We start from the raw sequence: 144179 nt of genomic DNA, 5'->3' as shown, positions 1-144179 counted from the left end.
ACCCCTTCTCACGTTCATTCTTGCCTCCTGGGTCTGCCTGCAGTGGCTGCTCGAGAACACCTGTGAGTTGGGTTGGACGCTGCTGTGGGTGGAACTGGCTGTTCTCAGGACAGTGAGTGAGGACTGCGGCCACGGCTCCTCTCGGCACGGGGACCTCCAAGCACTCCCTCTCTTCTGGGACAGTAAAGGAAAATGTCTTCTGCTCTGGTTAAAAAAAAAAAAAAAATACAAAGACTTTACAATGGCTTAGAAGGCCATACTGTTGTCACACAAACCTCCCACTACTTGCCCTTCTCACCATGCTCCAGCCACAGGGCCTTCTCTTACCCCTGGCGGCCTTTGCTCTTCATTCTCTCCACGTCCCACTGGGCTTACTGTTCACTCAGATGTGATCTGAGCCCCTACAACCTGCACGCTCCATCGCAGAACTTCCAAGGCTCTGAATTCTTGCTCTGCTCTTTTGTCCATGGCATAGGATATAATTTACTTATTTACTAAGTTTATCGCTTATTGCCCATCTCCCCACTGCCTCACCAAGAGGGCAGGGAGATCTGTCCCTCCATGGTCCTCTGCGCATATCCCAAGTGCCGAGGAAATGTCAGGTATGTGGTAGCGACTCATTTTTTTCATTATTATGTGAATAAATTAATGAGAGGGACATGGGTATAAAAAAGCAAAAATGCATTAATTCCTGTATAAGTGGGACGCTTCAGTGGCTCAGCAGTTGAGCGTCTGCCTTCAGCTCAGAGCGTGACCCTGGGGTCCCAGGATGGAGGCCCATGTTGGACTCCCTGCAGGGAGCCTGCTTCTCCCTCTGCCTGTGTCTCTGCCTCTCTCTCTGGGTCTTTCATGAATAAATATATAAAATCTTTAAAAATAAGAAAAAAAAAACCTTTAAAAAAAATTCCTGTACAAGTAAATTTCAACTGGTTGTCTTTTCTTTTTTTGACAAACGTCTCCAACTCTATCTAGTATCCTCATGTTTTTTCACAGCTCAGAGGAAAACTAGTGTTCGGAAACACAACTGAAGAGTTTCGATTGCCAGGAAGTATAATTTGGACAAGGGGTCGTGTGGTGGGGTGAGCGTGAAAAGGAGAAGTGGGTGGCGCCCCAGATGCAAATATGGGTTGGAGGGAGAGAGACTGAGCAGATAGCCCTGAAGGGTGAAGGCGCGGAATGGCGCACCGGCCCACTGCACGGCTGGGCAAAGGCAGGGAGCAATCCAGAGCGACCTCTGCTTCTGGTTTGGGGAGGGCCGCGGGCGGGGAGGTGAGCTGCTGCGGCTGCTGCCTGGGCTGTGCGCTGTGAGGGGCCTCAGTCAGGCCAGCAGAGCCAGAGCCAGAGCGTCCCGAGACCGCGCCAGTTGTCCGGGCCCGGGCACCAGCTGGCCTCACGGAGGATAGGCCTGTCTTGGGACCGTAGCAGCACGTCTGGGGGGGCATCCAGGCCGTGCGGCTGTCGGACGCCGGGGCTCCTCCCGGAGGCGAGCGTGTTAGTGTTGACAACGAACTCACCCAAGAGTCGCCTCCGCCTCTTAGCGCCCTCTGGCCTGGAGCTTGTCACTCTCAACCTCCCCAAACTGGGAACGAGAGCGTTACTGAGCGGCTTCTCTGTGCCAGACAGGTGCGGAGCCACGGAGACACGGGCGAGCCATCGGGATGGCAGCAGCCCTCGCTCCGCCCTGACGGAGAAGACCCTTGTGATCGGCACAGCAGCCATCGGAGATGGTAATACAAGGCCTCCTGTGTGATTGTGGAGAGGCTGTTGCTGTCCGGGAGAACCGGGGGGCTCTTGTAGAGCAGGTGGTGGCTCAACTGAAATGGGAGAATGGGTGGGACCCTGGTGGTGCTGGGTGGCTCACCCCTGGCGGAGTGGCCCACGTGGGGGAAGACGTGCTGTCGGGAGAGGAAAACAGGCCGAGTCTCATTCAGTGGGAAGCACAGGGCTCTTCACGGTGGAGCGTGATGAGGAGGAGATTCTCAGGTCCAGCGGCCGTGACGTGTGGGACCCGAGAAGGTCACCGGGAAGATCACAGAAGCCCCCTGGGCCACTGCCTCTGCTCCAAGCTTTCAAGCACCCCAGCCAGGCCTCCCTCCGGCCGGGCGCACAGGGCCCCGGCCCTGAGCCGAAGGGACCATCTCCAGGCCCGGGAGGAACTGCAGTCATAGATCCGAAACTCAGGTTCCCCGGATAGATTTTTTACCTCAAATTGTTTCTGCCAGCTTGCCGATTTCTTTTTCTGCTTTTACATCAAGTCAAATGTTATGTGTTTTTTTTAATACAATCTTTAAAAGGAAACCTAATAGACATACCAAGTGAAAAATAAGCAGAAGGGAGCTGTAAATCATCTTTCTAAAAGTAGTAAGATAGAATAATCACATCCATTTGAGAATCATGGTCACAAAGGCATCCTCTAATGTCTGATTGGATAGTTCCCTTCGAGAAATAAATACAGATGTTGACAATTTTGTTGCTTTCTGTGCATGTCTTCCTAGGCCTGACTTCTTCAGAGGTTACAGGGCATGAGTAGAAAAATCGCTCCAGAAATTATCCTCTGTCATTTTTCAATTTTTAAGTAAAATTGGTTACTTGGCTTGGAAAGTAGTGCGCTAGAGATAAATCACTTTTAAGAAACGCCGAACTGCTATTAAATTTTTTTCTTTATGTGGTAGACATTCTCAGTTTAAAAATAAATATATACTTTACAAATTAAAGCATAGCAGGAGCATTTGTTCTACCAAAGTTGACAAGAAAACATGTTTAAAGGAGCATACCATCTGTTTCTCTGCCTTGTGTTGACACGTCCCCGTTCCTTCGTATGTACCTACACGCCTCGATGTACATCGTGTATTAATAACAGACAGTGTGACAGATGCTCCCATTTTTTTTTTTTTTGCCGCTTTTGGAAAAAATGTAACAGATTGTATTTAGCTCTTCCACGATTATATTGTCTATTGTTGAACAACCACTGTAGATTTACGCTGCTCCGTAAGTAGCCAAAGCTAAGCACCAAGCCATGTCTTCTTACCTTTCCTGAGGGCTCTGGCTGTGGAGCTGTATCCTAAAACCACGAAGACTGTTCCAGTCCATTTGAGAAGCTATCGCAAGACACCTTAGAGTGGGTGGCTTGGAAACAACAGAAATTTAGGTTTCACTGTTCCGGAGGCAGGGAAGTTCAAGATGAGGTCGCTGGCAGATTCTGAGCCTGGCGGGAGCCCACTTCCAGGCTTGCACACTGGCATTTTCCTTCTGTATCCTCACACGGTAGAAGAGGAGAGAGCGCCATGGGGTCTCTTTCATAGGGATACTAATCCCATGCATCAGGGCCCTAACCTCATGACCTCAGCACTTCCCAAAGGCTCCACCTACAAATATCATCCCATCAGGGGTTGTGTTCCAACATAAATTTTGTGGAGACCCACTATTCAGCCTACAGCAAACACATCGCAGCCTGTCTGGCCTCCTCAGACACCTTCGTTCTCTCTTCTGCAGTGGCCTTAGTAGGAATCTGGGGTTGTAAGATTTTTACGTACTTTGATTGACTGCCATATGTCTGGAAATGCTGCATTCTTAATTTTAAGATGTTGTGTATGTGCACGTGTGTGCATGCTCCCACACATGCACACACACCAGGATGAGGTTGCATTTTTCCTTAAAGATATTTGGCACAAGTCCACAGGACCATTGCTGTACTGGAGATAAAATGCAGTTTAAGCTTCAATCGAGCTACACATTTTGTTTCACTTCTACTCACACACCTTTGTCTTTTCACAGGACATCTCCGGAGTGTTGCTGCTAAGTTAAAAAGCAATGCTTAATGAGCTTCACTGCTTTAACATGGTTACCAAATAGAAGCTCAGTGTGTGTCTGCTGGTGAGAATTTATAGAGCTGGTTTGACAACTCCGCCCCTCTACAACGTGTAGATATTTTAGAATGTGTTATTGGATTCTGGCTTATTTTGCAGCATAAATGCATTTATTAGTTTACATTAAGGATTTCCTGTTCACGTGCAATCATAGTTTTATTTTCTTTTTAGCATAAACACCATGTTTATGGTGAAACATCATGTATCCTTCAGTGAAGCGGGACATTTCCCCGCTTCCCTTCCTTCCTTCCGCCTTGCCTGACCTTTCACGGATCCACTGGCTACTGTTCCACTGCAGGGCATGACCAGCCCTGCCCAGGGCATGACGAATCCACTCAGAGGTGTGTCTGTAGAGAACATGGAAATACCGAGGCCGATGTTCAAGGAGGAGCAGGGGCGTTCGGGAAGCTGGAAGGAAGAAGGAATTAGGGAGCATAGGCCATTCGGAGGGGGGCGTGCATGTCTTACCTGAGTGGCCTACCTTACAGTTCCGATCCAACAAACCTAGCCTCCAGGGAACCATATTTTAAACACTCTTTACCCTCGTAGGTGATGTGCAGAGGAGTCTAGAAACTGCCACACGAAGAACAAGGAAAGTGTTGAGGACTCTTCCCTGTCTTCCCTCCCTCTAGACACACACACACACACACACACAAAGAAATGGCCAACAGAAAAGGAGGGAGAAAATTGGTCCTGGGTTGTTCCTGGGAACAAGTTAGTGTCAAAGCAGGGAAGTAGAGAGGGGCCACCTTTAGCATTATGATACTGGCATGGAGTTTGTACGTAAATTTGCCCACTCATGGAACGAATGGGCTCGGGAACTCCATGGCATTGATGCTTCCACAGAAACCACTGCTGTTCTTCTCTATCAGAGGATAGAATTGGCCAAGATCAGTGGGTCTTGTTGCTGGCTGTCCTTTAGAGTCACCTGGAGAATTTCTTTAAACTGAAGATTCCTGGGCCCTACTTCAGACTTACTAACCAGAATATCCAAGGGAAGGCCCTACGTATATGTCCTTTCATCAGCTCCCCAGGGACTCAAGCGTGCAAGCAGCATTGGGTGGCGCTTGGAACGCAGAACTCTCAAACACCGTTGTTCCACATTGAACTTCCACCCACATATCCACAACGATTGCAACGGCGGTAGCATCATAAAAATAATACCTCAGTCACCATATATCTGTTCCTCTTTCCAGGCCCAGGCTTTGCTTTCCTCCATCTTGGCTTCGCTTGCTGCCAGGATCTCTCCAAGGGATGATAAACTGACAACTAGCACATGGCTGCTCCCAAGTAACACTCATTTGCCAGAGTCTTATATTTCCTGTAATATGAATAGAGGGATGGAACTAAGCAGGAAGGGATTTTTAAAAAATTATGTGCTGTTAACCTTTGCACTGGCAAAGGCAAATGACGTTTGGTTCAGACACAAAGGCAAGCACCTTGTCACTAAAAGGCATCACACCTGGAATATGCAAACATTTCCTTCCAGGGATCTCTGGAAAGCACATGGGGTCCTAATGCCCAGAGAGGACTGAGTCTTGGCTCCGGGTCACAGACTCTGGCCACCCTAAATTTTGTACTAACTTTTAACCCCTCAGTGCATCTGCAACTCCAATAGCGTTTACAGGTCTAGCTCCAGGGCATCTCTCAGATAAGGTGTGTCTGTACCTGGTGCCAGGGGTGGTAACAGTAATGTGGCCCAAGGCCTGGCTCCAGTTTTCACAAAGAACCTTTATTTGCATGTTTTTCTTTGAAAGGGCATGCGCAGGTGATTGGACTTTTGTAGTTGCTTTGTTCATTCCTTTAGTACTTAGCTGCCCTTTTTAGAATGAGTTATTTTTTAAGGATTTATTTATTTATGCATGAGAAACAGAGAGAGAGAGAGAGCAGAGACACAGGCAGAGGGAGAAATAGGCTCCCTGTGGGGAGCCCGACGTGGGACTCGATCCTCGGACCCCGGGATCACGCCCTGGGCTGAAGGCAGACGCTCAACCACTGAGCCTCCCAGGCCTCCCTAGAATGAGATAGTTAAATTGGTTTGATTGGCTCAAGGATGTATATCCAGTACCTATAACTTCTGTTCAATGAATAAATCAGAAAAATAATTGGTTTGAAAACTAGAACAGAGGGAGATTAGTGGCCGAATCGCAGATGCTGCTTACCTTCTCTGCAGAGACTTCGCATGCACTTGCTCAAGCTGACCAAACACAAGGTCTCTCTCTTTTCCCTTCTGGGGAGAGAAACTCTGGGCAGGCGACCCTCAGAAAGATGAACACCAAAGTTGTAGCAAACGTTATTTCCAAACCTGTTTTAACAGTTAATTTTTTCTTCTCCTCCTCCCCCTCCCCCTCCTCTTGTTCTTCTTCTGAAAAAGGCGTGTTTATTGTCCAGAAATATATATTAAAAAGTTCCCCACAGAAGATGCTGTTCTCTCATTGCCCATCTTCTTCCTCTTCTTCAACATCCCTGATACAAAAAGCATTATTATACCTTATAAAACTTCACCCAAATGTCCAGACAGTGCTCCGTCTATGTATCCTTCTGTGTTCACAAGCCGCATGTTCACGTAGCGACCTCAGGTACCAGGCAGCCTGTACTCCACTCCTCACTTGAGTTTCACCGTTCCTGGCTTTCCCGTGAATCCCCTGAGGAAAGGTTTGGGACTGAGGGGTAAGCTCGTCTCAATGACAAGCACATGCTGTGGGCCACTTGCCACCAACCCACCTGTCATCCGTCCCTCGTGACTGCGGTAACTGCAGCCAGGCACAAATCCTGCTTTTGCTGTCTTACTTATGTGTATCAGTCACATTTTCTTCTTTGGACATGTTAATGTTGCAAGTGAAAATATCTTACTGCTTTTTCCTACGAAAATTCCAAAATATTGACCCTACCTTGCCATTTCTAAGATTTTATTTGATAGACAATGTTCTGTCTTCATGAGAAGCAGTTGCAAGAGTAATCTAGGTGGTGGCCTGAGCGCCAGGAGGGCGTAGTTGGGAGACACCATTTCCCGGGTGACCTGTCCTCCCTGGGAGCTGCCAAGTGGCCTTCACTGCTCCAGCACGAATTATTTTTGGATCCAACATTCTATAATTCACACTTAAACAAGAGACAATGGAATGAACATCCTGAATTTTTAAAGAAGACTTTCTTTTGCCACCTACCATCTAAACATGACAGACCAAATCTTCTGAAGAGTCTTCAACACCCACAGCCTGGCAACTCAGAAAAAAACTCATGCACAATATACACTTTCAAAAGTATTTTTAGTTCTTCCATGATGTGACATTTTATTTTACTCTTCTTAAAAACATTTAACTGTCAGCAATGGTTCATGCCTGGTAAATTCTGTAATCCTTATGAACGACTCCCTTCGTTCTTCAAGACAACGGGCAGCTTCATCCTAATTTGCCCAAGTTATAGCAGCTCAGAGCAATCCGGTGTGGTTGGGAAACAATGGAAGTTTACCAAAGGGAGAGGTGGAATCTGCTCTTCTACAACAAATGGATCCCAAATCCTAATCTAGAAGAGGACACGCTTGCATCTACCCGGGTTCCCATATATGAGATAGCTTAGTGTCCTTGGGGGAAAAAATGGCAGATCTAAAGTAACTAATTTGAGAGTAGTTTTAAAAATGGATGCCTTACAATGGTGTGGGTGGGGGTTGGGGTAGAAAGGAGATTCCCAGGGCCAGCAACAGCAGGGAGCTACCACCCCTGGGCCTTAGAGAGAGGGAACAGCTGCAGAAACTCAGGAAGAGTCGTTTTATAAAGGGAACTTGCTAGTCCAGACCTCACCCTCTTGCCCACTGCCTCTCCTTGAGCAAGGCTGTCAGAAGTCAGATGACAAAAGGGCATGTTGACCTGGCCTCCTGAGACAGGACGGAGAAGGGTGGACAACGGATTCCAAGGCAAACAGAAGATACGCGGTAGATGGGAATGGAGGGAGGCAAGGGTAATCACCGGAGAGTTCTTCTTTATCTCTTTGTTCATTCTTTCATTCATTCCCACGTTAGTTAAGCACCGCCTGTACCTGAAAGCACTTTGGAAAACACAAGTGAAGGAGAAGGATGGTAAGTCGTCTCTCCTCTCAAGGAGCTTATGTTTTTTATTGAATGTGGGAACGAGACACAGCCATGTGGAATGTCGTAAGACAAAGCTCGCAGAGAGTGATGGTGTGGCCGAGAGCAGCAGAGGGGCGTCTGTGTGGGCCTGAGAGAAGGCAGACCAGGGAAGGCTAGAGGACTCCAACGGGGCTTTGTGGGATTCCAGGGAGAGTCTTGAAGCCTCCAGTCTCCACCTCAGTACCTCTATGGAGACTTCGCATGCACTTGCTCAAGCTGACCAAACACAAGGTCTCTCTCTTTTCCCTTCTGGGGAGAGAAACTCTGGGCAGGCGACCCTCAGAAAGATGAACACCAAAGTTGTAGCAAACGTTATTTCCAAACCTGTTCTAACAGTTAATTTCTTCTGGCCTAGTGATTTCTCATTGGATTCTAGGCCTATACAAGAACTAAATATACGTACTGTGTTTTTATTGAGTCTTTATACTGTGCCAGGCATTCCACATACAAAATCCCATGGAAGCCTTCCAATGGGATTGCTGAAATTAGTGTCATTTTTCATATCTTATGTATGAGAATAAATGAAACTCCAGGAGGTGGAGTGACTTATGTAAGGTCAGATGCTTGGTGTTAGAGGAACGGAGATTCAAAGCCAGGCATTTCTGACATAAAATTCTCAGCTACTAATCTCCTTGAAGAACGACAATAAAGGACTCAGCAGTGGCGCCTGCCTTGGGGGTCAACATTGTCCTGGTAACACCCCCGTGCTTTCTCAGATAACCGGTACTTGGAATTTTCTCCCTATTTGAGGAAGCCGCTTGACTTGAATAATAGGATATGTTTTCACAAGTGCTGCCTGCACTTAGGTACAGAATTGGCCTCTGAGGAAGCCTGAAGGGAAGTGCCATTGTTTTATCCTTCCTATGGAAAGCCATCTAATGACTTCTGATTATGCTTGGAATTAATTCTATGAACTATATGGACAAATGATCTGGCTTCTCCTACCTCTGATTTAATCTCCTACTATCCACTACTTACTCACTCGGCTCCAGCCACACTGGCTTTCTCCTCGTTGAATAAGCTTTGCTCTTCTCACCATAGGTTATTTGCCCTAGGTGTTCTCTCTGTCCAGAATCTCCTCCCCACAAATCTTCACAAACTGGCTCCTTTTGTGATCCAGTCTCAACGGAAACGTCAGAGATCCCTTTTCTGACCATGTCCCATCGTGCCCTCCTACTCAATCTGTAGAACATCATCTTGTTTCATAATCACTGTAACACTCATCACCAGGTAATATTTCTTGTTGGTCTATTTAGTCTCTGTCCACAGGAGGCTTGGAAACTTCCGGTGCCTTATGCAACGCTAGATAACTTCACGTCTTGGATAGTGCCTGGATCCTTAAATGGCTGCAAATGAATGAGTAAACTCATGGAGATGAACCCTGGTTCAGAAAGAAAAGTGGTAACGGTGTGCTATATTTATTCATTATTTCATATCACCGGCCTCTCAGGTATTATTTCTACTATTACAAGATGAGAAAAGTGACATTTAGAGATGCTCAAGGTCATGCAAGCAATAGAGCAGGGCTACAACATGTACCTTTTGACTCCATCTCTATTGAGCTTTCAAAGCCACTGCTCTGTTTGTATGAGTTCCGGCCCCCAAGTACAGTCTGAAGTGAGGCCAACGCTGATTTTTCTCTCATGTGTTAATATAGAAGTGATTGTCTCCACCGCACGGTGGTGTCATCTCTGGGTCCAGGCTAGCTGTTCCAGTTATTGCCATTCCCTCGCCACAATAAAAGGGGAAAGAGGGAGGGGAGGGTCACAGCTTCTTTGTGAGGATGAATTCAGGAAGCTGTAGGCAACCCCTTCACCAGAACTACGAGAAAAGCTGGTGGATGTAACAGCTGGTTTAGAGAGTGTGTGCCCCATTAGAACTTGGCCAATTCTATCACTAAAGGAAGAAGGGGAGACTAGATATGGAGCATGGTAGGCAAACTGTTTGGTCTTATAACAACCGTGTTAGGTAGAGATTCATATCCTTTTCATTTTACATATGGATAAACTGGGGCTCAAAGAGATTAAAGAACATGCCATTAGTCCGGAAAAGGGCAGGACCCGTGACAAGATTCCATGCTGTCGCCATTTCATCATTATCATCTCTCTCTCACTCTGTCTCACATATACACACAGACACATACACACCACAGCTCAGCCTTCTATGCTTAGGTGGGATTTACTCCATTCTCATCCTTGGGATCTCATTTCAGCCTTGACCTACTAAAGAGAATTCAACCAATGAGGACAAGTAAGTAAGTAGAGGTGAAGATCCCAAGGGCTAGGTCCGGGCTGATCCTCTGCAGCAGAGCTTGCCTTCTCCTAGGTACAGAGGGTGCCTGGGGAAGCTGCTTCCAAGAGGCACGGTGTCCTGATAAGTCAGGACCTGGGTCTTGGGTAGAGGAGTTTTGTAAACAATGAGCCAGGAGTCCCTGACTCTTGAGCGCTAAGAATCAACAGGCCATTAGTAGGTACAGTGGGCACATGTCCTTGTGTACTGGGATAATCCTTGTTCACACCCCAGCATGCTCATTAAAAGTATCCCCTCAAAGTTGCCCTAGTTCAGGTGATAAATTATATGGTCACCCTACCAGTAGCCCTATGCTGCCATTGGTATTCAGCCTTAGAAAAACTGGGGCAAAAACTATAAAGATGTTGGACAGCTACCTAAGCAGAAGAGGTGCCTAAGTATGAGCCCCCGAATTTGACTGCCATTGTAAAGCCCCAATAAGAAACTGATCAATGGTTTAAATTAACAGTAATTCCATTCTTCTGGATAACCCCAAATAATCTAATTATCAAGGTTAACTTCATAATTCATTCTTAGATTACCAAAGAGAGTAAAAATGTCTTGGGGGTGTTTTATGCTGCAGTATCATTAATGATTAAAATGTCTGGGAACAGAAGCATGTACAGTCACAAATTATTCAAACCACATAAGACTTTATAAAATTCTATCTATGAGAGGCATTCAATAAATAACCCAGAATTCATCTATTTCATGTCTATGCCCTTTGGTTTCAATGACATTCTCATTTTTCAAAACAATATTGAGTTATGCTGCACATGGAGTTTCAGAAAAGTTCTTCCCAGTTAATCAAAATTTACTCAATTTGTAGCACAACAATTTTATTGCCCAGAGGTTATTATTGATGCTCTGTATCTGTGAACCTGGTTGAAAAAAATCCTAGAGGGAGACTTGCAAAATGACAGTCCTCCAGTCACTTTGTTTTTGGGGATCAGAAGCATGAAATTAAAGATCAACACATAAAAGAAGTTTCTGCTTCTTGAAGTTAGGATGAAGTAAAGCACAAACCCATTATCCAAGAATAATGGGTAAAGGGAAAAAGCAGCAATCTAAAGCGAGCTCACTTAAAATGGAACAAAATTGTACAGTTAGTGAAAAGAAAAGTTTCTGTAGGATGTAAAAAATTAAAGCCTGCAGAGTTTGGTGTTACTTCCCAACAAAACTATACTTCAACATATTCCAAGTTGCATTTGATGTTTAAATGACCCTAAAGAGGATCACTTAATAAAAATGGGTGAGGGGCTTCATTGGTCTCCCCAGGGGATTCTCTTAAACATGTTCACAGCCAAGTATTCTCTTTCGGAGGGCTTAGCTAGACAGTCTCCGTGTCCCTCTCTCCTCTTAGCTGTCAAGAAGTCTAACCCTCCGGGGCCTTGGTTATCAAAGTCTGAGCATGTGTGATTTTTAGGCAGTTTTCTAACACCACTTCCATCAACCTCATGAAACCCCATACCTTTGGTAAGATTTGCCTTTTCTCTTTGCGGTCAACGTGCACTCTATTAACAATGCATTGTTGGATATTCTAAACGACGGATGATCCTGGAGGCCAATCAACAGAGTCATTGATGTAATTGCTGGGAATCAACACTAAATGGAGCAGAATATTTGAACAGGGAGAAACTTTATGACTGTTTGGTCTGTTAGACAATGTCTTCCTGTGAAGGCCCCCATGGCAGCTGTGTAGCAGCAGGGCCTCAGGTAATAATCTCAGGTAGCCAGGACTCCCCTGTGCTTTAGGCTTGAGCCCCGACTTCATTAGCTTGTTCTGTGGTCTTGAGCAAGTCACTTCATCTCAATAATCTTACAAGCCCGAGACACCCAGATTCTTTTTCTGGGATCTGAGAAGTTCTGCAAATATGTTTTTAATATGCATGTTCTCAGGGAGTGTGCTAATATGTTTTTTTTTTTTCAATTTTCATAAGAATCTAAACCACCAATCATGGAGTATCTCTCATGACCTCTAAAGTTGCTTCCAGCTTTCACATTCTCTGACTTCTGATTTTCCCTGGGTAAAATCATCTATAGGGAAAAGTGGAAGATTGGGTTAGGCCACAGGGGAAAAAAATCTGTAAACTGTTACCTGCAATTAGTAAAGAAGTGCAGGTAGGTAATACATTAATTCTGACCATAATCCACCTCCCAGCAACCTCTGAAGCTTGTTTTGAGAAACCAGATTGAAGATTTTTGAGTTTGTTGTTTCAGAGAAGTCAGAATGCTATATACGAGATTTAATGATGTCTGTGCACATTGTTAAAGAAGTATTGGGCACTCAGCTCAATCTATTCCTAAGGATTTGAGACATCACTAAATAATTACCATCCTATATTAGTAATTAATTATGACTAAGATCATTGCAAATATCAAAACCAGAAAGATAGAAAATGATGCATACTATCTGATGTGGACAGAGCAAGTAGGGTTTCTGAAAGTAGTAGAAACTGGGCCTTTAATACAGCTATTCTAAATCTTGACATCATCATAGCCATAACTTATTACATACTAAGTGCTAAATTTACCTTCCGAATTTTAAACAGACCTTAATATGATATTCTTGTCTTGTTTTTTTTTTAAGATTGTATTTATTTATTCATGAGAGACACAGGGAGAGAGACAGAGACATAGCCAGAGGGAGAAGCAGGCTCCATACAGGGAGCTCCATACAGGCTCCATACAAGGATAAGGTCACTCCCTGAGCCGAAGGCAGATGCTCCACCACTAGCCAACTAGGCGTCCCAACATGATATTCTTGTAATAGAAAATAGAAAAGAAAAATTGGAAAATTGCTTTGGTGACATCAGTTCTGCCTCCAAGACTCTTTGGAATCTCCATTAGATTTTTTTTTTTAAATCTGAGTCTCATTTATTTATTCATCAGGAATTCGGGATGGGGAAGTCTGGTATGACACTGTTGCGTCAGTGTGTAGGCCTAAACTCACAAAATCTTGAATGACATTATTCGACAGTGGGGAAGATAAGGCCCAGGACTGCAGGAAAATGGTTTATATTTTTTATTTAGCATTCACAGGCAAATAGAGCCTATCCCTCCATCAATGTGGGTCTCAAGAAGGCTTTGCAAAGACTTGAAGCACTTACAGAAAGTAAGTTAGTTCAAATATAATTAGATAGTAGAATATGAAAATTTGCTAAAATGACTTACTGACAGAATTTCTTAGCCAGGGAAATTTTTTTGATTTTTAAAGAGCTCAGAGAGACCATTTGTTGGACTCCTGATCAAACCATGATTTCTTACAGGTATGAAAAAAACATATGAACAAAACAACTGAACCTGTCTAAAAAAGACAAAGAACATGGTTTACTAATTCTAGAACATGCTAGGATTTAGATTCAAATTGGACAGAAATGTTAAGTAACTGACAGTAGGCAGAAATTATTTTCTATGGCCAAACTGCCAGGAGCATATGAAAATCACAGATTTTCAAAATTGCTCCATGTAGAAGTAAATAAATAGTTTTGAAAGAGATTGGTAGGTTTTTATGACCATGTAGCTGTGCATATTTTGGACATTTGTGGACATTTGCCTTCCTAGCACTCATTTCCCCTTCTTTCTCCTACTTTTCCACTGGGCCCCACCCTTCCCCACTGCTAGTCCATTGGTCCGTAACTCCATCCAAAGCTCCCCGGGTGGCCTTGTGCTCAAATATGTGACTCAGGCCTGACAAACACAGCAGCTCTTCCTGCTGGTCACAGTGATTGGAGGAGTAATGAGTACGACCAAAGTTATGCTAATAATATTGAATGTCTGGGCTACTGGGGATGCTACTGAAAACAATCCTTTTTCTAGACTCAGATCTAGGAGGGTATGCAGCAGTTTTACCAGGCCACCATCCTGGGAAGCCTGAGGATGATATATTGCTACCATCTAAGCCTCAGACCTCACTCCAGTTTAATCAAAAAGGTCCACTTCTGAACCATGCGCTGCATTTGTCATGTCTGTGAAGACCCCTTTAATGTAGAACAGTTTCTCGGATTCTCTCGACTTTCCTGACCTCATATCTCTTGAAGAGGATAGGCCAGTCACCTTTGGAATTTTCCTCTACTTGGGTTTTTCTGATATTTCTTCATAGTGAGATTTAGATTTTACATCTTTTGCAGGAATATGACAGAAGATCTTCTAGAGGCTCTCTATGAGGTGGCACAGGGTTTTAATGTGTCTCATTATTGATTATTTGTTCTCTTTGACAACTTGAGAAGGTGACGTCTGCAGATGTTTTCACTATAAAGTTACCTTTTTTCCCCTTTGCAATTAATAAGTGTTCTGTGGAGAAGTACTTTGAGATTATGTAAAATATTATTTGTCAATCAAATTTCATTTATTTATGTCTGAATGGATTTATAGTTTCCTATTTCGTTTCATGGGTTATAGTTTTTCATCATGATTATTTCTTCTGATGCCCAGATTATCCCGATTTGGCCTTCATCATTTGCTGTTCACTTATTTTTCTGGCTCTGTTCTGTAGACAGAGTCCGAACTCATCCCCACTATGGACACACTGAATCTACAGCTACGTATGGAACAATTTCCTCTGGAAAAGACCTAAACACCAGCTGAACAGCTCCTACACGTGGGCAAACAGGAAGAAGCCCACAGTGAAGGGGGCGGGAGAGGCTGAGACAGGGTCTCACCAGCACAGCAACCCACAATCAGGAGGGAACTTACGAACCCAAAGCCTCACCCTGAGGAGTGAACTGTTCACACCCCACAGCAGACACTCCAGATTCGAAGACCTGCACCCAACAGATGAGCCCCCAAAACATGAAAACCAATGAGGCTCCCTTCCGCGAGACCCACGGGGCTGTGGTGAACTGAGTGTGATGCCTCTGGAAGGGTTCATGTGTGTGGACTCGCTCACCTAAGGCCCAGTGTAGAAGCAGCTATTTGAAAAATGCCCAGACTTTACGTAAAAGAGATTCATTTGCTAATCTTAAAGCATCATCCAAAGAGGCAGGGTCTGTTGGGGTATTTTCCATGGATGAAGGAGACGGCAGGCACCATTTTCATGCCCTTGCTCCACCTTGTTAATGTTGGCAGATGCCTTTTATTTTCTAACCTTTTCCCCTCAGCAGATGACCTCTATACCCTCTAGCCAGTGGGCTCCATCTTTGCTCTCTCTCTCTGCATCTTCTGCAGGGGAGCTTTTATAGATGCCTGACGCCCTGGTTCTTATGCCTGGTGCCCTGGTTTTTGTAGCTGCAGCCCAGGGATGTCCCTTGATAATACAGTTCTGTAGGCCACAGGAGCTGAATTCCTGGGTCTCTGGGGACTGTAACAATCAGAAAGATAGTTTTAGCACCCCGCTCCCCCGGCACTACAGAGATAGCAGACTGAAACACAAGCCCACACATTCAAATAAAGAGGCCTGTTTGCTTATTCTGGAGCCTGGGGGACAGGCTTCAGGTTTGGTGCACATCTAGAGGCCTAAGGAGAGGTTCCCCAGGAACACAGGCCAGGTGACACACCATCTCTGTGCTCTTCCCTGCCACACTAGAGCTCACCAGTGTCTCTAAGAAAGGCTTGTCTGTAGCCCTGAGCTTTGTGACTGTTACCCAGGTACCCAGGGGGTACCTCCAGCTTACCTGGTATGGTAGTCTCGAGGGCTGACACCTGCAGTCCTACAAGAGTGCATCTACTTGCATACTCTAAAAGCTGCTGCCTACAGATCTGACTTCCAATCAGCCTGAATCTAGGTGCTCACTCAGATCTCCCTCTTTGGGACACTGACAGATCTTAGCACACCTCAACTACTTACTGTCACACTGAAAACCAAATAGGCTGCTTGGACAATCACAAAAGCCTGAGAGACAACCAAGAGGTAGGATAAGGCAAATGATAAGGTTTATCTTCTACATGAGGCCAGTCTAGGAGAGACAGCTGTTCCATCTAATACATAAAAACAAACACAGAGAATCAAGTAAAAAGAGGAAACAAAGAACAAGATAAAACCTCAGGAAAAAAATCGTAATAAAATGGAGAGATTTATCTATGCGATGAAGAGTTTAAAGTAATGGTCTAAAGACACTGACTGAACTTGGGAGAAGCATGGATAAACACAGCGAGAATTTCTTTCTTTTTTTTTTCAAGACATTGAATACATTTTTAGTGAGCCTTTTAGTTTACAATATGAGGTAAAAGGAAAGTAATTTCTCCTTAACCAATATTTTACATAGCTGTAGTAAAATATTTCAAACTTCAGGGAATTATAATGGATTATATATATTAGAAGTTGGGGATTGAGTAAATATCTTCATTCTTGAATTTTCCAGCTGACTCTTCCCTTACAAGAGCAACCAGCTCTAATCAGTTACACAAGTTTCTTCAAGGCCATGTTCTATTGTTGCTGATGTCTTTATATCTGAAGCATTGCTATGTCAGTCAATGTCCACTAATTCCACTTCAAAAATGAGTTTTGCATTTGGTAGAATTTGGGCATCAGGCCATCCTTTCTTTCCATAAGCCCATTCTGGTTCAATCCCTAGCTGAGCCTTTTCTCCTTTACTCATAGTGCTTCATCCCATTCTCTGATAACTTTGCCTATTTCAACTTTAAAACGTAAAGGTTTGGCATTTTTCTTCTTCTTTGAACTCTTTGAACATTGATATCAAAAACAGTCCCATCCAACACAGCGAGAATTTCAACAAAGAGTTGGAAAATACATAAAAATACCAAATAGAAGTCATAGAGCTGAAGAATAACCGAGCTGAAAATAGACTAGAAGTGTTCAATAAAGACTAGATAAAGCAAAAGAAAGGATCCCTCACTTCAAAGACAGGGGAGCAGAATTCACCCAATCAGAGCAAGAGCAAAAAAAAAAAAAAAAAAAAAGAATTTAAGAAGTAAAGATGGCTCAAGAAACTTATGGGTCAATATCATGTTACAGGAGTCCCAGAAAAAGAAAGACAGAAAGGGACAAAAACCTTATTTCAAGAAATAATGGTTGAAAACTTCCCTAACCTGGGGGAGGAAACAGACAGACATCCATATCCATGAGACCCACAGAGTTCCAAGTAAGATGAACCCAAAGAGACCCACACCAAGACACATTTAATTAAAATGTCAAAAGTTAAAGATGATAAGAGAATCTTAAAAATAGCAAGAGAAAAGCAACTTGTTACACACAAGGGAGCCTCCATAAGACTATCAGCCATTTTTTTTTTTTTACCATGTAACCCTCATGATAACCACAAAGCAAAAATCTAGTAGATACACAAAAGATAATGAGGAAGAAATCTAAGCAGACACTAAAGAAAGTCATCAAACCACAAAGAAAGAGAACAAAGGAAGAAGAAAGGAACAAAGTGGAACTACAAAGAGCCAGAAAATTAAGCTGGCAATAACTACATATCTGTCAATAATTACTTTAAATGAAAATGGACTAAATTCCTTAATCAAAAGGCACAGAGTAGCTGAGCGGGTAAAAACACAAGACCCACCTATGTGCTGCCTATAAGAGACTCACTTCAGATGCAAAGACACACACACAGACTAAAAGTGAAAGATTTGAGAAAGATATTCCATGCAAATGGAAAACTAGAATGGCTATACTTATATTAGACAGCATAGACTTTAAAACAAATGCTGTAATCAGAAAAATATTAACAGACCTAAAGGAAGAAATAGGCAGCAGTTCAATAAAAGTGGGAGGCTTTAACACCCCATTTGTATCAATGGATAGATCATTCAGAAAATAATCAATAAGGAAACATTAGCCTGAAACCACACATTAGACTTAACAGATAGATACAAAATATTCCATCCAAAAGAAGCAGAGTATACATTCTTCTCAAGTGCACAAGGAACACTCTCCAGAATAAATTATATAGGCCACAAAATAAGTCACAATAAATTTAAGAAGACTGAAATCATATCCAGCATCTTCTCCAACCACAATGGTGTGAGACTAGAAATCAATGAGAGGAAGAGAACTAGAAATTTCACAAATATGTGGCAATTAAATAACTTGCTACTAAACAACTAATGGGTCAATGAAGGCATCAAAATATACCTTGAGACAAATGAAAATGAAAATACAACTTAGCAAAATGTATGTGATGCAGCAAAAGCAGTGTGAAAAAGGAAGCTTATAGTGATAAATGCCTACCTCAAGAAACAAGAAAAAGCTCAAATGATCTAATTTTACACCTCAAGGAAGTAGAAAAAGAAGAAAATCCAACATACATAGAAAAAAAGAAAAAAGAATAGAGAAGTAAAATTGAAATAAAGACTAAAAAGACAATAGAAAAGATCAATGAAACTAAGAGCTGGTTCTCTGAAAAGGTAAATAAAATGACAAAGCCTTTAGATACACTCACCAAGAAAAAGAGAGAGGGCTCAAATAAATAAAATCAGAAATGAAAAAGGAGCCAGTACAACTGATACTCAGAAATCCACAGGACCATACGAGACTACTAGAACAATTATATACCAATAAATTCAACAGCCTGGAAGAAATGAATAAATTCTTAGAAACATACAACTTTCTAAGACTGAATCATAAAAACGCAAAGAATTTGAATAGACTGATTACTAATAAGGAGATTAAATCAGTAATCAAAAACCTCCTTGATAAATGAAAGTTCAAGACCCTATGTCTTCACCAGTGAATTTTATCAAACATTCTAATAATAATTAATACTAGTCATTTTCAGACTCTTCCAAAAAGCAGAAGAGGAGGGGACACTCCCAAACCCATTTTATGAAGCCAGCATTACTCTGATACCAAAACAAGACAAAGACATCCTCCTTCCCCCCCACAAAAAAAAGAGAGAAAGAGAAAATTACAGGCCCATATCCCTGAATAACAAAGACACAAAAATCCTCAACAAAACATTAGCAAACTGAATTCACTAAATACATTAAAGAAATTATCCACCATGAATAGGTGGGTGGAATTTATTCCCAGCGTAGAAGAATGGTGCAACATCCACGAATCAATCACGTGATACAACACATTAAAAAAAATATGATTCCTATGACCAACTCAATAGTTGCAGAAAAAGTATTTAACTAAAGTCAACATCTGTTTATGATTGAAAGTCTCAACAGAGTCAATATAAGGGAATGTACTTCAGCATAATAAAGGACGTATATGACAAGCCCATGGCTAACATCATATTTAGGAATTCCTAAGATCATGAATAAGACAATAAGACAGTTGTCACTTTTATTAGCATAATATTGAAGTCCTATCCCGGTGAACTGGGCAAGACAAAGAAATAAGCATCACATTTGGAAAGGACGTAAAACTGTAACTATTTGCAGATGACATCATATTATATATAGAAAAACCCTAAAGACTCCACAAAAAAGCTGTTAGAACTAATCAAAGGATTCAGCAAAAGTTGCAGGATACAAAAATCAATATACAAAAATCTGTTGCATTTTTAATAACAAACTATCAGAAAGGGGAATGTAAAAAACAATCTCATTTCAGGTTGCATCAAAAACAATAAAATACTTAGGAATAAAGTTAATACATTTAATAAAATACCACGAAAGTGAAAGACGTGTATGCCAAAAACTGTGAGACTCTGAGGAAAGTAATTGGAGAAGACACAAATAAATGGACAGATATTCTATGCTCATGGATTGGAAGAATTAATACTGGATAAAATATGCATATCACAGAAAGCAGTCTACAGATTCAATGCAATCACTATCAAAATTCCAATGACATTTTTGACAGAAATAGAACAAACAATTCTAAGATTTGTATAGAACCACAAAAGACCCTGAATAGCCAAAGTAACCTTGAGAAAGAACAAAGTTGGGGGGCACCCTGGGGAGCTCAGGCTGTTAAATGTCCAACTCTTGATTTCAGCTCAGGTCATGATCTCATGGTCAAAGGATTGAACCCCGAGTCAGGCTCTGCGCTCTGCTGGAGATTGTCTCTCTCCTCTTCCTCTCCCTATGTCCCTCCCCCGCTTGCATTTTCTCTCTTTCTCTCAAATAAATAAATAAATCTTAAAAGAAGAAGAACAAAGTTGGAGGCATTGTGCTCCCTGATAGTCAAATTGTATGAAAAAGCTATACTAGGGCAGCCCTGGGGGCTCAGTGGTTTAGCGCCTCCTTCAGCCCAGGGCATGATCCTGGAGACCCGGGATTGAGTCCCATGTCGGGCTCCCTGCATGGAGTTTGCTTCTCTTTCCGCCTATGTCTCTGCCTCTTTCTATGTGTCTCTCATGAATAGATAAATAAAATCTTTAAAAAAACGTATACTAATTGAAAGGGTACTGTAATAGGGCATAAAAATAGGTACATAGATTGGTGAGACAGGAGAGCTCCAAAATAAACCCGTACGTATATGGTTGTTTAATTTACAATAGAGGAGCCAAGAATATACAATAGGGAAGGGACAGTCTCTTCAATAAATGCTGCTGGGAACACTGCACAGCCACATGCAAAAGAATGTGATCACTATCTTACACCAGACACAAAAATTAACTCAAAATGGATCAAACACCTGAACACGAGACCTGAAACCACAAAACTCCTAGAACACATAGGTGGTAGGCTCCTTGACTTGGTCTTGGAGATGAACTTTTGGATCTGACTCTAGAAACAAAGACAATAAAAGCATAAATAAACAAGTGGGATTATATCAAATTAATCTCCTACACAGCAAAGGCAAACTACTGAAAGAAAAATTTTCAAATCATATTTCTGGTAAGGTGTTAATATGCAGAATATATGAAGAACTGATACAATTCAGGAAAAAACAAACAAATAATCTGGTTTTCAAAATCGAGAGATTTCCCCGAAAGATATACAGATGGCCAAAGGCATATGAAAAGATGCTCAACATCCCTAATCAACAGGGAAATGCAAATCATAATCATGAGACGTCACCTCATACCTCCTGTTAGAAATGCAATAACACTAGCATTTTTCACAGAGCTGGAACAAATAATCCTGAAATTTGTATGGAAGCTGAATAGCCAAAGTCACGTTGAAAAAGAAGACCAAGCCTGGAGGCATGACAATTCCGGACTTCAAGCTGTAGTACAAAGCTGTGATCCTCAAGACAAGATGGTTCTGGCCCAAAAACAGACACACAGATCAGTGGAACAGAATAGGGAACCTGGAAACGGACCCTCAACTCCGTGGCCAACTAATGTTTGACAAAGCAGGAAAGAGTATCCAATGGAGAAAAGACAGTCCCTTCAACAAACGGTGTTGGGAAAACTGGATGGGAACATGCAGAAGAATGAAACTGGACCATTTCCTCACATTGTACACAAAAAATAAATTAAAAATGGATGAAAGACCTATTCGCGAGGCAGGAATCCACCAAAATCCTAGAGAAGGACACAGGCAGTAACCTCTTTGACCTCAGATGCAGCAACTGCTTGCTAGACACGTCTCCAAAGGTAAGGGAAACAAAGGTAAACATGAGCCATTGGGACTTCATCAAGCTGAAAAGCTTCTGTGCAGCAAAGGAAAGAACGACAAAACTAAAAGTCAAGTTATGGAATGGGAGAAGATATGTGCAAATGACATATCTGATGGATGGTTAGTATGCATGGATACTAAAATCTATAAAGAACTTATCAAACTCAACACCCAAAACCCAAAAAATCCAATCAAGAAATGGGCAGAAGACATGAACAGACGCTGCTCCGAAGAAGGCTTACAAAGGGCCAACAGACACATGAAAAAATGCTCAACAGCACTTGGCATCAGGGAAATAGGAATCAGAATCACAATGAGGTACCGGCTCACTCCGGTCAGGATGGCTAAAATTAATAAGTCAGGAAAGAGCAGATGTTGGTGGGGAGGCAGAGAAAGGGGAGCCACTGCACACTGTTGGTGGGAATGCAAGCGGGTGCAGTCACTCTGGAAAACAGGGTGGAGGGTCCTCAGAAAGTTAAAAATAGAGCTACCCTGTGACCCAGTAATTGCACTACTAGGTATTTATTCAAAGGACACCAAAAGAGTGATCCAGAGGGGCACCTGCACCCCAATGCTCATAGCAGCAATGTCCAGAATAGCCAAAATATGGAAAGAGCCCAGCTGTCCATTGATGGATGAATGGACAGAGAGGCCGTGGCGTATATATAATGGAATATTAACTACCGAAAAGAATGAAATCTCGCCATCTGCAGTGACAGGCATGGAACTGGAGTGTGTTATGCTACGTGAAATAAGTCTGTCGGAGAAACACAAATACCATGGGATTTCATTCATATGTGGAATTTAAGAAATAAAACGGATGAACATGGAGAAGGGAAGGAAAACTAAAATAATAAGATAAAAACAGAGAGAGAGGCAAACCCACAGAGACTGTTGACTACAGGGAACAACCTGAGGGTCGCTGGAGGGGAGGAAGGTGGTAGGATGGGGTAATAGCGATGGGCATGAAGGGGGCACGTGATACCCACGTGAGCCCTGGGTATTACAGGCAACTAATGAATCACTGAGTTCTACCCCTGAATTAATAATACATTATATGTTAACTAACTTGAATTTCCATTTTTTTTTTAAAAAAGAAAAAAATACCCCAAAAAATCACATACAAGGAAAAAAAGAAATGCTATTATCCAATGATAAGAAATAATGTGTCGGCAAGGATTCGGAGAGGAGGGAACCCTTACGGTTGGCGGGAGTGCAAACTGGCGCGGCCACTATGGAAACCGTATGGAGGTTCCTCAAAAATTTAAAAACAGGACCCTCATGAGCCAGCTATTCCGCTTCCGGGCATTTATCTGGAGAATGTCAAAACACTAATTCTCAAAGCTTTACGAGCCGCCGTGTTTGCTGCGGCATTATCCGCGGTGGCCAACGTCGGACGCGACCCAAGTGTCCACTGATGGGTAAATGGATAAAGGAGATGCATGAAGACACACACACACACACACATGCACGCGCACACACGGATGCTACTCGGCCGCAAAGAGGAAGTCTTGCCGTGTGCAACCACCTGGATGGAGCCCCGAGGGCATCATGTCAAGTGACGTAAGCCAGACAGAGAAAGACATAAACTGTGCGATCTCACCCATATGTGAAATCTGAAACAGCGCAGAACCCCAAACCCAAGAAACCCTCAAGCTCAGAGATAAAGAGAAGCGATTCGTGGTTGGTGAGGGTGGGGGATGCGGGGGGTGTAGGCCTCATGGGTCCATATGGGGCTAAAGGGTCCGGACCTGCAGGTGGAAAATAACGAAGTCCTGGAGGCAGAGCTCGGTGACTGTGCTTAGTCCTGCTGCGTGTCCGAAGGGTCCTAGTAGGTCTTCAGAGTCCTCGTTCCAGGGACAATAGATCTGCGACCCCGTAGGACAACGAACGTGAACTGGGCTTATTGTGGGGACCACTTCACGACACGGGCAAGTGAATGACGCGCGACTCCTGAGCTGCACACCTGCCCGGGGTGTCAGACGTGGGCGGTGCCTCAGTGAGCCCGCGCAGCCCACGGTCTGAAGCCTGAGGACCCGCTGCGGTGAGGCCCGGGCCGGCTCGCTGGGCTCCGGACACGGCCTGCGCCCCCCGTGGGGCTGGGCCAACCGGGAAGCCGGGGAACGGCTGATTAATATCCCGGTAAGGCTGGGGGCCCGGATATGGCCTGCTCCTTTCTTTTTCTTTTCTTTTTTTTTTTTTTTTAAAGAAAGATTTATTTACTTATTCATGAGAGACCCAGAGCGGAGGCAGACACAGGCCGAGGGAGAAGCAGGCTCCCTGCGGGGACCCCAATGTGGGACTCGATCCCAGGTCCCAGGATCACATTCTGGGCTGAAGGTAGGTGCCAAACCACTGAGCCACCCGGGGATCCCCCCACTTGAGGTCTTTTAACAAAAAAAGGAAAAAACAAACAACAGGAATAAAAGATAAATGGAGCAAGGGCATAGCTTACATCCCTGGAAAGAATTTAGAATCGCATGTAAGGATTGAAATCAAAAGGAGGGGACACCTGGGGGGCTCAGCAGTTTAGCGCCTGCCTTTGGCTCAGGGCGTGACCCCAGGATCCCGGGATCGAGTCCCACGTCGGGCTCCCCACAGGGAGCCTGCTTTTCCCTCTGCTTGTGTGTGTGTCTCTCTCTCTGTGTCTCTCATGAATAAATAAATAAAATCCAAAAAAAAAAAAAAAGGAAATCCTTTGTGCGTTGTCTGTTCCTACTGATGAAACAGTTTGGGGGTCAAGGTCCTCTACCCTTTGGCAGGAGTACAGTTGTGGAGGGCAAGCGCCGGCAGCTGCAGGAAAGGGTGGGGCTCAGTCATTGGGAAGCAGGTGTCCACGGGAGCCAGGACTCCCGGCTGAAGAGACCGAGCATGCCCCACGGCCCCCGGTGTCGGCAGAAGGATCCAAGCATCCCAGATTACGGGGCCCGTTAGGAGGTTCTCAGCAGACCTTGATGGTGCCCAAGACACTTTACCAGCCGGGACGTGAGAAGCTCGGTCAGCAGCAGGTGACTGAGGGAGCAGCAGGTGACTGAGGGAGCAAAGAGGTGATTTAGCAAAATCACGCGGCAGGGAGGCACAAAATATTTTTCAGAATTACAAGGAGCCCCCGTTTCTTTTCCTCATTTTTAAAATTCGGATGGCATCTCAAGTTATTCAAGTCTTAACACGGATCAGACAGGCTGCTCCAACCCACAAGGAAGGGTTGGAGCACAGTAAGAGTGAACCCTTGAGCTCTTGAGAACCAGGACTCATTTTTTTAATGTTTTTAATTTGTGAAGTTGGAACAAAACAATCCACCCTGCAGATTCATGATGAAGATGAACTAAAAGAGAGCCTAACACGATGTCTAATACTTAGCACTTCATAAATAAAACTATTCTTATAATGTAAATATGCATTTGTTGAGGGGGGTGGGTGCCTGGGTGGCTCAGTTGGTGAAGTGTCTGCCTTTGGCTCAGGTCACGACCCCGGGGTCGAATACCACCTAGGGCTCTCTGCTCAGCAGGGAGGCTGCTTCTGTCTCTCCCTCTATCCCTTCCCCGCACCCTGCTCGGGCTCTCTTGGTCTCAAATATAAATAAATAAATAAATAAATAAATAAATAAATAAATAAATAAATAAATAAATAAATGAATGAATGAATGAATGTATTTTTTTCAATGGATTTTATTAAGAAGAGATGCTGTTATAATCAAAGGAAATCATACTGGTTTTGTAGAACTTCTGACAGTGAGTGGCTAAGGGGTGGTATCTTTCCATAAAGATCTCTTCTTCCCTCTAATTTTCACTATAAAACTATATCTTGACTATAAACTAAAAATACAAGATGGAATAAATTGCCATATCCAGGCATGCGGCCTTTGAGTAAAATTATTGGTTACATTTTGTTTCAGTAAAGTTCCCCTGTCAAAATCTTTCAACTTCTGAGAGGTGATTAAGATGTTTTTATGATTTTCACCTGAAGTGTTCATCAGTCCTAAAAAAATAGTGCCAAAATCAAACGATGGAAAGCAACCATATTTCCCACGACTTTGCGTATCGACAAAGGACATTTAAAAAATGTTTTCCCGTGCACAAACAGTACTGAACCTGTAATTTAGATTCATTACTTAATAAAGAGGAAACCGAGAGAGGTGGCGGGACGCGGACAGCGGCAAGGCCCGAAGCTCAGCAGACAACGGTGGGACCGGCCCTGCCGGCCACAAGCGCTCCCGCGGGCGGCAGAGCCTGACCCCCTGGCCCAGCCGTGTTAAGGGGCACCGTCAGAGCCAATGCCAGGCCGGCCCCCAGGGGCGCGAGCGCAGGGTCGGAGGGGAGCGCGGCAGCCACGGCCCGGTCTAGGCCGCACTGCGCTGGCCCAACACCCGGTGACCCTCTTCTTTTTTTTTTTTTTTTATTTATTTACTTATGATAGTCACAGAGAGAGAGAGAGAGGCAGAGACACAGGCAGAGGGAGAAGCAGGCTCCACGCACCGGGAGCCCGACATGGGATTCGATCCCGGGTCTCCAGGATCGCGCCCTGGGCCAAAGGCAGGCGCCAAACCGCTGCGCCACCCAGGGATCCCCCGGTGACCCTCTTCTAACAACGAAACCTCCGGAAGCAGCGGCCGGGTGGAGGCCCTAGACACTTGCAGGCCCTGGCCCTGGCCCAGCAGCGCGCCCGCCGGCGTCTGGGCCGAGGCTGGTTTCCTAGCGCGTCTCCTCTACGGAGGGCAATCGCCCTTCTCAACACCTACAGCTTCTCAACACAATGCTGTCTTCCGACTGAATGTGTGCGTAACCTAGCAGCACTCCATCTACCCTTCTGCAGAGGTGAGGTCCTTGAACCCTTGGGGAGGCCGGAGGAATCTTCCTCTGCCCCCTGCCCGACCTGGAGGAAGCCCGAGGAGAGGTGGGCCTCGGTCCTGGACTCTGGAGGGTTCCTGCAGTCCTGGGTCAGTGTGGAGGGCGGGCTCTTGCCGAACCCACAGGAGGGCGAAGAACATCCGGCAGGAGAACCTTCCAGAAGTCCCTGCACCACTTCCGGACAACACTCTCTGACCGGCCTTCTTAGGTCAGAGTTCAATGTCTATAAAATCAGGTGCCCGAGAGCCTATTCCAGACTTTCTTAATACCCGTGTTCTCTGCCATTAACGCCAAATCCCCCAGGGGTTCAGATGATAGAAGTGAGGTGACTGCACACAATTAAATATTAGAAATGACCACTGAGTACATCCTGTTTATTGTTTATGATTTACACGGAAAATGATGGACTGGGGTGATTGAACAATAAACCAATCATTACATTTAGACCTGGGCTTTTGAAAACTTGCATTCCATTTTAACAGTTCATATATATTTAACAGCTTATATATAAATCCAAATCACAAATAATCTTAAGAGTTAGCTCAGAGATAAACAATTAAGAAACACAACAGAAAACCACATGGATCTACCTTTAAATATCAGCATTCATATTACAAGGAAGAAGAAAATGTTCAAAAAAATAAAATTAAGTCACTTAACAGAGAAATAAGAGAAACAGTATTTTTAATCCATATTTATACTTACTCCTAACTTACCTTCATATATTCTTAACTTTTCCAAAAGGACCCAAACAATATTTCAGAGGATCAAACGATATTTTGGAATCTGAACTTTTCAGCCTCTGCTTGTATCAACTTGTTATAATGAAAATCCTAAAGTCTCAATTTTCTTAAAAAAAATTTTTTTTAAGCCAACTCCTATTCAACTTTTCTCCTTCACAGCAGCTGTTTATAGATAGTAGGGAGCCAAGAATGAAGGATAGAAACAGATGGGAAGCAAAAAGTACAACCGCTATCTTAAGTTCAACTCTCAACACTACTGGTTGAGTTTGGAACCAAAACCTCTTAACAACTGGCAGATAACAGCTAAACCTTAACAGGCAAAGAAGAAATATTTTCTTTGGGACAGCTGCTACTAGGAGAAGAAAACTGACGTCCCTTAATACTGCCTAAATAGAATTTGTGGCTTACTATAGAGCAATCTGTAGCAATGTCAGTTTAACCAGTAAGCATCACAACTGATCAATATTACTTAACGGAAAACAACAGAAAAAGAAACGAGAAAAAGAAAAGAGAAAAATTAAAAACCACACTAGCCACAAAGTTCCACGATATACACATGAGAATTAATTTTAATCTGATTAGACTCCTTGACGCTAACTGCTCATCAGTGAAATATGGTATGGAAATATCACGGAGTAGAAAACAGGCAAAGATTAGTTTATACAACAGTGACTATATACATCAGGGGGGAACATGCTAGCTAATGCAACATTAAGGCCTGAATGTAAGCATTTCCAAAGTCACAGAAGCCCCAAAGAACCCCTAAATTACAAAGTCACCACATTACAGGCATGCAATGTTCAGTTTTGTTTTACCCATAAAAGGATACACAGTATTTTGCTGTAAATACCAGACACACATTTACAATTTTGCAAAAATTAGAATGCAAGTGTTATGTTCCTTATATTTAAGCCTCAAATGTGCCAACAGTGAAAATTCATTTAAGAACGGAGGAAAGAGATGGAATATAAATACTCAGAGAAATTACACAAATAAAATGGAATTTTGCATTTGGGAAGCCATAAATATTCCTTACGTGTCCAAACCAAATTATCAATGTACTACTCAGATGGATGTACACTCACTACGTGCTTTACAATTTTACTTGCTCAAATGCGGCATTCTGACACCTATCATTCTCTGGTGCTGATAGCAAATCCCATCTGTAGGTTAAATATTACGTGCACGTTTGCACGTATGTGCCTACTGGGTGTGACCACCTAAATGGAAAGCTGTGCAATCTCATTTGGAGGTTATATAATAATGGATGACCCTGGGGGCCAAATTTCCCATTAAGACAACTAAGGAAAGCTCATTTCCTCACTTTTATAGAAGAATCTGAACAGAACTCTTTTAGAGTGCAAATCTAGGGTCAGGATCTTCTCTCTTTTAGAGAAAGGAAAATCAGAAAGGAACCATGTTACATGTTCAGTTCTGCTCACAGTCACTAGGTGATCATGTCATCTCCTCCTTTCACCCAGGGCTTAATTTGGCTTAATTCAAAACAAACCCATTTTTATTATTTATTTTCAGGTGAATAATTTTATCAAAATAAATTAAAGAAACGCTGAAAATGCACTATGAGTAATCCTTGTTCAGGAATACTTTAAAAGAATAAATTATAACACAGTAAGATTTAGATATATTGTGAAAAGATGTGGCCAAAATCTGTCCTATACCCCATCAATTTTATGCTTTATACAAGTTGGTACAATTAACCTTCTAGTTTTTTAAGGATCGGATTTCTCCTTGGGATACAACAGAATGAATGTTTAAACACCTGATGGATGTTTTCAGACTTTCCAAAATTACTTTAAACAAACTGTATCTAATGTTTATAAATTTATAAATAAGCATATTTATAAATTTATAAATTAAAAAAGTATTTAACAAACGTGTAATGAATGTTTTCAAGTATGACTGTAACCAAGTAGAAAGGGAGAAGGATTTCATAAGGCCATCTAATTCATTTCATACCAAACACTGAGCACACGAGATTGCTCATAAGCTTTACTAACTTTACCTCAAGCACCAACCATAGTAAAACACTCATGCTTTACTAACATTACTCTAAGCACATCCACCATTTAGAAAAAGAAAAAAAAAATGTTTTACTATCTAACTATTCCAAGGGGATTACAACATTTAAGATTTTAAAATTTTGAGATGTTTTAGCCAAAATTTTGGCTTTTTTTTTTTTTTGGCATTTTAACTTTAAACAAACATGGAAGAGCAGACACCTTCCAAAAACAACAACAAAAAAACCCTCAGTATTATGAACCAAGAGGTTCTGATATAGCAAAAGCAAAGCAACCAATCAAAAAGCATGTTTTAGAATTCTTTTTATTTCCAATGAAACCAAATTTTACTACTGTTGTGATCACAGTCTTCACATTTGATGCAAATAGGAGAGCTTAATTATAATCACTTAGTGGCAGTACTTCAGACAAAATCAATAATAGATGCCACATATAGGATTATTTCTTCTGGAAAGAGTTATTAATTGGTAAGCTTGACATTACAACTGATATCAACATAGTCAACTAAAGAAAATGGATGCACTGCTTCAACATTCAGCTTGAAAATGTTTAGTACTTTCTGCAAACCTAAATTTAGTTTAGAAAGGTTAATATTCTTCTTTCTAAACTATGGCATAGACTATATATAGCATTTTAAATTTATTTATATATAATTATTTGCACATCAGATTGAGAAGGAATTTGCAGATTGACTTTGACAGGGCGATCTCATCCGAGGGTTAAGGTTTAGGGGGCATCCGCCGAGCTGTCACTGGAAGGGGGGGCCTCTTGCTCAGTCTCGGAGGACGCAGCTGCTGATGCCTCTATGACGGCAGGTGGGAAATGGCGGCGGCACACGGGGCACGTTCCCGACTGGAGAGGGAAGAAAATAAGGTCAGAGCCAAAGGAAGAGTCTTTAGGTGCCACCCAGTATCTTAGTAAACTAAAAAAAAAAAAAAAATAGTATTGTTATCCTAAAAAACTGAATCAACTCCAAACTCACACAATCCAGAGAGGTAAACTGTGATGCTATTTCCTCTTCATCCCAATCAGATTCTAATTTTTCTGAGGGTGAATAATGTTTCCTAATTGTGCTTGTGTCCTTCAGGTCAGTCATCTTTCACTTAGTATTAATGGACGGTCTACTACACCCCTTGCTCAGCACTGGTGCTACGGTGGAATGTGAGCAAGGAGTCACAGGGCATGTCCTCACCTGAACTGAATTGGTTTTATTATTTACTCCATGATGCCACACACCTAATTAATTCACATATCTGTAACACCAAATGATCCCCTAAGATGGACTTCCCTATATACTGAAGCCTCACTTAAACACATGGAGCTTAAACTTTATTAGCCACATAATTCCTTTTCAAAAAGATATGGAGAGTTAAATGCCTTCTAAATGATGAAAGACATCAACTGTAGACCTAGGAGGGAAGATGGGACAGGGAAAGCAGTCATACTGTGAGTACATCTTCAGACCAATCAAAGACTATGGAGATGTGTCATGCTGGTGATAGATCATTCATTCCCTTGCGAATATGTCCCTGCGACCTCTCCCCCACCCCCACGAGAGATAGCCCTGACAGAAATCATGCTGTTCAAAGATAAAGATTCGTATCTTGGGGATCTTCTCCCCAGAGGAAAGGCTTTTTCTTGACAGGAAATAAACCAAAGAGATTATTACCTTGATAGTCAAGTCAATGATAAATCAAAGCGGTACAACATATATAATATTTACAATTCAAGAATTTAGCAAGCATTTATTGTGCACTTGCCATATGGACTGGGCCCGAGCAACCGTATTTTAGTGTCAGATGAGTGTGGTCCCAATCAACCCCATACTAGCTGTGTAGTCTTGAATGAGTAACAATCATTGGAAAATGGTTTTATCCCACTGTGTCCCAGAGTTACTGTGAGAATTAAATGAGAAAATAATACAAGAGTCATCTAGCCGTACCTGACACACAGCAGGAACATTTAGATCCTTCTTAAGGCTTAGATACTACCATAAGAGTTTAAATAAAGGGGATATGAAGGCCAGAAAAGGTGGAATTTAAGCTGGCCCTACCTAGACCATCTAATCTTACTGATGGTACAGGGGGAAAACTACGCCAGTTAAGCAAACATAAAAAAGTGTACAAAGGAAGTAAATATGAGCAGATAGGCTGGGGGCTAGATCACAGAAGGTCTTGAAAGCCAAGACAGAAACTCCAGATTTTATAATGGAATGGTGAACATTTCTGCATTGGATTTTACACATCTTAAGTAGAACTCTGACAATAATGAAGTGGCTGTAGAAGGGGATCAACGGCAAAGAAAAAGAAAGGAAGGAAAGAGAGGGGAGGAAGAAAGGAAGGAGAAAAGGAAAAGAGTGGTTGTAAGAAAGAGAAGGAGCTATATCCATAAGTAAACAGGTGATGAAAGGGATTAGGAAACTTCTACCTTAACTGCCTATAAATATACTTTATGTAAAAATAGAGTTCACAGAGAAGATTTAAGTAAAACCTTTTTTTCTTAAGTAATTCAAATATAGTTAAAAATTATTGGGTAAATATTTAAGGAGAACAGATACAGTTGGAACAGGAGGTATCTGGTAGGTTATTACATATTTCTCATATACATTTTCAAAGACATTGATTTGTATTAGAATATTAGTAGTACTTTGAATAGTACCAAAGGCTTTTATTTTGCTTGCGGTATTTCTGAAAATACATATTTCAGGGATGTGATTAAAGATCTACTTAGCTTTATTCTAAAATGACTTTTTGATAAGTAATCAAGCAATTAAGTGTTGTCTATATTGTTTTTTTAGCATTGTTATCAGTTTCATATCATTAATCTGTAATCATTAAAAGGTAATCAATTTTCAACACTTAATTAAAAAGTACTACAACTATGTAGCTGAATAAAATATGCTTAAAAGACATAATCATCATTAGCTTTCTGGAGGAACTATTAAAACACTAATTTAAAAACAGGTAAAAATAAAACTCACCTTCTGTAGCCAAATTGAGACACAAGGTTTATGAAAGAAATGATGACAGGGAAGCTCTGTTGCTATATCATCCTTAATATACTCACTGCAACAGATTGGACAGCACTGCTCCTGACCAATTGCTGAAAACAAGAAATCACCTGATCAATCCCATAGCATTCAATTTTAATATAACTGAAAATATATTAACTCATAGATGATACCTATGATAGAAGAACCAGACTTTGGGGCACACTTGTTCTAGCCCATGACTTAATAAATTAAAAATAGTCTTCTACTAGGTGAAAGTTTGTCAGAATCTAGTTTCATAGAAAAACTAATGAAAGCTTCTAGTACCAGTATTTTATGTTTTAGGTGTACTGATATACTTAAACATGCAACGTGTCATTTGACATTAGAGATCAACTTTGCACTTACCAGTGTGGTCTTCAAGAACAAGGGTCTCTGGAAGACCATCAATGCTTTCCTTACTGGCTGGTGGATTGGCCACCTCAACATCCACTGCAAGAGACTCTAAATGTGCCAGCGCAGTCTGCAAAAAAAAAGTCACAGTTCCTTTTTAGAAAACACTTTAAAATAGTAATAGAAAACTATTTTTAAAGGTGTGTTACAAAATTATATGAACCACTATTCTCTGCTTCAGTAGCCTGTCCTTTTTGCCTCCTCCCAAAAGGAACAACCATCACACCAAAACGTCAAAAAACATACCAGAAAAGGGTACCTTACTTTTCACAAGAACAAAAATCTATCTTGTCTCAATAATCAGCTACTTGCCCATCATACTTATAATTTCAGAAGAGTGGCTACCTCTTCCAACTTATGAGTTCCTGTATGGAATCAATAACATGAAAGAAAGTAAATATTTTGGACAGGCTCAACACACGAAAGATAAAACGTGACTGAGGTTACTGGATGAATCTTCAAGTTAGAGAAGCAAATAATTTATTCCTGAATGGCTATATCTACCACTGGCACAGAATCAGCACACCCACATGACTAGCTCACTATTATTACTAGGTTACCTGGGATATGAACTTTATTTAGGGGCTCAGTGTCTATATAGAGTCACTATTCTAAGTATGACAGGAACAACAGATCGTATGACCACCCAGTATAATCGTTTGTGGCTTGATTAGCCCTTCTGGCTACAGTAAATTAGAACTATAGATGGGACTTATATTCACAAGACCCAAAAGGTGGAAATGCGATGCGTGCCCAAGTACCCATCCACAGATGAATGGATAAAACTGTGGTTGGTAAAGGTAAGTGTACAGTCAAAATCAGAATATTATGATACTGTATGTGGTAATGTGTTAACTGCTTTGAGTATAAAGGTTAAATGACAAAAGTAATTACTATAGCTACAATAAACTGTTGATATACAATATAAAAAGAGGTAAATTATAACATCAAAAACATAAGAGGGGGAATAAAGTAGAGTTTTTGTATGTAATCTAAGTTTAGTTATCAGCAAAATACAGAGTATTAAGATGTTTTACGTAAGCCTCATGGTAACCACAAAGGACAAATCTATGTTAGATTTACAAAAGATAAAGAGAAGGAGATCAAACAATACTACTCTAGATAATCAAGTCACAAAAGAAGGCAGAAAGAGGGAGAAAGGAAAAAGAACTACGAAAGAGCTAGACAATTTTAAGATGGTACTAGTAAGTCCTTACTTCTCAATAATTACTCTAAATGTAAATGGACTAAATTTTTTAGGCAAAAGGCACAGAGTGCCTGGCTGAATTGAAAAGGCAAGATCCAACTATATATGCTGCCTACAACACACTCACTTCAGCTTTAAGGACACACAGGCTCAAAGTAAAGGATGGAAAAAGACATTCCATGCAAATGGAAACCAAAGAGAGCAGGGGTAGCTATATGTGTATTAGAAAAAATAGACTGAAGACCACAAATGCTAATAAGTGACAAAGAAGGTTATTTTTTAAATGATAAACGGTCAATTCATCAAGAGGCTACAGTAATTGCAAACAAATATGCAACCAATATTAGGGCACCTAGGTATATGAAGCAAATGAAAGCAGATCTGAAGTGAGATTACACAACAATATAATAACAGGAGGGGACTCTAATACCTCACTTTATTTTTTTTTTAAGATTTTATTTATTCATGAGAGACACACACACACACACACACACACACACACACACACGAGAAAGAGGCAGAGACACAGGCAGAGGGAGAAGCAGGCTCCACACAGGGACCCTGACGCGGGACTTGATCCCGGGACCCCAGGATCACGCCCTGACCTGAAGGTGGTGCTAAACTGCTGAGTCACCCGGGCTGCCCCTAATACCTCACTTTAAAGGATGGATCCTCCAGATAGAAAAAGAAAGAAAATATTAGACTTGACCTACGCTTTAGATAAAATAGATCTAAGAGATATACAGAACATTTCACATGACAGCAGCAGACTACACATTCTTCTCAAGTGCACACAAAACATTCTCTAGGACAGATCATACGACAGGTTCCAAAACAAGTCTTAGCCAATTTAAGAAGACTGAAATCATACCAACTCTCTTTCTGACCAAAATGGCAAGAAACAAAAAATCAATAATAGGAGATTGGAACATTTGCCAATATGTGAAAACTAAACAATACACTCCTGAACTAGTCACAGAAGGATAAATATAGTACGACTCCACTTAAATGAGGTACCTAACTCAGTAAAACTCAGAGACGCAAAGCAGATTAGTGGCTGCTGTGGGCTGGGAAGAGGAGGGCACAGAGGAGAAGAGGGAATTGTTTACGATGTACTTGATGCTGACTAATGGCTACAAGGGTAAATTTCACACTGTGTGTACATCCCTACAATAAAACGCTAACGGGCCCCCCTGCAGACCAGGAAGATTCTTCCTGAATGTTAACACTGTGCTCTCCTGGATGGCAGGCATCACCTTTGCGCACTCTTCAAGATTTAGCCTGGATAATCTCACAACGAATTATGTCTTTCCAAAAAGGATTTGAGATGACTTACAAGAGAGGATAGGGCCAAGGCCTAAGCAAAGTCAGAACTAAAACAGGAGGAAGCAAAAAGGTTCATCACACGAGTTAGTAAATATAGTTAATAATATGGAACACCAATTAGACTCTGAATTTGCAGAGACTGCAAAAAGAAAAATAATGTGCCAGAAAATGAATAGCTGACTCTTAGCTCCACATTCACCTTTCATAGATCTGGGCCTTTTGACTATTTTTTCCCTTGCTGGCTAGCATGACCTTAGGTTTTGTCGGTAGAGGGCTCTGGAGAGCCGTCACAGAAGGACTCTGCCTCCTGGTCCTGGTGGGCACGCTGGGCAGGCCCCTGCCTGACGGTGGGCTTCTGCATCACAGATGGCTCCTCCAGTGCCTGGCTACAGAAGCACACGCAATTTCTCCAGTGCCTGACAGACGCAGTAGCAGGTAGCCAGCAGTTTCCCCTGGCACCTATCTTGGGTGGCTTTACAGCAGTGTGCTTCCAGTTAGCCACCTCCCTGTAAACAGTCTCTTTAGCACTCCAGAGGGCAGATTTCCAGCAAATTCGGCCAGCAGAGTAGCACAAACACTTCTCTGAGAGCCATGGCTGTGTCCTCCCCAACAGTCTGGATCTCAGCCCTGGGTGGAGGTGGGGGTGGAGTGTGTGTGCTCTACCTCAGTCCTAAGGTTATTCCTTAAATTTGCTATTCCTGCTCCTGGCCAACAGAATGGAATATTATCAATCCAAAGCCTGATTACAAATAATCATACTAACCACAATCCAGCTACCACTGCGGTGCACTGAAATGAAGTGCCGACTAGGACATGTGTCTTGGGAGCCCAGGTACTTGTTACACTTGACTCTATGGTCATAATGTCAACTATAAAAACTAATGTGGGGTGGGGTTCTTGAAGAGTCCCCTTGCTAACCTCCAAAGAGAAAACGACAAACTCGGGTCCATTAACTCTCAGAACCACAGAGAGTGGTAAGGACCACAGAGTTTCCATGATAGCCCTAGAACAAACATCTTATTTCTTAAAATCAAACACAGTTTTTTTTTTTAAATTTTTATTTATTTATGATAGTCACACACAGAGAGAGAGAGAGAGAGAGAGAGAGAGGCAGAGACACAGGCAGAGGGAGAAGCAGGCTCCATGCACCGGGAGCCTGACGTGGGACTCGATCCCGGGTGTCCAGGATCGCGTCCTGGGCCAAAGGCAGGCGCCAAACCGCTGCGCCACCCAGGGATCCCTCAAACACAATTTAATTGTATGAACTGCTGAATTAAAATGAGGGTTTAGTTCTGTCTTGTCAACTTTCTCAAAAGTTGTATGACGGGTTAAATCAGGATTCTGATACTTAAAATGGGAACATCTGGTTGGACTCAAGAGGAAAGAGACTATTTTGAATTCCCAAGTCACTCAGAGCCCCCTTTCTCCAGTAGACGTAGCGTGCCCTCTGCAGACCAGACTTCCTCAACTTGAATATCCTGTGATAATCTCACTTGGAGTGTACATCTCTTATTACTTCTGTGCCCACCAGTGAGATATCAGAGAATGACAACATCCAAAAAAAAGGGGGCAGGATGATTGAGAACACGTATGTTCAGGAATGTAAATCTGGGTCACTCCACTAAGTAAAGAATCCTACCCAGCTAAGATTCTTGCATAAGGCAGAGAAAATATGGAATGGGTTACTGATTTTAACAAAAAGGACTATTAGGCTTTGCATATTTTCTATCTGTTTGTATCTGCTAACCATTTTCTTTCTCTATCTCCTTCCCATTTTTATTTCATACAGCAGTTAATTTTACAAGTTAATCTTCATATAAGAGGATATTCAGTGTGGCTGAATTTGTGGAGTAGTTAATATTTAGCATTGGATATAATGACCCTTGGGAATCTGTTCATCTGTTGATTCTTGAGAAAGAGTGAAAACTTCTTCATTTTAAGAACAGCTATATTTCATCAGGTGGAAATACAGTTGCACAGCTCTTGGGAGTTCAGATGTGTGAGAAAGGTGTATATGGGATCTAACTGGACCATTCCCCAGTTATTAATTACTGCTCTTCAAATCCAAATTCACTATTTTTGTCAGCTCTGTGATTTGGGCTATTTAAGTATTTTCCTCTGATAGCTGTCACAATGTTAATTAAGCTCTGTTCACAGAAGATGCTGAAGAGACATGCAGAAGGAAAGGGGTTTTGCTTCTAATCCCAGCGTGCCTGCTGGACTCAGAAAGGCTTCCATGGCATGCATGGTTCCCTCCAGCATCTAGCTCTTGAAATGCACGCGGCCAGGAGCTTCGCCAGCACCCACCTTGGGCAGTTCTGTCGAAGAGTGCTTCCAGTAAGACATCTCCCTATAAATAGCTTTCCAAAGCAGCACCCCAGGGTCAATTTCCAGTCAGTTTTGCCAGTGCAGCTCTACACTGACTTCTCTGCCATTCAGTGAGCCACAGTTGTGCCATCTCCATTAAAGTGTGGATCCCAGCCCTGGGGTGGAGTGGGATCCTTTATGTGATCTTAGCCCAACATGTGATGACCATTCCTTCTATGTGCTTTTTCTACATTCTTCAGAAATATCTTTATTCCTTACTCTAAGTTCTTGTTACTCTAATCCCCTATTACAGTTAATAATTCTTTATATTAAACTTTCCCATCAGGAAAATAGAAAATGGAAGGTGTAACAGCCTATCACTTGTCCCTTCTTTCTCACATAACTATAATCATGAATCTCTTCCCATTCCCTGTGTAGACAGACTGCAAGAATTCATCTGTACTACTGCCATAAATTAAAAAAAAAAAAAAAAAGAGGGCTACTATCTAGAGTAAGTACCATTTTTAGTAGGATACTTAGGCTCTGATACATGATTGTCTCACTAAGTTCATTATTTCTTTCCGATAATTATCTGCACACTTGCAGTGCTAATACATACCTGGAATTTCACGTTTGTAAAAATAATTTATTAGCTGGGTACTGACAAATACCTTAAGGTGATTTGAGTCACTTATAAGCAACAAGAGTAAGAAAGCCCACTTTGAAATGACTGCTATGAAAATCTATAAAAATACAAAAATCTATCTATACCTCAGGCTGGATATTTTCATCAGTCAGTCCACATGTCAGAAAGACAACATATAGACTAAACAGCACCAACTGGAATATGTTTAGGTTTAAAGGAGCATAATCCTTTGTGAGCAAGCACAAAGTTTAGTTTTTAAAGAAAAAAATCCAATTTCGTTTTTAAAGAATGAAAATTTATAACAAATGATTTAATACTGATTTTGAATGATCACTGAATCCAGGTTTTCTAGATGATTACCACCTGTTTGCTGATTTGAATAAATCTTTCAATATAGCCACTTACTGACAGCTTACCACTGTACCAGCTATTCTAAGTGCTTTAACATAATTTCACAATAAGCCATAAGGTATATGGTACTATTTCTATTTTGTAGATAAGGACCTGAAACTTAAGGTGGTTAAGTGAACAATGCAAGGTCACAAAGCCTAAATCAATCAATCTAACTCAAAAGTGCATGCTCTTACTTCATGTACTACTTTCCTAAGGCCGATTACTCAGTGTATATGAGGTGCTAAGTGTGTACAGACTTTCCAGAGGTCCATGGGCATAAAGAGTCTTGAGAGACTCAATTTCAATTCAATTAGCTTTCTTTCTTTTGTAACCTTTCCTCAAACTTATCTGCCTAAGAATGTACCTGTCATCAAAGTATCATGCTGGTTCTCTGTTCCCATATTCCTTTTTATACTAACATTTCCTTTATAAATAAAAGCATACTTCTGGGACGCCTGGGTGGCTCAGCGTTGAGCATATCTGCCTTTGGCTCAAGGCGTGATCCCCGAGTTCCGGGATCGAGTCACACACGGGACAACTTCCACACACGGGACAACTTCCTGCATGGAGCCTGCTTCTGCCTCTGCCTGTGTCTCTGCCTCTCTGAATCTTTCATGAATAAATAAATAAAATCTTAAAAAAAAAAAAAAGGCATCCTTCCTACCCATTAAAAGGAGCGATCTGAAATAACTGGGGTCAAACTGAAGTAATGACTGAATAATATATTTTTGTAGGTAGCTTCCAGCACCTGCTTTCAAAAAAAGACTGGAGGATCTAAAGAGTCTGTCAAGTTGATGTAATTTTGGCAAATACCTCAGAAAAACTAAGTGACATTACTATGATAAACTCCTTCCATCCCCATCACTTTATTATGTGAACAAAGTTTCCCAAGCTTACATTCATAAAGATGAGAAACAAAACTGATGTTGAACTATATCTCATTTTAAGAATAAATAAAATTCACTCATTAAAGTAGTAAGGAAGGAAAAAATCTCCATCTATCTCATTAAGAGATACACTGCTGGGAAAATTTTATGTTTAAATACTTATCAACATTTATAAGTTTGTTCTTGATCACAGTCAGATGCTACAAACAATTTTAACCCAGTCTAAACCAGTTGTTCTATATTTAAATTCTTGAACATGTTTTTGTTGCAAAGGGATATGATATGGTCAACAATATTGCTTAGGATTTTGCTAAAAGATTTTAGGAGTCAACATAAATGTGCAAAGGGAAATTTTTTTTCCCAAAACTTATTCAGAGTTAAAGGCTTTAACATCATTGTATCAAACAGTTAAAGATCTTAAATATTTCATCCCATTCACTCAAATTTGAGACAAGATATGAGCCAAATGTTTGTTGTCAATATTTTCATCAAAAACCTCTATCTAGAAAAACAGATCAGTCTGGTATTAGGAAAATAATAGAAATGAAAACAACCAGTGCTGGAGAGAGATCAGGCTATTTGAGAAAAAAATAAAAGCACTCAGTTTATTAGTTCCTTTTGTTTCATTTAAAGAACACTGTTAAATTTAAAAGGAAAAATCATAAATTATAAATTATTTAAATTATTAAATTATTTCAGCTTCATTTTCAAAATGATTAACTGAATATTAGACATAGAAAAATAAGAATTTCTAGAGTGATAAGAAAATCGAACTGTATAGACTGTCAACTGAATTCAAGTAAAATACAGTAGAACACTAAGTCTGAGCAAGCTGTTAAACTACAGCAAAGGGAGACACCTAACACCATTTGCCAGAAGCAGAAGGACAGATGATGGGTCAGAATGAAAAGCGCCAGGTCACTGGGTTCCCTAAGAGCAGCAGCCGACAACGTGGGGACTGTACATTCCCTGGGTGTACGAACTTCTTCCTTGACTCTGTCTTTGACTGCTCAGCTCGTGCCTTTACACAGTATGACCCCTACCCACCTGACCAATCTTTCTGCTGCTTCTTTCAAGATGCCAATCAAATGTCACGTTTCCTACTGGTAACAAATAATAAAACTTTTTCTCAAAATTTCTTTTTTTTCTTTTTAAAAAAGATTTTATTTATTTATTCATGAGACAGAGAGAGAGGCAGAGACACAGAGGGAGAAGCAGGCTCCTTCAGGGGAGACCGATTTGGGACTTGATCCTAGGACCCCAGGATCGCACCCGGAGTCAAAAGGAGACAGACGCTCAACCACAGAGCATCCACAGGTGTCCCTCAAAATTTCTTTTTAAACATATCTCTATACTGTAGGAGATAATAAACTACCAGCATAATAATAATGGAAAAAACAGTTTAAGCAATGTGAAACCAGACTCAAGAATGGATATATTCCACTGTGGTCACTTAAAATTTACTAACAAGGAAGTTATCTTTATATATTTCAGATACAAGTTTTCACTCTGTACCATTATTTTATGTGTCAGAATTTAGTAGGGCAAGAAATAATCTGGGAAAAGTCCTAAGTATACTGTCTTACAATGGTTTTTCCGACTCTTCTAGTACACAGTATTCTTGGTATGGTTACTTTAAAAAAAAGAAAAGACACACCAAACAAAGCATAACTGATCAATGATCTACATGGAAGGTTACACACATGTAAAAAAGTCATGTATGTATATGTAGATAGACACGTTGGTCTACTGTCTAATTTATGACTCTAGACTTTCTAACCTCAGAAAATTTCAAGATAAAATGCTGTTATAATGTCCCTGAAAGTTCTCTCATTCATTTTTGTTCTCTCACTTTTGACTCATTCATATTATTTTTCTACTTTGGAAATATTAACTTAAAAGAAAAGACTTCTAATAATGAAATGCACTAGTGCACTGGAAGTTCCTAAATGTGAAAAGCTTGGGCTTCTGACCTTAGGCAAATACAATTATGAGTATTTGTGTTTTAGTCAAATAAGGAAAAGAAAGCAAGACAAAATTATGTGCCACACTTATTTAAGTATGTATGTGTATGGAGGTAATGGGAGTAAAAATTTTAACTTCATTAAGCAGCAAGGCAGTATTTAGAAGTCATGAGGACAAAAAAAGAGAAATGATTTGTAACATATCCTTAGAGATCGTCAATTTCCTTTCTCAAATACACCTGTGTGTGTATTTATATAGACAATCAGAACCACAAACTCAGATAATTCAATAAAGGAAAAGTGTATTTTCTAAATGTAAGCGAAACATTTTCCAATCTGCAGTTGGAAATACTGCAAATTTTAGCAAATTAGCAGAATGTCCAGAGTAATTTATATACATATATTAGTGGCAATCACTATTCAATAAATGTTATTGATGAAAAATTATTCACTTTTTAATAGAAACCCTTTAATGTTTATAATTCTGCATCCCACCAACTTATATATGGGCATCAGAGCCAGTCACTAAAATACCTCCATAGCTTGGGCTAAGCGTTCTTCTAGTGCCATGTAGGTGAGGAACTGAGGATCCACATAAGAAATCGCTTCAGCAACTCCTAATCCATCTGCAAAACCATCAAATAGGCTGGAAAAGAAAAAAAAAAGCCATGATTTGGGAAATCTTTATGAAGCTATATTAGCATCCCAATAAACATACTATAAGCAGAAAATATTAAATATTTTAATGGTAAATATTTTAATATATTTTAAAATAAATAAAATATTTTCATATAAGTCTTATGCAGTGAGGGGCTCGAGGAACCAGCAGGGAAGTGAAATACTAAGCACAAGGAGTTAGGATACCACACTCATGACACAAGTTTGTAGGAAAATCCTACATTTCTGGTTCTAACTTTGAGGACTGCTTAGGCCTGGGATAAAGGTAGTACTTCTTCCCTTCTAATTCTTTCCTATATATTTCCCCTTCTGTTCGTTTGAGTTGCCAACCTAAACTTACATGAGAACATGGTAAAGATAACTGATGCATTTATTTTAAGTCTATCATTAGTGTCAAAGCCTCTTTTTCTTCTCACCTTGTCCTGCTTAATTACTTGGCCTTAAAAAATATTTAATTTTCTCAAGTGTTTCTCTTTAATCTCTTTTATTCTTCTAAGTTAGAAGTAGGCCTCCTCCATCATTATTCAGATTGAAAAAAGATTTAGCTCTTAAATGCTCATTTTTATTACCTTTTTTTTTTTTTTTTCTAAAGGACTGTAGTCTCCTTGAAGAAAATCTGTTTTATTCTGGTCCTAATCTCCTTCCTCCATCCCTAGACATAGATTCCTACTTTCCTCTAGTCTTGGAAATACCACATATTTCAAAATCCAGGAATTCTAAGTATGTCCTCAGTCCTCTTCTTTCTAATCTTGGCTCCCCGGAAACTACATTCAAGTCCAGTGTCTCACTTATCCTTTCTATAGGTTGATGTCTTTCTTTCTTTTTTTTTTTTTTTTTTTTAAGATTTTATTTATTTATTCATGAGAGACACACACACAGAGAGGCAGAGACACAGGCAGAGGGAGAAGCAGGCTCTATGCAGGGAGCCCAACGTGGGACTCGATCCCAAGTCTCTAGGATCAGGCCCTGGGTTGAAGGCGGCGCTAAATCACTGAGCCACCGGGCTGCCCACTGTAGGTTAATTTCTAACCTTTCACCTAATTCCAAACCCTCTTCAGCTGTTGACCTACATTTTTAGTTTTCTGGGGGGCACATGAGCCCAATTAATTCCCACCACCTCAAATCCACTATCTCCAAAACTGAACTTATTTTGTCCACCTAAAGGCAAACGTCTATTGATGTCCATGTCCCCAAGAGAAGCTGAATACAGTCAGGAACATCCAGTTATACTAGCTAGCTCAAAATAATTTTGATGTCAACTTCTGTGCCATCAAAATTACAGATCTATTGCCAAGAAATACAAAAGTATTCTTATGAAGATTAAAGCTTAGTAGCATCTAAAAATTAGCAGACATCACATGTTCAAAGAAACATTCTCACGCAATCACAGATTTTAAAATTAGAATTTAGTATATGTGCTGCCAAAGCGAGCACTTAAAATTAGAATTTAAACTACAAATCAGTGACTCCGATCTCCCTTGCAACACCAGAACTCCTTCACCCGGCAGTGAGATATAGTGCAAAGAGGAAGAGCCCCAGAGTCAGTGAAATAGCAATTGAACTCTACATTTAACTGAGTCATAAACAATGTGAAAAATTTATTTAACTGTTACTGTTTCTTCATGTATAAAATAAACCTACACATGCCTGGCACAAAGATGGCACCAGAGTAGGCATTCAAGAAACAGCAGAATCATTTTCTCCATGTAAAAACATTGCTTTCTGGGGTGGTATGTGCCAGTGTGGGAGAGCCCTATCAGAGTAGGAAACTTCTGTAAAGTAAGTGCTCTAGTTTTGCCTTTTGAAGTAATACAAACTAAGCCCACTTTTCCTTTGCAGAAAACTCCTTCAAACGGTTAGAGTCAACTATCTCCTAATTCTTTTCTTTTCTAGACTACGCAGAGCTAGGCATTCAAAGCAGAATATATATGCTCATAAATTTGGTCACTGCTAAATAACAGCTAACTTAAAAATTCTATTATCATTCATCTAGCAATCACCATGGTAATATAAGTGTTTCAGACAAAAATCACTAATGATACTAAAACTAGTAGATGGTAAATGGCCCAAACTTTTTAAAAATGTCAAAGTTATGAAAGACAAAGAAACACTAAGGAAATGTTCCAGGTTAAAAGTGACTAAAGAAACATGTTAAGCAAGAACAATGAATGGTCTCGGATTGGACAGAAAAAAAAATTCTCTACTGGCATTAATTTAAGGACAACTATAAACATCTGAATAATTCTGTAGATTAGAGAATAGTATTGTTACCAGTGTTAATTTCTAGATTTTGAAGCCTTTACTTTGTTATATAAGAAAATGTCCTTGTTCTTAGGGACTTCATTCTAGACCATGGGTAAAAAGGCAACTTGTTTGCAACTTACTCATAAATGGTGGGGGGGAGAAATGCCATAAACATAGAGAAACAAAGGAAAGAGAATGATAACACAAATGCAGTAAATGTTAACATTTAGGGACTATTAGTGAAGAATATATGGAAATTCTTTGTATTATTTTTGCCATTTTTCTGAAGTTTGAAGTAATTTCAAAAGTGTTTTTAAAATTTTGTTATTAAACCATGGTCCTATCTATAGGGAATTAATTTCTCACAATCTTATTAGGTTAATAATTATTAACCCCAATTTCTTGCAGGAAGATAGAGAGGTTAAGTAGTTATCAAAAAACAAAAAAATGGTACAGTCAGGATTTGTCTAAATCTGAAACCAACTCCCATCACACTAGTTTATAAAATAGTCTCTGGGTAGTCTGCGGTAACACTTCTATGACATCAAAACAAATAAATAAACTTTGATAGAGGACTTTTTCCCATTTTCTTTGAAACTAAAGAATCAAAAAGCTTTAACTCTTTTTTAAGTTGTGGTGAAACAAAAATGTTAAGATTTTGGCTTCAGAGATAAGAAGTGCTGCTGTTTGCCATGGCTTTTCCTTTTAGTTGTCAAAATGACATTATTTTAATATGAAAACCAAATCATATTTTCACTTCATCAACCTGTAACGACTGCCACATAAATTAATATAGTGCCACATATGCAAATAATGAAGTGTTGTCATATCTACATAAAATTCAAAATAGTAACCTTCAAAATTTTTTCTTAAAATCAATGCTAAAATGTTTTCCATATTAAAAAAAAAAAAAAAAAGCTACTCTGAAGCTCCCCACATTTGGGGACAATCAGTAACATCTCTAAAATCTTGACAACAAACAACAGCCATGTCCAGAGGGACTGTCACTGAGTTAGAACCAACACTAAAAAGTCTTCAAGTTTAAGTTAAAATTATATTCAAGAAAGACCTCAATTATTTCTTTAAATTTTTATGTGGGACAACCTTTTTTGAAAGTTATTTAGAAATATGTATCAAGATCTTAATAAATACTACTTATCTCAGTGATGTCACCTCTATCAAACCGCCATAAAGAAACCACCTGAAGCACAGAACAAGTTATATGAGGGGAAAGAGTCACTGCACTATTTCAATGAAGAAATGATCAATTAAATTTTAGTGCAACTATAGACTAGAGCATCTACCTAATGGAGTTGTAAAAAATTATTTTCATAAAATTTTGAAAATGTGCAAAAGAAAACATTTCTTCATATTAGACCGTTACTGCCTCCCAACGTGCACAGATGAAGCGAACTAAAGCGACAAATCTGTCATCTGCTGAGCATTACAGGGAATGACTTTGCATAATGGAGACAGAAGACAGCAGTACACCAAGGAGTTCAGGAAGAGGGGGATAGACAGACATGGGGGTGGGGGCGGGGGATAAAATACCAAGACCAGCAAAGTCCAGGACCAGGTGAGCCACTGCTTTGCCACAAAGTTTGGGAAGCCAGAAAATGGGTTTTGGAGCCAGGAATGTTTATGATGGAATTATGAACTATTTGTGTGGCTGTGATGAAACACCACTTTGTACTTCCACAAAATGGTCAGTGAAAGTCTGCTTTGTGCATAAAATTATTTTCACCCTGGGAAGTGAGAGATAGGAAACAGTAAGGAGGATTTCAAGGAGATCCTGAGATTCATATCTGGAACAATTTGGAGAAGCACAAAGTAGCTACCCACACAGAAAGAGACACTAAAGATACAAAGGAGGACTCAAAAACGGAAGTTCTAGAAATCTGCAGTTATGGGGGGGGGGGGGGGGAGATATGAATGAGTTCTCCTTATCTATACTCTTCTCAATTTTCTGTGATGGAATTTTAACTGGAAAAACAAAATAAATTCTTATAATTGTATCTCTGTAGAGATGGACACAAAGGTAGTACAAAATCATATTTTCTCCAGAAAAAGTAACAAGAGATCAGTTGGACATCAGTTGGACATTATTCTACATCTCAGTAACTAGCTGCTTTCAGAGGCATACTGCACATTTGAAAGATAAATCTAACTACAAACCAAAACAAATTTTGACCATTATATCATGAGACATAACAATTCTATAATCCACTTAATTTATATGCTTCTTTTATTTGAAGTTCATTATTCCTTTCAGCATAAAGTAAACTGAATACTTTCAGCATTTCTGGGAAGGTACAATTATATTTTTCATACACAGAAGGGTTAACTATTTTCTTACGATTCTTCTCATTTAATCACAGATTCTGAAATTCTTTAAGTAGTATTTATTAAGGATTCTTTTTTTTTTTTAAAGATCAAATGGAAGGCTATATTCAGCATATACAGCTAAATTTAAAAGTTGGAAACCTCAAACCATAAGCTTATAAATAACAAGGATATAAGGTGGGCTTCAAGAGAGCCAAAAGGCCAAAGAGAAAAAGAAGTCACTGCCTGGAAAAGAAGGAGGGAGTGTCCATGTAGGAAGGGACATCCAGAATGAGATCAGAAGAGGAAGACTGACAGATGGGAAGGTGAGAACACTTCTGAGATCAGAAATATGGTTTCAATTTATCATCACAAACAAATTCTACTCAATGAACAATTAACCACAGGAATCGCACTGTTACATACCTCCAGTCCACATCTAAGTCTTCACTCACGCTGGAGTCGTCCTCAAGGTTATTGTTCCCATCCAGCATGAAAGCTTCTGGCTGTGCAAACTCATTGGCAGGCTCATTTCCCTCATCGCTGCTGCTTTCATTGACTTCATTGTACTGTAACCAAGGAATCTCTCCCTCCTCCAAAGATGTCTGTTCCCTAATATAAACATTTTAAGGGAAGAAAAAAAATTATTATTTTTTAAAGATTTATTTATTTATTCATGAGAGAGACAGAGAGAGAGAGAGAGAGAGGCAGAGACACAGGCGGGAGAAGCAGGCTCCCTGTGAGGAACCTGATATGGGACTCGATCCCAGGACCCAGAGATCATGACCTGAGCCAAAGGCAGACACTCAACCACTGAGCCACCCAGGTGCCCAAGAAAAGATATTATTTTAAAACATCATAAAATTGTTATCTAAAAAGATCATAAAATTGTTATCTAAAAAGAGCTCTATTTAGTGCAAATAGATTCTTTATTCTTTGAGTTCTAAACTCTTGGTACTTTTGGGATTCTAAAAGTCTGATTTAACTGAAAAGTTATTTAAAAGGGAAGCAATTTGTTACAGGGTCATATGTATACAGAAATAGTTTCCAATTACATGAAAACCTATTTATTTGACATACAAACTACCTATGCTCCTGTATTTCTCTTTATGCAGAAGAAAAATAAGAAAAATTCATTCTAGACCATTTTAATTTTTAAATACTGCTCTTGAGGCCACCTAGGTGGCTCAGTCAGTTAAGCATCTGCCTTGATTTTGCCTCAGGGCATGATCTCAGGGTTGTGATACTGAGCCCCGCATTCGGCTCCACAAGGAGCCTGTTTAAGATTCTATTCTCTCTCTCTCTACCCCCTCCAACCCTTCTCCCATGCTCGTGCACAGTCACATGCGCTCTCTAAAAAATTAAAAAAAAAACAAAACAAAACACCATACTGCTCTTGAGTAGTTTTCCCTCACAGTTCAAATAAAGTCCAAATTCTTCAGCCTGGCCTACAAATCCCTACATCATACATGCTTTCTCCTTGGCCCTCTTCTCCAACTGTTACCTCTCACCACTCTTCCTATTTACTATATTTCAATGATTCTTTCTACGTTTGGAACACATTCTTTCTACCTTGGGGCCATTTCCTTTACCTGAAATGTTTTTTTTTTCTTTTCTTTTCTTTTAGAGATTTTTATTTAGTTGACAGAGAAAAAGAGAGAGAGACAGAGAATAGGAATGTACAAGCAGGGGTTGCAGCAGAGGGAGAGGGAGCAGCAGACTCCACCCTGAGCAGGGAGCCCAATTCGGGGCTCGATCCCAGGACCCAGCGATCATGACCTGAGCAGAAGGCACACGCTTAGCCACTCAGGTGGCCCTACAGTGTTCTTTCACCAGATTTCTGCACAGCTATTCCCTTCTTGATATTTAGGTCAGAGTAAATATCAGCTCCTCAGAAAGACCTGTCTTAACCATTCATTTTAAGCAGCTGTCCAGTGACTTACCACATAACTCTGCTTAGTTGCGTTAGAGAATTTACTTCTACTTTATCATTTTCTTACTTGTTCATTGTTAGTCTTTCTCCCACTAGAAAATAAGCTCACTGGAACAGGGACAGACAAACCAATGGTACAGATAAAACAAGGAAGACAAAAAAGAAGCATTTCAAAACAACAGAAAAAAGAATTATTCAATAAATGATATTAGGACAACTGAGTACTCATGTGGAGGGAAGGAGTTTAAATCTGTCATTACTTACCCACTAACAAATTCCAAATCTACATTTTAAAAACACGTGTGCCCCCCGCCCCCACCATTCATTCCTAAAACAAAGACGTAATGGAAAAATCATGAGAGAAATTTTTACAAAACTCTCAGTGTCATTGTAAGTATGATGTAAAACCTAGATGCCACAGACAGGATAGTTAAATTACACAACTTAAAAGTCAAAACACCAGAAGTACGAACACAAAGATCAAACTGAAAAGAATTAATTACAATACATGAGAAACAAAAGTCAAGGCTACAATGACTGAACAAAAGGTACTTTGTGAATTTATAACTAAGAAAATTATACTGGTAGGCTCTTCTTATTTATTCTATTTAACAGAAAATACTTTTTAGTATATCAAAAGGAGGTTAATTATTAGAGCATAGTTTTGATGAAGATGAATTTTAGTTCGGATTTTAAGAAGAGAAATAATGTTATACAGTAACATATAAGTTCTAATTAGAATTAGAATTATAGAATAATAATTAGAATTAGAGTTATAGAATAATAATTAGAATTAGAATTATACAATAATAATTCTATGTAGAGAATTATTCATTCTAATGTGCAAATTTAACTTTGGGGATAAAAACATTTATGAAAGAGATGTAGATGATGTCCACATACAAGAATCAACACATGTTAAAGGCACGGAAATAGCATCTCTTTCTACACCTAACCTATAAATGTTTCTTTAATCTCAGGTCCTAAACAACACTTTAAAATAACAGGATAATAAAATTTATTATCTAGTATTGCCTCTAGTAAAATCAGAGAAATTAGGATAACAAAATATGATTAACTTGTTGAAGGTTTAATATCTAACATATAAAGATGGTAGATATTTTCATGCATCATAACTTGGCCCAATGAAAAATGAAACCCATATGGATTTAAAATACAAAATCAAAAATTCTATGTTTACATTTTTTTTTTAAAGATTTTTATTTATTTCTCCATGATAGTCACACAGAGAGAGACAGAGAGAAGCAGGCTCCATGCAGGGAGCCCGACGTGGGATTCGATCCCGGGTCTCCAGGATCGCGCCCCGGGCCAAAGGCAGGCGCCAAACCGCTGCGCCACCCAGGGATCCCTCTATGTTTACATTTTTATGAAAGCACTTGTCATACTGTCTTAGAACTTTTCTGGTGACTCACCGGTTTCCTCCTAAACTGGTAGCTTTCCTTTTTTTTTTTTTTTTTTTTTTTAATTTTTATTTATTTATGATAGAGAGAGAGAGAGGCAGAGACACAGGCAGAGGGAGAAGCAGGCTCCATGCACCGGGAGCCCGACGTGGGATTCGATCCCGGGTCTCCAGGATCGCGCCCTGGGCCAAAGGCAGGCGCCAAACCGCTGCGCCACCCAGGGATCCCCAACTGGTAGCTTTCCAAAGGCAAACAGTGTGCTCTATCTCATGGTAACTTCACCCCTTTGCAATAAGTGCTTAGCACACAATAGATACTCTATTTGTGTTGCAAATGTTAACAATAAATCCTTGAAAAGCAATCTTTTAAAAAATAATTTGGGGAAATTTTTGTTATTTCTAATGTACTCCTATAAAAAAAATATTTTTTCTATTATATAAAAATCAAAATGAGTCAGTTTATATTGGTGAAAATGATTCGGTATAAGAAATACTTCTTTTTTTTAATTCAAAGAAGAATAATATTAAGTTATTCTGAATATAAATAATTTACAACATGTCATTAATATTCTTTTACTATATAAGCAATTCTTGGCTACGTATTTTGCTTAAACATTTGATTCTGTCTTTAATGACTCGTAATATAATGTAGTCATAGAGATAGCAAATAACGAGTATATGGTATATGCTTTCAACATATTACATAAGGTTCACATCAATTCTTACCATTTAACACAAAATTTACCAGGCTAGTAGAGTGGCACTGTGCTGGGCCAGAGTTGGCTTGATGAAAGAAAGAAAAGAAAGAAAAGAAAGAAAAGAAAGAATAGAAAGAAAAGAAAGAAAACAAAGGAAAGAAAGGAAAGGAAAGGAAAGCAAAAGCAAAAGCAAAAGCAAAAGAAAAAGAAAAAGAAAAAGAGAAAGAGAAAGAAAAGAGAAAGAAGGGAAGGAAGGAAGGAAGGAAGGGAGGGAGGGAGGGAGGGAGGGAGGGAGAAAAGAAAGATTCTTAACAATAGAATCAAAAGTATCTTTCATTTTCTGAGCTAACAAAAGAAACATGTACCCCCATGGGAATGTAAGCATATTATGTAAGTTTCAATGCTTCAAAAACCTTGAAAATATTTAAAGCAACATCTCAGTCTTCTCTCTCTCTCTCCTTATACATACACATTTACACACACGCCAGACATACCATATGTAACACATTCACAAAAACTTATACATTCAGTGTCATTTCATTTTGTTAATTCAAAAATTAACAAAATGCCATTATCAAGTTATACAGTAATTTACAAGATTTAAAAAGACATATTGTCTAATCGTGTCTCCAAATGGTCAATTCTGAAAAGGGTTCCAGTAGATGGAAGATGTGGAAGCATGTGCCTACCACAACCACCACTAAATTCACAAGTATTTCAACTGGGAAGGGAAACTGCGGATTTGTCCTTTCCTTCTGAGCGTTTCCAGCAGAGCCTGGAGGAAATGAATGCTGCTGCCAGGAGAGGAAGCTGAAAATGCTTCATGACGAATCCCCACAAGCTACTACTCCCAGTGAAAATCCTATAAGTCCATCAGCATCATCTAATCTCTTGACCACAGGCTACACTTAAACTCAAAGTTTCAGATACACAGACTGATGTTTCCTTTATGATATATAGGATATATATATTTCCTTAATGATTCAAGATCCCTATTCCTCAGTAATAGAAACTAAATTTAGTAATATGTGAGTAGCAATATTAAAATCATCAAAATATATTAATAAGCCAAGCCAATATGGAATATTTTAAAGACATTTTCATTAAAAAGTTTTAGAATATGCTTATTATATAACCATGCATCATAAAATTTTCTGAGAAATGAAAGGCAGACAAATCAAAAAAAATCTCTGAAAATACTAACTCTGATTTTACATTCTGAGTGGTTGCCGCCTTTAGCTAACTGATCAGCAATTTGAGTATCCATTATTTGCAGCACAAAATTTAAACCTTTGGGTTAAAGCCAACATTTTAAAGGGCTAAGGTTTTCATAAAACAATCTATATTATAAGAAATTTCATAAAATCCTGGACAGCATTATAAGCATTCCTAATTAACTGGTATTTAATTAACTGGCTTTCATTTTATAAATCAAGACACATATTAATTAGTTGCTAAACTTTAGGCATAGGCTCATTTTTAATAATTCTAATTGTATAGCAAGTTTTTCAGATTTCAAATCCTCATCTTGGAGTTAAAGTACAAAGGAAAATAACTGAAATTTGAATTAAAAGTCAAAAAAGCTTCAAAAGGAATTATAGTTTAGAAAATCAATGGTACCCTGTTCCATGTCATTTAGTCACAAAGATGGAAGAACTGTCTTCCTAATTTGAAGAACTGTCTCTTTATTCTAATAAATTCAGTGTTCACAGGAAAGGCAAAATATTAAGTTTTTATTACAATATTTTGAGTATTTATGTAAAAAATTTGTAGTCACCGAAACAGCAGGAAAAACTTAAAGAAAAATACACACGTGTGATACACTACTTTAACTTCAAAAATACTTATTTTAAATGGACATTCAATACTGTCCAGCAATTATTCAAGATTTACCTAATAAGTTTGTTGTCTAGCTCTGTGAAAGCCTATTTCCCACCTTTTTTTCTTTCCTTCAATTTTGCAATCTTCCTATCTTCCCCACTCTCAGTATCTCGTAATAACAAGAATACTAAAGGCATCAGAGACCCCCCTTCCCACTGTGAACCTACAGACTTACTTACCTACACCTGTACCTACCTACTGCCTTCCCGCTAGGTACAATGGAAGTCTCTGCTCCTAAAAGCCCTCTCCTTGAGATGTGGATCCTAACCTTTCTCATCTTAAGAGTTTCACTTTATCTTTCCTGTAATTGTTACTCTCCTCTGGAACATTCTATAAGCCAACAGTCAGCTTCCGGTTTTGGGGGGTGAGGACAACATTTTCCTAGGCTCAGCATCCATCTGTGGCGCCTTCCCTTTCTAAAGAATTAGGTATGGTGACTGTCTCTACTCTCTTTCAATTCCCTTTAATTTTTAATTCCTTTTTTTCCCCTCAAATGTAATATAAACAATCTGTTTAAGTTATAAACGTTCTGTTGAACACCTATAAAACCCACCACCCAAAGCAGGAACTAGAATATTATCACTGACTAGTATACACCTTGTGCCCTGCACCTATCCTATCCCCTTAGCCTCATCCCCCAGAGAAAAGATCTGGATGCTATTGTATTTCCATTTTTTGAAACAAGTTTTCACTAGTTTTATATACTTAAGATATTTAACTTGTTTTTAAGCTTTGGGAAACAGCATACACATTAATTTTTCCTCAACTGTTTTCATTCAGCACTGTATCTCCAAGATTCCCTTGTGTTTTTGCATCTAAGCGTGGCTTATACATTCCCAGAGCTGTATGATACTCCATGTAACTTTTCTCCTATTAGTTAATATTTGGGTAATAGCCAGTTTTATAGCTTTCATGAAAAATACTGTAATGAACAATCTTGTACACAACTCCTGGGCCACGTGGGGAGGTTTCTCTTATACACTTAAAATACATACCTGATATGGCCGATAGTCTACCACGCAAATGTTAAAATTATTACATGATTTCAGTGAATCTGACCTATTTCACCCCTCAACAAGCATTCATATCCTCCAAAACACCTGACGTTGTCAAATTTCCTAATGTTTGCTAACCTAATGGGTGGGTAAAAAAATGCTACCTCCTTGTGATCTTAATGTATGCTACCTTGATTACTAATGATTTAAGTATCTTTTGATATTTTTATTCACCATTAATATTTCCTCTTTGGTCAATTATCTACAAAATGTCTGAACAATTTCCAATTAGATGGTTTTTCTTCTTGATTTCTAGGAGTTCTTTATATCCTGCACATTAACATTTTATATTCTATAAATATTTTCTACTAGTTTCATTTTCAGTTCCCTTCTTTTTGTCTTTTTGTCCTTTATTATTTTCCCATCAAGCCATGCCCACCAAAACCTCCACCAAAGATGGATGGCTGTTGAAATGGTGCTATGTGCACTCTTGATTTGATTTATTTTTTTTTAAAGATTTTATTCATCTATTCATGAGTGACACAGAGAGAGAGAGAGGCAGAGACACAGGCAGAGGGAGAAGCAGGCTCCATGCAGGGGGCCCGATGTGGGACTCGATCCTGGGGCCCCAGGATCACGCCCTGGGCTGAAGGCGGCGCTAAACCGCTGAGCCACCCAGGCTGCCCTTACTCTTGATTTTTAAGAGGAGGATTTTTTTAATCCTTTGTTATTAAAAATGATGATTTTTGTAGATACTTTTTACTGGGTCAAAGAAATTCTGTTCTGATCCTAGTTTCTGAGTGTTTACCATGTTGAGATATTGAACATTAATAAGTGATTTTTTTCCTGTATCTACAGAATCTATCATATGAATTTTCTCCTGCATTCTGTTAAGCTGGTGAATGACACTTAAAGGTATTCTATATTAAAACACCTTTACATTTCTGGAATAAACTCAGATTGGAAATTGAGTTTTATCTTCAAAAAATATGTACTTACATATTCAGATTTCCAGTACTGTTTGAGATTTTGATATGTATTTAATAAATGTTTTCCTTCACATACTCTTTCAGTATTAGAGTTAAATTGGCCTTGTAGAATGATTTGGAGAAATAGTTCTTTTTCTATTCTCTTGAAGAGTGGAGTGACATGATCCTTGAAAGTTTAGTTTAGGAGAATTTAGTTCTAAAACCATCTGGAGGGATCCCTGGTGGCTCAGCAGTTTGGTGCCTGCCTTTGGCCCAGGGCCTGATCCTGGAGACCCGGGATCGAGTCCCACATCAGACTCCCTGTATGGAGCCTGCTTCTCTCTCTCTGCCTCTCTGCCTGTCTCTCTCTCTCTCTCTCTCTGTATTTCTCATGAATAATAAAATCTTTAAAAAAATAAAAAATAAAACCATCTGGATTAACTGTTTACAGTAAGATTTTAAACTACTGATTATATATCTGCAATACTTATAATATTATTCAGGCTTCCCATGAGTTTTGGTGAATTACATTTTTCTAGGAATTTGTCGATTTCTTCTAAGTTTTCAAATTTACTGGCAAAAAGTTCACAGTACTCTTTTTACCTTATCCAGTTTTTATTGTACTGTGGTTTTTCTATTTCAGTATTGTGCCTTGTCTTTATTTCTTTTGTTCACTAAGTGGATTGTCTATTTTTCTTAATCTTTTCAAAATATCACCTTCTAATTTCTTTGACCATTTCTATCATAACTGTTTTGAATCATACTGAGTTTTGCTTTTGTCTTTCCTAACTCTAATTCTGAATTTCCTTATTTTCTTTAATAGTTCTTTTCTATTTTAAGTTAAATGCACAGTTTCTCCATGTTCAGGTTTTCTTCTTTAATAACTTTATTTATTTATTTAATTAATTTATTAAGATAAATTTCCCTTTTTGAATTTCACTGCATCCCTCAAATTTTAATTGTAGTAGTATTCGCATTATCAGTAAGTAGAGAGCATTTTAGACTTTGGTTATAATTTCTTTTTTTTTTTTTGTCCTACTGGTTATTTATAAGGATGAACAATATAAAAATGTATGGATTTTTTAAATTTTTAGATTTGTTTTTTATTTCTAAGTTAATTACATTGTGGTCAGAGAATATAGTCTGCAGGATACTGAATCTTTGAAATATGTGTATCTGTGATTTGTAGCCTAGTTCATGCTCAGTTTGTGTGTGTGTGTGTGTTTATTCATTCCATAGGGTGGGGTGTTCATTAAACCATGCTTACATGAGTTGCTCAAATCTGCTAAAGACAGATGAATTTCTTATATCCATGAATTATAGGTAATTGAGAAAGATGTTTTAAAACCTCCCAATATGACAGTAAATTTGTCACTATTCTCTGGTTTGGTTAAATTTTGATTTGCTTATTTTATTTTATTAGGTATATTCAAGCTTAAAGTTGCTACATTTTACTGATAAACTAGACTTGAAATATAATGACCTCTCATGCTCTCCAATAATGTTTTTTTATCTTTAAATCTACTTTGCTAATATTAATTTAACTGTTCCATTTTTGGTTAGTATTTGCCTAAAGTATCATTAACTATCCTTTTACTTTCAGTCTGTCTGTATACATAAGCTTTAAGTGTATCTTTTATAAAAAGCATTTAAGTTAAAAAAATCAAACTGATTGAAGCTTTGTCTTTTACAAGCAGAGATTAGGAGGCAATTTATATTTATTGCAGCACTTGTTCCATTTTACTTTTACCAATCTCTTTCTTTCCTCCTTTTTAATAATTTTCTCCCTTTCTTTACTTCTATTTGGATTGACTTTAAATATTCTTTTTCCATGTCTTAATATTTCTTATCTATAGGTTTCCAGTACATGTAACTCTATATTCTTTTGGTGGTTACCCTTGAAATTTTACCATACAAATTTAACTTATGTCCAAAGTTAACTTTGAACCCTCTCCTGAACAATATCTTTCAACTTTGGTGTCCCCTCTTTCAGCTTAAATACTATTGCTGTCTAGTACTTTAGTTCTGTCCCCATCCCCCCTCACTTTTATCTTTTTAAAACAAATTATGGAGCTTTATTATTGTATGGTATCAACCCAAGTAACTGATAACTTCCACATATGTTTCTCTGTTGCTACCCATATATCTTTATTATCAACCTACAATCAGGGACATTTCCCTTAACACTTAAAAATTAAATATCTATGCATCTATTTACCATCTGCATTACACAGTCTAATAGGCACTTAAAAATTCTAGAAAGAGTTTGTACTTTCCATTCTTCTCCTCAGACCGTCCCATCTAGGTCAATGACAATAACAACTACCCAATGCTCAAACCAAAAAACCCAACCATCATTGATTCCTCACTCTCCCTCATCTCACACTCAATCCCTTCTATTATTTATAACTCAAAGATATTCTTAAACCTGTTTTTTTTTTTTAAAGATTTCATATATTTTTTCATGAGAGAGACAGAGAGAAAGAGTAAGAGAGGCAGAGACATAGGCAGAGGGAGGAGAAGCAGGCCCCATGCAGGGAGCCTGACATGGGACTGGATCCTGGGTCTCCAGGATCCCGCCCTGGGTTGAAGGCAGCGCTAAACCGCTGAGCCACCCGGGCTGCCCTGTTTACTTTTTTTAATCCTCACCACCCCTAGTCCAACAGCCTAGTCCAACTTTCTTCTCTCTTTTGTACTTAAATACCTTTCTAATCTAATTCAATCTTTGTAACAAAGCAACTAGAGTGGTCTTTTAAGTTTGTCAGATTGGGGCACCTGGGCAGCTCAGCAGGCTAAGCGTCTGTTGTCTTCAGTTCAGGTCATGATCTCAGGGTCCTGGGATCAAGCCCTCCATTAGGCTCCCTGTTCAGTGGGGAGTCTGCTTCTTCCTCCTTCCTATGCCCTTAGCCCCTGCTCCTGCTCCCCCACTCTCAAATCAGTTAGTAAAACTTTAAAATAAATAAATAAAATAAATAAATAAATAAATATCAGATCTTTCACTCACAATCTCATTGTTCTATAAATAAATCCCGGATGCTATATATCCTGCATAGTTTGGTACCTACCTGACAACTTCATCTCCTACCACTCTTCTGTTCACTCATTCCCTTCAGCCCCACTACCTTTATGCATATCAAGCCCTTTGCTTTTTATAGTACCTCTGCTCTTACTATCTTTCCTTTTGCCCAAAAAGCTCTTCCTCAATCATGAATTATCTTTTAGATCTCAGCTCAATACTTAGTAAACTAAGTAATAGTGATTCAAGAAGATCAAACATAAAATCAGAAGGAGAAAAAAAACACCATTTTCAATCACTGTCAAAACCAATTATGCTTGCAAATTTCTTTCTTTACAGATTCTCTAATATATTTTATTCCTTACAGAATTAATCTCAAGCTGGAAATTTGTACCTTTTGCGAAGTTCAAATTTTAATGTTAGTCCAAGCTGAAAGAATTTAGAAAACCAAATCTACCAAAATAGATTCCATTAGAGACTAAAAATTAGAACCCACCAATTATCAGAAAAAAATTTAAATTAACAGATACTAACTCACAATAAAATACAAACCTAGGTTTCACAAGAAAATACTAGCAACCTTTAAAAGAATAAGCTATTTAAGTAAAATATTTAAACGTTTGAAAAAATAAATAAGCTAAACATCAAGGGATTAAAAAAAGTATAACAGATTGTTTTAACAAAGCAATTATCACACTGTTATCTAGACAAAGAAACAATCACACTTATGCATCTCGACATAAAAATCCTATGTCAAATATCAGCAAACAGAATCCAGCAGCTCATTAAAACAACAACAAACCATGACTACGTGATCATATTTATTTCAAGAAATAAAGGCAACTGACTATTCAGGAATTTAGTAACAAAATAATTCCTCATGATCATTAGGTCAAAGGTGAAAAAATCACTAAGATCATTTCAACTGATGCTAAAAAAAACTATAATAAAATTTAACAGACATCTTGCTAGAAACCTATAAAAACAACAGCAGCATATTTCTTTAGTGTGATTTAGAAGAAAAAAGTGTGTGTGTGTATATGAGTGTATAAAAAACAACCCAGAAGTCAGAATCGTTCTTACTTAGGAAATATTAGAGCCAGGTTATAAACCATGGCCCATGGGTTATTTCCAGCCTGCCACCTGTTTTTATAAATAAAATTTTGTTGGAAGACAGCCACACCCATTCATTTACATATTGTGCATAGCCACTTTTACACTACAACACGAGGGTTGAGTAGCTGCAATGGAGACAGGGACACAAAGTTGAAAATACTTATTATCCAGCCCTTCACAGCATAAGTTTAACAACCCTGTACTAGAGCATTCCCATTAAAGTAGGGAAAAGATAAAGGTGTTTACCAGCAATCACTGATTTCAGAGATACCATCTTATGCAATTAGGCAGAAATATTAAAACTTCAACTTTTGCAACTTTCTCAATTTCTATGAATACATCACTGATTTCCCTCCAGGCTGCCCCTTCCCTCTTGCCATCATTTCTGTTGTACAGGAATAGCAGCCCTAATCCATTCACACCTAACTCAACCAAAATAATCTTTTATTTATTTTATTTTATTTATTTTTTCAAAATAATCTTTTAAATGCCCAAGTTTTCTTTAATGTGAAGTGGAAATACATACTATATCTCAATAGAAGATAATGAAATTACTAGAATTTTTAATTTTATTGTGCTTTGTAAAATACTAAAATCATAATTTAAAAAATCAGTAGGACTTACTGGTCCTACATAAGGCTTATACATGCAATTAACAGCATACCCAACATCTGAATGTGATGTATGCCGTTCTTGGGCAATACACATACAAATAATAAATCTCACTGTTAAACATACCCTTCCTGTAGAGACAATTCTTGGTTTTCTTCTTCAGGACCACTGCTATCACTCTGTAGTTCAGGTTCATTTTCATCTTTTCCTGGCAAAGTCTCCCAGCTTTCATCGCTTGATGACTGATCTTTTTCCGTACCAGAAAACCGATGAGGCAAAGAAGCAGACCATTCTCCATCACTGCATTCTGAACTGCAAATTCAGGACAGAAATACAATAACTGTCACTATTTGTGCATTTGTCATTTGGACAAATGCATCATAGTAGACAGTGGATGACTGATCCCACACATGCTTATAAATCAGGTGCCAAATCCATTTTAAAAAAGTTTAAAAGTAAATAGAGAAATACATTCAGCAGAATGTAACTTTTTCAAATGAATATAGCATATGGCCAAGTTGTAGATTTATCAATTTATTATTTTCTTCACTGCAGTAATTCCGTAGTGGATAGATATAGGTTTATTTTTTTAGACCTATTTCTAAATAAAATTTTAAATATAACTTGGTAATCATAAATTAAATGCTATCTGAAATAAATAATAGATTTATTACTCATCTGACCCAACTAAAACAACTTTCTAATTACATACTGACAACTGGGGACATACCCTCTATGAATAAAAAATTTCCACTATTATCATATTTTAAAAGCTTAACGATTTTTTTCCTTCCTCTTTTACAAAAGACTTTAAAATGAAAGGAGATTCAAATTCATAAAAAACTGCACTGACAAATCTTTACTAAAGTCCTTTGATTGGACTGTGAATACAAAATAAATTTCAGGGGATCCCTGGGTGGCGCAGCGGTTTGGCGCCTGCCTTTGGCCCAGGGCACGATCCTGGAGACCCGGGATCGAATCCCACGTCGGGCTCCCGGTGCACGGAGCCTGCTTCTCCCTCTGCCTGTGTCTCTGCCTCTCTCTCTCTCTCTCTCTCTCTCTGTGTGACTATCATAAATAAATAAAAATAAAAAAAATTTAAAAAAAAAATAAATTTCAGCTAAGAGAATATTTAGAGAAGGAACCAAAAGCTATGATAAAAAGGTTAATGAAAAACCTCAGAAAATGACTTTTGGTTATATTTTTTAGTTAATTCGGTTACATTTAATTGCTTTTAAAGTACAGTCATCTTGTACCACAACAAAGTTAAAATATTACATATTGATGGTGAAAATAAATCTTAAATACCCCCTCCAACTGTATCAACCATTCTGGTTAAGAATCCCCTTAAAGATTTCCCTTAGTGCCATGATTTTTGAGAAACAAAAAAATTAATAAATTTTAGTTTGTTTCTGAAGGACGTGATAATTAGTAAGAAATAACTTTTCTTTATGATGCTATATTACTAATGGTCATATTATTAATGATACATTAACTAGACTAGTAAGTTCCTGATGAATCCAAGAGATCAAGATGCTATTAAGAAAGAATAGCACTAATGTAAGCTCTGAGAAATTAGAAGTAAAAATAATAAAATCAACTTCCAATTTTCAGTAAATGAGAGGCAGCAGGGGCACAAACATTCCGGAGAAGGAATGCTATATAATTCTGGTATAGCAAGTATTCCTTCAGTTGGATAGGACCCAAATTGCTTTTATTTTGTAAAATTTTCTGTAACCCCCAAAATAATCTAAGGTGAAGTAAATCACTTCTTGACTTGTGCCCGTGTAAAAATCTAACACAGAAAATAGTTTTAAAAGACTTCTTGAACTGCATTTCCTTGACTATGAAGCCTCTCAAATTCAAAGCTAAATTACCAGCTCCAATTTTGGTATGTCTTTAACAATTAGGCTAAGATTCCCTTATTAACTTATGGCAACTTTACTTACTTAAAAGAAAACCTTGTATTTTAAACATTGTTATGATCCTGTTCAGGAAAATAATATGTAAAAACTTCTGAATTTTTTTTACTTAATGAAATAATTGATGGACTATCTCCAAATTTTAATATAAAAAGAATGCCTATGATCAGTAGTCAATATATTTAAGAAGCCTATATCACAGATCGGTAAACTCAGCCTTTCTGCCAAATGTGGACCTTCTACTTTTTTTTTTTTATGGCCTCTGATTTAAAAACTTTTTTTTACAAGTTTATCTTTAATTCAGCTTCTTAGTAAAATACTAAAATACTATTTGGCCCTTTAGGGAAAGAAATCTGCAGATTGCTGGCCTGTATCATTACTCATTATATATCACCCTCACCTCTAAGTTGGTAACTTTTAAATATATATCTCTGGCCTTGACCATTTAGCTTTCATAATCACTAACTGCCCTCCAATAAGTTATAGATTTTCACAATCTTTTTCAAAAATTATAAAATAAAACTTATCTGACAGACAAGTCTCTTCTTGATTTTTCTATCTGCTAATAGTATTTTCCTGTTCTCAAGCCAAAATTCATGTATCTTTGACTCCTCACAAACTCCTATGTTTAAATCCTTTTTACTTTGCATTCTTTCTGTAAAATGTCTCCTTTCTCTCCATTTCTCCTAAAAACCCTGGCTCCAATATTCTTCTCCAAATCTATACCTAGACAATCAATTATTAACTGGTGTCCCTAAATTTAATCTCAGTCCCACAAGTCACCTTTCAAAAGATGCATTCTAAATACCACTATTGCTGCAACTTCCATCAAATAGTACATACATAATATTACTCCAAAATCCTTCACTTTTTTTAACTAACGCAGTATTTCACAGAATTAAGCCAATATATAGAGAAGAGGAAAGAAGCTTAATTTAGTCTCATGCCTACTGCCCTCACAGTTTTTGCCACAGTTATACATTAATATTGTTCTTAGAGAACAGTAGTTAAGAACACAGGTTCTGGAGTCAGTCTGCCTGGATTTGAATCCACCAATTATTAGTCGTGAAAAAGGTACTTCATGTTCACGTTTCTGTGCCTTTATCACTTCACACATCAGGTGAATTTAGTAACAATATCTAATAACTGAGTTCATATGAGAAGTCAATGCATTTATATATAAAAAACATTTTAATAGTGCCAGATAAATAGTAAGCCATCAATAACTGTTAGCAAATCTTTTTTTTAACCACTTTTTTTTTTACTCAAATACCATATTTCCTTTTCAAGTTTATGGAGATGTTTAAGTGAATACTGTAGATAAACCTCTAAAACAATTTTTGGAAAATGCTAAGCATTTAATACACGTGATAATTACTTTATTATATAAGTTGTCTGCTTAGACAGTTTCAACTGGATTTCCAACCAGCACACTATCATTTTCCTCTTTTCTCTACTGAAGAAAATCTACTCTGAATCCTTGGTTTGTCTTACTGAATGGCAAGATCAGCCTCCTGGTCACCAAAGGCACTTCAGTCTTAGTCTCTCTTTCCACCAGTGGTCAGCAAACTATGTCCTCACCCATGAGCCGAATCTGGCCACCTGTCCTTTAGTGGTCTGGAAGCTAAGAATGTCTTTTGCTTTTTGTTTGTTTTGGGGATTGGCTTTTTTTCTCTTTTTTTGCATTTTTAAATGGTTATTTAAGTACCTATAGAATATCCTTGATTTTGCCTTTTGGTCCACAAAGGCTGAAGTATTTACTATCTGGACATCCTTTTTAAAAAGTCTGTAAATCCTTAAGAGGATCCTTCATAGAAGACTCCGCAAAGAAAAAACAAATATAGGTCAATGGAAGAGAAATTACAGAGAGTGAACAAACTGCTCAACAGTAGCACTCAAGTAAAAAAACACGGGTACCAAGGCAAGTCAACTGGCTGTGAGAAGGAGGAGGTTACTGCTAACATCAGAGAATAGAGAAATAGTACTGTAAGTTTCAAGGCCTTTAAAAGTGCAGAGTGCAGGAATAGAAACAGTGGGTATGGAAAACTTATTCTGAAAATTCAGCAATGGAAGAGAAGACAAACAGGCCAGTTGTTAAAGGAAAAGCAAGATCAAGTGAAGATTTCCCCTCAGGATTTAGAAAAATACAGAATGAGGTGGACAGAAGCAATTTTGGTATAAGAATAATAAAGTCAGGTGTAAGATATAACTATAGACACAGAATGGACGAGTCATCTCTCTTCACTGAAGAAAAAATTAAAAACAGGAAAGAATACTAACATGCTGCAATATGGTGAACAGGAAAACAAGCTCAGATTTAATTATTTTACTACCCCAGGAAAGCAAGAAACAAAGTTCTCTCCTAAGAGTGATAGGAGTGTATGGAACTTAAAGTAGAGTGAGAAAAGATTTAAAAATAACTTTGCAAGTAGAATAACCAACAGAACAAGTAGGACACAAAACAATCACAGAGGGGCGCCTGGGGACTCAGGTCATGATCCCAGGGTCCTGGGATCAAGTCCCGCCTCAGGCTCCCTGCAGGGAGCCTGCTTCTCTCTCTGCCTGTGTGTCTGCCTCTCTCTGTGTGTCTCTAGTAAATAAATAAGTAAAATCTTTTACAAATTTTAAAAAAGATCACAGAATAGTGAGGACCCATTTGCCCTTGAATATAAAAGCCAATGAGTTAAATGTTTTAAATTCTCAAAATAAAAACTAAGTACCACTTTGATTTTCATATGGTCTTTTAAGTATTGTCTCCCGTTAAAATTTACAGCTATATTCAACAGCAGATAACTATTAACTTAAATGTTACATTTTCACATTCAATTGTGAACCAAAAACACTTTTTTCACATATAGAATAAAATTAATATGATTTCTAGATAAGATACTTTGTGTAGTACAAATCTTAGATAGAAATAAGATATAAAAGCATCCAAAAGCAACCCCTTATTCCTTAAATTCCCCAACGAACTGTTTTGTTAGTCTTCCCTGGCATTTACCACATCCATAAAAACTGAACTACTATGAGCCTAGAAAAACTGAAAATCTGGATAATTTTGTTACCTGACTAGCTAAGGATCAAAAATACTTTCTGAATTTTATTGAAAATACTCTGGATGGAAATTATGTTGACATATCATTTTCAGACAGTTATTACTGCATTGTCAGACAGTATAGTAAGTCTAATCTAAGCAGTTTGGGACATTTTAGCACTAACAACAACAAACTATGTTGTAATATAGTGATACAAATGGTAGTTATTCAAATCTATCAGGTGCTTAATTTAGTAAATAAGGCCCAGATGGTTCTGAATTGCGCCTGCCTTTTACAACTTTCTGGTCTTTTCCCTAAATATCAGAATACAGTAATCTGTAACTCCCTAGCATGTCTAAGGAACAAAACTCTTTATCTCTAATTTACTCCTTCTAAACTTCTAGGAATTTGGAAACAAGATAAAAAGATTTGCTCAAATGTTACAGCATATGCTTTAGGATCTTTGCTGGCTGCTCATAGATGCTTTATTTGTTGGGATACAGGGATATCAGAGAAGCTCCTGCTTGGCTCTTAGCTAATTTATAGAGAAGAGGAAAGAAGCTTAATTTAGCCTCATGATAATTAACTATAGGTCTTAACTTCCTCATAAGCCTGGTGAACACCAAGGGAACAGGAATCATTATTATTTGCATTTGCAGAGTACCTGGGAGAAGTCTGACAGGAGGATTTCAATAAATCCTTTTTGAATATATCAAACTGAAATCAACTAATAGCTGATATTCCTTTTATTTTCCCAAAATCATGAATAACAAAAAAGGTGTCCTGACATTTTTAACTTAGGTAAGGAACTTTTTACCTTTATATTTTAAGCAATGTCAAGGCTTAGGGACAGAAAAAAAACTCTGAAGGAAACCTCAAGTGCTCTAAGAAGCGCTCAGTGGATGGCATATCTCTTCCTCCAGTTAGGCCCAAGGTTAAAATGTGCTGGCATGGTTAAAGGTTCTTTTAAACTCAAGATCTTGTCCTCAGTTATTAAAGCTCTCAGGGTGTATTTCCAAAGAGCGGTATGTTAACCTTAGCTCTTTGGTCTAATTCCAAGTCTGGTAATTACATACTGCCTATTAAATTCCCCTCACAATTCTAATTTAATAAGGTGGTGTTCAGTTCCCGTCAAACAGCTCAGAGCAATCCTACCAACTGCAATGCTTATTCCATAGAGTGTAAAGTTTCAGATACGATTAAGTGATCATTTAAAAGTTTTCAGGGAGGAAACGGATCAGGCATTCATTCAAATACTTTTCACTTTTAAAGTATATATATTAACTATATATATTTTTAATTATATTTTTTAAAAGTGGCCAAAATTCCTATAACTAAAAATGTCACAGAGGTTTTAGTTAAGTTCTGGACATGACGGTTCTATTTGTAGCTATTATAATACAAACGTGACAAGAAAAATTTTCAAGTATAGCATCTTTAAGTTTTATAAAGCAAAGGAAACCCAAAAAGAACCTCACAGACTCAAGGCAAAGGGTATTTATACTTTATCAAGACACTTATTGTAGAGGAACTGTTTCCCCATTTCTCCAACCTGCTATTATCAGAATTCAGCAGGACTATAGTAAAACATCAAGCAGATGAACAAGAGATAAAAATGAAATTAAGTGTGAATGTATGGTTATTAAATTTCAACCTTTTTCTGACAGCATATTAAAAAACATTCTGGCAATTGTGATCCTTTGCAGGGAGTTGAAGGTAGAGGAACTAGAAACAGTAACACAGAAACAATTACTCAAACTGTCCAGACTATTGCAATACAGTCCTAAACCTATCTCAATACTATCAACAGATGCAAATGTGAGTGGAATTCTAGATAAAACCGTCTTCCTTGAGAACTTATTCTATGATGGTAGTCTTAAACAAGCAAACAAACAAACAAACAAACAAAAACCCTGTTTCTGGCCATTTCAATGTGTCTTAATGACTGCTTCAAAATTAGTTCCATCTTTTAAGCACAGCCCAACTTCAGGTTCTATAAATCAATATATTACTTTAAAGTGAAAGAAAAAAAGTTTCTGTTTACTGTATTCCCTCCTCTGTATATTCTATTTGTAAAATATCCTATCATTGTTTAGAATATTGACATATCACTTAAGGAAAAATGCAACACTCTCACACTTTCAAAAAGGTAAGTTATTTAAGACTATTAAGTTGATTTTTTTTTTAATAGTAAGCTAGAGGTATAATGAAAATTCACAATCCAATCCAAAAACCTTAGCACTGAGTATGTTTGGAATTCAGATTTTTCCCCTGAGATTTAGAAGTAAGCCAAAAAAACTCAGTAATCAAACACTTTCATATTTCTGCAGCAAAATGTTAGGAATGCTTTAAACAAAGGCCCATGTCAGCTCTGATCCAGATCTGCATCAAGCAAGCTAACAAGCAACTCAGGTTTTGCCGTCAATTTCCATTTTAAGAAGTCTGCGGATTTTACATAAAAGATTGTGGACCCAACCTAAAAAAACAGAAATAGGTTAGGCAAAAGTTCTTAACTAATTTTACCCTTAAGCTTAAAAAACAGGTTATATAAATATTGTCTGCTAGCTCTTGAATTTTATTTTTTAAGATTTTATTTATTCATGAGAGTGACACAGAGAGAGAGAGAGGGGAAGAGAGACAGAAAGAGACACAGGCAGGCTCCATGCAGGGAGCCCGATGTCGGACTCGATCCCGAGACCCCAGGATCACGCCCTGGGCCGAAGGCAGGCACTAAACTGCTGAGCCACCCAGGGATCCCCCATCCTTGAAGTTTATAAACTTCAAGATAGTAAAAGAAATTATATTTCAACTGTTTAAGTTATTTACATTGTATTATAGAAGCTTTATAACCATATGTCCAAAGAAAATCAAATATATTTTATTAACTTTATGGCATGAAATATATAAAATATCTTCCTTTGTAGTACTTTCTGGTTAAAAAAAATTTTTCCATTTCTCTTCATTCTATAATCTTACAGTGTTGGGGGCGGGGAAGATTATATACTAGAAACCAGCATGCTTATTCTAAGAAAAATTGTGGGGCACCTGGTAACTTAGTTGGTTTAGTGTCTGATTCTAATTTTGGCTCAGGTCATGATCTCAGAGTGGTGAGATCAAGCCCCACATCCAGCTCTGTGCTGGGCATGGAGCCTGCCCCTAAGATTCCTTCCCCTTCCTACTCTGCCCCTTCCCTCTCTAGTCCCTTTAGTCCCTTGCCCCAATCATGCTCGGTCTCTCTCTTACCCTCTTTAAAAAAAAAAAAAAAAAAAGAAAGAAAGAAAGAAAAAGAACAGGAAAAAAAAAGTTGTTATGTTCTCTTGAGAACAGTATATTTGGATTGGGCAATAACAGAAATGCAAATTCCAGCCCCAAAATTTACTAGCTTTGTTACCTTGTGAAGTTAACTCTCCTGTGCTTCAGTTTCCATGTCTATAAATGAGGGAAATGATAATATGCACCACACTGAGTTGTGACCAAAAACCAAACACTACATAAAAACAGGTAAAAAATAAACCTACTGATAAAAAAAGAACAACAAGAACAGAGAAACAGGGGACATTAACAAATACTAGCAAAGTTAATACAATATTATCAAAATTTTCTGTGATCTTAATCACTTTTTTAAAGATTTTATTTATTTATTCATGAGAGACAAAGAGAGGAGAGAGGCAGAGACAGGCAGAGGGAGAAGCAGGCTCCATGCAGGAAGCCCGACGTGGGACTCAATCCCAGGTCTCCGGGATCACACCCTGTGCCAAAGGTGGCGCTAAACCACTGAGCCACCCAGGCTGCCCTCTTAATCACTTTTTAAGCCCAAGATGGATTAACATAGAATCTTTTAAAAAAGTAGAATAAATGTTTACCTTTAAAAAAAAAAATGTTTACCTTTTTATTACAATAAACGTTGCAGCATTTTACTAACTGAAGTACTATGAATTGACATACATAGTATTTCTATTTTTTTGTAATAACTAATAATCATTGTCTGAACTTACAACTTCTATCAACTCCTGAAATGCCTCCAAGAAAGTTTCTGTAAAAAACAAACCAGGAATTTGCACGTGTGTTTAGCACCCAGAAAATCAGAGTATTTGGCAAGTCAGTATACCTAATTCCCCGACCAGGCACCAAACATGACGGTTACTAGAAATAAACTGCTGTGCTGACTACACAATCCTACCAGACACTGCATGAAATCTTACCTATCCTCATCTTTGTCGTACAGTTGGTAATAATCTCCACAGCCATTCCAGAAGGTGTTATCCACGACTTCTTGCCTTCCCGCGGTGGCCCCACTTTCTGCTGTGACTTGGTTATGTTCTGTTTCCCTACGAGTCACTCTTGAATAAGGTGGATCCAAGAACATGCAGTCATGTTCTCCATCGTAGTCATCACATTTTATTAAGAGGTCATCTGAGCCATTTTCCTCAACTTCCAAAGCCTCCCTCCATCTCTGAACACTTCTTTGTTTAGCCTCATGTCTATTAAAACCTGTTTCTTGGTCCACCTGGCTTGAGCTTATCAGTTTTCTAACTTTGGGCCTCACTACCTGCTCAGGAAAACTTCCCTGGTTCTTGTTCTTCTCACTAGTATTTTGTTCACGGCAGACATGCCCAGGGGCACATGCTGCATCTTCAGCTACACTTTCTCTCTGACTCTCCTGGCTAGTACTATTTTGTTGTTTCTCTCTAACACCTTCATCTTCAGAAGAGGACCTCTGAAATTCCTGATTGTTCTGACTGACAAACTCAGGATCAGCAGCAGAACTTTTGACTAACGGTGCTGAATCTAACTCTTCAAATTCATCTCTTATTTCACAGTTGAACGCGGGAACTGGTGGTGAAAGAGCAGTGTATGCCTCTACCTCTCCATTTGCCAACTCAAATATTGTATTGCCCAATGTTTCCTGATATCCACCACCTTCCACAACCTCTGCAGAAAGCTGAAGACGGTCATTGGCCTCTCCATGTGGGCCGTTTGGATCGTAAGAGTCCGTCTGAACCAGTGAAATTCCGTTTTGTACACTTGAAGCACTGCAAACTTCTGGAGTATATTCTCCCTCAGAGTGATTATGAGGATCGGTACTGCTTCCTAAAGTCTCCCTGCCCTCCTCACTATGATGCACTGCAGTGAAGGATGGACTGCTCTCAATGGTTTCATTCAATGTTGTATCACAAATGGGAACTTCAGTTTCACTTTTTTCAAATAAAGGGTCATTGGGTAAAGAAGAATGAACTTGATCCAATGGACTGGAACCTTCATAGAGAACAAAGAAAACATATTTGGAGACATTAGATATAATTTTATTTAATAATGACTATTCAAGTAGAAATTATGCCAATTACTACCCACTTGAATACAAGTGAGTTTCTCCGGCAGGACTTCTGTTCTCCCTACCTTAACTGAGAGGGCACCCTGGTTACCCTACGAGATCATTTATGCCATTGTGTAGCCCCTCAGTAACCTCTCCATCAGAGGTCTTTGGAAGTTTTCCACGTAAATCCTTATACCTAAAACATTCTGTATAGGACATTAAAAGGAGAGGCTAGTGAGAAACTACACAATGAGAGGCATAAGTCAAGTCACAGGGTAACCAATCTGCCCTACCAGCTGCTGGGGCACACAATTCAAACTTAACTTCTTTTATTACATGCAGGTAAAAAAACTTCAACAGTACTTTTGATAGATAAAAGAATAGGCTATAGATCTAACAGAAATGAAACTCTATTGGTTCGATGTCAATTCAGAAGATTATATCTCAGTCTCCAGATATATATTAGATTTGTATCCCCCAAATGGATTTTTTTATAATACATCTATAATAATGTGTTAACTTTAGATATGTGATAGCTATGATTACAAAACAACAAAAAAGACAACATGCTGAATTTCTCTGCCATCGTTTGTTACAATCTTGAGACAAGAATAAAATCATTTCTACAAATCACTTTTAAGCGACTACCTTTTATGACTACCATTGTAATAATAAAAAATGAAGGTATCTGAGAATTATTGTAATAAAAATTTGTAAGTTAGAAATAACTAAGGATCAGTCTTGTCAAATCACAGAAAGGCTACTTTAACAGAATGAACTTATCAGCTAATAATTTTGACTTTTGTTTATAAATGACAGTAAAAATAATGTAGAATTATCAAATTTACTCAGAATAAGAAGACCACACTCCAGCCCCAAAATGTACAATTATAGTACATGGGTATCTGCAAAATACTTTCTCAAACCACTGAATATTAAGAAATTTTAATTAAATAACTATTATTTGACATTTGTATCTCATAAAATGATTTAAAAAAAAACCAAATTAGCCAAGCTAAATTATTTGGGGCTACAATTAAAACAAAAAAGCTATTCAACATAATATGCAAGAAAAATATATTCAGCTCACACTGCAAATTTTTTTGATTGAGAGATGAAGATTTCCACTGGCCGAAGGATGTGAGAAGGTAATCACTGCTAAGGCAGTATAATTATATTTTAACAACTGGCTGTATTCTATTTTCTTCTAGGTTTAAATGTATATAGTATTAATATCAAATTCAATTAAAGTATCAAAATTGAATTTGATAGGAAATGTACACGATTGTACTCATAGACACATAAAGCTCACACACAATTTCAAATATTACAAGATCAATTCCTACATGCTACTAACAGCTCTTATGTAATTCCATGTTGCACACCTGTGGAATTTTCCTTTGGAACATCATCTAGTTCCAACACTTCGTAGTCATCACCAGCTCGACCTAAACTTCTTTCGTGCCTGGTCATACACGGTTTAAAACTGACATAGGCATGTCTTCTTCCGTATCTCCTGCCTGTGATTGTCTGATACCCTCCTGCTGGTTTGGGCCAGGCAGCCTTGCTGGATTCTTGATCCATTGCTGAAAAACAGAGTTGAAAATAAGAGAGGCACACAATGATTTTTATTCTGGTGACCAGCAGGGATATTAATTCAACATATATCCTATTACTTGCTACCGAACATCCTGTATACTTTACTAATACTGTAAAACATACGTGAAAGGTAGACATGAAACATTATGTTAGAGAGTTATGTGCCTCTTTACTCCTCCAAAAAAATAGCTTTTAAAGTTTGGTACTTTTAAGATAGTCTAGATTTTTATGATGTGACCTACTAAAAAGAATTTTTCATATGCCAAATTCATACACCATACTAAAAAAGCTCATTAATGATTGGGACAATAATTCTACGAATTATCTAAGAAAGTACCTTATGTATAACTGCTTAATACTTATTTGTTGAATTACTAGCACATGAAATGCTGATTTTAATTACATTAAGAGTGAATACATTCCTACCCAAGATAACAGGTAACTTCTTTAACTGGCAGTTGTACTATCTATCATGAAGAACCAACTGGACCATAATAAAACATAGCCCAAAGATTAGGGTCAGATAAAATTCTCCAAAAGAATACAGTGATGAGCCAAGTCAAAGACATGCTACCTCAATGTTCCAAAACTACCAGTGGTATACATTACGGTAGGAAAAGCCAGAAACACTTGCACAACTTAAATACTAAGTTCTGATGGCTGAAGGACACATAGCAGTAAACAGCAACACCTTTAACAAGGACATTACCATATCTATATATAAAAAAGTTCAACTTTCTTTAGTCAATTAGATTTTACATATATTACACAAGAGCTAGATAAAATATTTTGCAACAGTATATGAAACAGTCAGTTAATAGAACAGTTATGTATTTTTGTTGTATTGCATTGAAATAAGAAATATAATTGCTTTCAAGCACAAATGAAAAACATATATGTATTTATAACATACAGTTCTCAAGTTTTATAGTTCTTTAATCCCTTCAATAACCTATGAGGTAGATACTGCACTTCATTTTAAAGATCAAAAAATTAAAGTTAAAATTCAGTATTTAGCAACTTGTCCAATAACTGAATAGAATGACTTCAGAACCAGTGTCCTTAACAATTCCTCCAAAGGAACAGTCTCCAAAATGTAAAGCACAAGATAAGCCAAGGAAGTACGGAAAGAAAATATGAGAATTTGTATACTTATTTTCATATCAAAACTTAGAAATTAAGCTTTACAAATATTCAATATGTGGACCAAAAATGCCTTTAAATAAGACCATGATCCCACGTTATATACTGTACTCCAGGTATCTAGAGAGGAAAACACAAAGTCCTCAATACAGAACTCACACAGACACTTCACTTACCTGCCGGCTCTTTTTCAGTATACTGTGACATATATGGCAGTTTTCGTGGGCCCAGTTCAGTGCAATTATGGATGTGATTTAGTTTTTACTCACACAATAAGCTGCAGACAATTCCTACAAAGAAACAATGGATGAAACAAAATAATAATACAAAAAGCACAAAACAAAAATGACAAAACTAATACTCCTCCTAGTGAAGCTCTTCGTTAGCCCCATTATCAGAAAAATATAATCTGATCTGACAAGGCCATCAAAAAACCTTTAGACTACCAAGATGGCTATTTGAAAAGTTACATCTCCTCTTGAAAAACCTTGTTGTAAATATGCATCATCCTTAAGACTGACAATGATAACAATGATAAATGATAATTTAAAAGTAAATAAGCAAATACACTGGGATAAGCGTTGAATGAAGTATCTGACCAAAATATCTGGGAGTCTACCACACTATGCTATCTTTGCTTCTCCATCAAGCACTATAGCTCCTTTAGCCCTGGCACTGTTAAAAGAAGTTAACCCTAAGAATACAGACTTTATTTTAAAAATGTATAATCGAGATGCCTGGGTGGCTCAGCAGTTAAGCATCTGCCTTTGGCTCAGGGCGTGACTCCGGGGCCCTGGGACCGAGTCCCACATCGGGCTCCCTGCATGGAGCCTGCTCCTCCCTCTGCCTGTGTTTCTGCCTCTCTCTTTCTCTGTGTGTGTCTCTCATGAATGAATAAATAAAATCTTTAAAAAATGTATAATGGCTTATGACGATTAAAAATTAATGTGTATAAATAATGATATTTGGGCAGTCCCAGTGGCGCAGCAGTTTAGCGCTGCCTGCAGCCTGGGGTGTGATCCTGGAAACCCGAGATCGAGTCCCACGTCGGGCTTCCTGCGTGGAGCCTGCTTCTCCCTCTGCCTGTGTCTCTGCTTCTCTGTCTCTCTCTCTCTCTCTGAATGAATAAATCTTAAAAAAAAATGATATTCTTTACAATAATCAATTTACCATTCAGATATTTTTATCCCAAATAAGAACCTAAATTGGAAAAACTAAATATTATCATGTAACAAATATAAAAAGACCTTTTTTTTTGAAATTAATCCATTTATTATTTCAAAAGTTGCAAACTGCTTTTTAAAAAACTGTGGTACGGGCTTACGTTTCAATTTAAACACCTTATTTACTTAAACACTGGAGCTATTGCTAACTGACCATCACCACTTATTAGAAGATGATAGTTCTTTTACAACCACGAGGATGGAACTAGAGGATATTATGCTAAGGGAAATAAGTCAATCAGAGAAAGACAATTATCATAAGCTCTCACTCATATGTAGAATTTAAGAAACAAAACAGAGGATCAAAGGGGAAGGGAGGATAAAATAAATCAAGATGAAATCAGAGAGGGAGACAAACCATAAGAGACTCTTAACCAAAGGGAAGAAAGAAACAGGGTCGCTGGAGGGGCGGGGGGAGGGGATGGGGTAACTGGGGGATGGACATTAAAGAGGGCACGTGAGGGATGTAAAGAGCCCTGGGTGTCATATAAAACTGATGAATCCATGAACTCTACCTCTGAAACTAACAATAATACATTATATGTTAATTGTGTTCAAATTTTAAAAGTAAAAAAAGAATACAAAAAAAGATAGTTCTGCAAATGAGCTTAACCATATATGTTATGTGTCTAGTCATAGATTATTATGTATTAATATACAACTAGGAGTACAGATATACACTCTCCCATTAAATTATAAATTCAGTAACAGGTTGTGATCCTCTAATATATCTGAACCAAGTCATACTGTTAGCAACAGCTAAAGGGTAAATAATACCAATAATAATAAAAAAAAACTTACCATACTGGCAAAAACATAAACCCTAATTAATATTGTTTTAGTACTAAGAAAAGCGACCTGAAATAACTTAAATCTTCACATATTCACAGTACAGTATGTGGCAATTGTAAAGGATGACCATGGATTTAAGTTCACGAGTATTTCACCCTAAGTCTTTTATTTTTAGGGATTTTATTTATTTGATAGAGACAGCGCATGCGCATGCACAAGTAGAATGGCAAGCAGAGAGAGAGGGAGAAGCAGACTCCCCATTGGGCAGGGAACCTGACCCAGGGTCCATCCCAGGACCCTGGGGGTCATGACCTGAGCCGAAGGCAGACACTTGACCCACTGAGCCATCCTGGCGCCCCCAAAGTCTTTTCTTTAGAATAAAGCTTTATTTCACCATGTTCCAGGCACTATTTCCAGTACTGAGAATACAATAATGAACAAAGAGGACAAATACTTGTCCATATTCCTGTCCTTCTAAAATTATGGTATTAACACTATACAAAACAAGAAGTAAATAAATAGCTGAGTAAAATAAGTCAATCGGAGAAGGACAAACATTATATGGTCTCATTCATTTGGGGAATATAAATAATAGTGAAAGGGAATAGAAGGGAAGGGAAAAAGGTAGGAAATATCAGAAAGGGAGACAGAATATGAAGACTCCTAACTCTGGGAAACGAACTAGGGGTGGTGGAAGAGGAGGAGGGTGGGGGGTTGGGGGGAATGGGTGACGGGCACTGAGGGGGGCACTTGACGGGATGAGCACTGGGTATTATTCTGTTTGTTGGCAAATTGAACACCAATAAAAAATGAATTTATTATTTAAAAAAAAGAAGTAAATAAATAGACAATACATACTATGGAGCAAAATAAACGAGAGAATAAAGAGTTGCTGAGGGTGTGCAACTTAAAATAGGGTGGCTAGGGAAAACCTCACTGAGAAGGATCATCTGAGCAAACACCTGTGAGGGAGAGAGCCATGTGTCAATCTAGGGAAAAATACATTTCGGGCAGAACAAAAGAAAGTTCCTGAGTTGAGAACTTCCAGATGTGATCATAACAAGAAGTCTGAAATGGAATGAACAAGAGAGCAACAGGTGAGATTAGAAAATTAATTAGAGTGGGTGTGATGGGGGTGAGGTGCAACAGACAGATCACATGGGCCCTCACAAGGATGATGCAAGCAATGTAGGTTTATTCTGAATGAGCTGGACCACCACTGAAGAGTTCTGAACACAGAACAGATATTACTTCACTTCTGTTTTAAGAGGAATACTCTGGCTACTGTTTTGGATAGACTGAAGGGGAACACGGTCAAAGGCCAGGAGCCTGGTTGCAAAGCTATCGAAATCATACTGGCCAGAGACAATAGTTTAGACCAGGGTAAAAACGGAGGTGCTGACTGCGAAAGCAGTGTCCACAAAATCTTCTGACAAAGGTTATAAAATAAGGTAAGGAGTCAAGGTCGAATCTAAGTTTTATAGCCTGGCCGACTAGAAACATAAGAATTACCATGAACTGAAATAGGAAAATTTGTGGAAGAAGCAAGTTTGGAGAAGGTCTCTTCGGTGCACTTTTTTTTTTTTTAAAGATTTATTTACTCATGAGAGACACAGAGAGAGAGAGAGAAAGGCAGAGACACAGGCAGAGGAGGAAGCAGGCTCTCTCTGGGGAGCCCGATGTGAGACCCCAGGGTCATGCCCTGGGCCAAAGGCAAACAAACACTTGACCACTGAGTCACCCAGGGGCCCCAGTCTCTTCAGTTTGGTTTTTGATGTATAAATTTGAGACGCCTATCAGACACTCTAGTAGAACTGATAGGAGTCTGCAGTTGACTAAACACTGAGCTGCCAATATAATGTGGGAGTCATCAGTATATAGATAATATTCAAAAAGGCATGGGCCTGGAAGACAGGACATCTGAGTGTACTTGGAGAAGGAAAAAAGTTTAAGGACTGAGCCCTGTGATGATCCAACACGAGGAGGCCAGGAAAAAAGAAGTATCAGAAAAACTGACAGAGGCCAATGAGAGAAAAGGAAAATCCCGGAGTGTGGATGCCAAATGAAGAGTGCCTCAGACAGAAGAACTGACGACTGTGCCAAATGCTAAGAGATAAAGTATGAGAAGGATCTACAACTGGCCGCTGAACTTAGCAACATGCAGGATACTGAAGATCTCGACAAGGGCACCTTGGCTAGAACGGTGGATATAAAAGCCTGATGAGAATACTGTCAAGAGACAGTGAGAGAAAACTGGAACAGAAAAGAGTACAGGAAAACTGGGAATCACGGTTTCTGAATAACAGGGTTTTTTTGTTTTTGTTTTTGTTTTTTAAATAGGCTCCATATTCAGCATGGAGCCCAACTCAGGATCTCAGGATCCTGAGATCAAGCCCTCAGCTGAGATCAAGAGCTGGTCACTTAACCTACTGAGTCACCTAGGTGCCCCTGAAAAATTCTTTAATGCGATTCCACTTGTTTCCTAAAGATATTCTCTTCTGAGCCCTCCAACTTCCTCATCTAAACTTAGTCTACTTGTTCTCAAGGCCTGTGACCCCTGCTCTGATAACTTTTGGTTATACTTCTAAGTCTCCTGATTTGAATTCCATGTTCACAATGGGACACACAATATGGAGGTGTGTGTCTCTGTCTGTCTTTACTAGAAGATCAAGTAATTGTTTCAGAAATTTTATGTAAGAAGGTAAACTCTGGGTCCTTGTATGCCTTCCTCACGCTTTAGGTTAGGGCAAGACAACACCATTTTTTCCAAACTCTGAGAGGCACTGTTTTTTAGCATCTCATGTTGCATACAGCATCTCATCCTGCTTATTTAGTTCTCATTTTTTAGTAAGTAAATCAATTTTTCTTCCTGGAATATTTAGGATATCCTCTTAATAAATGATATTCTATAATGTCACAAGGACTGTTTTAGGGGTAGGCCATTTTAAAATTTCTCCTACAGAGGCCTGATTAGGTTTTAAAAGATTCCTGTCAATTTGTCTCAAAGACGTCTTTTTTTAAAAATCCTATTTTCTCTGTATTTGGCCTACGTAGATGAATCCTTTGTCTGTAAACTTATCTTTCTCATTTTCACTCTGAGATGGTAAACTTCATCTACTTTTACTTCCAGCCTTCCAATACTCTCGGTAATAATCTTTTAAATTTCTTGTACTTTCCGGGGATTCCTGGGTGGTTCAGTGGTTTGGTGCCTGCCTTTGGCCGAGGGCAATCCTGGAGTCCCGGGATCGAGTCCTGTGCCGGGCTCCCTGCATGGAGCCTGCTTCTCCTTCTGCCTGTGTCTCTGCCTCTATCATGAATAAGTAAATTTAAAATATCTTAATAAATAAATAAATAAATAAATTTCTTATACTTTCCTTTCTTGTTCTCTGCTTTTTCTTATTATTGTGACTACTATTACTTTCAATAGTGGTTCATGCGTTATGAATGAAATGTAGACTAGAACCTCTCTGCAGATACTAAATGTTTTTATTTCCCCTAGGGCCAGCCATAGTCAAGTATCTACAAAAGTGCTAATCTCATTTCGATATAAAAAAGAAAAAAGCAGAACAGGAAGGAGAGAGGATGAATAACAAGAAATAACCACCACAGTGGTGTCAGATAAATAGTTATTCATCAGTCCCAAATTTGTATCACAACTGAATCAGAAACATTCGGTCTCTGAGTTCCTTCCCTCTGAAAAGATGTTTGCTTTGCTGAATTAGTCTCTCGTTCCTTGTACTATTATTCACTTGATAAGTAACCTATGATTCCCCTCTACCTATGACAATTATTCAATTCAAAATATTTGGGATTTTTATATATTCCTAATTATTATAAAGCAAATTATATACATGTGTTGTTAAGAATTATATGAGTCAATCAACAAAGTATTAATTCTAGATCTTATTAGCCTAGAAGTCATCACCTTATCATTTTTTTATTTATTTATTTTTTTTATGATAGTCACACAGAGAGAGAGAGAGAGGCAGAGACACAGGCAGAGGGAGAAGCAGGCTCCATGCACCGGGAGCCCAATGTGGGATTTGATCCCAGGTCTCCAGGATCGCGCCCTGGGCCAAAGGCAGGCGCCAAACCGCTGCGCCATCCAGGGATCCCATCACCTTATCATTTTAACTAGCATCATGCAAGCAGCTATAAAGAGACAACAGAAACAACCCTCAAAAGAATAGGTAAAGGGAAAGCAGTAGGACTTAGAGTGGTGATTTTCAAAACAAATGCTTTGTTTTATTTTTACTTGAATGCACTATGTCTATTAAATGCACTGCTTCTAGTACATGGTCTAACGTAACATGTATGTAAACGGCTGAACAAGTGGATAAATGAACAATTCTGTTGTATGAATTGATATTCTTTCTTCAAAAACCAGAATCTGTACCCCTTCAGTGTGGATTGTACTTAGTGATTTGTTTCTACTGAAGACAATGTGACAGCAGTGACAACGTATAATGCACAAGATCAGGGCATACAGGGCATTGTGGCTTCCTCCTTGCTCTCTTAGCTCACTCTCTGGAAGAAGCAAGCTGCTATATCATGAGCTCATTCCAGTAATCCTAAGGTCCACATGTTGAGGAACTGGCAGTTCCTGCCAAGAGCCAGAAGGAACTGACGTCTTCCAGTAATAGCCATGTGAATGAACTACACAGGGAAGCAGCACCTTAAGTCCCAATCAAGCCTTCAGGTGACTGTAATCCCGACCTATATCCTGACTGCAACCTCATGAGGCTGTGAGACAAACCACTCAGCCAGGCTACTCCTGAATTTCTGACTCAGAAACTATGAGATATAAATGCTCAGAGCTGCTAGGTCTATTGAAGTAAAACAAATTATCGTGTAATAAGTAAAAAATACAAATAATTTAAACTACGTACACTTAGATACTAGATTTTCTCATACTTCTACCTTTTACTAGAACAAAGATTTTCTAATACCAACTCATAAAAGTGTATTTTCTCCCTTTTAAAAGATATGCTCATTCTCAGCATAGAAAGTGCCATGTTAGGTAGGGTTGACAGTGTCAAAATAAATTATACTGGTGTTTTGCTTGCAGGCAACGTCAGAACTGCCGCTTAGCTCCTCTATTCTGTTATCTAATGAATATTTACTAAAAAGCTACTGAATCAGGAACACTTACTTTTAGAATTTAAATCTGGCTGATTTAAGTGAAATTTTAGCCAAAGAGAAGGAGAAATCAGTTAAATTTCCAAAAGAATTTCACCTGAAAGCTTGGATCTATACCCCTGTGACCTATGTGCTGGGAGCCAAAAATAACACACTTCAAAAAAAAAAAACAAAAAACACACACACACAAAATAGAGGTATAATTGACATATTAGTGTTGAATATATAACATAATGACTTGATATTTGTACATACTGCTAAATGATCATCAAAGTAAATCTAATTAATATCCATCACCATAAACACTAATAAAATTTTTCTTGTGATGAGAACTTCTAAGAGGTTAGGTTACCAACCTTCAAATATACAACATTGTATTATTAACTATAGAAACCCATGACTTATTTTGTAACTGAACGTTTGTACCTTTTACCCCTCTTTGCCTATTTTGCTGGCCTCCCACTCCCACTTCTGGTGACCACCAATCCGTTCTCTGTATCTATGAGCTTTATGGGTTTTTTTTTTTTTTTTTTTTTTTTTTACTAATTTCACATATGAGATCATATAGTATTTGTCTCTTTCTGTTTTAGTAAGTATAATGCTCTCAAGGTCCATCCATTTTACTGAAAATGGCATGGTCTCATTATTTTTTATGGTTGAATAATACTCCATTGTGTGTGCATGCAAGGACACACACACACACACACACACTGCATCTTTTTTCTTCTCCAGGAAAATCTTCCCTCCTTCCTGCTTTCCTTTCTTCTTCCTTTTTTTTTTTTTTTTTTGCTTAAAATGACAAATTTATTCTCTCATAGTTCTGGAGATTAAGGGTCCAAAATCAGGGAGTCAATAGCACCATATTTTCTTCCAAAGGCTCTAGCAGAGAATCCTTTTCGCACTTCTGGCTTCTGGTGAATGCCAGTAAACCTCTGTATTCCTTGGCTTTACACCACATTTTCTTTATCCATTCATCCAATAACAGACACTTAGGCTATTTCCATATTTCGGCCGTTGTAAATAATGCTGTAATGAATATGGGGGTGCATATATCTTTTTTTTTTTTTTTTTTTTTTTGCATATATCTTCTTAAGTTAGTATTTTTGTTTTCTTCAGATAAATACCCAGGAGTGGAATAGCTGGATCATCTATTTTTAATTTTTTTAGAAACTTCCATTCTGCCTTCCATAGTGGCTGCACCAGCTTATATTGTCCCCAAGAGTGCACAAGGGTTTCTTTCTTTTCATATCCCCGTCAACACTCGTGATTTTCTTGCCTTTTTGATAAAAGCCATTCTAACAGATGTAAGTTGATATTTCATCGATTTGCATTTCTCTGATGATTAGTGATGTTGAGCATATTTTCACTTACCTGCTGCCCATCTATATGTTGTCTTCAGAAAAATATCTACTCATATCTTCTGCCCATTTTCTAACTGGATTTTTTTTTTTTGCTATTGAGTTGTAAGAATTCATAATATGTTTTCGATATTAACCCTGATAAAGATGTATAATTTGCAACCATTTCCTCCTACTTAGTAGGCTGCTTATAAATAACTCATTGTTTAAGTGTCCTTCCTAGGAAGAAACAGAAAAGTTAAGAAGCAAATAAATTTAATCCAACTATCTGAAGGGCAATGTTTTGATTACTCTTCCAAATTCATTGGAAAATTTGTTCCTTATTCTCTCATATTTATGTTCTAAAATTATTTCCTAAAACTCCTCATAAAACAAATTTCTAAAATTATCTAGCCTGATTTTCTTTCAGGAAAATAATTATTTAGTCATACAAAATTCTGGTAATTATTATCAAACTTGAGCTATAAATTCAATAATGCAAACTGACAAATGCTGCTAGCAGGCTGTTTTGTATATGTTAGAACCAATTTTATTTTAACTTAGTTTACTAACATTATCTCATCTATTTTTAGCTGCTAAGGCAAAGTAAATATTCCAAGAGATTAATAAAGTATCTATTTTGAATAACAATCTAAACTTGCATTTAAATTATTTCTCATACTCACATATTGTTTTTAATCTATCTCTGGATTTTTCATATCTTTTCTAGGCACAAGCACAAATGGCTGCTTTTACATACAGACAACTGCAAAATATTCCACTAGATATAACCAGCAGATACACAATAAATAAGGATTAAGGTAATATTACTCCCATATATTGCTATAAACAAGTGGACACATTAATAAATTAACAGAGTCAATTGCAGCAAATCAAATAATGTACTAATAATCACTAGACCTTGAAGTCACAGGCTGCTACATAAGAAAAGTTCCAGGATGTGACTACTAGATTCTGTAAATGAACAACTGTTAAATTTCTGAGGTCAAATGGGTTTGCTATTCCTAGTAATACAAAGATAAAAAGCTAAGCTTACTTAAATACTATCTATCTTGACAACTTTTCTGTAAATTACTGAAAAAGAATAAACTCATTATTGATATAGTGAAATTTTCACTAAAAAACACAAAATATATGTAATCAGAAACAAACCTTTAGATAATCCCAAATTCTTATATTTAAGTAATTTAAAAACTTTACTTCTAATTGGTTATGGTAAAGCCTCTATCTCACCAAAAATTGTTTAAAAAATTGTTACAAAATGGGGCGCCTGGGTGGCTCAGTCAATTAAGCGCCCACCTCTAGCTCAGAGTCCTGGGATGGAGCTCCATGTCAGGATCCCTGCTCAGCAGGAAATCTGCTTCTCCCTCTCCCTCCCTCCCACCCCTACCCCCACTTGTGCTTTCTCATTCTGAGCAAGCTCTCAAATAAATAAAATCTTTAGAATAAATAAACAAATGTTACAAAATTCTGTTTCTAAAAGACTCCCATAGAGAGAAATCTGTGAAGAAAGAACTGAATGAACATATAGCCAGCACACTAGAACAATGAAAATCTTCTATGGTTCACTGGAAATATAATCAGCTAGGGGGAAAAAAGATTAAAGTCAAAGACAAATTGAGATGAAGAATAAAATAATCAATCCATTAAAGAATAGGATGAAGAAATATTCCTCAAATTCACCTCTTATTTAGATGGGAAGATCTGTTTCAGATGTGAAAAACTAAGAAGGGCCCTACTCCACCCTCCTCTGGGAGGCCAAGTCAAATCAGTTCCAAATATAGAAACACCATATATTTATTTCCATGTCAATGAGCTAAGAAAAAAACGAAGAGTAGGGAAAAAGGAAAATAGAAAATTCAATGTTATGCATACCAAATGTAGCAAATTTCATTTGATAAAAATTCATAAAACATGCTCAGAATAAAAAATTAATATACCTCTGATATTTAGACACTTGGATGTGTTACCTACAAAAAAAAAAAAAAGGCTCACAGGAGTAGGTTTGGAGACAAAAAAACAAGCACAGCAAAATGTTGATGCAAGATATATAAATGTGGTTTCCTTATACTCCATAGAAATGTGATTGGAAATTTTCACGATAAATATTTTCAAGTACTTTCCTTTTCTCTCCAATCATCCGTTGAAAAACTAAAAAAGTACAAAACTCTTGAGCACACATCATAGTTCAATGAATTTTTACACAGGTTATATATCTGAGTAACTACCACCTAGATCAAGATATAAAACATTACCATCATTTCAGAAGGTTCTCTTTTACCCCTTCCAAATGATTAAACTTAGCTCAATCCAGAGGCAACTACTTTTTGGACTTCTACTACCCCAGATTAGTTTTTCCTGTTTTAAACTACACAACTGGAATCATACAGTATGAACTCTTTTGTGTCGGTCTACTTTCACTCAACACAATGTTTCAGGGATTCACTCATGTTGTTAGAAATATTCCTATACATATTTTTTACCTTTCTTGGGAAGTACAACCTGGAATTACTGGGTTACAGTACAGGGCTATGTTTAGCTATAACAGTTGTTTTACCAGTTTTCCAAAGTGGCTGAAACAATTTACATTCTCATTAGCAATATATAATAGTATCTTGTTTCATATCCTTAGCAGCACTTGTTATTGTGAATCTCTACCTGGCCATTCTGGTAGGGGTAGGATGGTGCTTCACTGTGACACTTCCCTGATGAGTAATAATGTAGAGTAACTTTACCTGTGCACATTGGCCTTTTGGATATCCTCTTCTATAAAGAATCTGATCACTTGTTTGCGTGTTTTTTAAAAATAAGTTGTTTGCCTTTTTCTTTTTGATCTGTAACTTATGTATATTTTCTGGATAGAAGTCCTTTACTGAATTTATTTGTTGCAAATATTCTTACAGTCTGTGGCTTGCCTTTTACTTTTTTTTTTTTTATTAAGATTTTATTTATTCATAGAGACACACCAGAGAGAGAAAGAGAGGCAGAGACACAGGCAGAGGGAGAAGCAGGCACCATGTGGGGAGCCCGACGTGGGACTTGATCCCGGGTCTCCAGGATCACGCCCTGGGCTGCAGGTGGCACTAAACCGCTGCACCACTGGGGCTGCCCTGCCTTTTACCTTCTTAATGTTATCTTGATAAATAGAAATTCTTATTTTTATGCAGTCTAATTTATCGATTTTATGTTTAAGAAATTTTTGCCTAGGTGATGAAGAAGTCACCTAGGTTTTCTTCTACAAGCTTTATAATTTTAGCTTTCACATTTAGATCCATGATCAAAAACTCAAACGAACTTTTGAAGACAGCACCAGGTATAAATCCAGGTTCATTTTATTACTATGTAGATATCCAGTTTGTCAACATTATTTATTAAAAGTAAACGCATTGTCTTAATTTCAGTGGAGCTTTTGTCATAAACCAAGAATGGTTTAGGTGAAGGTCTATTTCTACATATTCATATTCTTCCATTGGCCTTTTTATCTACCTTGTTCTATTACACACTGTCTTAATGACTCTAAATACATAATAAGTATTAGCATCTAAGACATTTGTATTTTGATATAAATTCCAGAATCCAATTTGACCCCCTCCACCCCACCAAAAAAAAATTCTGGGATTTTCAGACTGTATTAAACCTATAGTTCAACCTGAGGGAAACGGACATGGTAACAATGTTGAGGTTCCCACTACAAAAAGATGAAATATTTCTCCATTTATTTAAATATTTTAAAATGTCTCTGGGAGCACCTGGATGGCTTAGTCAGTTAAGCATCCAACTCTTGATTTCAGCTCCAGTCATGATCTCAGGGTCGAGAGATTGAGCCCCAAGTCAAGACTACATGCTCAGCACAAGCAATCTGCTTGAAATTCTCTCTCTCCCTCTCCTGCTGTTGCTCCATTCCCAGACTCTTTCCCTTTAAAATAAATTTTTAAAAATAAAATATTTCTGAGCAGTTTTATCATTTTCAGTATAGAAGTTTTCCCCAATTATTATTATATTTATTCTTAGATTACATAGTTTGATGCTCTTCTAAATATACTTCTCTAGTTTTATTCTACACATTTCTGGTTGCTAGTAGACAACTTACAATTCTTTTTTTCTCCTCTTTTTCTTTTTCTTTTTTTTTTTTTTGCATACTAGCCTTGTATAACACATATTACAATATAACAGTGAATAGAAGGATATTGGACATGAAAAAAGGTTTTTCACTGAGTTAGTTGGACATTTTGATACTTTAAAAAAAAAGAATTTATTGATTTGAGAGAGAAAGAACACAAGCAAGGAGGGGAGGGGCAAAGGTAGAAGAAGAAGCAGATTTCACACTGAAAAGGGAACCCAATTCAGGGCTTGATCCAAGGACCCTGAGATCATGACCTGAGCCAAAGGTGGATGTTTAACCAATTGAACCACCCAGGTGCCCCCATTTTCTGATACGCTTTAGGAAGTTAAGGAATTTCCTTCTATTGCTTCTAGTGCTAAGCTGATAAGGATTTTTATCATGAATGGATGCTGAACTTTGTCAAAGGATTTCTCTGTATCTATAGAAACGATCTTATTTTTTCTCTATGTTATTCTGTTAAAGAGATGAATTACACTGATTAATGTTAAAAATATTAAAACAACCTTGAATTCTTGGAAAAATCTGTAATCTATAGTATACATTCTATGTCACCGTATTATTTCAGTATCTGTGTTCATGATAAATATTGGCCTATAATTTTACCCCTTTTTCAGGCTCTTGTCAGGTTTTCCTATCAAGATTATGCTAAAATCATAAAATGTTGTCAAAGACTTTTTTTTCTCTCTCAGTAGAGCCTGGGGTTGTCTTTGTGGAAAAGTTTTTGATAAAGTCAAAAAAAGTTATCAAACGTTAATATAAAGTTGTTCATAACTTCCCCTTATTAACAGTTTAATATATATAGGATCTGTAATAATGCCTCCTTTTAAATTCCTGGTATGGGTAACTTTTGTCTCTTCTCATTTTCTCCTTCTCATTACAGACTTACTACTTTTGAAAAGTCCTCTCAACAAACTAAAACCTTTGTAGTTCCTTAATTTCTACTTCGATATGTACCACTTCCTTCTTTCTAAGTTGATTTTGGTTTGTCATTCCCTTCAGTTGCAAGCTTAAACAACTTCTAATCTTTTTTTTAATTAATATATGCATACAAAGCTACAAATACAAAGTTCTCTCAAAGTACTGCTTCAGTTCCATCCCATAAGTTCTGATGCAACATTTTTTTCAGATTGAAATGTTTTCTAAGTTATACTGTGACTTTGTTTTTGATTAATTCACTATTTAGAAATATCCTGCTGAACCTCTGAACATTTGGAGCCTTTCTAGTTATTTTTGTTACTAAGTTGCAATTAATTCCACAATGATCAGAAAACATACACTACTCTGTAAGTAGAAAACATGCACACCCCAACAGAAATCATTTTCAACCTGCTATAAAAACCCAACAATTGGGAACCCCCGGGTGGCTCAGTGGTTTAGCACCGTCTTCAGCCCAGGGCGTGATCCTGGAGACCCAGGATCAAGTCCCATGTCGGGCTCCCTGCATGGAGCCTGCTTCTCCCTCTGCTTCTCTCTCGCTCTCTTATGAATGAATAAAAAAATCTTAAAAAAAAAATAAAGGAAAAATTTTTTGATGCAGACAGAGGAATGAAGAATTACAACTGACTTCTCATCAAAAACTGTGCAAGCAGAAAGACAATATACATGACATCTTTAAAGAAAAACAGCACGAACAAAAAATTCCATACTCAGCAAAGTACTCTCCAAAAAGAACCAAAACAAAACAAAGGGTACATTATAGCCAACCCAAGACACATGTTACCAGTAAACTTGAACTGAAGAAAGAGTATAAAACAGACATTTGATTCTACAATGAAATGTGGAACTTTAAACATAAGTGAAGATACATGTAAAACATAGCTTTCCTTATTTTTAATTACTTCAAAACAGAAGTATGTGAAGGAGCACTCACTGTTTGATTGAACTTTCTGGGATGATGGAAACAGTCATCTTACACTGTTCAATCTGAAAGCTAAAGGCTACATGTGGCTACTATGCACTTAAAAATGCATAGGAAATTAATTTAAACTTAATATTAACTACTCTAAATTCAAATTAAATAGTCACACTGGCTAGTGACATGATGGGCAATGCAGGTCTAAAGCAAACATAGTTAGCAAGGTGTTGTGAACTTACAGCATAAAATAGATGACAATAGCTGTGCAAAAGATAGTTAAGAAGAAACTGGCAATATAATGTTGAGGAGCTCTGACACTATATAAAAAGTTGTGTAATATTGCCTGAATATAGACTGGAATTAAAGATGTATGATACAAAACACAGACAAACCAGCATAAATTTTTTAAGGAGCCAAAGTAAGTGCAAGTACTGAGCTAATAATAAAGATAAACAGAACATACAGCAGACAAGTTAAATAAAAAACTATTAAGTTGATAGATTTAAATCCAATCACATCAGTAATTACACTAAACATAAATGGTCCAAACAACCTAATTAAAAAGCCAGACTGTAGGGATGGATTTAAAAAAAAAAAAAAAAAAAAGTGGGCTGTCTATGCCAAATCTACTTTAAATACAAAATTACAGATGTAAAGTAAAAGGATTTATCATGCAAATAGCAATCAAAAGAAAGATAGTGTGGTGATATTAAACATCAGATAAAGGAGACTGCAAAAGAAGGAATAATGTCAAAAATAAGGAGGCATACTATATAATAACAAAGGGGTCAATTTACCAACAAGGCATAACAATCCTAAATATATATGTACCTAACAACAGAGTTTCAAAATTCATGACGCAAAAAGTGTTAGAAAAGGAAAAATAGACAAATCCACAATTATATTTGGAGACTTCAATTCTTCTTGAATTAATCAACAAAACAAGTAGACAAAACCTCAGTAAGGAAACAGAAAACCTAATAAGCACCATCAATCAACTTGACAATTATACAATATTTAATGTAAAATATAACATTTAACGAGAAATACGGAACTTACAGAATAATCCACCCAAAAGCAGCAAAATACACATTATTTTGAAGGACATATGGAACATTTACTAAGGTGGACCATATTCTGGGTCATAAAACAAACTGCAAAGAACTTAAAGGAAATTATACAAAAAGTATGTTGTCTGCCTCCAAAAAATTAAACATAGTAATCAATTGCAAAATGACATAGGCAAATATCACAAAATATTTGGAAAGGAAACAATATACTTCTAAATAACCATGGGTCAAAGTGAAAGTCCCATAAGAATTCAGAAAATATCAACATAACACAGGTTGTAGGAATATATAGTGTTTAGGAGGAAAAGGTCTCAAATCAAGGACCCAAGCTCACACCTTATGAAATCCTAACAAAATGGATTTAAAACCAAAGGCATATAGAAATAGTAAAGACCAAAAATCAATGAAACCAAAAAGGTTTTTTTAAAAAATGCAATAAAACAAAAAACTAAATCTTTGGAAAAATTAATGAAATTGGTAAACCTGGACACAAACTAATAAAGACAAAAGAGAGGAAACACTGCCAACATAAGGAATAAATGAAAAGACATCCCTATAGTAGCTACAGACATTAAAAGGAAAATAAAGAAACAACTCTGGTGATGAATAGATGAAACAGATAAATTCCTTGAAAGACACAAACCGGGATCCCTGGATGGCACAGCGGTTTGGCCCCTGCCTTTGGCCCAGGGCGCGATCCTGGAGACCTGGGATCGAATCCCATGTCGGGCTCCCAGTGCATGGAGCCTGCTTCTCCCTCTGCCTGTGTCTCTGCCTCTCTCTCTCTCTCTCTGTGTGTGACTATCATAAATAAATAAAAATTTAAAAAAATAAAAAATAAAATCTTAAAAAAAAAAAGACACAAACCACTAACGCTCGTATAGTGAGTACAAGTGATTCATGTAGTCGAAAACCAAAACCTTTCAAGAAGTAGCGGATAATCCTAATCATTTTACAACTATTAATTTATCTTTTAAAACCTTTCAAAAGAAAAAAAAAAAAAAAACTCTGGACCTAGATGGGTTAGCTTTCACACTCTAACAAGAAAGATTTATTAAAGAAATACTACTCTTGGGGGGACCCTTGGGTGGCTCAGCAGCTTAGTGCCTGCCTTCAGTCCAGTCATGATCCTGGAGACCCAGGATCAAATCCCACATCAGGCTCCCTGCATGGAGCCTGCTTCTCCCTCTGCCTGTGTGTCTGCCTCTCTTTCTCTCTGTGTCTCTCAAAAATAAAACCTTAAAATAATAATACTCTTATCCAAAATTTTTCAGAAAATATAAGAGGAAGAAACACCCTCAAAATCTATGAGACCAGCATGATTCCAACACAAAAAAATTACACAAAAAAGCATCCTAAGTGAACATAAATACAAAAAAGTATTCAATAAACTATGATGAGTAAATCAAATCCACAAATTTATGAAAATGATAATATAATGCTAAATGAATGCAAGGTTTATTCAACATTAGAAAAAAAGCAATGCAATTCATCTTATTAACAGATCAAAAAGATAAGCAATATTTATTATCTTAATAAATACAGTAAAATTCAATGTTCACTTGATAAAAATTCCCACAATCAAAGAAAAGGAATGGGAACATCCTTAACTTGATAAAAGGCCTGGTATACTTAATATGGTAATATTCAATATATAAAAAGTACTAAAAAAAAGTACTTAATATATAATAATAACTTGATAAAGGCCCTATTATACCTAATAAAGAAAGCTGGAAACCAGTAAGTCACTTCTAAAAAATTTCATGGAAAAGGAAAGAAACTAGAATAGCCAGAATGATTTTGAAAAATAGTTAAGTCAGAGAAAGACAAATATCATATGACTTCACTCGTAAGTGGAATTTAAGAAACAAAAGAAGGAAGCAAAGGGACAAAAAGGAGACAGAGGGGCAAACCAAGAAACAGATTCTTAAATATACACAACAAACTGATGGTTACCAGAGAGAGGTGGGAAGGGGTTATAGGGTTAAATAGGTAATGGTGATTAAGGAGCGCACTTGTGATTAGCATCAGGTATTGTACATAAGTGTTGAATCACTATACCATACCCAAAACTATTAAACTTTAGGCTAACTGGAATTCAAATAAAAACTTCAAAACAACAAAAAAAGTAGACTCAAAAAAAAAAAAAAAAAAAAGAATAAAGTTGGGAGTACTTGCACTACCTGACTTTAAGACTTATTATAAAGTAACAAAATAATCATGACAATGTGGTATTGGCAAAATGACATAACACAGATCAAGGGTTAGTCAAGAAATAGACTCATATGGTCAACTGGTTTTTGACTAAGTTAATTCAATAAGGAAAGTGTTCCTAACGAATGGTACCAGAACTGAGAAAAGGAGACTTAACCCTTCTCACACCAGATACAAAAACTAACTCAAAATGCAGGATACACCTTGTCATAAAAACCATAACTATAAAACCTGTAGAAGAAAACACAAGAGATCTGTACAACTTTGCATCGAGGAAACTTAGAACACAAACACAAATCATAAAAGAAGACTGATGAACTGATTTTTTTTTAAAGATTTATTTGAGAGAGAGAGAGAGAGAAAGAGCAAGCGCAAGCAGGAGGGGGAGAGGAAGAAGGAGAGAGAGAATCTCCAGCAGACTCCTGGCTGAGCCCAGAACCCATCACGGGGCTGGATTTCATGACCTTGAGATCTTGACCTGAGCTGAAACCAAGAGTCAGACACTTAGACTAAGCCACCCAGGTCTCCCTGAATTTAATCAAAATTAAAAGCTCCTCTACTTTGAAAAGTTAGGAAAATAAAAAAGTAAGCTTCCGACTGCGCTGTGTATGTATTTGTCTGTGTGGGTCAAAGGACTTACACAAAAAAATACATAAAGAATTCTTTCAACTCAAGGAGACAATGTTTAAAAATGGGCAAAAGATTTGAACAGATATTTCACACAGGAAGACACACAATGACCAAGACCAAATTTTCAGCATCATTAATCATCAGATAAATGCAAATTAAAATTACAGTGTGATACTACTACCTACCCACTGGGAGGGCTAAAATTAAAAAGACTGAAATGCCCAAGTGTTGATGAGAGCATAGAGCAACTGGAACTGTAAAATGGGAAACAGTATGGCAAGTTTTTATATTTAAACATCCACTTATATTATTATTATTTATATTAAACATCCACTTACCATACCAACAAATCCATTTCTAGGTATTTACCCAAGAGAAACAAAAATCTGTGTTCACACAAAACTTCATGAATGAATGTTCATTGCTAGCAGCTTTATCAAACACAGCTCCAAACCGGAAACAATCAATATATCCATAAATAAGTGAAATGGTCAACAAACTGTGGTTAATACCATGGACTACAACTCAACAATAAAAAGCTATGAACCAGTTAAACACAAACAAAAGCATGTATGATTCTCAGAGACATCAGTCAAGAGAAAAAAAACTAAATGCAAAACAGTACATATTATATAATTCCATTTATATGAAATTTGAGAACAAATGAAACCAACTTAGAGTGAGGAAGAGAGGACAATGATTTCATGGGGCTGAGGGGTACAAATGTCTCTTACTGTAGAGGACAGAAGAGAACTTTTGGGAATGACAGAAATATCCTCTATCTTGACCGTGGTAATGCAAACATTCTAGTCTTGAATGTGGTCGTGGTGACAAGGATATACATATTTGTCAAAACATACTGAACTGTGTGTTTTAAATTAAAACATTTATTACATGTAAATTATCTTCATGAAGTTGATTCTTTAAAACTGAACGCTCGGGATCCCTGGGTGGTGCAGCGGTTTAGCGCCTGCCTTTGACCCAGGGCACGATCCTGGAGACCCGGGATCAAATCCCACGTTGGGCTCCCGGTGCATGAAGCCTGCTTCTCCCTCTGCCTATGTCTCTGCCTCTCTCTCTCTGTGTCTATCATGAATAAATAAATAAAATCTTAAAAAAAAATAAAATAAAAAAAAAAATAAAACAGAACGTTCTTGGGAAAATACTAACCAGGGAGATTGGTGATGCCCTTACATAACCACTCAAAAGTCAAAACCATCAATAAAATTCAACACCCACTTACGGTTTTTAAAAATGTCATCAGAAATTAAAGACAACAACAAAATCATCTTGGAAAGCCGAAAAGAGAAGAAAATATTTTAACTTAACATTTCCCGTTTAACAGAAAGTTTCAACAAACATCGTTAATGGATGCTAAAACATCAGAAGCAGTCCCTCAAAGTCAGAAACAACACCACATTTTTAGCCACCACTGCTATTCTTCAAAATTATACCGCAAGTGTACGCTAGCCAAAGCAATGAGGAAAATACGTTATAAAAAAAATGAAAAGAAAGCCAGAAAGGTGTGAACACTTCTAGGTAATCACCAACTCAAAAGTGATTAGATTCATGATAAACAAACAAAAAAAAAAAATCCGTAAGTTTTCCTATAACCAGAAAGAGAGAGAAAATGTTCCTGCAAGTTTCTATCCACCAGAGCAAATCACATCACACTCTAGCCAGGATTACTAGGAAGGAATGCCATAGTATGGGGGGCGGGGACACAACTACTATAAAACCCAAACTAAGGATATAAAGCCAGATGTGAATAAAAGGGAAAGACACACCATACACGCACATATTTCTGGGGGAGAGGCTCAGTATTACAAAGGTCAGTTTGCCCCAAATCCATCTAAAATTTCAATGTCACATTCAAAAAAAGAAAATAAAAAACTAAGGATTTTTAAAAATTTGTAAGTTGCATCTAAAGTTCATCTGGGGAAGAAATGCATAAGAAACAGTCAAGAATAATTCTGGAAAGAGGGAAAAACGGTCATCAAAATTTAAAACATGCATACCATTTAACGCAGGAACTCCATTTGGAGGGAATCTATGCTCCAGAAGTGATCACACACAGAGGACGTTTCCCTAACAGGTGACTTTTAGAATAAAGGCAGGACCAGAAGGGGAAGTGGGTGCTGCACTATTTACCTTACGTTCATTCCTCCAACTGTTGGAATTTTTTAAAAAAATTTTAAGGTTTAAAGTGTGCAACTAAAAACTAATCAATGCATTAAAAAGTTGTCTTCAAATAAAGCAGTATTTGACAGCGAAAAGAAACTAATCGAATGTCTTTCAATAGGTCAAATAATCCCAGCTCCTCCAAACCAATGAAATACCGCTTACCCTTAACAAAGTTATCAGAGAGAGCCCTAAAGAACAAACCAAGGTGGGCCAGACACGTGGGCAGGTGAGAGGAAGGAGGGACGCAGCGAGGTGTTTGGTATTCCTCCCGCCTCACCCCTGAACCCCGACTTTATATGTATGTGTTTAAAAATGCGTTTCTAAAAATGCCCAGTAAATGGCTAACTTCAGAGACTGGAGTAGGACAGGAGGATGACAAGTGTCCAAGTCTTGCTCCATAGGCCTTTTCCTTATATTGTCCAATTTTACATCGAGCTTGCGTGTCTGGGGCCAATATTCAGGACTTAGAGTCATCTCCTATAAAAATGGGATGGATGCTATGAGACAAAAAACAAAACACAAAAAAACCTACAAATCGTTAACACGCTTCTTTCTGTTATTTTCATATTTATTGACATGCTCTTGGAATGATCTGGAGTCCTCGGCAGAGGGGACTGCCATTTTAAGGAAATTTGACCAAATAGGTCATGATAAAAAAAAAAAAAAAAAAGCAAATACAGAAAGCCTTAAAAAAAACAAACCTACATAAACATAAAGTTCACAGAGGCAGCAGACTCAAAGCAGGGCCCGTGCATACGGGAAGCAAAAAAAAAAAAAAAAAAAAAAAAATTTTAATGCCTGGCGAGGGAAGTCTCCTCAACAGATTATTCTTCCTTTTTGCAAAAAACAAAAAAAAAAAAAAAAAAAAAAAGAGTATTTTACGTCCTCCCTTTTTTCTTCAACTTGGTCCTCGGGCGGCTTTAAACTCGGCATTTCGAAGGTGCGCAAAATGATTTAGCAAGCAGCCATCCGCGGGAGGCCGGCCTCCAGGCGGCGGGCGGCGGGCGGGGGAGCGCGGCCTGACACTGCGAGCGGCGGGGGCACCGGGGGGCACGGGGGGGCACGGGGGGCACCGGGGGGGGAGCTGGGGAGGAGAAGCTGGGGGGCGGGGGGGCACCGACGGGAGCTGGGGGAGCATGGGGGGGCACAGGGGGGAGCGGGGGAAGCACTGGGGGAGCTAGGGGGAGCACCCAGGGGAGCACTGAAGGGAGCACCAAGGGGAGATGGAGGGAGCTGGGGAGCACGGAGGAGCACCGGGGGAGCACCGAGGGGGAGCTGGGGGGCACGGAGGGAGCACCGGCGGGAGCACCGGCGGGAGCACGGGGGGAGGAGCTGGGGGAGCACGGGGGGGCTCGGGGGGAGCTCGGGGGGACGGGCCGCGCGGGGGTCGGCGCGGCCGAGGGCCCCGGGAGGCGGGCCGGCCCGGCGGGGAGCGGCCGCAACGGCAGGCGGGGCGGGGGCGGCGGGGGCTCCGCGGGCCGCCGGGCAGCACTCGGCGGCGGCGGGGGCCGGGGCGGGGGCCGGGGCCGGGCCCGTGGCGCCGCCAACCCCACCCACCATGGCCGGCGGCGGACGCAGGCCCCGCGCCTCCCGCGCCTCCCCCGCCCCCCGCGCCCCCGCCGCGCCGCCGCCGCCGCCCTCGCCCCGACCCCCGCGCTCCCCGCACCACTACAGCTCGGCCTGAGGAAAGAAAAGGAAATACGGCTCACCCTACAGTGCAGCGGCCCCGCAGCGACGGCAGCGCCCGAGCCTCAGCGCCACCACCGCCTTCTTCTCCGCCTCCGACTCCTCCCCCGCGGAACGCGCAGCGGCGGCAGCGGCGGCGGCGGCGGCGGCGGCGGCGGCGGCGGAAGCAGAGGCGGCGGCGGCCGCGCGTCCCGCCCCCAGCGCCGCGGCGGAGGCGGAGGAGGCGGGCACGCAAGCCCCGCCCCCGGGCGGTGCCGGCCAATCGGCGCCCAGGGCCTCTGCAGGAAAAGTCCACGCGCCCAATGGGGACCCGGGGAGTGGGCTCACGTCACCGGTTGGGACGTGGCAGAGAAAGGGGAAGGGACTCGGCCCGAGCCGGCGCCGCAGACCGCCCCGGGCCAGGAGGGCGCCGCCGATTGGCCGGCGGGCGGGAGGCTGCGGCTGCGCTCCCCGGCCCGGCCGAGGCCCCTGCGGCACTGCGACGCGCGGGGCGGGGCGGGGCGGCGCGGGGCGGGGCGGGCTCGGCGCGCGGCCTTTTGTGGTTCGGGCCGCGAGACAGGGCGGGGCCTCCGCGATGGGGCGGGAGCGCCCGGGCTGCAGGGACCCCGACGCCGCCCCGGCCGCGCGCTCCCGCTCAGCGCTAAGCCGCGGAGGCCTGGGCGCCCGGGTGACCGGCTCGGGCTGGAGGCCAGCGCGCTGCCGCTCGGAGCCGGGCGGGGCGACAGCGAGCGCGGGCACGGCCGCCCCCCGCCCCCCCTCCCCGCGCGCTCCGCGGGCCCCGCCCCCACCCCCCCCACCCCCCCCACCCCACCCCCCTGCGGGGACGCTCGGCCGCCGCGCATCCGCACCAGGTGGGGGGGCGGGGGCGGGGCACTCGGCCTCCCAACCCCTCCCGGCCCTCCCCTCCCCTCCCCCCTCCTCCCCTCCCTCTGCCCCGCCCCCTCCCCGCGGGGACGCTCCGGCCGCCGCGCATCCCTCCAGGTTGGGGGAGGCGGAGACGGGGCACTCGGCCTCCCGCTCCCTCCCCATCCCCTCCCCATCCCCTCCCCATCCCCTCCCCATCCCCTCCCCTCCCTCCTCGGCCCCGCCTCTCCCCTCCCCCTCCCCGCGGGGACGCTGCGGCCCCCTGCGCCCCCCGCCCAGGTGGGGACGGGGCACTCGGCCTCCTGCCAGCCCCCCTCCGCCCCCAGCCCGGTCCTGACCCCCCTCCCACTTTGCACCGGGAGGCTCGGGGGCTGTGCAGCCCAGAAGGACCAGCTCCCATCACCTGCCCGACGGTAAATACAACAGCTGTAGTCCCGGGGCCTTCTGCTTAACTTAAACACGGGCAACAGTTGACTGAATCATGCCGTGATGCTCAGTGGTTTCTTCGGCCCGCACACCTCCTTTTTTTTTTTTAATTTTGTTTTTCCCCCCCCTCTCCTGAACGTGTCTGCTTCTCCGGTTACGGTCCTGCTCTCCTCCCACCTTAGTCCCCAACCCAGCCCCCTCCGCCCCACCACGTACCCGCCCGGGGCTCGGGTATATTGATCGCATCCCTCTCCCCAAGAACGAAGAGCCCCACTTCTTTTTTTTTTTTTATAGAAAGACTATTTATTTATTTTTTGATAATAAATTTATTTTTTATTGGTGTTCAATTTGCCAACATACAGAATAACACCCTGTGCTTACTTCTTGCGCTGCCCCTGGCAACTGCAAAATCTGCCGAGAACCGGGACTTTTGTGATTAAAACAAATTATCCAAGGTTTACTATGAGAACTTCAGTTACGACGATTTGCTATATAGATATTTTGTGAAATCAAATCTAATTCTCAGCCCACCCTTGTAGTACTGTTGTTTTTTTTGTTTTTTTGTTTTTTTTTAATCCAAGAAAGCATTTCCCACTTGGTATTTCTCTGCTTTACACATGTTGCTCTAGAAGCTGTGGCTCTTTTTCCATCCAAGTCTCTCCCTCTTGGAAACACAATTTATATTTTAATCACACTTCCCTAATCTCCCTTTGGGATGTTGCATATTGATCCATTTGGATATACTAATATGTTGGTTAGGGCAAGGTTTCTCAAATTTCAATCTTTTTCATACCATATCTGTGTATACGATTCACAGTATTATTTACTATTTTCTTTAAATAAATGTATTTTTTCTTCAATTTCTTTAAGAGGGGAAACTTTGTAAAAGGACTATGATGGAAAACCCCCATCATCCACCTAGGTTGAAAGTAACCATAAGAAAAGTGGACGAAACAATCTTTTAAATGACAGCTAGAAACTGTTGCCTACTAATGTCTCTGAGCCTAAACTCTAAACCTGTTAAAACAGGGAGGTTACCAAGCATAAGAAGCTTGGTATTGAAGATAAGCATGCAAATGGCATTTTTATTATGATGTAATCAAAAGATAGAAAAATAGAGCTAAAATAGGAATCACTTTCTCGCTATACGAGTCATTGTTTTTAATCTTGCATGCATGTTCCAATTGAAGTCATCCAAGGCATTAGGGTCTATGTTACTCTTTGGGAAACACTGCCATGGAGGCTTAAAGCATGTATTCTAGAATCAAACAGACCATATTCTTATAATAATTCCTGCGTTTATGTCTGTGTGCCTCTGGGCAACCTATCTACCTCTCTGGCCTTGATTTCCAATTTAAATATGGGGAAAGCAATAATGTCTACTCATGAGTCATCGAATACATTAAAAAACCTAATAAAGGTAAAAGCATATCATACCTACCATGTGGTAAGTACTAAATACATATTACCTTATGTATTATTTTATTATGTATAATGTAGAGATAATAATACATATTACTGGCTTATACATATAATTACTACTGATTCCAGACTCAGAAGCACCCCCTAAGGCAACGCGTTGAAGGAGTGGTGTAAAACAGTGGTTCTTAAAGAGTGATCCCCAGACCAACAGCATCAGCATTACCTGGGAACTTTCTCTCTCTTTTTTTTTTTTTTAATTTTTATTTATTTATGAAAGTCACACAAAGAGAGAGAGAGAGAGGCAGAGACACAGGCAGAGGGAGAAGCAGGCTCCATGCACCGGGAGCCCGACGTGGGATTCGATCCCGGGTCTCCAGGATCGCGCCCTGGGCCAAAGGCAGGCGCCAAACCGCTGCGCCACCCAGGGATCCCTGGGAACTTTCTAAGAATGCACATTCTCAGGTCCATCCTCAGACCTGAATTGGAAACTCTAAATGTGGAGCCCAGCAATCTATAGCCTACTGAGCCTTCCAGGTGATTCAGATGCATGTAAAGTTTTATGACCACAGGTATCATAGACAGAGGACTGACTGGTCAAAGAGTGAGAGGGCCTGAGTTTTAATTATATAGCCTTAAAGTGACATCAGCAAAACAGAGGCATAAGGACCTCTGAAAGTTCTTTTCTCCACTAAAGCAGTAAGAAAACTGGCAAAATTGTCAGAATAAAGGTTTTCCAAATTCTGGATATTAACCAAAGGCTTGCAGCAATCCAGGAAGCATTTATTCAAGAAAACAGCTGGGTCTCTCAGTAAAGCAACAAGCTTTTGTGCTGTTTTGACTTCTTTTAACCTAGTCCCCCCAGTTACGGCTCGGCTATTGCATTGAAAAGCAGCAGCCCACGATCATGGTGAAAACCAGCAGCCGGGCAGCCACCTAATGAAGCCGAGTGAGATTGGACTGCCTTCAAAATCTAATTCTAAGAGAATAATTTCACCGAACTGGTGGTTCCCTGGAAGATCTCACTTGCAAGGCTGTCTTCATTTGACTTGATTCAGAGCCAAACCAGTGCAAAAAGCCTTTTCCCCAGATACATTTGTCAAAAACCGTGAATGAGAGGGAATCGATTAACTTTTCAGTCACCTTAGGCAGTGGAAACAGTTGGGACAAACAACAGATTAACCAAAAAGAGTGAAAAGTTGGAAAATATCTGTAGGAATTTTGAAAAACTCCAACATATAGGAATCTAGAAACCCACACACATTAGAAACCTACACACACGCGCAGGGCTGTGCTAAATTGTGCATAAGATCAGGAAAAACCCAGGGAGGCCTGAAGCATTCACCATATGCTGACCTTGAGGCTCTGTAGAAGCCAAAAATGAAGATTAAGGGAGAGCTGGCAATGCCTGGCCTAGTGTTGAAGCCATGCCCATGCCACAACACACAGAGACCTTCAGTAAACTCTGGGGGACACACTGGTTCCAGACATGTAAGGAAATCTGTCTAATCACAGGCTGAGCACTAAGCTAACCAAGCAGAATCTTTTCATGGCCACACACAACAAAGAATACAGATTTTATGCAGCTAGTTCAGAAAAGTCACCAAACAAGCCAAAAGCAACTGTAACAAACAGCAAAAACGAAACACCCCCAGGAGGAAGAAGAATCTGATTTTCAGAGTCTCCACATTATGCTTTTTAAAATGTCTGGTGTTCAACAAAACCAAAAGTTGGTTCTTCAAAAAGATCAACAAAATTGACAAACCTTTAGCTAGACTGAACAAGAAAAAGAGAGAATACTCAAATTACTAAAACCAGGGGATGTTATTACTAAACTTACAGAAATTTTTTTAAAAATTGTAAGGGAAAACTAAGAACATGTGTGTGCTATCAGATTAGAAAACCTCTGCAAAAATGGATGAATTTCTAGAAAGACACAAACCACAAAAACTGACTCAAGAAGAAATAGAAAATGTAATCTTAGCCTTGTCATTTATGAGCGGAATGACCTTAGTTTACATTGGTCATTCCATTGTCTTGAGCCTAACTTTCTTCAACTAAAAAACCAGATATAATTAAAACTATGCCATCCATTTAAATGAGGTGATAGAGAGGTTATACGAGGTATATATTAGGTTGTTTAAGATACTCTAGCCACTGAAACAACTAAAATCCTTGGGACTCAGTGGTACCTATGTAAGACTATGTAATAAATTAATTTATTATTAAACACCCATTCAGTAGGACAGGCGGGAAGCTCTGCTTCACATTTAGGGACCTGAGCTCAATCATCTTCAATATGTGGCTTTCATTTAAAGTTTGAGTACCACCATCTAGCCGATAGAATAAAGGAAGGGTGGAAGAAAAGAATGTGAAGGATTTCTGAGTTTTTTTATTAGCCTAGCATGGACACAGTTATTAGTGATCATGATGTACCAGCAGGTCACCTTGAACCTGGAAGCTCGGTCTTAAGCTCTGTTAGACTACTCCACTTAGGTTTTGTCTTTCCTAGTAGGATGTAGCCCTTATGCATTGGATGTGGTTCTGACTCTTAGAGTGTTACCTTTTGGGGTCTCAACCGGAGACCTGGGATATTTACTAAGATCTCTGTCTTTTGGCAGGACTTACATTCCTGTCTTTGACTCCCAGACTGCATGACGACTGAAACCTCTCCCTAGTTCTTTATAATCTTCAGTCACTGTTTTCTGCTTGGTTTCTTGGAATCTTGCTCTTTGCCTGCATCATTTAAGAGTCAGCCAATAACTTTAAGGGAATTTATATGAAGATTTTGAGGTTCCTTATTTGCAGTTCCTTCCTTTTGGGGACTTTCCATTCTAGTTTCACCATTTTGGCGACTTTGTACTCTGACCTCTTGTTTCCACCGTGGACTAAGAGAACCAAATTCTGCTTGGACTCTGGTCCTTGATACCACAATTTGATGTATATGCTCAGGGGAAAAGCCAGAGTAACGTGAAGTTCACCTTGGGGTTTAAATTCTCTCAAGAATCACAGGCTGTCAAGTTCTACTTGCTTTGCTAACTCTTCAATGCCTTCAAACATTTGTTTTACGTGTTTCCCCAGTTTTTATAATTGCTTTAAGTGGGAAAGTTAGTCTGATGAAAGTTAACTTGTTGTGTGGTTGCAACCAGAAGTCCACCAAATGGTTGTTTTAAAGTTTGAACAGGGAAATGCATTTCTAATGTAGACTCAATAGTTATCAATATAACTCCTTCCAATCTTAACAAAAGTTCTGATGTTTTTCTTCCAAGCAGTTTTATGATATAGGAGCCATTATCCAAAGTTCTGTGCCAGATTTAATTCTCAAGTCTGGTTTAATCTTTACATCTTAGCCTCCATGCTTCTCTTTCAATTTAACAGTGATGACTGTCAGGTTTAGATGGGAAAGCTATATTCTTAAACTGGATTTCCCCCCCTAAATATTAGTCTGAATTGTCCCGTGTCGATCAAAACCTTTCTTAGTCTTTTATTTTTATTTATTTTTTATTATTTTATTTTATTTTTCTTAGTCTTTTATCTACAGTTCAGGGTCTGGTGGAAGTTCATTTTTCCAATCATTTGCAGCCCCCAAATTTCTCTATTTTGCCCCCAAATTTCTCTATTTTATTCCTATTTGCACACAACCATTTCTTGTCTGAGCTCATCTCTTTAATCTCATACTTTGCTAAACAATCGGTAGTAACAAGATACACCTCTAACATTCTGTTTTCAAAACATTTTTCCTGGAGCACTTTGTCCACATCCCACGTTACCACAGTGATAGCTGTTTGTTTAATCAAATGCTTTGAGATTGCATAGCACGGATCTCCATCTTTCCAGCGTCTGAAATCAGTTGCTTCACCACTCGCTGACCAACCGGTAAGCCAGTACTATGAATTTACAGTATTTTGTTACAAAAGGTCATCCTAATTAAGCAACCCTAGGTGATGTAACAGATAAACACTAAACTGTCATGAAACACTCCCTGGAAGTGTATTTCCTGAAGACATAAGGTCCACCTAGTGGTGAAAGAGGTGATGGGGAAAGATTTCTTTTAAAGATTTTAATTAATTTATTATTTCTTTTAAAGATTTTAATTAAATTATTTATTTATTTATTTATTTATTTATTTATTTATTTATTTATGAGAGACACACACAGAGGCAGAGACATAGGCAGAGAGAGAAGCAGATTCCCTATGGGGAGCCCCATGTGGGACTCCATCCTGGGACCCCAGGGTCACGACCTGAGCCAAAGGCAGATACTCAATCACTGAGCCACCCAGTGTCCCGAGGTACTTAAGTGGGATTCAATGACCCATGCTGGCCGAGGAGGAGCTGTCTACAATCATGGGTTCCAAGTTTATGCTGAGAATCCTCACAAATAGTCAAAGAGCTTTGACCAGCCGCATCCTCATTGAAGGAAAAGAACATGAAATAGGTACTTGAAAAAAGAAATTATAAATGCTCCACCAATTACAGCTGGTGACATTATTCATTCTATGATTTCCACCTATGGTTCTCATACTATTGAAACTTTACAAGCAGCATCACCTAGGAACTGAATTCAAATTTTCACATTGTATCCTAGTCTTACTGAGTCAGAAACATGGGGAGTGGGGTCCAGCACTGTGGTTAATGAACCCACCGGGGGATTCTAAATCAGGCTAGGATTTGAGAACCACTGGGTGTCTGCACATCAACATAGGACTGAGAAGCAGGTGTGGTGATTGATAAGATGTTGGTTCTCTCCTTTCCCAGAGAAACTAAATGGCGTTATATGGTAGCTGTTTTTGTGTAAAAGTTTAATCCTAAAATGAGCGTGGGGCCATACTATGATGGACGATAATGACTGGCTTCTTCAGCCTTCAGCCTTTATTACAACCTTCTAACATATCCCTCTATGTTGGAGAAATTAGAACCTTTAGAACTTCGCTTAGATCCTGTAGCTGCTACAGTTACGGGTGTGATTTGGAGTCTGCCAATTCCACATCCATGGGAGATTTGCAAGGCGAAAATGAGGGTCTTAAGTCAATGCCACTCTTCTACCATTTTGGTTATTTCTGCTGCAAACTCAGGTTGGAGGAATTGGAAGGATCACTGTGAGCTGTGAAAAGATACTGGTGCCTGGTCTAGAATTCTGTGGATCGTGGTGGAAGTGATGGGGTTCTGGAGCTGGGGTTACAGTGATAGTTTCCTTGGATCACCCAGCAGCTGTTGGTGCTGTGTTTCTGCTGATGGCAAGAACAGATGCTCTCTCGGTGGCCCACTTTTTCGGTGTGGTTTGGGAGATCATTCTTGGATGCCCAGATTAAATCTTAATTTCATCAGTTCAACCAGCCATTTTATATAATGCAATAAATCTTTTTTTCTGCTTAAACTTGCAAAAGTGTATTAAGTTTTCTGAAACTGATTATGAATAATAACAACAATGGATGACCTGCTTTTTTTTTCTCTCTCTGGAAGCTTTTAGCACATTTTCTGTATAATTTTTGTTCTAAAATTTTGTAACAATTTGTTCTAAATGTGGGTTTATTTTGATTCATCTGTTTAGGCATTAAGTAAAATTTTTTTCTGTATAAATATAGAACTCAATCTTTGAGCCCAGAGAAATTTTTCTATATTATTAGATTGCTAATTTCTTCCCCTCTCTTTTCTTTGAGTTTTAGATAGCTTGCAATTCTTTTCTCTAACCTTTTCATCCTCTCTAGTTTTCTTCAGTTTTCCTAGAGTTTTTAGACTTTAATTCTTTACATTGAACTATTTTTTTCAGCCATCATATTTTTAATTTCTAAGTTTTCTCTCTCCTTTAGGCCATACTGCCCTTATTTTTTTGGATATAATCTTTTCTTGAATCTTCCCAAAGTTTCTCTCCCTCCCCAGTTTTACTGAAGTATGACTGACAAATGAAATTATACATATTTAAGGTATACAATGTGATGTTTCGCTATATATACACATTGTAAAATGATGATCACAGTCAAGCTTTTTAACATTTTCATCACATCATACAGTTACCTTTTCTTTCTTTCTTTTTTTTTTTTTTGAGATATACCCTCTCAGCAGATTTAAAGTATGCAATAAATTATTGTCAACTATAGTCACCATGCTTAGGTCTCTGGAACTTATTTATATTAAAATTAAAAATTTGCACCTTATGACAAATTTACCCTGATTCTTTCACCCTGATAACCACCATCCTGCTCTTGGTTACTATGAATTGATTTTTGAGTTTCCATATATAAGTGAGATCACACAGTATTTGTCTTTCTGTATCTAGCTAATTTCACTTAGAATAATGTCCTCTAGGATCATCCATGTTGTATAAAAGGCAGGGTTTCTACGGTGCTTTTTAAGATTCTTTATTTATTTATTAGAGAGAGAGAGAGAGAGAGAGAGAGGCAGAGACACAGGCAGTGGGAGAAGCAGGCTCCATGCAGGGAGCCCGCTGCGGGACTCGATCCTGGGACTCCAGGATCACACCCTGAGCCGAAGGCAGATGCTTTAACCGCTGAGCGACACAGGAGTCCCAGGATTTCTATATTTTTAAAGCAAAATAATATTCCATTTTTCAGAGGTACTCATTCACTATGTTCTCACTTTCCCCAATGGGAGAAATTGTAGATTTAAAAGGTCTCTTTTGGCCCTGAGCTGTGCTGCCTTGGGGAGGGATGTCATCGGTAAAGTTTCTTCTTAACCTCTTAAACGTACACATTCTTGGATTTTTTGCTCCATTGTCTCCCCTGGACTCCTAGACTCCTACCAAGGTACTCTGATCTATGGGTGGTTGTCAAAAATCAGTGTTCTGTGGAGGAAAGATAAAACTCCTAATACTGCCATCTTACTGAGCCCAAAGATTCTAATTAGAGGTTTATGTTGTTTTTAAAGTTCCCTTCCATTCTTTGAAGTATCTCTATTTCCTTCAGTGTTATCTACAGTATTTTTAAATCAATATTCTTTTCGTAACACAAGCTTTCTTCATGTGCACGATAACCCTTGATTTGTGCTCTGGCTTGAAAGTAATAAGTAAATTATAAGTTCAATGAATGTGAATGGGTGTTGTCGAGGGGAAGAGCTCACCTTGAGGAGCACTAGCTGTTTTGCTGAGAGAATTGTCAATACTAAAATGCTAAAATTTTGCACCCTGTTTCTTCAGGGTAATAGGGGGAGAGAGGAAAAATAAAACAAGATGAAATCAAAGAGGGAGGTGAACCATAAGAGACTCTTAATCATAGGAAACAAAGTGAGGGTGACTGGAGGGGTAGGGATGGGGGGATGGGGTAACTGGGTGATAGTAAGGTGGGCACGTGATGTCATGAGCACTGGGTGTTATGTGCAACTGATGAATCACTGACCTCTACCTCTGAAACCAATAATACATTATATGTTAATTAATTGAATTTCCATAAAATTTAAAAAACACATAGTTAACCTTTTTGTCTTGGAGAGAAATACTTGACTATTTTATTTATCTTCATTCTGTAGCTTTCATATAGACCCTACACTGTGCAATACAGTAGCCATTAGCCACATGTGGCTACTGAGCACCTGCTTTGTGGCACTTCTGAATTAAGGTGCGCAGCAGTGTAAAGTACACAGCAGATTATAAAGATATAGTTCAATACAAAGGAAAATATCTCAAAAATTGTTAAACTTTTATATCGGTTACACGTTGAAATCCTATTTTCCATACCAGTGCCTAGTTTTCTGAAATATCAAATATCTCTGAGATTAAGTTTGCTCCTTTCCCACCTCAACTTTAATAATTCTTTCCAAGTATCCTTGAGTATTTAGCTTTTTTTCCTGCCTGGCTCCAATCAGTTAATTCTTGCATTTGATCTCTGTTTTCTAAAAATTTTGAGATCTCACATGTGCTATATCCTTCCTCCAATTATTTTTATAATTTATGACTTACACTTTTAAATTTCTTGATTATTACTTTCATGTAGATTCAGGAGGAAGAGGAGATAACATACTGGTTCAAACATACTCTTTGATGCAATAGACCATTCCAGCCTAGAGGACATCCTGTGGATCATACACCTGGGTATGCCTTTAGCATTGCCTGGCACAGAGCACGAAATATAGTGGAGTTTACATTCCTAACAATTCTCATACTTGTAAAGGGAAGTATATACAGTTCAACAGAAATCGATAGATCCTATTTTCTAATGACGGGGACTGTATCAGTTAAGATTGTAATTCACCAAAACTAGTTAACTAAGGGGAAAAAAAGAAAATTATGGAAAAAATATTGGGTAACTGTAGAGACATGTAGAGAAGACTGGAGAAGCAAGCTTGGGAAACCGGTGAGAACAGAGGCTGGGCATGCAGAATCACAGCCTGAGGCATGTGACATAACCAGGCTGGGGAGGAACTGCTATGACCCCACTGAGCACGGATGATACAGCCTACAGCAGCACAGGATGGTGCTTGTGGCGATTCTGCAGTCAGAACTGGCTGCTGTTGCTGACAAACAAATTCTTCCCTGACTGCTTCTTTATAGCTACTAGCTCCTGAGTCAAAGTCCCTAGAGAGGGCACCTGGTTAACTGGAGCCCCAGTCATGTGCCAGTGGAGAGTAGGAAAGCAAATACCTGACATTTCTGTGTCTACAATGGGAAGCTCTGCCTCCCCTTAAGATATATATAGTAGGGAATTCCTCAAATAGGAAGGAGGTTAAGATTGGGGCAGCCAAAAGAAAAGACAGAGGCTTCAAAAGAAATGACACTTCAGAGCCCACAGCCAAAGTTTGGAACCAACATTCGGAACCAACATTCAGTATAACTTTTGGAAATGTGAATGTTTAGATACCTTTAGAAAATACATTCTTCTAAGTCTAATAGTTGCAAAATGAACAAACAGGCTTTGAGATCTACAACACTGTCACACAATTAGTGAAAAGATACAAAAAATCTGAAGGTTTAGAAGGGAGAGCTGATACCAACTGGTTCAGCTTCCTACTTAATGCGGAAGTCCTTCCCCAAGATCCATTTCAACATTTATAGTATTGGGGGAGCTCATTGAAATAGGGTTTCATTTCAATTCTAAATTGTCAGAAGTGGAATATTAGAAATTTTCTCCTTTTTTTTTGTTTTTTTAGAAATTTTCTCCTTAAATTAGATGAAAATTTTCTTCTTATAACATTTGCCCATGAGACTTAGAACTGATGACTCTAGTTACTCAGAATAGAGCAGAGTAGTTAAGAGTAGTTAAAAGTTTTAACTACTGGGGTAAGACCAATATTTGACCTCGGTTTTGTTTCCTAGTAGCTGAAAGACCTCTTTACTTCTTGTCTTCTACATCTAAAAAATGAGATTGTAACAGCACTTAAGCTAAAGAGTTATTGTAAAGTATAAGGAGATAATTTAGTGCTTAAATCAGTAATCAGCACATAGTGAGCATTCAATAAATTTAAGTGATGATGATCATGAGATTGATTGATTGATGACAAAAGCCATTTTGAAATCGGAAACCAGCTGCCATGGAAATTTAGAATGATATTGGAGAAAGAACAGTGACTTGTTGTGAGATTTCAGTTGTAATCCTGATTCCTCTACTGATTAATTCCATAACCTAAAAAACGTTATCATATTATTCTTTTTTGCAAAATGAAATATTTGGACTATTATCTTAATAAGATCCTTTTCATCTCTAAATTTCTGAAGTTCTATATACACTTATGTCATCTATTTTTATTGCTGAGCATTACCAGTTTCATCAACTGTACCTCATATATCTTGATCAACAGATTCACCATAACCTCTATCTTTTCCTCAGCAATGCATGTCCGTATTCAGGCTTCTATTTTATTAGCAAGTTTGTTTCTTCTACGAAATTCTTATCCATATTTAAAAAATTGAAAACAGAGCATATGGCTATACATACAAAATATAACAATATAAAGCTATGAACCATATGGCTTGCATTAACTCTTTATGAAAAGAAAGTAATCTTACAGAAGCAAAATTTGACAATTGGCGTTGTAATGTTTTATTTTTATTTTAGTTTTCAAAAATATTTTATTTATTCATTTTAGAGATGGAGAGAGGAGGAGTTCGAGTGGGGAGGAGTGGAGGGGGAGAGAGAGGAAGAAAGAATCCGAAACAGATTCCACACTGAGTGCAGAGCTCAACACAGGTCTCCATTCCGCAACCATGAGATCATGACCCAAACCAAAACCGAGAGTTGGAGGTTTAATAGTTTGAGCCACCCAGGCATCCCCATTAGGTTTTATTTATTTATTTATTTATTTTAATTTTTTAATTATTTATTCATGATAGTCATAGAGAGAGGAGAGAGAGGCAGAGACACAGGCAGAGGGAGAAGCGGGCTCCATGCCAGGAGCCCGACGTGGGACTTGATCCCGGGACTCCGGGATCGCGCCCTGGGCCAAAGACAGGGGCCAAACCGCTGAGCCACCCAGGGATCCCCTCCCATTAGGTTTTAAATAGAGGTCTCAGATTCCTTGATATATATGTGTATGTATTTACATGTTTGATTCCACTCATCTTTAAACTCTATGAGGACAAGATAACTATCTACTTTGTTCACCACTGTACCCTGGTATTTAGCAGAGTATACATGCGTGTACACACACGCACGCACACACACACACACACGATAAATTGAAAACACGCATTTGGTCAACCCTAACTCCACCTCTAAGCAAAGACTGGCATTTTCCTCCTCAAGTGCTGATCTTGCTTTGGGGGATTCTGAATGGCACTTCAAAAAAAAAAAATGCTGCTATATGTTTTGCTAAATTAATTTAATCCAACCTTTTCAGCCATCACCAAACCTTCAAAAAGTCAATGTTGCATGGACTTCCTATTACCAAAAGTTTGGAAATGTTGACTTAGAGCTGGGAATAAGTAGCCAGAAATTGCTCTTGTAGAATACCCCCTAATTTTGTTTTGGAGAGAGACTAAGTGTGGATGAGGACACTGAGAAAGAGAGATATTTTGGACCACAGGGCCATCATTACACAGATAATATTCAGCTTTATTCAGCCATACATCTCCCTTTCCTCTAGCCCAGATGGTGAAATGACTCATCTATTCCACTGGCCAGAAAAACAAGGCAGATAGAAGAGCTGTTATAATCCAGATAAAAATGGATGATGTTCAGAAGCAAGGGGAAAATATTTCTAGGTAATGATGATGGTACATTGGTAGTACTTGTTAATACTTTACATTCCTTTTCAGATTCGCAGCTTGAGTTTCACATTGCTTCTAGGATTCCTCAGGAGTTCTGACCAGGAGTTCTTTTTATCTTCATCATGTATGTAAGTTGCAACATTTTTTTTTAAATTTTTATTTATTTATGATAGTCACAGAGAGAGAGAGAGAGAGAGAGAGAGGCAGAGACATAGGCAGAAGGAGAAGCAGGCTCCATGCACCGGGAGCCCGACGTGGGATTCGATCCCGGGTCTCCAGGATCGCGCCCTGGGCCAAAGGCAGGCGCCAAACCGCTGCGCCACCCAGGGATCCCTAAGTTGCAACATTTTTGACCTTCAAACAACTTACTTCACTAATTTCTCTTTTTAAAGCCTAACCATCAAACTTCAAATGTATGACTTTATTATTTTCCTTGAAAATCATCTTTAATTTTATGTAGAACATAGTCCAGTTGAAGATGTGGCTACGATGAATGTGTAATTCTTTTACTAAATAATGGGAAAATGGACTCCGAAAAGGTGGGATAATTAGGTAAATAATTATGGGATCCGATGGACAAAAAATGGAGAGAGGACCAAAAAGAAGGTTTTGTGTGTGCTTGTTTTTGTGGTCGCTATTGTAGGAGATTATGCTGAGTCTGTGTAGGGGTTGTTAGATATATCATCACAGAAAATCTTGAATCTTGCATCGTTCTCCAAAGATCTGAAAAAAAAAAAAATTGGTTTCTAGGAAATCAGACTTGTCTTTCACTAGAAATTCAGCTCCTAATCCAAGAGAGAGCAAAAATAACTAGGTAGGATTTGTTCTTAACTATTAGGGGCATAACCGTATCTCTGAATCTGACTTCCTATTCCATTTGCTCCCAAAGCCATTAACCTGAGCTTCCTTAGCTAGTTTCAATTGTATTATTCCTCAATCCTAAAACATTCCATAGCTGCATATTCCCTATGACACTAGGTAAAATCTTTCACGTGTGCACTCAGGAGCAACGCTACACAGCTGAGCCCACTTTCCTGTTGTAATTTTGCAAGTGCAATTTCATGTTCTATGCTAGACAAACTAAACTTTTTTTTAAAGGATTTATTTATTTACTTGGGGAGGGATAGGGACGGAGGGAGAGCATCACAAACAAACTCCCAGCTGAGTGTGGAGCCCGATGCAGGGCTCAATCCCACCCTGAGATCATCACCTGAGCCGAAATCAAGAGTTGGATACCCATCTCCCCAAGCACCACCCAGGCACTCCCAATTGGAACTTTTTCATAAAACATACAATTTTTCATTATTCTATAACAACATAGCTGATACTACAATTATTACCTTTTCCTACTATAGTGGGCATCTCCTGTTTTGTCTGCCTAACAATTATTTCTCCTTCTGATAATATCTAGGTTTTTTATTGGAGAAGAACTTCCTTTCATCATATACAATCTTGGTGGGTCCCTCAATCAAGATGTTCATTCCAACTCTGGCCAAGGAGTGGACACACTACTCAAGGTAAACCAGTCATATTCTATCCTTCCCTGGAATTTGAATCTTGAGCAGTATAAGAATAAAATATAGTTGGAGCTGATTCGTTTAGATAATAATGTCTATTAAATATTGTCTATCACCTCCTACTTTCTAGATATCCAAAGCTGCTATTTCACATCTTTTCCAACGCAAAATTATTCAGCTTCTCTGTAAGTCTATTAGCTAAATCTCTATCCACCTTATAAATCTCCTATTTGCTTCAGTTAGAGACAATTTCTATTGCTTGTTAACAAAGAATACATAATGGACCCTATGTTAGAAAGAGTGATGGCTCCTCAAAGGGGTCCATGTCCTAATTCCCAGAACCTGTGAATATGTGATTCTACATGGCAAGGGGGACTTACAGTTGCAGATGAAATTAAGATTCATGAAGATGAAGGGATTATCCCAGGTGAGACTAATGTCATAACATGGTACTTTAAATGGGGATGAAGGAAGAAGAGGCCACAAGAAAGAGAACACATCTTGAGAAAGACATGACCCATTACTGCTGGCTTTAAAGATGGAAGGGACTATGAGCTGATGAATGTGTGAGCAGCCTCTACAAAAGTTAGAAAAGGTAATGAAATGAATTTTCTCTTAGAACCTTCAGGAAAACACAGCCCCACTGACATCTTCATTTCAGTCCAGACCTATATTGGACTTCTGACCTTCAAAACTGTAAGATAATAAATTTGTGTGCTTTTAAGCCACTAACTTTGTGGTAATTTATTACAGTAACAGTATGAAATGAAAACAAACTGATAAAATATGACTGTGTAAATAAATCATATATCTTTCAAAGCAAATAATACTTTCTCCATGAATTCTTTTATTTTAAATTATTTTTTGTTATGAAATGTCTCAAGCATTTGAATGAGTTTAGAGATATTTATCATGAATATACATGTTTACTACCGAGTTTTGCCAAATTATAAAATTTGCAATATTTGCTTAGTATTTTCAGAAACAAATAAAATATAACAAAGTCCTTTGAGTACTGTTTTACCATCTTCCCTAAGTGTATCTCTTAAACTGAATGTAACATACTGTGTATACCTTTCATAATTTTATATAAAGACTATAAAAACTTATATTTTATATAGAAACTATGTAACTTTCTCATTCACATTTTCACTTCTATAAACCTTTTAATCGTTCAGCAACTTACTTTTCACTAGAAATTGTATTTTTGACTTTTATTCATGATGAAATATATAAATCTAACTTATTTTTAAAATTTTGCTATCTGACAGTACATAAGCTAAATAGTAGTAACAAAACCCCTCAAAATAAAGTGGCTTGGGTGCCAGGGTGGCCCAGCCGGTTAAGCACCTGCCTTCAGCTCAGGTCATGATCCCGGGGTCCTGGGAATGAGCTCTGCCTCAGTCTGCTTATCCCTCTGCTCCCCCTCTCACACTGTCTCTCTCTCTCCCTCTCTCTCCCTTTCAAGTAAATAAATAAAGTCTTTTAAAAAATTAAGTAGTTTATTATAGTATAGTATAGTATATAGTATAATTAAGTATAATTCTTGCTCATATAATAACCCAGAGGTGGGTGGTATAAGGCTCTTCTCCCCTCTTCAATACGTGGTTTCCATCTGTGGGATGAAGATACCTCTATTCCAGCTCTTCTCCTCTTCCCAACAACCAAGAGGGTAAGGATAAAAGTAAGACAATTGTGTTGTTTTTTTGGTATAACTAGGAAGTGACATACATTACTTCAGCTCATATCCCATTGCCAGAACTTAATCACGAATTCACACTCAACTGCAAAGAAGCTAGGTGATGTGATCTCAAGCTAGGCAGAGAAAGGCCCGCTATGATTTGCAAGTTTTGTTTCTAAAAGAAGAAGAAGAAGAAGAAGAAGAAGAAGAAGAAGAAGAAGAAGAAGAAGAAGAAGAAGAAGAAGAAGAAATAATGTCGGCGTTCTCCTCTCAGTAAAATATACCTAGTAGAAAAGGAAATCATCAAGGACAGAGGGACCCTGAATCCTATCAACCTACAGAATCCAGTTGCCATTGGTAAAGCAAACTACCGAAAACCAGCAGAATACACATTGTTTTGAAGTGCACAAACACTTACCAAGAAAATCATATTCTGGGTTGTCAAACAATATTAACAAAAGAGTGGAAATCACGCAAGTACATCCTCTAGCCATAATGGCATTAAACTAAAGAAAAAATGACAGGAAAATCTTTAAGCACTTGAGACTTAAAATACACTTCTAAATTCATCAAAAGATAGTTCTCAAGGAGAAAAAAAAATGTTGAACTAAATAAAAATACAATACATAGCAAAATCTATGGGATACCACTAAGGCAGTACTTAGAGGGAAATTCATAGTATTAAATATTTATATAAGACAAGTTTCAAAAAAAAAAAAAAGACAAGTTTCAAATAAATAAAGCCTCCTCCTCAAGAAACTAGATGAAGGGGGATCCCTGGGTGGCTCAGCAGTTTAGCGCCTGCCTTTGGCCCAGGGCTAGATGAAGAACAAAATAATTCAAAGGAAGTCTAAGGAAATAAGTAATAATGTTAAGATCAGACATGAATGAAATTGAAAGCATAAGACAATAGAGAAAAATCAATGAAAATAAAAGCCATTTCTTTAAAAAGATTAATAAAATTGATAAATCTCTACTAAGACTGACAAAGTGCTAAAATGGACAAATTCCTTAAACTAAAAGATGAAATATACAATGAACAGTCCTATACCTACTAAAAAAATTGAATTAGCAGTTTAAATAATCATCCAAAAAAGCTCCATGCCTACATGGTTTTAATTCCCAAGGCTGGAATAATTTAAATAACTAAATAAAATAGTATTGTTTAGAGAATAAAATAAACATCTGAATCCATTCTGAAATAATTATGTGATTAAATAAAGTAATAAATGGGAGAGAATACACAAATCTGTGCAGAGAATTTGAAATAATTTATGATGAAATTTAGAAGTTTTGGGTTTTTGAGTGAATGGCTAAGAAAGAATTCTTGAGATGTTTTTGGTGCAAAAAATATGTTTTTATTCTAGCACAGGGGTATGACTCGTGGCAGAAAAAGCTGCACCTACAGGTGGGATGGGTGGTTGATTATATATTTTAAGTTTTGTGGACAGAAGGGAGGTGGAGATAAGGTAGGTTTCTAAGGAATTTTTGTATACTGAGAGTCTTACAGGACCTTGAAGATTTAGCTATTATCAAGGTTGAGTTTAGTCTTTGATGAAATAGACACATTAAGCCATTAAGGCAGCCATGAACTCCTTGACGAACGTCATGCTCTGTAGGTCTCAGGTATCTATCGGTGGGTAAACTGTAAGGAGATTTAATTGAAACTACATTTTTTTTTGCCTTTGTTCTCATCAATTTATGTAGATACTCCACCCCCAAGGACAGGTAGCATAACTCCCCACTCTGTAGGTGCAGGCTATGCACAGTGACTTCCTTTTAAAGAAGGAAAAAGTGGGGAATAAAGTGTAACTTTGCAATGGAGAAACCTGACAAACACTGAGTCAGCCAGATAATCAAGGTCAATATCAATATTCATAGATCATTTGCTGATGGTATGCACCCTTGTTACGATGTTATGAAAATGACACTTTACCTGTGTGGTCTTCCTCCAAAAAGCCTGTAACTCCAGTCCTATGAGTAAAAGAGAAGACAAAAAAGAAGAAAAGAAAAGAAACAAACAAAACAGAAGACAACTAATCATGGTGGGAGAATTTGACTTCTTCTTTGCCTATTCAGATGTTTTTTATTTCTTTTTGTTGTCTGATTGCTGAAGCTGGGACTTCTAGTACTATGTTAAACAGCAGTGGGGATAGTGGACATCCCTGTGTATCAGATAAAGGGCTAGTATCCAAAATCTATAAAGAACTTATCAAACTCAACACCCAAAGAACAAATAATCCAATCAAGAAATGGGCAGAAGACATGAACAGACATTTCTTCAAAGAAGACTTACAAATGAAAAAATGCTCAACATCATTCATCAGGGAAATACAAATCAAAACCACAATGAGATCCCACCTCACACCAGTCAGAATGGTTAAAATTAACAAGACAGGACACAACAAATGTTGGCAAGGATGTAGAGAAAGGGGAACCTTCTTAACACTGTTGTTGGAAATGCAAGCGGTGCAGCTACTCTAGAAAACAATATGGAGGTTCCTCAAAAAATTGAAAATAGAGCTACCCTACAACCCAGCAATTGCACTACTGGGTATTTACCCAAAGATACAAATGTAGTGATCTAAAGGGGCACCTGCACCCCAATGTTTACAGCAGCAATGTCCCCAATAGCCAAACTATGGAAAGAGCCCTGATGTCCGTTGACAGGTGAATGGATAAAGAAGATATGGTATATACTTATACAATGGAATACTATTCAGCCATCAAAAGGATGAAGTCTTGCCATTTGCAACAATGTGGATAGAACTAGAGGATATTATACTAAGCAAAATAAGTCAATCAGAGAAAGACTATCATATGATCTCACTCATGTGGAATATAAGAAACAAAACGGGATCATAGGGGAAAAGAGGAAAAAATAAAACAAGATGAAATCAGAGAGGAAGACAAATCATTAAGAGACTCTTAATCATAGGAAACAAACTGAGGGTCACTGGAGTGGAGGGGGATGGGATAGGCTAACTGGGGGATGGGCATTAAGGAGGGCACATGATGTGATGAGCACTGGGCATTATAGAAGACTGATGAATCACTGACCTCTACCTCTGAAACCAATAATACATTATATGTTAATTAATTGAATTGAAAACAAAAGAAAAAAGAAAAAAAGAAAATCAATTTTAAAAAAGAAAAGAAATGTATCATACTAATGTAAAATGTTAATAATAGGGAAAACTTGGTGTGGGATTATGGAACACTCTGTGCTATCTTCTCAAGTTTTCTGTAAATCTAAAATTGTTCTAAAACATGAAGTCTATTTAAAGAAAAAGAAAATATAGAGGAGAAGAACATCAAAATCACTAGAAAATGTGGGAAAGATAGAAACAGGCAACTCTCAAAGAGGATATAAAAATTTCCCTTAATTACATGAAAAGCTGTTCAACTCCATTCACATTTAGAGAAATGCAAATTAAAACATTGCTTTTTTTGTCTTTCCAGAACATTTTTTTTTCTCTTCTGGAGACTATGGCTCCTTTTGTTAAAAAAAAAAAAAAAAAAAAGTGCTTTTCTACCCAGCTGCATCCCTGTAGTTCTAGTGAAAACTGTCATAACCCCTAGAAATGTCCTCAGCACTCAGTCATTGTCTGTTAATGAATCCTTATCTGACTTAGGAAAGTCCACACTTGAGCAAATGTCTATTCGTGGATGGCTTGAAAGTGGAGGTCTGGGAGAGGGAAGGCGCTTAACGGTCACTGTGGTGGTCATAGTGGAGGCGGCACTGCTGACAGAGGGATCACACAGCTCTCGGGCTGTTTCCCTCACACACGTCAGGACGCTGTATGGGGTCAAGCCCAGGACATGTGATTGCAGCTGCGTGGGAGCCACCCTGACGCTGCTCTCCCTTCCCTACTCACCTGCTCGATATCTATCAGAGTGGAAAGTCCGGACTGGCATTAGTTTGATGTATAGGCCAGCCACCAGGAACTCCTCCCACCCCTCTTTCCCTCTACCTCTGTCTCTGTCCCTCTGTCTCTCACACAGACACACTATTTATTCACCATAAACTTAAGACATGTGGGGAAGAATAGGGTTCACCTCAAAGGCTGCTTGGGCCACATGCATCTCTGGCCTACAGGCTCTGAGAAGGTGTTTATTTGTAGGTTGTGCATACTCGGGCCGTCTACCCAGTGGTGGATGTCGAAGCCCCACTTGCAATATCATTCACCTTCAGTCCTTTTTTCCTTGGTAAATTATAATTTCTCACTTTTCTTAGACTTTTTTTTTTTTTTTTTTTTGCTTTCTAGTATTATAGCCATGGTGGCTTAGTCTTAGATTCCAGCATAGAAATCTCCGGATAGATGAGCCTTTGCAAGTGGGCTCAAGGAAAAGCCTCTAATAACGGTCACTTTCTAGAAGTTCTGTGATGCTGATTAAGCCCAGGCAGCCCAGGAGACTGAAGGAGGTATCAGTGTGAATTTATTGACTTCAAATGAAAAATAGTTGTCATAGTAGATAGAGGACCCCTAGTCAGAATGAAAAGCTTATTCCCCCTCTGTGGTCAAGGTACATGTGATTAAAAGGTCGTCTGGTGAACACAGAAAGCTTAACAAGAGTCATTAGATCAGTCAGATGTTTGTTACTCTCAGGGTTGATGTGTCCATGTCTCCATGGATGGACGTGGTTTTGCCATAGGGACAGAGGGATTGAAGACATGATGCCTCAACCCCCCCCCTCATCCAGAACCAACAATTGCCCTAAAATCCTTAAGTCATATTTGAGTGGAAGACCCAAACACATTAAGAATCCCACAGGAACTGTATTATCAACTAAAAACTACTTGGATACTGTTGTCTGCATGTTATTTTTCTTTTCTTACAAGTCCCACATAAGAGATTGTGAGAAGTCTCAATTATTTTTCAATTAAGCAAAGCTTAAATTATGAAATGTAATCAACTCATCTGCAGTTTATATTTTGACTATTCGCCAAGTTAACTTCATTTCTCACACGGCTTTTATTTTAGAACATTTTCCTGCAAGCTCACAGTATGTTAGTCGTACGAAGTAGCTTGTCTGCCAGAAGGGTTCTAGAAAGGGAGACATCCTTCTATCTTGCTTCTGGTTCATAAACCGACATCCTGACTCTGTAGGGTGGAGTAAAACTATGTTCTTGGGCCCAAATAGGGCAATTGGGTCTGTATTCAAGCCAGTAACTCCTGGACTGTCACTCTAGGGGGTCCTGGGTCGGAAAGAAGGGGTGATTTAACCAATGCAACAAAATATCTACAACTGTTCTATAGAAATTCAACCCAGGGAGGAACAGTCACGTGCCCAAGATGTGTTTACTGATCACTTGGTCAAGTCAAACTTAGGGAAGCCAATGGCTCCAGGAAGGAAGGTCTGGGAACCGGTTTGGCTGGGCAAGATCGTGGCTAAGATATATGGCTTTCAGGGTGGCAGTAGGTGCATCGTTGAGCTTCTGGCCCTGGAGTGACCTTAGGACCAGCAGCATTTGAGCTCTCCGCACCAGTGAAAACATAGCCCCCTGTGCTGGTGGCGGCAGTGGGACAACTGGTGCCAGTTTCTTTATATCGTTGTTTTTGGAAGCTTGGCTGTGGGTCTAGTTCTCCAGCCTTTACCAACAATCCTGTAGCCCCCCCCCCCCCCCCCCCCCCCGCCCAAAGCAGTCCCTTAATAAACTTCCTTTCTGGTCAGTCCTCAGAGTCTGAGTCTAAGTAAGGACTCTGACTATAATGTAAAACTGGTAGACCTGAAATTTCAGGGGTTCTGACATGAAAATAGGTTGTCTGAAAATGAGGTTAGCAGAGAAGAGAGGATGGCTCAGAGATGCTGAGTTAGAGACAGGCTGAGATTTGATGAGCGCTGGGTCCATACTTTCCTGGAGCTAAGATGAATAGATACATAAGCCAATAAATATAATCATTTTTTTTTACACACATCCTTTTGGGTTGGATTATCTGTCATTGCCATTGAAGGCATTCTGATTAATATAGGTTCTTGGTTAATATCCATGTCTATATATTTATGGAGTGTCAAAGAATTTGTGGGTGTTTTAAAACTGCAGCAATCACATGGCTGGTCAGTGATAGTGTGCCAAAAATCACAGGCATTAAAAATGATGAGGAGCAGTAATTTTTACATTTTCTTTTTAGCATCAGAAATCTTTATTTTATTTTATTATTTTTTAACTTTATTTTTTTTATTTTTATAAATATATTTTTTATTGGTGTTCAATTTGCCAACATATAGAATAACACTTGACGGGATGAGCACTGGGAGCATCAGAAATCTTTAAACAGAAACTATATCATCTATCTATCTATCTATCTATCTATCTATCTATCTATCTATCATCTATCTATCTATCTATCTATCTATCTATCTATCGAGAGAGAATATTTTTCAAAAGGCTCCCATTGATGAAGATGGGATCTGGGCTCAAGAGGTGGAGATGGAACTCTGTCCATTCAGCCACACGCCTAACCCTGAAGACCCCTCGGGCATCTCACAGAAAGTTCTAAGTCTCCCTAGCTTGCCCATTTGAAACTGTCTCTTTACACATGAAAATCCAGGGATAGGTAAAAATGTTCAACATATAGTGTTGGAAAGAACAGCAAGTTAAAAAGCAGTAGGTGCACTTTGGTCTCATCTTTGTTAAAAAACAAGCATCCCCATTCATATCTGAAAAAAAATTTAAGAAGACTCATAAAAATATTCATGGACCAGTGGGCTTGCAGGTGACTCTAATTTTTAAAAACTGTATTTCTTCTTTACTAAGATTTACTTTTGAATTTACTAAGATTACCTTTGTGTAGAGAAAATGAAAACTTTTTGTTGTTGTTAAGTTTAACCTTTCTGTAAGATGACTTCCCCTATACTTACGCTCTGATCTCATTACCTTAAAGTAAATCTTTGATGCTAAAGCAAATTAATTTTACAAAGTTATGAGCAAACTGAGAGACATGGCGATGCCTGGGAAGTCATGCATTTAGCAATATTAGTGGCATGCTGAGACTCAGGGGTATTCCAATTCTGAACCAAACTTAGTACTCTCGGTTGCCTTTTTTTTTTCTTCTATTGACTAGAAACCCCAAATTGGCTTCATATTTCTTGAACTAACCAAGGAATTCTTGCTCCTTTCAGAAACATGGCATCTGAATAGACACCATGGCTTTTTGATGCAAATAGATAATTTATTCAATACGAAGGCTTCATCGCCTCTCATCTCTCTCATCAATGTCCTTTGCAGTCTCACTGAGATAGAGTCATTGGATCTGTTCTGGTTCAGTGGTGGACAAAATTAGCCTATATGCAGATCGCGTCTTCCACATTTGCATGGGGAAGAGAAAATTGTTATCAGGCCTTTATTAGCGCCACTGAAGATTTTGCCTCTCAGATTGAAGACTGGTTTTTAAAACTCACGGACACAGAACGAGAGACTCAAACTCCATTCTATTTTCCCCCTCCACACATTCCATCAGGACTTGTATATTTAAAGAAAGCTGTAATGAGAAAACTTCCGGCATGATGGAGTGTAAGGGATGTTGGGAATCCTATAGACTGGTCTTGCTGGTCAAGAAACAAGTGCCACAAAGGCTGTGGCTTGTCAGGGTCACACAGGACAAAGCAGGATTACTCAACTCCAGCTCTCCTCCCTTTGGGGCCATTTTGTTCAGTCACACCACACTACTTGTTATGAAGGAGCTTCCTGAAACCTTCCAAACGGGCTCGAGACTTCTGGTATTTCCATGTAATGATATTTTTTTTCTTCTGGGAACATAGAATTATTAGCTCAAGACCACTGTTCTTTGGCAAAGTATATCAGGGTCACTGGGCCCTTTTTGAAAGGAAGGCTGTGCGTCCACAGTGAGGGTGTGTGAATAATATCTATGCATCTCCTGCAACGAAGCTATAATTGAATATCTCATTGAGGTCATGGTTTTGCCTGGTGGAAAATAATACAAAGGGTCGGAATACACCCTTCTTCATGCAGAGGTCCCACAGAGACTTAGGAAAAAATCATCTGTCATATATATTCCCCTACTGCCAAGCTAAGGGACCTCAGTTCGGGGCTCGGCACAGCCCAGACAGATGAAGATTCTATTCTCCCCTCCAGGCAGAAGAATGCAGGTGATGTGGCTACTGATTGGGAACTCACCGGGTTTGAAGGAAGTGTGCAAGGTTCTACTGTATCGTGCTAATTCCTTCTCACTGCAATAAGGATAACCCATGTAACCCAAATGGGACGTAACTCCAAGTTTAGGCGATCCCTACGGCAACCGTGTGATACAATTATAGGACTTAACAAGCAATTTTAGGGGCACCTGGGTGGTTCGGTCAGTTGAGCTGCTGACTCTTGATTTCAGCTCAGATCATGATCTCAGCATACAGGGAGGGATGGGCCCCGCGTTGGGCTCTGTGCTCAGTGGGGAGTCTGCTTGAGATTCTCTCTCTCTCTCCCTCCCAAATAAGTAGAGAAATCTTTTTTAAAAATTTAAAAAGCAAAAAGTAGTTTTATTTCATATGATTCTTTTATTGGTTCTGCGATGTGGATGCAGATGAGGCCTACGAAGTGCAGAGTGATGAAGTGACAGGCCCGGACCACAGTCCTGGCTCTCCGCAAGGAACGGCTCTTGCGGCCTTAGTCCGTTGCTGATGCAGCTCAGCAATCTTGCAGATACAGAAATAATCAATTCAGGAGGACATAAAGATTAAGCCACAGAAAGTATTCTGTTAAGGGCAAAAATCCCATCGCCTAAACAGTCAGAATGCTGTCCTCACAGGGGCAGAAATGTTCTTCAGCTAAATTTACCAAGTGGCTTCTTTTCACTCTGGCTTTTGGGCAAAACTTTGTAACTTTGGGGGATTATTCCATTCTCTCGGGTGGTGTAAAAACAAAAAAAGGAAAATGTTTATTTTTTTTAATTGTTTCCAAAAAGGGAACAAATGCTTTCCATACTGTTTAATGTGTCATTGGGGTGTTACGTTAGAAAGCAACTGGGTTGTGACAGGCCCTCATTACGGCTGATAGACTCAAAACACCGCACAACTGGAAGTGAAGGCTTCCTCTCTGTGGAGAAGTGTAATTTCAGGTTCTGCCGCAAAATCTTTTAAAGCATCTGGAGACAGGTTCACAGACTGGCAACCTGCAAAGCGGTCTGGGTGACCTCGCCACACAGGAGCAGCTTACAGCGGGGAGAGATGCTGGTCATAACCGCGGATGCGATGCGAGTGTGCTGGCCAGGGCTCGTGCTGGCTTTCCCTTCCAGCCACACTTCAAATCACTCACAGACCCAGTTCTTTTAGGTTCATTTTTAATTTTTTTAAAAATTATTTTATTTATTTATTCATGAGAGACACAGAAAGAGGCAGAGACACAGGCAGAGGGAGAAGCAGGCTCCCTGCAGGGAGCCCAGTGTGGGACTCGATCCCAGGACCCTGGGGTCATGACCTGAGCCAAAAGCAGATGCTAAACTGCTGAGCCACCCAGGTGCCCAGTTCTTTTAGGTTTAATCTCATTCAGTTTCTATATTTCCATGGCTGATTTAGTGAAATAATTACTTTTGTTCTGATGAAGGAAGTCCTTGAATAGTATTCATTCTTTCATTCAATATTCACAACAAATATTTATTAAGTTAGACATGGAGCTGATAGCTGTTTGCAAACCTTGCCCCTCTTTCATCTGTTTGTGTTTTCTCTGGATGCTTCCCTCCATCTAGACGTCTCCCCCACTTTCTCTCCTACCTAACGCCTCCTTATCCTGCATACTCTTCCCTTCTGAAGAGACGTTTTTAGCACACAAAAGTACTTCGATGCCAATACTATTATTTACTCCCCAATGGGAATAGATGAAATCACTTGGGAAGAACATGTCATGTGAACACAGAAGAACTGGTTTATAAGGGATGCATGGAAGAAGCAGTGCCCACAGGTGAGATGGAGCAGAAGGGGCTAGCGAGGTAGAAGAGAGACGGGTAGAAAAGCCTGGAATGACTGTTTCCGGGTGCAGACTGTTCACTGCTGCAGAGAAGAAAGGTAAGCTAAGAAGTGAAAACCGTCATCGGTCTGTACGTGTGTCTGCCTATACGCACGTGGAGTACTGCTGCAATGATTCACAAACATCTAAGATGATGGTTATCTGCAGAGGACTGTAGGCCCCGGGCAGATGAGGAATATTGGTAGAAGATGGACTTTATTATTTTTTTTTTAAGATTTATCTATTTATTTTAGAGAGAGACAGCATGAGCAGGAGGAGAGAGAGGCAAAGCAAGAGGGAATCACAAGCAGGCTTCCTGTTGAGCATGGAGCCCAACTCAAGGGTAGAGAGATCTCCTGACCCTGAAATCACCACCTGCGCCCAAACCAAGAGTCAGATGCCTAACCAAATGAGCTACCCAGGCGCCCCGGAAGATTGACTTTTATATTTTGCATGCCTTCTAAAGTTTCTGAGTTTTGAATTATGTAAATGTAATACATATTCAATAGATTGGATTAACATTGATTAGACTAACTTTAACTCTCTTATTAATGTTCATACCAAATTAGCAAAATATACAAACTTCCAAAATTTTCATATGAAATTAAAATTGAGTTTAATGGGTCAAATGATCTATTCAATGCTTATATGAAATCTGTGCAATGAAGCCTTTGTAAAAATTGGTGAAGTATACCAGAAATACCAGATTTACAGGTATCTAATGAGGGATCAAATCTTTATGTTTTTCATGGAGTTTGTCTAAGAATTAAGAATGTTTTAAAAAGACAATGTTCCATTTGGGGAAATGAAGTGAAGAAAATATACAACCTTTTGCTTTCCAACGAATATTTGTCTAAATGTTATTCAAAAGTTCCGATCAGGTAGGCTTAGGATTTTTTTCTTGTTTATATGTACTATACTCTATTATTATGGATTCTTAGTACTGCCTATTGAAAAACTTCTTTCAATGTACTGGTTACATGTGGTAATTTCTGTATATTAAAGCTTTTGCCATGTTTCGATTCAATTGTTGTAGTTGCTATTGCTTTCTGTATCAAAACCCCCTTGTGGGGTCTTGGGATGACACCCAACCCGTCATATCCTCCTTTCTGGGTGTATTTGTACCTAAATAGCAGATGGTTTTCCACTGATTTTAGTTGAGCAGTCTGAACTAAATTCCAATTTTAAAAAAATGTTTTTTTAATAAAGATCCAGAATTAGGAAATTCAGTAAAAAGAATTAGATCCAGAATTAGGAAGTTCAGTAAAAATCATAGTACCTATTCTTTTTAAGAAGTAGTAAAACATTCTTTTTTATATGAACTTTTCTGAGCTTCCAAAAGGAATTTCTAAGAACCTAACAGTTAACTTTTTAAAAGTAAGATTTTCTTGCGATGGTTAAATTTCATACTTCTACCTAAGAGAAATCCTTAGGGTGTATAAATGGATGTGTATTAGATTTCAATTTAGTAATTCCAAAGGGTGATAAAGGGACATACTCCATCTTCAAACAGTTTTTGAAGCCTGGTTGGCATATATGAGTCCATAAGAAAAAAAAAAATCAAAAACCCAACATGTGATTCATTCACTATTTTAAACATAATAACAGCATAATCTACATTTTGTTAACTATAAGAGAAAAACAAAGTGATTTTCCAATTTTGTTTTTCTCTTTAAGATAAAGCCCAATCAAATCATTTTTTATACTATTTATATTGAAAATTTGTTTCCTCAGTTGAATTAGGACAGGCTATGATACCCTGCAGTAACAGACGAATCCTGGAATCTTTAGAACTTAACACCACAAAGGTTTATTTCCTGTTTATAAAAATTCTAATGCAAGAATGATACTGTCAGCTGTGTAGTGACTCAGGGATTCGGGCAGCTTCCGTCCTGTGATTTTGCCGTCTCAACATGTGGCCTTGATTCCTGTGGCAGAGGCACCTTTACCTCCCCTTATAGATCAATGGCCAGAATCAGTCGCATGGCCATAATCTAACTATAAGAAAAGCTGTAAAATGCTATTTTTCTGGTGTTAGAAAGAGAAGAGGAACACAAAGCATTGCCTTTGCTGCAGGTTTTTTTTTTTAATATTTTATTTATTTACTTATGAGACACACACACAGAGAGAGAGAGAGAGAGAGAGAGAGAGGCAGAGACACAGGCAGAGGGAGAAGCAGGTTCCCTGCAGGAAGCTCGATGTGGGACTTGATCCTGGGACTCCAGGATCACAACCTGGGCTGAAGGCAAGGGCTCAACTGCTGAACCACCCAGGCATCCTTTTCTTTCTTTCTTTCTTTCTTTCTTTCTTTCTTTCTTTCTTTCTTTCTTTTTTTTTTAAAGATTTTATTTAGTTGGCTGCGGTTTGAAATGCAAATCCTTTGAAAGGACTTTTTCTAGTATCGAATATCCTTGGTAAAGGATGAACCTCCAATGACTGAAACCAAATCAGAGCTTTACTCATCTCTGATTCCTTCTCTTCATGATGGAAATGTTACAATAACCACATACTTACTGAGAGCTGACCATCTAATTATGGGACTTGGGAACCTCCCTGGCTTATTATTGCCTTCAAGATTTAATGTTACCATTTGTTTTACTTTGATTGGATATTGTAAATAAGGAGGGACCAGAGATATAAGAATGTACTAGTGGATAGTACTGCCAAGCAGAGAGAGTCTCTCATGATTTTAGTTTCGCTTTTGAAAATACTACCATCAAAACTGATGCATGCCTTTAATAATAAAGATGGTCTTAAAACTTTTACTGCATTAAGTATTTGATGGAGTTGAGAGCCTACGTTAACAAAAATGAAATTATATCTAATAAAAATACTCTATAAATGTCACAGAGATAAATGAGGTATTTTCATAACTTAAAATTCTCGCTCTTCTGGGAGCATTTTTAATGTAAAATAAGAATCAAAATCGTCCCCACATTTTATAGTTTCAGGCCACTTTGAACTCTACCAGAATGCATTTTTTTTTTTAAACAAAACTTTCCTTTCCAAACTTCCAAGTGTAGTCTGAGAAGGTTGAAATATTTGCTGTTGGTTTGCTTTATTAATGCGAAGACATACTGGGTACAAAAGAGAATCAAAAGCTATATATCTAACATACCTAGACTTTTCCTTGGCACACAGGGCACTTGGAACAGACCATATAGCTGTCATTTGAGGTCTTTGGGTTGACCTACAGGTATGACATAAGGGTTATATATGGTAGGTGGCCTGGCAGGTCTGAGCATTGGTAAAATATTTATGAGTGCCAGCTTTGCTCCTAGACTCTTTATGGTCTCAAGTAACAGGTGAAATCCCAAAAAGTAACTTTATTGTTGGAAGTGATGGAAAGTTTCACTTTAGCGAAAATAATAAATGCACAGAGAAAGGAGCGAGAAAATAAAGCTTTTTAAAAATTCCATGAAAGAGATTTCTCATCTCATATTGCTATTAACAACACTGATGATCACCTGAATGGCTCAGGGGTTGAGCGTCTGCCTTTGGCTCAGGGCGTGATCCCAGGGTCCCAGATCGAGTCCCACATCAGGCTCCCTGCAGGGAGCCTGCTTCTCCCTCTGCCTGTGTCTCTGCCTCTTTCTGTGTCTCTCGTGAATAAATAAATAAAATCTTAAAAAAAAAAAAGACAACATTGATGACAAAGGCTAACTTATAAAGAAGGGGAAACATGGCAAGAAGCACATTTTGAGCTCCTGGCTCCTATTGACTGAGAAAGAGAGAGACAAAAAGATTTTTGTTTAATTCCTGCAGCCCTTAGTTATGCAAAGTCATAACTGTGGACCAGGGTGCTAGGGAGCTTGTTGCATGAAAGAGGAAAAGAGCTCAGAAAAAAAGTAGCTCTCTTCTATAAGCTATTCTTCCCAGCGTCATAACAAGGAACAGAAAACATATATCTTTGCCGTGTTCTAAAACATAAGGCACAGGAATCATTAAACCCAATAAGCAGAGGAGTCCAGAGAGAGCCGGCCATGCAACCCAAACTGGATTAAGTCTTCCAGTGGTGAGCACAGCCATTAGAGTCAAAACGAGCAGAATGAAAAGAGAGATTTGGGAGAAGTCTGTGAGTGCCCTTAAATTTAAGGCTTGAAGGACTAAGTCATGGATCTTCTAGCTGGTGGTCCAAGGTTATAACCCCTTTTAAGGTCAGTAGAAGACAGGGTCATTTTACTGTTTTAAAAATGTATGTACATGCATGTATATTATAGTCATATAACTTCCAGCTAAAGTGAGGGTAATAATTAATAAGACTGTACCTAGAGTAGACATATTAGTTATTTTCATAAACCATCCTTTATGGTTTATATATATAACCATATATATATATATATATATATACATATATAGTTTATATATATAATCCTAAATTGGCAGTTCAGTATACATTTTACTGCTTGCCTGTCTGTTTTCCAAAATTATGAATTAAATAACCCTTGAGGTATTATAAAAACCATAATACCTACCTGACATGGACATAGCCATTTGATAATCTAGTGTCCTGATAATACTCCATAGTCAGTGATTGATCCTTAGTTGACATGCTTATGGAAATAGGTTCCTAAGTGTTTTCTGAGTAGAGGTGGGGCCTGGGGGATCCCTGGGTGGCGCAGCGGTTTGGCGCCTGCCTTTGGCCCGGGGCGCGATCCTGGAGACCCGGGATCGAATCCCACGTCGGGCTCCCAGTGCATGGAGCCTGCTTCTTCCTCTGCCTGTGTCTCTGCCTCTCTCTCTCTCTCTGTGTGACTATCATAAATAAATTTAAAAAATTAAAAAAAAAAGAGGTGGGGCCTGGCTTTGACATCTGCAGGGTGTTGCACCTGCAAAAAATGCTTTGACTGACCAATAATGTGATAAGTGGGTAACCATCACTAGAGAAGGCCTTTTGGAAGGAATGTATTCACCATCTACCTCTCCTGTTACCTATTCAAGAATATCTACGGATTGCCTACATTGTACAGTCATTTGCGTAAGTAGGACTGACTCCTTGCCTTTAAGATGATTATAACTTAGAAGGAAGATAAATGATCAACGTAAGGCAAATGTGCAATTAATTTGAAGGAATGAGCCAAGTTAAAATTCAGTTTTGGAGAAAACCACGTCTGTTTTGAGAATTCAAGCAAGGATGGTTAGGTGGGACGGGCTGTGAAATCAAAGAGCCCTTTCAAGAAAGAGCTTTGCTTCTCTACCATGATTCCTGAACGTTTTTACCCCAGCAGAACTGACAGCTCCTGACTTCCTCCCCTGTTGTACCACAAATGGCTTTCAGTACAAATACTTTTAATTTTGTTGCTTACTTTTATTTTTCCCCCTCAAAATTCTGTCTTGCTCATCTTTGTATTACCACTCCCTAGGATAGTTATCTATTCCTAACAGGGATTTAGATGATGGATAGTTTTATCTGCCATTGGGGTTGATCTTGGCCTAGGGGTTATCTGCACTTTAAGAGTGTGTTGGCTATGAAAGCAGCTGGAATAGTTAGGTTGGCTCCACACAGATTAATGATAACTAGGGTATGTTTTTCATCCGCTCCATAGTACTGGCACAGTACTTTGCCAAGGATATAGTTTTTGCTCAATCAATACATACAATTACTTGTTACTTAGACAAGCTAAGGCAAGTGCTAGTGCTTGCTTTACTTGACACAGCTCATGGTTGCTGTTTAAAGTAGATGTAAAGAACGTGCAAAAAGAGTAACCCTAGATACAACATTGGCTCTCCAAGAAATGCTCAATCTCTTTCCTCATCAAAGAAGTGCAAATCAAAACCACACTGAGACATCATTCACCTACCCATTGGCAAAGATCAGGAAACATAACAGTATTTTTAAGAAGATTCATGTGAAAAACTTGTGCAAACTAGACTAGTAGTTACTGGAAAGCAATCTGAGCATAGGTATCAAAGTTACAAGTGTATCATCCACTCTTTGACTCAGGAATTCCATTTCCAAAGAGGTTGGGATCAATATTCTGACATGTGGGAAATGAGGACTTGGCAAAGTTATTCGATGTAGCATTGTGTGTGAGAGAAAAATGTCAAGCCACCTAAACGTGTAGTCAGTAGGTGTCTGGTCAAGATACTGATTCTTGTTATTGCGGAATCCTGTGCAGTCATAAATAGAATGGAGTTTTCTTTTTCTGTATTGGTGGAAGAAGAAATCGCTATAACGTGCTAAGGAAAAAGAGGAAAAGTGCAGAAGAGTTTGTTATAATTATGCTATTCTTTGTGTAAAAGAAGGGAAAAAAGGATGTGTGTGTGTCTTCTAGAGATGCAAGAGGCATGTCCGCAAGACAACAGAAGAAACTAGCAGCACTGATTTGCCCTTGAGGAGGGGAACTGGGTAGCTAAGAGGCAGGGATGGGCAGCAGAGTTTTCACCGTGTGCTCTTACATTTTTGAAATGTAAAACCTTACGACTATACGGTCTATACAAAAATTAAATAGAAACAAACACACGACAGCAGATGCGGTGGTTCCCGGCAGGGAGCAGCTGTTGCCATGGTCACCTGCAGCAGCTGTCACACTGCTGTGGTCACCTACAGTGACATCTGCTGGTGCTTCCCAGCTATTCTAGGTCCGTGATTTTCAAGCTGCTATTTTGAAAACGGGTCGTGCAATCGAGTGAGTGAGTCCAGCTAGCATTGGCGAGAAAAAGAGAAATCACACAGAGCAGAACATTTCGGAGGGCATAGCCAATAGTAAAGGTAAGTCCTGTTGTGTGGACTTTGGTTTGATTTTTTATGTGCATATGCGCTCTGACGTAACCCAGCTCTCTTACTGTGCTAAAAAATGTTAGAGAGCCACCATCCACAGTGGTGACCTTTCTCAGCCAATCTAGACTTCGGTAGTTCCTCTTGAGCAACCACTATTTAATAGGGAAATTCCCTTCAAGGTGGAGCCAGGATTTTCAGACTGTGGATGTGGGATTCCCACCTTTTCAGGCAGGTCCCTCTGCTTATGTCTCTATTACTACCATACAGAGTCTCCAGGTTGTGGGTCTCCTCACCTCAAAGCACATCCATTTTTTAGGGGAGTACCTTCCTCCCCAAGTCAACAGGGCTCTTTGGGGTCTAGATGGGGTGATGGGGACCAAGATCCAACCTGGGGTCCTCCGTGTATTCCGAGCTTCAGGGACCCTGTTGTAGCACCTTCCCTTCTCAGGGTACCCCGATGCCTTGGACCACGCAGCTGCACCATCAGTGATGTCCTTCTCTCCATCTCTGCTTACTCCATTCTAGTTTCCTTCAAGACACTGTCCAGTGCTATTTCCTCCATAGAACCTTCCCTCATTTCCTCAGCTCAGAGTGATTTCTCATGTAGTTGTCATGCTCTCTTAATGGTCACCGAATGTAACCTGGTTCAGACTGAGTTCAAGCAAAGGGCATAATGAGCTCAACTAATTAAAAGTTTAAGAATAGTTCGGATCCACCAGCTGAAGCCCTCATCAATGTCCAGCCATTCTCTCTCTCTCTCTTTCTCTCTCTCTTTCCTTTTGCCCCCCATTCCCTTTGCTTTCCTCCATGTTGGCTTAATTTTTGAATATGCTTCTTTTTTAATGCTTCTTTCACGGAGGCAAAATGTCTCTGGAAGCTCAATGGTCATGTCCAACAAGTTGAATTCCGACAGGAAGAAAGGCCTTGTTTTTCTCACGGGTCTACCAGAGAAGCTTCAGGAATGTGTCCCACTGCCTAACTTGGGTTATGTGTTCAGCACTTGGACCTCATAGCCACGAGGTTACAATTTACTCATTGGCCAAACTCAGATCACATATTCACCCCTGGAGACGGGCCAGCCCACCAGTGGAGAAGCAACTACGTGGAGAGGAGAAAAGGACGGTTCCTGAGTGCAGATTGAGAGTGCTGTCCCCCGAGGGAGGGGAATGACAAAAGAGACAAAAACAGCAGAGGTCCTTGGCAGATCATAATCTGGAAGGTGGAGACGTCCCTCGCCCGCATGTTGTCCCATGGGACTGCCCAGCAAAGCACCGTTGGAGGTTAACCCGTCAATCCTTACGGAGTAACCCATCCTATTCAATTGCCTTGCACAGTTTGGGCCTCTGCATGATGTGCTTTCCCTCAGGATTCTCTTCTATTCTAACTCATTCTTACGGGCAGCTGAGGAATCCATCAGTCTATAAACTCTGTGCCAGCAATGGGGCTACTGAATCCATGGTTTTTTGCCCCGTCAATGTTGGCCAAGGATTTTAATCAGGACAGACACTTAGAATCTACGAAAGGAGACTGCACACCTGCTGGGGAGCATGTCTCACACTCCTGCTCCAGCTCATTCTTTCTCAGGAAGCAAAATGTTTTTAAAGAGAAACATCTTAACACATCTGGTGTGATGTTCTAGTTATCCAGTTTAAGCCACACACACACACACACACACACACGCACAGACGCACACGCACGCACATGCACACCGTGGTATCATCTGTTTTTCTTTTATACGTTTTAGGAGGCTCTGAGAGCTATTTCCTAACATATGTCAATTCACCACCTGCCAGTTCCTAAGTGATAGCCCTGCAGCCGGGCCGGGGGATCTCCGGTTAGAACTGCCTTCACTTTGGAGCTGTCAGTAATATGTTTACTCCAGGGGGAGCCGATTTCCCTCACTTGAAGAAGACATGTGAATTAGAGGCACAGGGAGGAGGAATAAGCTGGATGATGTCTTTACAGCCATGCAGGAGGGAGTATAGCAGAGAGAGGTTCCCCAAACAAGCAATAGATGAGAAAGCCTAGTCAGAGGTCACAGATTAAACTGCTTCTCCTGGGGAACGCCTGCTTCAGTAAACCGCATCCTAATTTCTCCTTGTTATTCAATATCAAGGGTGTTTGCAAACAGAATTAAGATGTATTAACCACATCTAAGAGTACCCAACCATGTCTAAGGCTTCTCTTACATTTCTCCTCTTTTTTAATCCTTTGATGGAATTTGAAGTTGCATCAGTGAGCTTCAATTTCTGTCTGGAAATTCATAACAGAATGCTATTTTGACATTTATTCTGAAAGAGGTGGCCTACGTGTTGGTCCTAGGAGAGATCAATATTTTTACCTGCCCTAAGATAATCTGGTCCTGAATTTAGTGGTTCAACAGTGTTAAGACCTAGCAAATCAGGGCCTCCATATGATTAGTGTCATTTGTTCCCCCTCATCCTCCCCACCCCAATAACATTAATGCATTTTGTTTCATTGGATTTTATTTATTTATTTTTAAAGATTTTATTTATTTATTCATGAGAATACACAGAGAGGAGAGAGAGAGAGAGGCAGAGACACAGGCAGAGGGAGAAGCAGGCTCCATGCAGGGAGCCTGATGTGGAACTCGATCCCAGATCTCCAGGATCAGGCCCTGGGCTGAAGGCAGCGCTAAACCACTGAGCCACCCGGGCTGCCCTGTTTCATTGGATTTTAAAGGAGAGGCATGGCCATGGACTCATTAAGGTCAAGCTAACTGTATGTCATTATTGCTATATCCCTTATGTCAAACCATGTGCTTGACACATACTAAGTGTAGAATAAATGAACCAACCCTGTCCTGAAATTCTGAGATCCAACATTTGCTCTTAGAGTCCTCAAGTTGGGTATCTTAAATAGTCTTGCATAAATTATAAAAAACAGCACATTGACTTTGATTATAGAAAAAGAAGAAATGAGTTCTCAGGATTGGACTTTCATAGGACAACTTTATTGGGAGTTCTTTCTAAATAAAGGTGGAAACTCACATGTACTCTGCACCAAATACTATTTATGTTAATCTATATTTAATAACTATATATACTATAGTTATAGTATACTATATATATAGTATATATATATAGTATATATAGTATAGTTATACTATATATGTTAATTTATATTTAATAACTTTTCAGTGAAGATAGTGGTTTTGTAAGGGTAGTGGAAAGAGAAGGAACTTTGGAGCCTAAAGGTCTGGAGCTGAAATGTGGGATCCACTCCTTATACTTATTTAACCTCTACTTCCTGGTCTTCAAAATAGGCATAACAATAAGGCCTGTTGTAATAAATTGAGGACAATCATCATCATCATAATAATAAAAGCTTAGCAAAGTGCCTATTCCTTGTGGTCACTCACTAAGTGGTAGTCACCATGATCCATGTTATAAGTGTTCTGATATTATATAGTACAGAAGACAAGACTCGGTTACATATAACCCAAGCCCTTTAAAGCTTTCTAAGTTAAAGCCAAACTCCATCCAATGCTATGTTAGTCACCTAGCAAAATGGTAAATGGTGTTCCTTTTTTTGTCCTATTTTCAGCATCTCAACTTTTGCCATGGCTATGAGGAGAGAGTCCTAAGAAAGTCATGCAGTGAGGCCCATAAGGCAGATCCACATAGCGTTAATGGTAATGAGGTGACACATTTAGCATTTCAAACCAGGTCTCTCTGTTGAACTCAGATCTTCCCAATACATGACATATTATCCTACAGATATAAGCATATATTTGCATTTTGTAAATCACAGAGACTCAGCACAAATGTCTCAGGTTAATTCTTAATGTGACGCAAAAGCAGGTTTCTAAGGGAGCCCTCTCTGCCTCCCTTCCTTTATTTCTCCTTTCTTTCTTAAGATGTGCCAGGCACTGTGTATATAAAAAATAATTACAGTGGATGAGATAGAAGATGGAAGGGATTCCAATACGTTTTTATTTTGACCTGTTCTGGAAAAGGTGAAAGCCATTCCACGTAAAGTTAAGTGCTGTAAAAATGCATTGACTCTTAGTTCACTAGAGTCATGCTGTGAGTTATGTCCTTAAAACTTTTTGACACATGAAAAGATTAAACAAAAATAATTCCAATTTCAACTTTATAGGCTATTTGCTGAGGTCCTTTTTTTTTTTTTTAATATTTGCCATAATCTTCCTTAACAAAGTGGATGAAGTACAGAATGCAAATATTCCACACTGCATGGGTTGATGAAAGGTATTTCTAGGAAATTATTTGACAGTATGAGCTATAAGTAAGGGTGAAAGTTGTAGTTCCAGCCAACTATTTAGTTTCATATTACTCCAGCAATAGTTTATCTCTAAAGTTATTGATTATAGTGATAAATTACTTAGAAGTCTACCTACTTTTAGGGAAAAAGGAGGCCTACAATTTTTCTTTTCTTTTCTTTTCTTTTTTTTCTTTTCTTGAGAGAGAGAGAGAGAGAGAGTGCACACATGAGTGTAGGGGGGAGGGGTAAAGAGAGAAGGAGAGAGAAAATCTTAAGCAGGCTCCTCATCCAGCATGGAGCACAACTCAGGGCTCAGTCTTATGACCCTGAGATCATGATCCGAGCTGACATCAAGACTCAGATTCGTAACCAACTGAACCTCCCAGGCAACCTCAGAGGCCTTCAATTTTCATATGGCTACAATCTATGACCAAGAGAGCATTTAAACGCAACCCAACTATAGACATAATTCCGGCCAAAACATTTATTTTTATTATTTTTTAAAGATTTTTATCTATCCATTTGAGAGAGAGAGAGAGTGAGAGCACAGAGGGAGAACAGAAGGAGAGTGAAAGGGAGAAGTAGACTCTCTCCTGAGTGGAGGGCCCAACTCGGGGCTTGATCCTAGTACCCCAGGATCATGGCCTGAGCCAAAGGCAGATGCTTAACTGACTGAGCCACCCAGGTGCCCCAGTAAAAACATTTTAGATATACTGCTTATTTATAGACAATCTATCAATATATAATCTGCAGGACATCAATTAGGTATACAAAATCTGAAACGCCCCTCGAACCCGTCAGAGACAAAGAGAAAGTTAAAGAAGTTTGAATGTTGCTATTTCATTAATTTTAAGAGCGATCTGATTCATTATGTGTATGATTCATATATTATAAAAGGTAGTTAATTATAATACACTATCCAGTCAAATTAGTTAATAATATATTATTATTCTCTGAAAAGCTTCCTCTTCCTGTGGTGCATACTTTTAGATATACGTACAGTTTGCTCTAGATTTAATTGGACTCTATAGAGGTAGATATGATACCATGGATAATAGAGTAAGCAGTACCAAACCTTAACTATAATTCTCACTGGTCCGTAGCCATAGCCTCATATACTCAAGTCGTCCACACTGTTCCCAGAAAATGTGCTACTACCTTCACTGCTTCCCATTGCTTTTTCTCTCCTGGAAAAAGTATTATCCCCTTGTTTATCCAGGCTTGAAAGGCTAAATTTTTCTTCTCTGCCTTTCTTCCCTTTCTAGTTACCAATCGCTGCATAACAAACCACTCGAAAATTCATTAGCTTAAATTCATGACAGTCATTTACTAATATCCTGTTAATTGCTCATAAATGTGCAATGTGGGTAGGACCCAGCAGGGACTGCTTTTTTTTTTTTCTTCACCTGGCATCAACTGGTATGGCCGAAGGTAGTTCACTCTTCAAGATGGCACTGGCTCTGGACCAGGAGCTTACCTGTCATTTGGTGGCCTCTGTTCCTCTCCAGGTGGACCTCTCCACAGGGTTTCTTAGGCTTCTTCACAGTACAGAAGCTGACTAACAAAAAGGAGTGTTCCAGGAGGCCTAGGAGGAAGCCATAAGACTTCTTAGGACTTCTAGCTCCACGGGGATCAATCAGAATCCTTTGCCACATTGATCAAGTAGGTGACTAAGACCACTGAGATTCAAGGTGAGCGGAAAGATTCTATGGAAAGAGTAGCAAAGAATTTGAAGACACTTTTAATCTACCCCGCCCTGTATGTTTATCCAAGTTTTGCTGACTAGACCATCACGGCGTCTCTCACATCCATTCCTCATGCTTTCATCCACCCAAAACCTCTTGTGCGGAGCAGGCAAACAAATCTGCATGGCAGCGCCAACGGATCAGGAAGGAGATGGTGTCAGACCCTCGCAGCAATGTGGTAGCCTCCGAACAGCCACGAAGGCAGCTTTGAAAATGTTGAGGTACTGGGAAATGTCACAGGGAAAAGATATTTTCAGCAGAGGTCCCTACCATTGTTGTTTTTATCTGTTTTCTTATAATTCTTTTTAAAATCTTTTGCTAAATTCTCCCTTCTACTCTGTGGAGTGGTTTTCAATAACTGTATGCAGGTATTTATAGAGGAAAAAAATGGAGATATATTTGTGGATTTTTTGTATTTTTTATTTTCTACTTTTTTTTTAAAAAGATCTAGGGCCCCTCAAAACCAGTTTTCCTCCCCTCTGAAATTCTAGAAAGGAAGAGAAGATTAATGCTGATTGAACTTATTAAATTCATTTGTGGTCAGTGTAGGAGAGCTGAATTTCATTTTGTAATGCGCTATCGGTATGTTACCCACTGTCAAAGTAGATGGAAGCCTCTTGCTCATTTTATAAGAGGTGAAGTATGATTTTTACTCTAAATTATTATGGATGTATCTTGTTTTCGGACCTTTGTTTTTATGGTTAAGTCAGCTGGCAATAGTTACAGTTTATTTGTTTCTGTGTCCCTTCTTTAGGACTATGACCTTCTGTTATGACACTAGTCTTAAGAGGCAAATGACCTGTGTTACCACAGATCCCTATATGGTGTGGTTTCCAGGAATGCATTGTGGACATAGACAAGGACAGCCTGTACCGTTCCAGGAAATGGAAGTGAAACAGACCAGCATTTGAGTGACACTGAAATGGATCCCGCAAACACACTGGATCAGGGTGTAAGACAAATAATGATTCTAATGGAACTTGGGAAGGAGCACTAAATGGGAGTTAATATATTGCTCCCTAACTGATCTTAGTTTACGACTCTATAGGGGGCTAATTATTTTCCTCAATCCTGTGACAAAAAGAACTGGAGAAGATAGGAAAGGCAAAGAACAACTTGGCTCTCATTGAATTCTCAATAAATGTTAAACTCTACTGAGACCGATTTAATATTTTCAAAGGTAATAGAATGTTATTTATACAAATGATTTTTGAGAAGTGTTTTCAAGCTTGAATTGGGTAGATAACTTCTTAAACCGATCAACTTACATCCAGCTATTCCAGTAAAACATCACTGGAGTACAAGTGTCTATTTAAATTTTATTTCCATTTGGGTCCATTTTCAAGTATGAAAACTTTAAAACTTTTAAGCACTTATTTTTATTTAATACACTGTGTTTACAATGCAATGCTAAGTGAAAGCATTATAACTAAACTACATTTTCCAAATTTTCTACAAGAATCAGAAAAATATTATGAATAATTAATTCCATGGGCAACTCTTAGAATATATCTAACTGGCAAATATGACCTAGAGTTGATCCTTACTTAACATACCATATAGGGATCCCTGGGTGGTGCAGCGGTTTGGCTCCTGCCTTTGGCCCAGGGCGCGATCCTGGAGACCCGGGATCGAATCCCACGTTGGGCTCCCTGCATGGAGCCTGCTTCTCCCTCTGCCTGTGTCTCTGCCTCTCTCTCTCTCTCTCTCTCTCTCTCTCTCTCTCTCTGTGTGACTATCATAAATAAATAAATAATTTATAAAAAAAAATACCATATAAATCGGAAACTGGGAAATCTATTTCCTCTTCTTCTAAAACTCAGCCACAGTTAAATGGCTGACATCCATGTATTTCTCTAGCAGGTGGATATTCTCTAAAAGCAATTTTTTTTTTCAAGGAAAGAAAAATGTTATCTCTTTCACATGAGCATTTTCTCCCTTATTGATTTTCATACTTCTTCCTTTCCTTGCAAATTTCCAAGATGGGGAACAAAGTTGGCATTTATATTTTGAATTTTTCTCTGGATCAGATAAATATGCTAGTGAATAGCATGATTTTGAAGAACAATGACACAGTGGATAGTTGATTAGGGGGAAGATATGTAAGGAGGGATAAAAATGTCAGTCTTGTTTCTCATAAAACAGTGAAATGAATCACTAAAATTTTCCTCCCATTACTTCACAGTAACTGAGGTATAATTTATGGGATGCTGAAAGTAGAAAAGTCTCTTGCAAATTAATTTTGTTTGGTGGAAACTGATAATGGTATGAGAGAAGTGGCTCTTGCCATTTGATCCAGGATCCTGGAGAGCTATGCCTAAGATTTTTTTTTTCCTGTTTACTCAGTGTATAATTTAATACAATTATTTGTAAACTGGAGGCCGAGACTTATTATATAAAAATGGCATATAGTGGATATGAAAGAGAAAGAATTGTGAGTTGGAGTGAATCTGGTCAGCGGAACTGTATCTTTGTTGCACAAAAGGTATGAATATAATTTCTTTTTCTTGGCTGGCCTAGGGTGGCTGCAAGATGAGTGGCTCTGATAGCCAAGCAGATGACAAAAAATATATTTTTCAAAAATCTTCCAATAATACTATAGGGCTCTGGTAACATAATTTTAATAGTCTACATGACTCTAGAAATAGAAATACCATCGCTTCTCAAAAGGAAAAACTAAAAACTAAAATGAAAATTCTAGTTCCTGTGAGAAAGTGCTAGAAGTGATCACTTAAAAACAAACAAACAAACAAACAAACAAACAAACAAACAAAAAAGGGGCTCCTGGCTGGCTCAGGCAATACGGCATGTAGGACTCTTGATCTTGGGTCATGAGTTCGAGTCCCATGTTGGGCATAGAGATTACTTTACAACATTTAAAAAATCAAACAAAAAACAGAAGTATGTTGCTATTTTTTTTTAATTAATATTGCTCCCTGAACACAAAAATAAGATAGTATTGCAAAAATGACTATAAAACTGTGAGGCCATTAGGGGTAGCTGAACTGAAATATCAGAACACTTTTGTTTCTTTAAAACAAAACTTGGGGGAAAAAAAAACTAAACTAGAATGTTGGAGTAAAATTTTTTTTCAAGTTATGACATATTTTAAATATATAATGAATACCCATATACTTGCTACTTAGCTTGATCGAATCTCAACATTTTCTCTATCTGTTTTGGATTTATTGTTTTGTAAAAGAAATGGAACAGTTTAAGTTTCCTGTATCTTTCCTTCCACCCTCTCCAGAAATAACATATTAATGAACTTGATATTTATTTCCAGGAATTTCTTTATAATTTGATAAACAAATAAATACCCATAAGCAACTTGCTTATCATGTTTATAAACTCTATATAAATTGTAAGATAATGTAACATGAGAAAAACCATACTTACTTATTCATTCAACTATTTTAGAATATTTAAGTTCTTTCCGAATCTTTGCTGTTACAAAAGATGTTGCTTCTATAATATATCCAGAAGTGGAACTGCTGGCTTGTAGAATATGAACACTTTGAAGCTTACTTAATATTGACAAATTGCCCTAGAGAATGATGACAAGTTACAGTCTACCAGGATTTCCAGTTTCTACCCATTATCACAAAACTCAGTTAAGAGATTTTTAAATTTTCATCAGTGTGGTTTTAAGTTGCATTTTTAAAATAATAGTTAACTTAAATATCTTTTCCTATGTTTATTGGCCATTTAGCTTTCCTGTGCTGTAAATAGATTGTCCACTTTTATGTTAGATTATTCATTTAAAAAATTTACCTGTAAGAAGTACGTATGTATTTTTTTCTGTATTGCATGTGTCTTGGTCCAAGGCTTGTCTTTCCTCTTGGTGATATTTTGAAACATGAATGTGTTTCAAAACACATGGGAAAATTTATTAATTTTGTTTTGTGCTTTGGTATCTTATATGAGAAATTCTTGCCTATGCTGAGATGAAAAAAAAACAAACAAAAAAACCCCAAACCCCATAAACGCTATATTTTCTTCTTACAGTTTTAAAGCTATGGTTGAAAATACCTAGATCTTTAGTTGTCCTGAAATTTATTTTGGCTCATGTGAGATTAAGATTTAACTTTATTTAAATTTAGTGTTTTCCCACATGAGTAACCACCTCTGTCTTTGATTTTGGGGATGCCACCATGGATTTTTTTTTTTTCTTGGATCTCTACTTTATTTCATTGGTCAGATAAGGCAAGTTACCCCCTACCTCTGCATTGTTCTTCTTAAACTTCTATTTTAAATTATGTGTTATTATATATGAATTATATATGGATTCTTAATTTTGAGTTTAATAGCCACTTGTTAACTTACACAAGCAATTGTATTGGTATTTTAACAGGAACTGTATTTTTTAAATTGTATTTAATATGTAGATTAATCTGGAGAAACCAACATTTGTATATTATTTAGTATTTCCATCCATGAACATTGTATATCTCTTCATTTATTTCAGGACTTTTGAATGCTGTTTAATAATGTTTGACAATTTTCTATATAAAGCACATCTTTTGTTAGAGCTATTCCTGAGTACTTTATATTATTTGTGCTTATTGTGAATGGGATCATCTCTTATGTTTTTCCAAATGGTTACTGTGAATATATATATATATATATATATATATATATATATATACATACACATACAGTAATGCTTTTGATTTTTGCATGCTCATCTTGAGAAGAAAGCTTTTATGGCCAAGTTGCAATATTTACCAGCACAAATTTTTATTAAATAAATTTGACATTCATTCCAATTCAGCTAAAGTCATGGTTGTCTAATGGTTGTTTAAAGATGAGTTAATAATGACCTGCACAAGAAAAAAACATTACCTGTCTAGGAGTGCTGACAAAAACATTGCCGATCTGTTGCTTTAAGATCATTACATTTTAATAGATCCAATTTGGTGAAGACTTAACAACTCCATCTAGTAGTAGTTTGAAGTTCTAAGTGAATTGGCAAATGCACTTCCAGGTTTTACTGGATAGCTATGTGTGTTTGAAATATCATGATAATAATCAATAACCTTATTGGAAATGTCAAGAGAAAGCAAGGATTAATTGACACACCAAAATTAATTATACCTGTTATCTTAAGTGTTGTTGATTTCAAGATTATTTTTATTTTATTTTTTAAAAAAGATTTTATTTATTTATTCATGACAGAGAGAGAGAGAGAGAGAGAGAGGCAGAGACCCAGGCAGAGGGAGAAGCAGGCTCCATGCAGGGAGCCTGGTGTGGGACTTGATCCTGGGTCTCCAGGATCACACCCTGGGCCGAAGGCAGGCAGGCGCTAAACCACTGAGCCACCCAGTCTGCCCAAGATTAGAGTGAGGTATACTTACAGAGAATATTATGTACAACCTCCCATGCTAGAGCCAAGTTGTGTATATACAGATTTAATTTTATCATATTCAATCCATACGACCTTTATAATAATAGGATCCTCACAGTCTCTACCCCATGAGGACTGACTTATAGTTAAGGACCCTTTAAAATTAGACCTAGTTTTATATTTTACTAATTAGAATTTTTTCTTTGGTAGGAAATAAGAGAGTTTTGTGCATTGGGACAACTTGGTAATCATCTGAAGAAAGTATATTTAACTCTTAAAATACACTCAAGATATATTTAAAATTTATAGGTACAGAAAAAGTTTGTTTTTTTTTTTTTTTTTTTTTTTCAGAAAAAGTTTTTTAAGACTTATTTGTTTAGAGAGAGAGAGAGAGCACAAGCAGGGTAAGGGGCAGAGGGGAAGGGAGAGAAAGAATCTTAAGCAGAGTCTGAGTGGAGTGTGAAGCTGGACACAGGGCTCTATCCCATGACCCTGAGATGTGACCTGAGTCAAAACTAAGAGTTGGATGCTTCACCATCTGGGAGTGCCACCCAGGCACTCCCACAAGGCTTTAAAAGTATACTATGAAAGCTTATTTAATTTTGAAGTGGGGAGGACCTTTCTAACGATAGATGGAACCTCCAAGAGTAGAGGTTGATTAAAAACTTCTGTAGAACAATGAAAAAATTAAATTAAAACAATAGTGGTATATCTTTGGTAAAAATTTAAAATTGATGATGTCCTGTGTTAATATAGGTTAAGGGTGAAGACATCAAGTATAGTCTTTATTATACTGCTACCTGAGAATATACTTGGAATAAACTTTCTCAAGGGAAATTTGACAATGCTATCAAAAGCCTTAAAAAAAATTTTACCCCAGAAATTCAGAATAATTATAGACATGCAACAAAGAAATGATTACAACAATATTCTTTATAGCACTATTTAAAATATTCAAAAATTGTAAAAAATATAAATGTCCATCAGTAGGCAAATTGGGAAACTAATTATTAGAGTATACACTTAGAGTAGAATTCTATGCTATTATTAACCCTAATGCTACAGAATAATATTTAAAGGCACGTAAAATATTTTTAAATATTTAATTATGTAATTATACCATTAAGAGGAGAGTTATTCTCAGAATATATTAAATGAAAAGCAGTTGCATTACAAATCAGTATGTTTTCATTTTTTACAATATTTGTTTTTGTTCTTTTGCAAAAAACAGAATTGAAATTCAAGAGAGCTTATATTCTGAATTGTTATGTTATGGGCTGAATGTTTATGTCTCCCCCCCCACACACAAGATATATATGTTGAAGCCCTAGTCGACACAGTGATGGTATTTGGAGGTGTAACATTTGTGTAACTGGGGCTAGATGAGGTCATGATGGGAGTAGTGCCCCATAAGAAGAGACACCAGAAAGTCTGTTTTCGCTCCATCATGTGAGGACATTGTGAGAAGAAGGTAGCGATCTAAACGAGGAGGAGAGGTCTGACTAGGAATCAAGTTGGCCAGCCCTTGATAATGGTATTTCTGGTCTCAAGAAATGTGAGAAAATAGGTTTCTGTTGTTTAAGGCACCTAGTCTGTGGTATTTTGTTATGGCGGCCCAAGCAGACAGTAATACATACGAGGTGATCAGATTTTCTTTTCTTCTCTTTTCTGCTTCTCTGTATTTGATTTTTCCCACTGAGCACACTATATTTATAATTTTAAAAGGTATTGTAAAATATATGAAGCAGTATTAGAGAAAATTTCCAATGCATACAGATTATTCAGTGAGAAACTCATCATTAGTAAAAACTGTTATTCAAACCTAGTTTGTGATTACCTTGCCATATCTTCATGAATCCTCTCCATACACTAATTATTTGGCTTACAATTAGATTTAACAAAACAGACTGAATCTTTTTTTGGCTATGAATGTCAAAGATTGATTGGGTTTCTAAATATACCACTGAAAAAGTTTTATTTTCTTCTCACCTAACTACTCTACAGTTATTATTTGGAGACACTGACCATTTTAATCATTATATTTCCAATTAGAGTGAGTAATTAGCATTCTGTCTTAGGATTGCATGCCTAATAACAGTGAAATTATGATTTTTTTTGCATTATAAGGCATATTCTAATTATCTTACCCATCCATCCCATTTTCCTCCTAAGAATTCCTAAGAATTTCCTCCATCAAATTCCTAAGAAACAAAGTACTCCTTTCTCTTTTGTTACAATGCTATCTAACCATAAACCAGAGGTGAGATCATGAGTTCCTCCACTGTGTCTAGTACACACACACACACACACACACGCTCTCACACATACTTTTATCAGTTATATTTTTATCATCTCAATATCCCTCACTAACACTAGGGATGATGGTGAGGGGAGAAGCAGGGCTAGAAGTTTGAAGAATGGCAAATGTTCTTTGTGGCAGCAAAGAGTTTGGGGTGTGAGGAAGATGGAGTCCATCTCCAGAATGCTGAGAAATTGGCAGCAAGAAATTCCTCCTCTGGGACAGAAATCCACAGTGTAGACAGCACACTTAAACTGATTAACCCTGTAATATACAGTCATCACTTGAGCTAACTGACAGCTTTGAGCACTCTCCTTACATTGTGGTAATTTCCCACATTGTATGTCTTACCTTCCCAATGAGGAAGCCAAACACTTGCAATCTCAGACTCCCCAGAGTAGGGGGCAGGCATGTGACCTCGTTTCCTCCAACCAGAGGAACTATCCTTTGGAGACAGATCTGGAGAGAGCATGTGAGGAAGCAGATGCGCCTAGGTTTGGGCGCAGTCCAGGTGGTGGGGGATCCAGTTCCCAGGGCGGGGAATGGCGGTGCTTCTGGAACCCAGTTCTGAGCAGCACGGGTGCCAGGTGTCAGTGGTGTTTCTGCCGGAAAAGGAGTGGTTGACCATTGCTCATGGATGTTCAGATTTATTGTTGGATCCTCTGGCCCTGCCAGACATTCTATGAATTGTCTAATATCCTTGCATCAATTCCTTTTCCGCTCAAATTTGCAAGTGTGGATTCTGTAGATCGCAATTAAGCACTTTGCCCCATATATCATCCCAGTCATGATGCTCTCTCCCTCCTCACAGCAAAACAGAACAAAACAAAGCCCAACCCTAGTAAAATTTCACTGTTCATTGTTTAATTACTACCAAGACCAACCAGATTTATAGATATTAATATAAAAATTTTAAATGTAAATCATTGCTGTTTATTTATTTACAGAGCTTGTTGGCCAAAGCTTCCTCTAGCTCTCTGCAGTAATCAGCAGAATTCATTCTTCCTTTTGCCTCGATTCCAAGGATTCAAACAGAACCTGTGAAGTTGACAACTTCCTTATTTGACACATGTTTGATCTCTGCAGAACCTCTATTCATTTACTGGGTGCTTAACCACTTATTTCCCCGAAATTCAACTTCACATTGCACACAGTGTTGACTCTCACATGAAAAACCTAGGGATCAGCCCAAAAAAATCTTCAGTGTGAACATGAACACCGCAGGCGAGTATTTTTACTAGGAGCAATGTGCATCCAGGATAAAGGAAGAAAGGATACCGAGGGGGGTGGGGAATCAACCAAAATACATTAACTAGTTAGAGACCACTGCACTCAACAATAGATGAGCATCCGATTCAAGTGGTTGAAATCAGAAACTTTTCCCCAGCTGTACTGAGATACATTTGGCATAAAACACTGCATAAGTTTAAGGTGTACAACATATTTCATATACCTATATATTGCAAAATGTAAAGCTGGAATTTAAAGAGATTGTGAAAAAAAAGGGAAAAAAGTAATAAAAAAAATAAAGAGGTTGTGGCATCATATATTAGAGCGGGTTATATCCCAAATATGGGATAGAGTGGTTATATCCCAAATATGGGATAGAGTGGTTATATCCCAAATATGATTTTTATTTTTCACTTGGAATAGTACACCGCATAAACATGTATATTTTATGAAGGTTGTTTTTAAAGTTTATTGGACATTTAGTAAAGGCCAGCACTAAGACCTTGCATCCTGGAACTCACTTATTCATCCTGACAGCACAAGGCAGACAGATATTGTTAACCCTGTTTTAGAGACAAGGTGGTTCCCAGAGAGGTTAATGGATTATCCAAGGTGCTACAACTCCTGGATGACAGAGGCAGCACCTGTCCCCAGGTCTGTTAGACGCCCAAGCTCCCTGCGCCCAGTCATGAAGCGCCAGGGGAGTATCGCTTTGGGTCCCACGGTAAATGCCAGAAGCAGGGCCGGAGATTCTAACAGGCCGCGATGCAGCGGCGTCGCTGTTACACGGACACGGACAAGGCTGGCAAGGCGGCAGATGTCACGGGCCATTGCTTGGTGTCCGAGAAGAGAAGAGAAGAGAATGAGGAAACACATCTTAGAAGCAAAAAAAACCTAAAA

At 38.8% G+C, this 144179-nt stretch overlaps 1 protein-coding gene, 1 long non-coding RNA gene and 1 pseudogene across 16 annotated transcripts; 1 reads left to right on the top strand and 2 right to left on the bottom strand.

Moving 5' to 3' along the window:
• Nucleotides 1-6298: 6298 nt before the first annotated feature.
• On the bottom strand, nucleotides 6299-6597 carry LOC140610936 (small nuclear ribonucleoprotein F pseudogene; annotated as a pseudogene).
• A 20309-nt stretch (nucleotides 6598-26906) lies between these two features.
• PJA2 (praja ring finger ubiquitin ligase 2) lies at nucleotides 26907-94852 on the bottom strand. 2 transcript variants are annotated; one of them, XM_072788211.1, is made up of 10 exons: nucleotides 94697-94852; nucleotides 72576-72689; nucleotides 71043-71243; nucleotides 68546-69599; nucleotides 59513-59698; nucleotides 47174-47359; nucleotides 42038-42149; nucleotides 32729-32843; nucleotides 32312-32433; nucleotides 26907-30183 (listed from the first exon to the last, which is right to left on the bottom strand). In XM_072788211.1, the coding sequence occupies exons 2-10, from the start codon at nucleotides 72604-72606 to the stop codon at nucleotides 30058-30060; spliced, it is 2133 nt and encodes a 710-aa protein (XP_072644312.1). In that variant the 5' UTR covers nucleotides 72607-72689; nucleotides 94697-94852; the 3' UTR covers nucleotides 26907-30057. The 2 variants fall into 2 exon arrangements, with proteins under 2 accessions (XP_072644312.1, XP_072644316.1); XM_072788215.1 differs by lacking the exon at nucleotides 94697-94852 and adding an exon at nucleotides 82595-82722.
• An 882-nt stretch (nucleotides 94853-95734) lies between these two features.
• On the top strand, nucleotides 95735-143768 carry LOC140611497 (uncharacterized). Of its 14 annotated transcripts, none has more exons than XR_012012662.1 (10): nucleotides 95736-95950; nucleotides 105328-105425; nucleotides 108585-108664; nucleotides 109948-110053; nucleotides 110184-110238; nucleotides 128266-128404; nucleotides 134167-134624; nucleotides 135158-135355; nucleotides 136750-136888; nucleotides 142997-143768. It is a non-coding gene; the product is annotated as an uncharacterized lncRNA (long non-coding RNA). The 14 variants fall into 14 exon arrangements; XR_012012668.1 differs by having other exon boundaries at nucleotides 95743-95950; nucleotides 134432-134624; nucleotides 142997-143763; XR_012012677.1 differs by having other exon boundaries at nucleotides 95747-95950; nucleotides 134513-134624; nucleotides 142997-143760.
• Nucleotides 143769-144179: the final 411 nt, after the last annotated feature.

The sequence above is a fragment of the Canis lupus genome, chromosome 2, assembly GCF_048164855.1.
Source record: "Canis lupus baileyi chromosome 2, mCanLup2.hap1, whole genome shotgun sequence".
NCBI lineage: Eukaryota > Metazoa > Chordata > Mammalia > Carnivora > Canidae > Canis > Canis lupus.
The sequence above is the reverse complement of the archived record's forward strand: the minus strand, read 5'-3'. Positions and strand labels throughout refer to the sequence as shown.

Coding starts and splice junctions, on each gene's coding strand:
- PJA2 (XM_072788211.1), bottom strand. CDS start 72,606: ATGTCACAGTATACTGAAAAAGAGCCGGCAG. Junction 69,600..71,042: donor TCCAAAGGAAAATTCCACAG/GTGTGCAACATG, acceptor TTCTCTATGAAG/GTTCCAGTCCATTGGATCAA. Junction 32,434..32,728: donor TGTTCTTGAAGACCACACTG/GTAAGTGCAAAG, acceptor TCTTGTTTTCAG/CAATTGGTCAGGAGCAGTGC.